Below are 101514 nucleotides of genomic sequence, written 5' to 3' on the forward strand. Positions count from 1 at the left end.
AAAATGCTGAGCATTGTTACAGAAAACCATTTGATCACTCTAACTTCTGCCATTACAAATTCAGTCTCTAATCTCAGCTAGACCCTCAACGCTACCTGTGACCCTCAGTTTGCCTGGTGAGTTCTCCATCTTATTCTAGAGTTAATACTCCAGCATTTCTCCACTTTCCTCAAACCTTCCAGTCTAATACTTCCCTCTTCAACTTCAGTAGATGATGATGCAAGAAAAAAAATAGAAGACATGAGGCAGGTACTTCATCAATTTTATCCTAACACCTTAAAACTTATGTGATAATCACCTTCCTCCTGACAAAATGTTGCAGCTGTGCTTCGAACATCTAAGACTAAAATCTTATGTGTGCTTGATCTCATCCCTCTGGGTCTTCAGATATTTTGCTCTATCATAATTTCTTTCTCTTCCTCCCTCCTTTCTGGCTCCTTCCCATATTATTTCAATATATTCAAACGTTCTCATCCTCCCTAACCCTTGGCCCCTCACCAAGACACAGGATGCTCACATGATCTCATGTCCTTTCTTATGCATCCAGCTTTAGATTCTTCTTCCCTATTCACAGCCAAATTTCTGGAAGACATGTTCCTTTGTTGTCCCTACTTTATTTCCCATTTCCTGTTGAACCCACTGTTATATGACTTCTACTCTCAACAGTATATTAATATGGTTGTTCTTCATGTTAAATGTCTTTTTGCCAAGTCCAATGGCCATTTCAGGCTCATCCAACTGGTTCCTTTGAAAGCCTCACACTTCCGGGCTTTCTCTGTGCCCTGTTCGGCTTATCCCTTCTCAACGGGATCCCCTCCCTCTGCTACTCAGTTCATATATTGGTGTGCCTCTGAATTCCCCTCTCAGTCCACTTTTCTAGCTATGTGGTACTGGACAGTCAACAGCTCTCAAGTGCCTCTGTTCTCATCACTCAAAACAGGTTAGTCTGGCTGGCGTGGCTTAGAGGTGGAGCATCGACCTGTGATGCATCGGTCACAGTTTTATTCCCAGTCAGGGCACATGCCCAGGTTGCAGGCTCTATCCCCAGTCTGAGGGTGTGCAGGAGGCAGCCAATCAATGATTCTCTCTCATCACTGATATTGAGAGAGAATCTTCCTCTATGAAATCAATAAAAAATATTTTTTTAAATGTTACCTATTAAGGGTTTAATTTCCAAAATATACAAGAAATTCATATACCTCAACACCAGGAAGATGAACAATCCAATTAAAAAATGGATTCTTTCTCTTCCTCCCTCCTTTATAGACACTAGAGACATGTCCTCCCTCCTTTATAGACATAAATAGACACTTCTCCAAAGAGGATATACAGATGGCCAAAGACATATGAAAAACGCTCAAGGTCACCCATCAGCAGAGAGATGCAAATTAAAACTACAATAAGGAATCACCTCATACCCACCAGGATGACTACCATCAATAAATCAACAACAAAAAAACAAATATTGGTGAGGATGTGGAGAAAAGGGAATCCTAATGCACTGCTGGTGGAAATGTAGACAGGTACAGCCAATGTGGAAAACAATATGAAGGTTCCTCAAAAAACTAAAAATGGAACTGCCTTTTGACTCAGTGATCCCACTTCTGGGAATATATCCTAGGAACCCCGAAACACCAATCAAAAAGATTATTTGGTACCAGTATGTTCACAGCAGCATTATTTACAATAGCCAAAATTTGGAAACTGCCCACGTGCCCATCAGATCAATGGATAAAAAAGCTCTGGGCCGAAACCAGTTTGGCTCAGTGGATAGAGCATCGGTCTGAGGACTGATCGATTCCGGTCAAGGGCATGTATCTTGGTTGTGGGCACATCCCCAATAAGGGGGTGTGCAAGAGGCAGCTAATCGATGTTTCTCTCTCATTGATGTTTCTAACTCTATCCCTCTCTCTTAAAAATCAATAAAATATATTAAAAAATATTTAAAAAATTAAAAAAACCCAAAATCTGGTCCCTGTTAAGTATTAACTCCTTCTCTCTCTTATTCCTATCTTCTGCTCATCACATACAAGCCTGAACTAACTGTAGGTCCTCAGATTTACCATGCTATTCTTAGTCTCTGTTTCTGCATGCTATTCTTCCTGCACAGCCCCTCCCTTCTAAACCCCTCTTCCCACCATACACATTACCTCGACCGATACTTTGCTTTACTTTCCCTTTTGGGCACCATTTCTTCTAAAAGCCTTCCTAATTACAAGACTGGGTAGGCACAGCCCCACCAGGTCCTTAGCCTTCATACCCTGTTTCCCCGAAAATAAGACAGTGTCTTATATTAATTTTTTCTCCCAAAGTTGCGCTAGGTCTTATTTTCAGGGGATGTCTTATCTTTCCATGTGCTAGGTCTTATTTTCGGAGGATGTCTTATTTTCGGGGAAACACGGGTACTTACCTTCATCTTAGGCCTTAGGTGCTAATCTCATTCTTTAAGTTCCTTGAGGACAGTGACCATGCCTTGTTTAATACTATACCCCTAATGATTAGTATTATGATGGGCACATGGTAGATATTCCAACCTATATATGTTGTATAAGTTATTGAATGTGTACTCTCTGTACACCCTTTTAATTAACTACACCTAATTTAAAATACAACACCTAACTTAATCATGTCACCAGTTTATACAGCCCTTTAATGTAAAAAGGATTTCTCATTTTCTACTACATGTCCTATAGAAGGAATAATCTGAATACAGATACAACACATTTTGTAAAATACAAGTTACCTTAAATAAGATTAACTTGACTGCCATGTTTTAGGAAAAAAATTAAATTCTTAACGCATAATGAAAAGAGACAATAAAAGGTTTTATTATTCAAAGGTGTAACTGGGTAAGCTGATTTGTTTACATCCATTCTTGTGAAATATTTCTTAAAAAAATACGACCAACTTCTTTGTAAATAGCAGACACATACCGCAACTATGATGACCTAATTTTTGGTGGATAATGTACATGATTAGGCAGAAATAGGTAAGCTCACACTGGTAGATTAACTATCAAATTCTCAGTCAAAACTCCGTTTGCGGCCCCCACTTCTGGATTGATTTCTATTCCCACTTCGTCTTCGACCATCTTGTCGACTTCCTGACCGACTCCCCTGTTGACTCTGTCTACCTGACCGGCCACCAGATCGACCCCCTGACCGACCTGACCGGCCTGACCGGCCTGACCAGCCACTCCTTTGTCTGGAATTAGAAGATGTGTTTCCATCATAATATTCTTCGATTTCTGGTAACTTGGCTGGCACTGAGATTATCCAGTCTGAATCATGCCACTCTGCCTGTTGGGGGAATTTACAGGATTAATATAAAGGCAAACTAGAATCCATAAGCAAGCAAATGAGTATAGAACACTCTTTTTTCATGCCTATTATCTATTAGCTAAAGTCAAAGTACATGGAACAAACTTAAAAATCAGAGGGAAAAAACCATATTAAAAGCACTTGCCAGGCTGGTGTGGCTCAGTGGTTGGGCAACAACTCAGGAACCAAGAGATCACCAGTTTGACTCCCAGTCAGAGCACATGTCTGGGTTGCAAGCTCGATCCCTGTGCAGGAGGCAGCCCATCGATGATATTTATCTCTTATTAATGTTTCTCTCTGTCCCTCTTCCTTCCTCTCAGTCTAAAAATCAATAAAAGTATTTTTTTAAAAAAATAAGTAAATAAAAGTACATTCATGCCCAGTTGGTGTGGCTCAGTGGTTGAGCATAAATTCCCAGTCAGGACACATGTTCGTGTTGTGGCTGAGTCCCCAGAAGGGGGCATGCAGGAGGCACTTGATCAATGATTCTCTCATCGTTGTTTCTATCTCTCCCTCTCCCTTCCTCTCTGAAATCTATAAATAAATAAGTCTATAAATTTCCAAGTTTTACTCTTAGGAGAAACCCTCAGGCCTATTTTGAGACTCTCAATTTATACATTCTAAAAGAACGCAGTGGCTTCTCTGCATAAAACACATAGGCCATTAATAAGTAGAGCATTGCTTTCAGCAAGTATATTGATAGAAGCAAGGAGTACGAAGCTGATGATGGAGATTAAAAACGTGTAAGCACCATCTAGGGACTAGAAAAATATGGCCAGTGGAATCAATTTGGTATTAGAATAAACAACTCAACATACACAAATCAGCAGCTCATAAGAGCATCAATGTCATATCCTGCAATAATAACTGTTCTTCATTGTGATCATAAATTGCCAAGGAAAGTTAATATTAAAATACCTGTTGGTAAGAGTGAGTAGACAAACACCCACACACACCATTGGTGGTAATATATAACCAAAGCCTTAAAAATGTGCAAACCATTTGGCCAAGCAGTCATCTTTAAAAATTCATCTTAAAGAGATAAACATAGCAATGTATAAAGAGTTAGCTACAACAACATTGTTTATAACAATATACTATGGGAAATAATCCAAATGTCAGAAAATAGGACACTGTGTATAGCTGACACAGAAATGTATTCACAGTACATTCTGAATTATTAAAAGACTTGAAATACAGAACAATCCCCTCTTGTTTCAATGTATGTATATAAATATGCTCAGGGATGCAATAGACAAATTCTACACTATAATTATTCTCTTTCTTCAACAGATAAAATATAAAGAAATTTTTTTTAAAAGACAAAAGAGGGAGAACCTATAGATTTAAAGAGACTTAAGAAACATCAAATTACAATGTATGAACCTTATGGACCTTACATTAAAAAGTATTTAGGCCGAAACCGGTTTGGCTCAGTGGATAGAGGGTTGGCCTGCGGACTGAGGAGTCCTGGGTTCGATTCCGGTCAAGGGCATGTACCTTGGTTGCGAGCACATCCCTAATAGGGGGTGTGCATGAGGCAGCTGATCGATGTTTCTCTCTCAATGATGTTTCTAACTCTCTATCCCTCTCCCTTCTTCTCTGTAAAAAATCAATAAAATATATATATTTTTTAGTATTTAGGAGATAATAGGGAAAATTTAAACACAAATTGAGCAGTGTCATGGAATTATTATTTTGGGGATTTAATTATGGCATTATGATTATGTGTTTTTTTTAAGTATCCTTAATATTTAAGTATATGGAAATATTTGCGGTTGAAATGACAGAATACATAAAACTTGTTTCAAAATTCTAGGAGAGTGGGGAAGTGGACGGAAGTAAGCATGAGACAAAATTAGCCAGAAGCTGATAATTGCTGAAGCTGAGTGATAGGTATATGAGGATTTTTATGCAATTCTATTTTTTATATGTTTGAAATTAGTTATAAAAAGTGTTTTAAATTATTATATAGAATGGATATTTTATAGAAAAGAATTGTTAATTGACTTAAGGCATGATAAATATACTGTTACTATGTTCTTAATCGCTATCTTATACAGAAATATACTCAAATATTGAACAGATAAAAAATTTTAAGTACCTGTAACCTTTCTGACTCAGATGTGGGAACATCAAAGCAAACACCCTAAAGACAAAATGAAAAAATTTTATTTAGATTCATGAGTTGATTTTTTTCTTTATATGCTAATACTTGCTAGTAATCTCTATGTTCGATAAAACAAAAAGATTAGGTGTGTCCCATGATTGCTTATAGGATTAAAACAGCTAATACATAATAATGCATGATAGAGTGCCTGCTTATTTTCTAAATCAGAAAAATAACTAAACACAATATCTAATAAGAATCTACTACCACTGAAAGTCTAGCACATTCTTTAGAAAAGCTTTCGTAGACGCCATAATGCTGTTCCATGTCCTTTATAAAATGACCTGTTTGATAGTCATTTCAAAATTTAGTACCAGTCCTGGCTAGCGTGCTAAATAGTTAAGAGTGTCGGCCCGAGCACCAAAGGGTCTTGGGTTAGACTCCTGGTCAAGGGCACCTACCTGGATTGCAAGTTCTATCCCAGGCCCTGTGAGGGCACATGTAGGAGGCAGATAATTGATGTGTCTCTCTTGCATTGATGATTGTTCTCTCTCTCCCCACTTTCCCTCCCTGCTTCTCTTCCTTGAAATCTATAAATAAATAAACTTGACCTTCTCTGAAAATCAATGGAAGAAAATGTCCCCAGGTAAGGATTAACAAAGATTAATTAATTAATTGCCAGAAAGTTTCTCTCCTAAAGAGCTGCAGTGTTTATCAGATAATGAGAATGATATATCCCAAGATGTTTCCTCCTTGATCTTGATTGCCAGTTAAGGTGAAACTTAACTTAATACTCAAGTATAACAACTAGTTTCGCCTAAGGATCTTGTTATATTTTCCCTCCTCTCCACATTTTTTTCTGAATGTGTATATTTGTCTCATAATTGCCACAAACCCTTTTTGAACGGAAGTAATATTAAATTCTGATAATTATTTCCAATAAACAATCAAGTTAATAAATTCTAGCCTAAAATGAAGCTCTGCAGTAAAATTAGATGAATAAATATAACATCTTTTCTCAAAACAATTAGAAGATATCAGTCACTAAAATTACAGATGGTTTTAACTTTGCTATTTCATAAATGTATTAAAATATTTAATGCACTTCATTATCCACATTAACAACCAATATTACTGGTCTGGCTCAGTGAATAGAGTGTAGGCCTGCGGACTGAAGGGTCCCAGGTTTGATTCCAGTCAAGAGCATGTACCTCGGTTGTGGGCACAACCCCAGTAGGGAGTGTGCAGGAGGCAGCTGAATCCATGTTTCTAATTCTCTATCCCTCTCCCTTCCTCTCTGTAAAAAATAAAAATAAATTATATATATATATATATATATATATATATATATATATATATATATATTTTTTTTTTTTTAAACAACCAATAGCAGGCCACTCAATTAATATTGCCTATTTCCTAAATAACAGTTATTTCATAAGTTACTTCATCTTAGAAAATAGACACACACCACACAATAAGTATATATGGGCAGAAACTTAAATAATTTGGATATTAGGTAGTCAAAATAAGAATAACTTACAGTTTTCTAGAGTAATAGGTTATTTAAATAATTGCCCAAAAATTTACAACAAAACAAATTCATCCCATTAGGCCCAATAAAAGAAAGAATGAACAAAACTTGCTGGTCTTTATATATATTTTTAGTTGTCTAGAAAAGCCTACCATATTTCCTTTCAGGAGGCACATTCTGGTAATTTGGGATAAAGCATTACTACTCAGTTTTCTGTTAAGTTCTTTCCAAGCACAGCTGACATCCTGTATTTCTTCTGGGCTTTCCAGAGTCATGGTCACAAACCCCTTAAGGAATAAAAGTTACATTATGTTTATGGAAAAAGCAACAGCAGCAGTAGGAACAATGACGTCCTAATTCAATGAAGTTCATGACTTAAACATGCCAACTTATGAACCGACAATATAACATGACTGCTAAAAAAATAACTTCTTTGAAGCTATATTAATAGAAGATGAGGGTTTACAGATCATTGATAGTACCATTCTCTATACATTGCTATGAAGACCAAATTTAATTCTAACCATCATGCTTTAAGATATAAATAAACTAGAGCATCAGAGAAAAGGTAGTAAAGAATTAGGGAAGTTAATTCTGAAAGAGTCCAAGTTTGCATGGAGTAGAAAAATAAGAAGCTATAAACTCCTTAAACTTTGTAGGGACTATTACATAAACAAGACTTACTTGTTCTGTAAAATGTCACTGTACAGGAAAAGGATCAACATAAAGAATATATATGGAGGCATTCATTTAACAAATATTTCCATACTCTCTGTGTGTGTTTCAAAGACTCTAAAAGGCGCTAGAAATTCAGCAATAAATAGCCCTTTCTCTCATGGAGGTTACATTTGTAGTGTGTGAGGAGGAGGAAGGGGGCTGATGGAATGCAACAGACAGTAAACAAATAAGAAAATATACAGAATGTCAGATAGTAATAAGCACCATAAAGAAAAGTAAAGCAGAGCAAGGTAATAGAGGGTAAACCAAGCTATTTTAGGGTGATCAAGAAAGTCCTCTCTACTAAGGTGATATTTGAGGAGAGACCAGAATGAAGTGAAGGAGGAAGAGGAGGTTATTGAAAGAAATGAACATTTGAAACAATGCAAGTAAGTACAATGGCCTTGGGTAGGGGTAGGTTTAAGTTTAAGTAACAGCAAGCAGTTTAGGCCCTAAACTGAAACAAGCAAGAGGAGAGTGATAAGAGGTAGCAAGGGAAAGACACCCTGTAGGACATTTGTGGTAAAGGCTTTGGATTTGATTAACCTAGAAAGAAATTTTAAATTTTAAATTTTAAATTACTAACACCCTGTTTCTAAGATATTCTAGACTTTTATCTAGACAACTGACCTACTCTTTTAAAAGATCAATAAAAATGATGGGCAAACAGTCCCAAAATTAAAAGAGAGACATGAATAACCAAATCTTATCTAATAAAAGAGTAATATGCAAATTGACCATACCCCCACTATACCACAAGTCACCCCCACCAGTCACACTCATCAGCCAATCAGAATGAATATGCAAATTAACCCCAACCAAGATGGCTGCAGCCACAGAGAGCAGGTGGGAGGCTTGGGTTTCCAGGCAATGGAAGAAGCCAAGCTTTCCACCTGCCCTGGCCAGTCTAAGCCTCTACTCAAGGCTATAAAGTTTCAATTATAGAAGGTAAACAAATCTAAACAGAAATGGCAGCAGCCACGGAGCAAGCAGAAGGCTTGGCTCCGCTCCAGACTACAAAGTTTCAATTGTAGAAGGTAAATAAATTCCAGATGCCAGGGCCTCGGCTTGGGTGGCAGAGGCAGTGGGGGAAGAAAGGGGGCGTGAGTGGCCTGCAAACCACCACAGGCCCCTCGCCAGGCACCCCATGCCCCAAAAGAACTTCCACACTGATCCAGGACACCCTTCAGGGCAAACTAGCCGGCCCTGACCCATGCACCAGGCCTCTATCCTATCTAATAAGAGTAATATGCAGATTGACCATCACTCCAACACACAAGAACAAGATAGCTGCCCCCATGTGGTCAAAGATCCTGCTCCCATGTGGTCAAAGATCCTGCCCCCATGTGGACATAAGATAGCCACCACAAGATGGCCAGCAGGGAAGGGCAGTTGGGAGGGACCAGGCCTGCAAGGGTGGGCAGTTGGGGGTGATCAACCCTGCAGGGGAGGGATGACCAGGCCGGCAGAAGAAGGAAGTTGGGGGCAAACAGGCTGGCAGGGGAGCAGTTAGACATTAATCAGACTGGCATGGAAGTGGTTAGGGGGTGATCAGGATGGCAGGCAGAAGTGATTAGGGGCAATCAGGAAGGCAGGCAGGCGAGCAGTTGGGAGGATTGTGAGGAAGATGGATCGGGCCTAAACAGGTAGTCGGACATCCCTCAGGGGTCCCAGATTGAAGAGGGTGCAGGCTGGGCTGAGGGACACACACACCCCTGTGCACAAATTTCATGCATTGGGCCTCTAGTATAACATATAAACTCTAATAGGAACCTAATTTTTATTAAAAAAAAAAAAAAAAAAAATAGCCGAAACCGGTTTGGCTCAGTGGATAGAGCGTCGGTCTGTGGACTGAAAGGTCCCAGGTTCGATTCCGGTCAAGGACATGTACCTTGGTTGCAGGCACATCTCCGGTAGGAAGTGTGCAGGAGGCAGCTGGTCGATGTTTCTCTCTTATCGACGTTTCTAGCTCTCTATCCCTCTCCCTTCCTCTCTGTTGAAAATCAATAAAATATATTTAAATATATATATACATTATAAAAATTATATATATATACTTTTTGTAAAAAGTATATATATAAAAAATTATATATATATATATATATATATATATATATATATATATATATGAGGGATAGGAAGAGAGAGGGGGAAGGGAGGTACAGAGTTGGGCAATTAGTAAGTCACTCTCGCAAAATGACATTTGGCTAAATCATTAACACCTGCCAAGTGGAAACCATCAGACGATTGAGCTGTACCCACTTAAGCTACACCAAGTAAGTCACATGCACGTTTATCCCCCCTGTGCCTTTGTTTCCCTCTTCCACCAACGCTCTCTGTCTCTCTCCACCCAGACATCAAAGAGCTCTTTTTTGATGGGTCCCCTCACCAGGGACTCCCCTCACTTACATCATAACATAAGTGAACTACTTGCAACTAATGTTTCTGGAGTGGTTTGTTTTGATATCTGATACGGACATGGCAGGGGGCCAGATCAGATGACATCTCACACACACACACACACCACCCACATGTACAAGCAATCCTTAATTTGCATGGTACTATGTTAACATCACAGACTACTTCTCGATTTGCATAGTTCCATGGCAATTTAAAAAATGAACAGGATTTAGCCGAAACCAGTTTGGCTCAGTGGATAGAGCATCAGCCTGGGGACTACTGAAAGGCCCCAGGTTCGATTCCGATCAAGGACATGTACCTTGGTTGCGGGCACATCCCCAGTAAGGGGTGTGCAAGAGGCAGCTAATCGATGTTTCTCTCTCATCGGTGTTTCTAGCTCTCTATCCCTCCCTCTTTCTCTTTGTAAAAACTCAATAAAATATATATTAAAAAAAAAAATGAACAGGATTTGGTTTGCAAATTTCAGTTAAGAAAGTGTCAGGCAAAGTGAAAATTTCCTGTATTTCTTTCCAGATAGCTAGCTAGCTATGGTTCAATTTTAACCTTTTCTCAAGCATATCCATTTTCTTATAGATTCCTACCTTATCAGAAGTAATCAAAGATCGTGGTTCAAAACTCGATGCACCGGAGATATGGGCTAATGCTGCAGCCAATGCATCCACTGCCCCTTTCTCTTCTATCAGTCTCTGAGCTGATGGTCGGAAAAAGTCAACAGCAGCATAAGAAACCGAAGCCAGGGACCTATAGTTTAAAAATAGCAAATTTTCTTGGTCAAGGCAAAGGGGAAAAATTAAAGAGAAGAGAATGAATGGGAAAAGAAAGAGCAACGTTTTTATATTTTAATATAACTAAGTATCTGCTGGTAAAACTGGTGATTAAATTTTCTGATTTTTGAACTAGGAGAGCTTAAAGATGAATAGCCTAACACAAAAGAAAAAATTATTCAGCAAGGTCAGAAAGCATACCTGATGGCATCCATGCTTTTAGATTTAACTAAATCCATTGTAGAAGGAACACCTACACGTTTAAAAGTAATTCCCTGAAAATGAAAGAATTACATTAAAGAAAAATGGAAGTCTTTACAATTAATTTCTAAATTAATATAGCTTTTTGAATTTCCATTTCCTGGATGAGATTTCCAAGCCCTAGCAGATCGAAAGATCTGCTTTTTCAAATAAATCACCAATTACAAAATCTAGAAAAAGAAAAGAGATTTTCTGAATTGGCCCTTAGTTACAAACGGAATCCCACTGCAAACTTAAGCTGATTCAAAAAAAGGAAAATGATGCTGTTTACACCTATGAATCTTTTTCTTATTACCCTATCTAATTTTACAAAGTATATTAAATAGTGTATAAAAACACATCATAAAAAATAAAAAATGTGAAATACCATAAAAAATCCATAATTACTCAATATAATCTTAACAATTACACCAAAACAATGTCATAGTCACCATTATAATGCTGGACTCAGAGATAATTAAATCATAATGTCCTTCTGATTTTAGCATCAAGGGAGAAATTCAAGGGAAAAATGAGAGTCAGATTTTCTGTCTTCACAATAAATGTGTATGAAAACAAAGACTTGCAGCTAATATATATTTAGCTCTCCACATGCTTCACATCCAAATGCAGCTTAAACTGAGAAAAGTTATAAAGATCTATTTGTGAGAACAAATGTAAAAAGAACTCTTTTCAGATAATAAGCCTGAAATAAATTAACTCTACTTACTGCTTTTTGTTCCACATATCTTAGTTGACCTCTTTCTCTCGGTTGATAAAAACATATGCAAATTCCTGTCCGGCCAGCTCTACCTGTCCGTCCAGAGCGATGAATATAGGACTCAACATCCTACAAATAAGAGGTAATACTTTTTTTAAATTTAGCAAGTTACACAGTCAACCCAATATCCAAATAATAATGCTAATAACAAAACGACTACTACCAATAATAATAACTCAATCCTGTTACTTTTTCTAACATCCCAAAAAATTTATGCAGAATTTTGGGACACGAGGGATATGATCTTATACCTATCTAAAATTTTAAAAAATAAAATAAAAAATAAATAAAACCTTATCTATCCCATTCCAGGATTCTTTATATGGCAACTTTTTAAATAATTCCCTTTATAAATCCATGCTTCACATACAAATAATAAAGTTAGCAATTTGCAAAGACATCAGATTCTAGTCAATTTAACACCACGGTGACAAAAATGGCTAAGACAAGAACAGATAACTTTTTCATATCCAAAAGCAAAATTTTCCACACACAAAAAAAGTCAGTTTATTCAACCGTTCTTTTCCTCAAATCCAATCCCATTTCCTACCTGTGGAGGAGAGCTCTGAATCACCAAGTCAACCTCAGGAATGTCCAAACCTCGGGCAGCCACATTGGTTGCTACCAAAACTTTAAAACTACCTTCTCTGAAGCCTTTCAGTGTAATTTCTCTTTGTGACTGTGCAATGTCCCCATGTAAACACTGGGCATTCTATTAGGAGAAAGGGGAAAAGTAAGTGTACAATTCCTACTCACAATTGATAGCACCCTAGCACCATACATTCTGTGTTTTGGTATTGTTTCTTTATCTTATTGCTGATCACTGTAATGCATATTTATTTTTCAAAACACTATTACTGAAAACCTTTCCTTAAAATCATCCTCCTACTAATTCACTGCTAGTAGTTAGGTGAATATTCCTCCAGAATTTTTTTTTTAATACACCCACTACCCTAGCCGGTTTGGCTCAGTGGATAGAGCATTAGACCGTGGACTGAAGGGTTCGGGGTTTGATTCCAGTCAAGGGCACGTACTTTGGTTGCAGGCTTGATCCCTGGCCCTGGTTCAGGGCAGGTGTAGGAGACAACCAATCGATATGTCTGTCTCACACTGATGTTTCTCTCTCTCTTTCTCTCCTTCTCCCTTCCACTCTCTCTAAAAATCCATAGAAAAATATCCTCGGGTGAGGATTAACAAAAAGCAAACACACACACACACACACACACACACACACACACACCCCTCACATATATTAGCATGTTCTATAATTTTATGTATTACTTAAAAGTAGGGGTCATACTATAATTATATTTATATACTGTTTTGTAACCTGCTTTATAAATTATTAGCCATTTTTCCACATCTATAACTCAATTTTTAATTTTTAGAATTTAGTGACTTTCTATTTCTTAATACCTATGTGTGTGTGTGTGTGTGTGTGTACACATTTATTGATTTCAGAGAGGGAGGGAGAGGGAAAGAGAGCTAGAAACATCGATGATGAGGATCATTCATTGGCTGCCTCCTGCACGCCCTCCTACTGGGGATCGAGCTCGCAGCCCAGGAATGTGCCCTTGACTGGAATCGAAGCCAGGACTCTTCAGTCTGCGGGCCAACGCTCTATCTAGACCAGTGGTCGCCAACCTTTTGGACCTTGTGGACCACTGGTTGGTGACTGCTGTTCTAAACCATCTAAGGCAGTGAGTTTTTAGAGAGACAGAGAAACACTGATGTGAGAGTGCAACATTGATTAGCTGCCTCTCCCATCAGGGATTGAGCCCACAACCCAGGCCTGTGCCCTGGACTGGGGGTCTCCTAGAAGATAGGACAACACCGAACCAACTGAACCACACTGGCCAGGGCCTTCCTTAATTTTTAAAAACTATATATATGATTTCTTCATATGGATGCGGTATCATTCATTTTAGCAATAATTCTATTGATGAACATTTGAGTCGTATCCAAATCTTCACCTTCAGAAACAATGCTAGTGAACAACATTGTACTTATATCTCTGAGTACCTCATTATATGTATATTTCAGAAGGATATATATCTAGAAACTGTATTTCTGGGTCAAAAATTATGAACATTTAACAAAAGAGGTTGTACCCATTTACTCTTCAACATTCTGAATACTTATTTCCTCATACCCTACCTACCCTGTTTACTATGAATCATTAAAATCCTTGTGAATGTAATAGGCAAAAATGACTTCACAATGTTATTTCAATTTACATTTAGGTAATTTTTACTGAAGTTGAACCTATTTATATATTTATCTACCACTTTGCTACAAATAATTCTCCTAGATTACTGGTATAAATTTCCTGGTATCCTTAGGCACTATTAATATTTTAAAGTTTATAACAATGCCCTGGTTGGTGTGGCTCGGTTGGTTGGAGCACTGTCCCATACACCAAAAGGTGGCAGGTTCAATTCCTAGCCAGGACAAATGCCCAGGTTGTAGGTTCAATTCCTGGTCAGGTCGATGTTTCTCTCTCACATTGACGTTATTTCTCTCTCTCCCCTCCCCCACTCTCTCGCCATATCCTTGGGTGAGGATTAAAAAAAAAGAGCCCAGTTGGCATCGACCTAAAACCAGGAGGTCCCGGTTTGATTTCCAGTCAGGGCACATCTCCAGGTTGTGGGCTCCAAGTTGAAGGCTCCAGGGGTTCAATCCCCAGTGTGGGATGTGCAGGAGGCAGCCAATCAATGACTCTCTCTCATCACTGATGTTTCTATCTTTCTCTCCCTCTCCCTTCCTCTCTGAAATCAATAAAAATATTTTATTTTTTTTTGAGAAAGACTTTTCACAAATGAAGACTACATTAGAAGAAATACAAGACTAACTAAACATAATAGATGATGCCTTAAAACTGGAAGGTTTTAAAATTGAAGATGAAAAGAATTTAAGATAACGTGACAAAGGAGAAAGAAAAGAAGACCCAATGCCAACAAGAGTCCCTAAAGAAAAACTCCAAAATAATCAAACCAAATACCAAAAAATTAGAATTCAAAAAAATTTTCACTGTAATTAAAAACATGTATATTCAGAACTACACATGTACATTGATTGTGTACCCAGAAAAAGTGACCAAATATATTTGTTTTTAATTTCAGAGCAATACCAAAATATATTCTAGTATAACTACTGACTTTTAAAGAAAAAAAGTATTTTGTGTTTAGGCAAAAGACCAAAATCACTCATAAGGGGGAAAAATTCTGACTGGCATCAGACTTTTTTAGTATGCTTTATTCAAAAAATAAAAAATATTTAAGATACCTAAGAAAATGCAAAGCAATCATTATATATTCAGCCAAACTTATTTCTTTGTATACACCCTCTCTGAAATCAATAAAAAAAACATATTTTAAAATGACTATCAAACTTGGGCCACAAATGACAATATGATTTTTTGTTGAGTGATTCACCCATGTAATCTCAATTAGAGAAACCATGAAAAAAGACTTACCTGTTTTATGTGCGGATTCATGGCCATTTCAGTTACATTCTTTTTGGTCTCACAGAAAATAATAGCCCTCCCTTCAGACCCACTGTAGACTTGAAGGACATCTCCAATAACTGCTGGCCTCTGAGACCAATGGCATTGGATGGCCAGATGCTTTGAGGAAAGAAAATGCCAGATATGTTTCATTAAAATTAGTAGAAAAGATTTCTCTTGTACATTTTTCTTTCTATCTGTTCAAGAATTGGCCTTCCTGGGAGACAATAAGACAATGATTCTCCTCAATCCCATTTAAAAACAATATACAATTGACAATCAATAGGTAAATGGATAAACAAACTGTAGTATATTTTATATTGTACAATGGAGTACTATTCAGTAATTAAAAGAAACTAACTTAGAGAGAAACCAACTACTGACACATCCAACATTATGGATGAATTTCAAAACATATGCTGGGAGAATGAAGCCTTTTAGAAAAAAAGAGTATAGATATTATGATTCCATTTATAAGATGTTCTAAAACAAATTAAAACTAATGTATAATAGAAAAAAATCACAACAGTGGTTGCCTAAGTATGGGAGACTGACTGGGTAGAAGCATGAGGAAAGTTCCTGGGATGATAATAATATTCTATATTTTGATAGGAATTTATGCATCTGAATGAACTGGGCAAAACAAACAAATATATGTTTAAATGTTTGCAATTTTTTGCATGTAAATTTTATTTTTAAAAACTGTAAAAATATTGTATGGGTGAACCTCAGAAATATGCTGTGACAAAAGCTAAACACACAAAAAGTCACATATTATATGATTACATTTTATACAAAATACTAAATGATATTGAATTGCACACTTTACAAGATTAAATTTAGTTATTACAATTTTGTCTCAATAAAAAATTTATAAATATTGAGCTCTAGCTAAAATACTTAAGAGGAAATATACTGATTTCTGCATTTTAAAATGCATCAAAAAACAAAATATAGCTTAGGATATAGTGATGGGTAGATAAGTGACAAAGCAAATATAGATGTTAATGACAGACTCCAGCAGTTGGCGAGTATATGGGCGTCCACTGTGAAATTCAACTTTTTGTTGTGTTTATAAATTTTCATGTTAAAAAACTTAAACTATTTGTACATTTTAAATCTGTGCATTTTAACATATACCTCAATAAAATTGTTTTTAAAATGTAACATATGTAAATTATAGAACACCTGGAAAATAAAAACCACACAGAAGAAAACTAAGAATCATTTGTACTACCTACAACAAAGTGTTGCTTCCCCCACTCTCAAAAACACAAAGAAAACAACCTGAATCTGATCAAATCTCACAACTTTACCATTAATTCACAGGGAAAATGAAGGCAGAAGAGCATGTTAAATAACACTACATGGTTGCAAATCAGCAAAATTGAAACTGGGAAACTTATAAGACAACTGTTCAGTTCTTTTCAAAAAAACATTGCAAGGAATAAAACAGACAGAGGAAATCTATAGATTTAAGACATACAAACCAGTGCAACGTAAGGATCTTATTTAGATCTGGACTCAAACTATTAAAAAAAAAAAAAAAAAAAAAAAAAGACAAGTAGGGTAATGTGGACACTAGATATTAAAGAAGTATTGTTTTCTTCTGAGACAAAAACTTGGTTGTTTTCTGGGTTGCTGTTTTTTAAAGAGCCCTTATCTTTTAAAAAATATATTAAATTACATGAAGATGAAATGATAACTAGATTGCTTCAAATGTAGGGATGAAGAAAGACTATCAGGCTACAGAAAAAAATCATTTCTTAAAACATGGTGATAAGTATATTAAATCCCTTATATTACCCAGTTTTCATGTATGTTTGAAAACATTCTTAGTAAATTTTCACTGATAAATTTTCCATTCTTATTGTAAAATTTCCAGCCATTACAAAATATACAAAGCTTCCTCTGACCATCCCATACTATAAAAGTCCTCCTTCCTACTAGTCATTAACTTGATGTTTAGCCTTCCAACTTATCTTTATACATTTACATAAATACCTAAAGAATATAGTTTTTGTTTTATTTTTTAATATTACAAATCTGCACATATCACTTTGTAATTTGGTTTTGTATCACTCAAATTCATTCTTTTTAACCATTACATTGTATTTACAGATTATTGTTCATTTAGCCTATTTTTATCTACTTCCACATATATGTACATCTATTAAATGAAAAAGTTATATAATATATATATATATATATATATATATATATACATATACACACACACACACACACACACACACACACACACACCTGACTATAATAAACCATGCAAATATTACCTTTAAATTCCTTTTCAAAAAAACATACTATTGGTTTAAATTTTCATTGAGTCAAAATTATTAACCTTTTTCTTTATGATATATTCTTCTGACTTTATGTTTAGAAAACCCTTCCTTTTCCTAAAATCAAGTAATTGTTCATCTACATGTGCTTTAAATAATTTTATGCCTTAATTTTTTAAAAAATCTTTTGGAAAATTTTTTGGCATATAGTATTAGATGAAGATCTAACTTTTTTTCACCTAAACTTTATTATCCCAGCACTATTCTTTTTCCCATCCAAGTACTAACCAGGCCCGACCCTGCTTAGCTTCCGAGATCAGACGAGATCAGGCGCGTTCAGGGTGGTATGGCCGTAGACTCAGCACTATTCTTTTTAAATTGGTATGAATTGCCTCCTATGTCATATTCGACACACTTATTAACTGTCTTAATGGCTGCTTGTTTAAATCTTCTGGAATTTGCCTGTTCATACTTTTCCCCCATTTATTCTATTCTGCTCCTCAGTCATAGACATAGAATTACATAAGTATCTTATTGACTAAGGGCAAAAAAGAGATTTGGCTTGAAGTGGTACCCAAAACTTAAGTTTAGCTTCAACAAATTTCAAAATACCAACTAAAATTAACATCTATCATGCTGGAAAGCTACTTACTTCCACAGTAGTTGCAGCCTTTTGAGTCATTTTTCCAACAAGGTCAACCTGTTCATATCTGGATTTCATGTATTTTTTTGCAACTTTGTATACCCACTGTGGGCAAGTTGCAGAAAAAAGTAAAGTTTGAGGATTGTCTTCAGAATCTTAAACAAAAAGAATTCAAATGCTTTCTTAATATCCCATGATGCAGTAAGCTCTTAAAAATCCCCCCAAACTTCAAAGAAATAGTGAAATATTCAAAAAGGGATGAATTTTGAATATATAAACTTCATTGCAATTATTCAAACTTTCAACTTTCAAAACTAGGGGGAACTATGAAGAAAACCAGAAGGAAGGTGAGAATTTAAGAAGGAAGAATACTCAAAGAAATCAATAAATTGATTTAGTAAATCTAACTCCTATCTATAAAAAATAATACACGGAGGAAAACACAGAAAGCTAAGAAAATAGTTAAAGTAAACTACGGTATCTTCCTGTTCAGAAAGAGAACAGATACCAAATAACTTGACTTGTGTTAGAAGAACATTGGGGACAATGTCGTAAAAATTACGAGATAAAGAATTCTTAAGTTTTTAAATAAGAGAATTGCTAATGTGCTTATTTTGAATTAAGATGTACCAGTTTTGTAGGATTCATGGATGATATCTTCAACTTGATCAGCAAAACCTAAATCTAACATTTGATCCACTTCATCAAGCACAACGTGGCGCAGTTTAGAAAGATCTAATCGGCCGCTCTGCAGATGGTCTTTGATACGACCAGGGGTCCCAACCAAGATGTCAATACCATTTCGAATATGATTAACTGTGAGAGGAAAGAAATATCAGCAATGTGTAAATTAAATATCTTTTTCCTGCTATTTCTTTAGATTTTTAAAGTAGCAAATAGATATTTGCGCTATTATCATACATATTTACTCACTTTGGCTTTGATATGATGTTCCACCATAAAAACACGCTACACTGAGTTTCCTAGTTATATCTTTGAAGTCTTTGGCTACTTGATTTGCCAGTTCCCTTGTAGGAGCCAAAACAAGTACCTGAGCAAGAGGTTTAAAAAAACAAAAACATACTTTTCTAAAGATGTCTAAATTCAAACTGAGAAGACTTTTTTAAGGTGCATTTAAAACTAGGAATATCTACATGGTAAATAAAAACAACACAAATAACAAGAACAATAGCTTATATTTATTATATCTTCCCTTACTTCCTTCAGGTCTCTTTTCAAAACTTACTTTTTCAATGAGCTTACTAACCCTTTTTTCATATACTCTCACTCGTTTCTCCTAGCATTTATACCATGTAAGATATTCATATTTTACTTATTTATTTGTTGTCTGTCCCACCCACTAAAATATAAACTCCAAGGCAAGGATTTATATGAGTTTGAATTACTGTATTCCTTCTACTTCAAACAGTACCTGGCACAGAACAGATACTCAAAAATATTTGTAGAATAAATGTTCAATAGTGGTTTTCATAAATTATCTAATTTGATCCTCACAAAAACTCTGTGAGGTGGATTATCCCAATTTTACAAATGAGGAATCTGAGTCTTAGAGAAATTAAGAATCTTGCCCAAGATCAAATAGCTAGAAGTGGCAAACCTAGAATTTCCAGTAGTGTGCTTCTAGCAAAAAAGCTTCTTAAGGCGGTGCTGGGACTGTGTCCTATTTTTATTACTTGCATTTTTTCCCAATTTCACCTAAGGAGCAAAACACTCTGAAAAAGATTTGTCCTGTTGGCCAAATTGATCCAAGACCATTATGACTTAATTATATTCATGTATGTGATACTTTCATACTACAATATCATTTAACAGTCTCAAAAAAAAAACAAATTATTTAGTCACGTATCTTTTCAAATTATGATATTGATTTTTTTCTTCTTCACTTTTAAGAAACTTAAACTAGCTTCTCTCTGTTCTTTACTACTTATAAAAACAAATCTCTAGACCTAGCAGGTTAGAGAATTGGGCTGCAGACTGAAGGGTCCCGGGTTCGATTCCGGTCAAGGGCACAGGCCCGAGTTGTGGGCTCGATCCCTAGTGGGGGCGTGCTGGAGGCACCCAAACGATGATTCTCTGTCATCATGATGTTTCTATCTTTCTCTCCCTCCCCCTTCCTCTCTGAAATCAATAAAAATACATTTAAAAAAAACAGATCTCCAGGACCCCAATAACAGAGGACAGCAATATCATTTCTATAGTCTCTTCTTAAAATTAACCAATGAAATAAAAATTGATAATTTGCTGAGTGACCAAGTAAATGAATACCTCTTCAGCAAATTCATTATTTAAAAGCAAAGGTCATAACTAAAAGAAGGGAAGTTGTTCACTAAATATACTAACTGTAAATACTTCTAACATTAGATATGCTGGCTTCAAAATAATTTTACAGTTATCAAAGATGTCTATGAATCCATACACATTACATTCATATGCAATAACTACTTCACTTAAGCCTTGAGATTTTTTTTACGCTAAAAATAAAACCAACAGCCGAAACCGGTTTGGCTCAGTGGATAGAGCGTTGGCCTGCCGACTGAAAGATCCCAGGTTCAATTCTGGTCAAGGGCATGTACCTTGGTTGCGGGCACATCCCCACTAAGGGATGTGTAGAAGGCAGCTGATCGATGATTCTCTCTCATCGATGTTTCTAACTCTCTGTCCCTCTCTTCCTCTCTGTAAAAAATCCATTAAAAAAAAAAAAAATCAACAAGTTTTGCTTTAGGACCCCAATTTTTACTTTATGCCACAGAGTTAATTTTTCTATCTTGGGGGGGTACTTGAACTTAAAACCAGTACACTCTTTTTTCCCCTTTTCATTAGACTAATGTTTAAATCTTTTACTCCTAAAATGGTTACCTTTGGTGAGCGGCTTTTTTTAATTGTCTCTTGATTTCTTTGGAGTCTTTCAATCAAGGGAATGGCAAAAGAAAATGTCTTTCCTGTTCCTGTTCGTGCTTGAGCAATTAAATCTTTTCCTTCATACACAGGATCAAAGGTCTTAACTTGAATGGGAAACAGATACGTTACCCCTCGACCTGAAAAAATGAGATTTCATTGAAATATTTATATAAAACTAGCATTAGGAAAAAATATATTTCTTTGAAAATGATAATCCCGATTCCTCAACATCAACCTACTGACACTGATAGTTATCCCTACCCCAAAGAAGAATTCTTATTTTTAATGGTCTAACTCTTGACAATTACCTATAATTCTTTAGAGTCAAAAACAGGTCGGAATACCAAAAGGATGATGTAGAAATAAATGCAATTAAAGAAGAACTATTTATGCTTTCTATATTCTCCTTGTGGACAGAAAATTTGGTTTTTAAATTTACATTTTCAATTCCATATCCATTAAATTAATAGTACCTTTGAGAAGCTTTATAGTCTCTTCAGAAATAGGGAAATTGGAGAAGGCTCCTTCTTTCTGTTCACGTGTTAGGGTCTGTCAAAATGAAATCAAAGTTCTAACTAATAGAGTTCATATTGGACTAGGTATTTAGAATCTTTTACTCATTTATTGTTTTTATTTTACTACATAAGTTAACAAAACAACTTCAGTTAATACTTGCAAAAACTGTATAGATTAACTTACAAAATAAATTAGTGGGAAATTCTTTTAATTTCAAAAGTATCCCTTTAAATAGCAAGTTTACTCAATACATCTTCCATAGTACACTTAAAAATAATTCACACATAAGACTCCCTTTAGTAATAATCTACCACATAAATAAAAATATATTTCCATTTAACTAAGATAATACAAAAAAACTAAATAATCTAAATCAGTGTTTCCCAACCTTCTCTCATGATGAGAATCACCTGGTGGAGTTGTTAAAACACAGATTCCTGAATCCCAATTAAGAAGTGCTAAACTAGAATTTTTGGGAACATATAGGTAAAATTGTATACTTAACTAGTGCTCTAAGACAGATGTTATATACAGAGCACTAAGTTAGGTATGCAATTTTACCTATATGTTCTCAAAAATTCTAGTTTAGCACTTCTTAGTTGGGATTCAGGAATCTGTGTTTTAACAACTCCACCAGGTGATTCTCATCATGAGAGAAGGTTGGGAAACACTGATCTAAATCATATTCACAGATACAAACAATATTAATTATGAAAATTAATACCAGCCAATAAAACAGCCCTAAAAGAAATTATACATGAGCAAAGTAAATTGCTTCCAAAAATAAAAGTTAAAAAGTTGTTCTATAGCTCTAAACAGCACTTTTTTTGGTCACTGATACAAATAAAGTTCCTGTAAGCTTGAAAATTTCTTTAACATATATACAGGTTAGTGTAACACTATCATTTAAGATTAGAAACTCTGTATTAGTCAGTGTATATATGGAAAACAATATATCTACAGATAAACTTTATTATTGGTGTGTTTAAAGAAAATAGTTCCAGAACCACACACAATAGCCACTTTTAAGTAGGGAATCAGATAAAAACATATCAAATTCAAATTGTAAGTCTTTAAGCAAATCTCAATGCTGTCATTTTTTTAAGATTAAAAGAAAAAATATATTACAAAAGTAATACATTTCATTGTAAAAATATTAGAAATCAGAGAAATTTTAAAATTATCTATAATCCAGTCAGATAAAGTCATATTTGAAACAATATACACATATAAATTTTTAAAGTAAAAATAAGACAACAGTATACACTTGTTATGTTATCTGGATTTTTGTGTTTTTTCATTTACTATGATACACTAAATGCCTTTTTAACATTCTTCTATGAACTTTATGATAGATGTATGCTATTGTGTGGATACAGCATATTTTATTAAGCCGATTGCCCACTATCAGACACTTAGGATGTTTAAATTTTGGCTATTATCAACAATGTCACTGTGTTAAGAGTACTTATTCATACATTTTTACACACCTCATAATTATCTCCTTTGAAAGATAAATTCCTAAAAATAGAATTACTAAACTCTAACATGATCTAAATAAAATTATAAACAGTTAAGTCTATTATAATATAGAGCATCATTGTACCAAGCAAAATCCCAAAAGATTGAGCAACTTGTACAGTCCATTGCTAGTAATACAGTGTGGGGCCTTATTTAGATCAATCTCTAATATATGTGCTTTCTGAACAATAGCAAATTTACAAATAAAAAAACCACCATATTGTAAGACAAGGATTCAATACTATTCCCAAAACTCCCCAAAGATTGCATATTAAATTAAGCTCGAATATATTTATATTCTTAGCAACTCTCAGATTAAAAAATTTTAAAGAATTATTAATTACCAAGAATTAAGAATATCAAAGTTGTTTCTAAACATCTTTCTAAGCATCACTGACAATTTGTGATACCTAGAAAAATCTATAAACTCTGGTAGAGAAAAATTACAAAAACAAATTGAACAAATTCTAAGCAAGAAAATAACTACTGAACAGGTACTGGGCAAAAGCAATGAAGATTCTATACTAAACATGTTTTCTACACTTCCCCCAAAATATTCAAGGGAACAGATTTCTTATATGTTTCCTTTTTAAAAATGCAGCTTTAAGACTGAATTTCAAAGACTTAAAGATCATTTAAAGTTGCTATTGTTATAGAAGCAGCAAAAGCAGAAGGCAAAATACCCAGTGAAGAGGGCTTATGTACCTTATTTCAGGAAGTCAGAATCAATTCCTGAGTACTAGTAGGGTCCAAAATAACCATAAGAAATGCAAGTATGTGACCATCAATAGCAATTTGGAAAAACTGTTTACAGGAACCCAAATGTACAGGAAAGGTTTAAATCTGACCACCCCCCACCTCCACCCCAAAGAGGCAACACCTTAAAAGAAACAGGGGATAAAGGAAAAAAGGCTCAGGTTTCAGCGGTAGAGATTCCCAGGTCCAACAGAGTACTGAATACTAAGCAGAAAATATTATAATATCAATTCTAATTAGTCTAATAAATCCAATTAGCCTGTATTTCAAGGATAATGTCAAATGCAAGACAAAAAGTATCCATACCAGCGGGGAGGGGAGGAAGATCTGGGGGAGATAATAGATCAACGAAGGACTTGTATACATGCATATAAGTGCAACCAATGGACACAAAACTCTGGGGAGGGAGGGGATGTGTTGGAGGGAGGGAGGGGGACAAAAAAATCAATAAAATATATTAAAAAAAAAAAAAAAAAAAGTATCCATACCTCCTCTAGTTTATTATCACTTGACTTATGAGTAGAACTATCTAAGGATGATACTCGCTTTGATTTTTTTTCACATGCATCAATATCTCCATTTGACAGTTCTTTTCTTCTTGACTTATGAGACTTAGAAAATTCATTTGAAAGTGTATTATATCCTTCTTCAGTGTCTCCATTTAACTTCTCTTTCATTTTAGCTTTTTTGGACTTGGGAGCATCCAGATCATCTGCAACACCATTTTCTCTTGTGTCTGATTTCTCATCCGAGTCATAATGGTGCCTTGACTTCCTTCTATCACTCTGTGAAAAAAAACAAAGAAGCAGTGACAAGAGAGCCAAAAGCTCTTCTCTAAGAAGTTAGAGCATGACTCCTCAACCAGCAAAGCTCAACATTCCTTTATCTTGAAAGGAACCTGGCAGACATCCAGGCGGGTTTCTAATGCCAAGCCTTAGTCTCATCTATTGCTTTTTCTCTTCTTTTACATTTTCAAGACTTGGCCTCTAACCCTTCTCTAATCTCATCATTATTTTTTTTAAAGATTAATGCTTTCTTAAAAATGTTTTTATTGATTTCAGTGAGAGAGAAGTAGAGAGAGAGAGAAGCATCAATAATGAGAGAATTATCTACCGATAGGCTACCTCCTGCATGCCCACCACTGGGGACCGAGCCCCCAACCCCAGCATGTGTCCTTGACCTGAATGGAACCCACAACCCTTCAGTCCATAGGCCGATGCTCTATCCACTGAGCCAAACCGGCCAGAACTCTAATCCCATCATCAGAAAAAAGAATGAAAACCCAAGATTTATAAACTGAAAGACACACTTTAGCCTCTAATATCTCAAAGAGAGAAAAAATATTAGTACTTATTGAGTACCTACCCAGCATTGTGTAATGTGTTTTCGGCTTGTTTAAATCTTCATAACAACCCTATAAGGGAAGTACAGGTCCATAATCCCTTATCCGAAATTCCGATATCCATAAAGCTCTGAAAACCGAAAGTTTTTTTGTAACTTATTTGGAGACAAAACCTTACCTGACCTGAACTCATTTGGTGGCAAAATTGGACTTGAACTAATGTGAGGCTATTTATAATTCTTATTTATTATATTAGAATGAATATTCATATTTAATAATAATGTGTTTGATTTTAGATTGGGGGCCCAAAAACCCTTTTGGGGTGTTGCCCTTCTAAATATCCCCAGAATTCTTCATTTCAAACACATCTAGCCCAGGGATTTTGGATAAGGGATAACGAACCTGTATTATTTTCACCATTTTACAGATTAGAAAACAGAAGTTCTTAGGTCAGTAACTTGCCAAAGACCCACATGTGGAATTTCCTACAAGTGCAAGTGCTAGAAATCAAGATCCATCTGACTTGAAACCCCATGATTTTTTTAAATATATATATATCATGCTTCCTCTCTGAACTTTGATAAATAACAGGTTGAAGAAAAAAGCAAATTAACCCTTGCCAGTTTGGTTCAGTGGCTAGAGCATGGGCCTGCAGACCAAAGGGCCCTGGGGTTCAATTCCAGTCAAGGGCATGTACCTTAGTTGCAGGCTCTCCCCTGGCCCCCGGCCCTGGTCAGGGCTCCGGCAGGAGGCAACCAATGCATGTGTTTCTCTTACATCAGTGTTTCTCTCTCTCTCCCTCTCTCTTCCACGTTCCCTAAAAATCAATGGAAAAATATCCTCGGGTGAGGATTAACAAAGATTGAAAGAAAAATAAAACTATATAATTCATGTAAAAGTTCAATTGTAATACGCCCATGGAAGATTGTTAGTATATCAGTAATCCTAGAAAGTAAAAGTTTTTAAAGTTTTAACAATTTAGTTGCTACAACAATTTATAAAGGACTATGCTACAGCTTTAGTTTGTTGTTTTTAAAAATATACTTTTATTGATTTCAGAGGGGAAGAGAGAGATAGAAACATCAATGATGAGAGCAAATCACTGACCGGCTGCCTCCTGCAAGCCCCCTAATAGGGATCAAGCCCGCCACCACGGTTATGTGCCCTTGACCAGAATCGAACCTGGAACCCTTCAGTCCACAGGCTGATGCTCTGAGCCAAACCAGCTAGGGCTGCAATTTTAGTTTTAAAACACCAGACTTGTGGTCAGTGTTTTAATATCTGCAGCCAGTAAGCAATTATTTGAAAATTTAGCACTTCAAAATTACTTGGTCAAATATTCAAAATAAATTAGATAGTAGTGATTAGTGATAGTAAAAGCTACTACCACCAAAATTTTCACCATGATTTACACAGTTTTTACAGAGTATTTTCACATACAATTTTCTCATCCATACAATAGGAACTGCAGTGAAAATTTAATAACATATGTGAAAATGCTTTGTAAACAATAGACCTTTAAATGAACGTAAACCATATACAGTTAAATGTTACATCATTTGGTCTTTAGTTAACTGAATTAGCCCACATTTCCCCAAATCAATAGGTCGGTCCTATAGAAATATGAGGTCATTTATAGAGTCAGCCTTGGAGTTTGAATTGTTCCTCAGCCCTGCACTTCAGGGAAAGGAAGCAAGGTAAAGCTAGGTCCAAGCGCAGCAATATCACAGGTGATGAATAAATTGTTCCACATCTGATCCACAGTGCCTGACGATCTCCACTTCCTTGGCTTCCATACCTGTATATCCCCCCCTCCTATTCTCTTACCTCTGCCTTCAGTGGTTCTTCCTCCTCTTCTTTCTGTGGATGCTCCTTAAGTCTGTTCTCTATGTACATTTTCATACCATTTTCATGGCTTCAACATACACTGCCAGGCTTCCTTCCCACCTGCACTACAATTCTGAGAACCTAAGGCCCAGCTCCACAGCTCAACAAACCCCAAACCAAAGTTATCTTCGACTATTCCTATTAGTTAGTACTCTAATCTGTCTCCAAGTCATATAGCCCCAGACAGCAAAACCTTATCACCTTCCGACCCTAACACCAAGGTAAACTTGCCATTCCAGCTAAGCATTTTTTAAAATTGTACTAAAATATACGTAACCTAAAATTTACCATTTCAACCTACAGTTTGGCAGCAAGTACTTCTGAAGAATCTACAATGTGAAGGCCATCAGTTTACAAGAAAGAGTGAAATGTAATGGACAAATACATAGTCTTTTCCCTCCAGGATCTTTGGGAAGTATTTGGGAAAGATATACACAGGAAAAATGAGCTAACTTTACAGGGAAGTGCAATAATAGATGGCAATCGAATGATAAAGAGAGCACTGGAACAAGACTTAAAAGGAGGATAACATTGTCTGTACACACGGGAGTGGTTGGAAGGAACATAACTAAACCTTAACAGATGGGTAGGATTTGATGGTAAAAAGAGAAACAAGTATTTCAGGAGGAGCCAAAATTAAAATCACTGCTGGGTGATTTCACTCACATGAGGTATCAGGGGCTGAAGGGAGGAGGCAAAGGGGAGTTGGGGTCTCATGGGCACAGAGTTAGGGGTAGAAGAATGAAAAAGTCCTGGAGATGAAGGGTGGTGATGGCTGCGGAACAATATGCATGTGCTTAACACTGAAAAACTGTGGCTTAAAATAGTTAAAATGGTAAGCTTTATGTGCATATTTTAGTAAATTTTAAAAAAAAGACTGCTTGGCTATCGAATGGCAAGTTTACCTTGGTGATAAGGTCTGGAGGGGATTCAGTTCTGCTCTCTGGAGCTATCCAGAACAGTCTTTCTTTGGTCAAATGTCAGCCTTTTTCTCAGCTGTGTTCTCCAACTCTCATTCTTCGGAGGAGCTGGGCAGAGGGGGTAGTCTCTACAATTCTACAGGTTCCTTGAGAGGAAGGGGCTTATTTAAACTCCCTGATGCCCGGAAGAGAGTCTGGCACAAATTAGGCTCAATAAGTATTTGTGAAATGAATGAAGATACTAACAGTAAAGGCTATTAATAATATAACCCACAGGGTCCCCATCACAGCGAAATCCTGGCAACGTTGGCGGTGGTACTTTTCCCGAAGCCTCTGGAGATGAGTTATGGAGGTTTGTACACCTAAGGCCGCTCTCCCCGAGATTCCCGCACACAGGTCAGGGTGACGGAGAAGCCACACACACTCAAGGCAATTGGTTTTGTTCATCATTTTCTAAAGACGGACAACAAGAACCAGATGACAGGCCTGGCAGCTTAAGGAAGAGGAGGGAAGGGCAGGTTCCGCGATGATGGAAGGGAGCTTACATCTCTGCCCATCTCGTAGGCGCCGACGGGAAGGACTCAAGAACCGAAGCCGAGTGCCCGGCCGAAGCCCAGGGCCGCCCCTTCTCCCGGTTTGGGGGTGTGGAGGTGGGAAAGATCCTGGAGCGACCTCAGGGGAACCAGGGCTGCGCGAGGGGAGGCCCTCGGATGCTATGACCCGGTTGTGACAGGCTCATCGGGGACCGCTCCCCTCCCCGCCCCAGCCGGCGCAGCCCAACGGGAGGCGCGGCCCGTCTTCAGCGCACCTTGTGCCTCTCCGGGCTCCCGGCGTCCTCCAAAGGTGCCTCCAGCTCCATAATGTCTCCCCAGAGAAGTTTCCCAGGCATCATTGGTCGCCGCCGCCTCCCTCTGGGCACGGTGGCCACCACCACCTACCGCTAGCGACAGAGTGAAAGGAAGCGGGGGCAGGGCGGTCGCCGGACCAAAGCCGTGCGTCACTTCCGGGACACGCACCGCACAGCGGGGATGGGGGTGGAGCGGAAGTAATCCCGGATGCTCTCGGTTTAAACTCTTCCCAGGCGTCTCAACCTGCAGCCAATGACGGTGAGAGGTATCGATTGGGCCCACCCTCGCTCTAAAGTGATTGGCTCCTAAGAGTACAACCTGGCCAATCTGCATAAAGGACGCGCGAGCTTATTAGCATAAAAGTGGTGGTGGTGGGGGTTTCCTCTCTCTATCTCTCCCCCGCCCCGAACATTCCTCCTCGGCACCCGGGAGACCCTACAGGGCTTCCCAGCATGCAGTGCGGGCACTAGGAAGCGCCTGCGCCGGGGCTGGGAGCTCCCCGCGTGCGCGCGCGGCGAGGTGGCGCGTGGACGACCCCGCGCGGGGCTGGACGGGGCGCCACGTGCCGCCCGCCATTCGCCCCGGAAGCCGCGGGCCTCGGCCCCGCCTTTTGCGGGGTGAAGCGTTCAGGTCCAAAGGCTTCGCGCGAGGCCTGCGGCCCGGCGTCAGCGGGAGGGGGGCTCCGTGGGCGCTAAGGGAAGACCTGGACAGGACAGGGGTCCCGCGAGTGCTAATTTGTCGTCAGGAAGTTGGTCCTGGCCTCGTTGTATGCCCTTCCCATATTCCGCATTGGAAACGGGGGAATCTAGGGAGGGATATGCCGTCTGGTCACACAAGCAGTCGGTGGCAGTCCCGACCAGAGAACTCATCTCCTGAAGGCGACCGAGACCGGTGCCTTCGGGCTCCATCGACCTGGAAGCTTTGAGTTTCTTCGCAAAGCGTCTTGGGGAAGGTTTGCTCTCATGAAACAGAATATGTATTAAGTAGGAAAAACCCTGGAGAAACAAGCCTAAATGTCTGGCACATGATGTATTGGCAGTGAACAAAAAGGATTTTTATAGTGCCGATGGGGATTAACTGCCCCTGAGTTATATACAACCCTATGCAAAACTGGAAGCCTTTTGATTATACAAAGGGTTAATTCCTTATACCTTTGAGCCATTTCCTTCTCTTCAGGACCTCTTCGCTCCAGCTACTCTTGAATGGAGAACAAGAACCCAAATTGAGATGTAGGTGCAGGAGCCCTTCACAAACCACTTCGCAGTGGCTAGCCCCACCAGCCTTGTAACCTGAGCATCAGACTTCTGTGTCAGCAAACTACAGATTGCTCCCTACGTCATGTTTGGGGATTGGTCCCGAGTAGCTGGAACCACAAATGTTAAATCTGAGGGAAAACGCATCTCTTCCCTAAATTGCGAGAATGGCTATGCATCTCTAAATCTGTAGGGGTTTTTTGTTTTTGTTTTTCTTTTTCTTTTCTGAATCCTTTTATCCCATTCCCTCACCCCCACCCCCCAATTCTACCATGGTAAAGTTCATAGACCTACAACAGGGTATAATGTGCATAGGAACATGGAGTGGATGTGGTTAAGAATGTCACACATATGAAATTGGGGTAAAAGGAACCAATTAACATGTATGTTCTGGTTAAAGAGCAAACAGATGAAGTAAAGTTTTTAAAACCTCCTTATGACAATTTTTGGCATTCATTTTTATGCCAACGGTTACACAGCAGACATGTAAAAAGGAAAGGACTATACTTCTCCCGATGCAGGAGATATCGGTGGGGGCAGATTTGGGATCCTACTATTATACTTATGTGTTCTCAATGAGTATCAACTAGGAAACTTGAGAATGAAGGAATGGACAACTTGTTTTCATATTTGTTCCCTCTATAAATTTCAAGAGATCTATATCTGATGAAATTTGGAGCGGGGGAGGAGTATGAAGGAATAGCGTAATTAAAATGCACAATTAAAAATATAATCTTATTAGAACATCTTTGTTTTCCAAGTATCTTACCAGTCATTGATATTTCTTTCTTAAAATTTAAGAACTGGGGAGCCTCATCTATTGCTGTGTTCCAAGGTTCTATAAAGATTTCCCTTGCCTTTGGCTTCAGCTCATTAAACTTTATGACCTTAAGATATAGACAAGATGACTATAAATTTGTCTCCCTCGGCTCATTCTAAAACAGGGCTAGATTTTTACTCTATATTTAGAAAATAAGAGGTAAAAAGAGCCATCATTTTGCATGTCAACTTTATGTAAACAAGAAAAATTGAACATCATTTTTAAATGTTATGACATTGAAAATAGTTTAAGGGGCAGTTATAAATTGATCAAGAGACATTGGAGCCAGAGTGTTGAGAGGACTGAGAAGGAAGGAGAAAATGAAAGAGGGAAGAGGAGAGATGTTCCTGCCATTGCTAGCCACATGACCTTGGCCAACTCAACCCTAAAACCTGTGCTTTGTTAGTAATGTGCAGACAAAAATGCCTTCCCTACTGATAGCACAGGGAATTTAGAAGGGTAAGATCATATAACAGTACTACATAGATGATGCTTACATTTATACCTCTAACTTGAGGTTTTGACAGGTTTTGAAAGCATTGTCAGTAACCATCTTCCAGGAATTTGCCAAAATGACTAACACAGAGAGAAAGCGGAGAGGCACCCACTATCCGTTCTCCAGGCCTTTTAGAAAACATGGAGTTGTTCCTCTGGTCACATGCATGGGAATCTACAAGGAAGGTGATGTAGTCATCACGGGATGGGCACTGTTCATACAGGAATGCCCCATAAAGGTTACCATGGCAACACTGGAGAAGTCTGCCATGTCACCCAGTGTGCAGTGGGCATTGTTGTGAATAAGGGCAAGATCCTTGCCAGGAGAATTAATGTACGTATTGAGCATATTAAGCACTCTAAGAGCCCTTCCTGAAACACGTGAAGGGAAATGATTAGAAAAAGGAAACCAAAGAGAACGGTTCCTGGGTTCAACTAAAGCGTCAGCCTGCTCCACCCAGAGAAGCACACTTTGTGAGAACCAGTGGAAAGGAGCCTGAGCTGCTGGAATCCATTCCCTATGTATTCACAGCATGATAAGTATAAAACAATCAGAAAACCTCTGTATTGAGTCAAACAAACAACACTGGAGACAGCTTTAAACATATTTAGCGCAGGTATATTTATGTATCTAACTCCTATTTCTAACTAGTTGAAAATATTTTTAAGCCAAAACCAGTTTGGCTCAGTGGATAGAGCGTCAGACTGAAGGGTCCCAGGTTCGATTCTGGTCAAGGGCATGTATCAATACCTTGGTTGCGGCACATCCCCATTGGGGGGTGTGCAGGAGGCGGCTGATCGATGTCTTTCTCATTGATGTTTCTAACTCTCTATCCCTCAACCTCCCTCTCTGTAAAAAATCAATAAAATATATTTATAAATAAATAAATAAATAAATAAAGAGTGGTTGGCTCTTTAAAAAAAAAAAAAAGGAAAGTATTTTTAAATTTCTTTAACCTTTGGGTAGAGGGCTCACTGTTTCTTTAATCACCTACTATATACACATTTTTAATCAAGTGGTGGAAGGAGAAGTCACATCATTTATCCCAGAAGAGGGCATCATTCCCAATGAATAAAGAGGGAATGCTTCTGATAAAGAGGGGCCCTTCTAAGGTTTCAAATAGGAAGATTCGTAGTCATGGGGATGTAAAACACTGCATAGAGAATATAGGCAATAATATCAAAATAACTAGGTATGGTAGCAGGTGGCTATTGGAAATATCAGGGGGAACACTTTGTACAGTATATGATTAACCACTATGCTGTAAACCTTGAATGAATACAAAATAATATTGAATGTAATTGAAAACATTAAAAAAGAAAATAGCGCCCTGCTGAGTGGCTCAGTTGGAATGTTGTCCTGTGCACTGAAAGGTCTGATTCCCAGTAAGGGCACACACCCACTCAGGGTGTGCAGAGAAGGCGACTGATCAATGTTTCACTCTCATCTCTCTCTCCCTTCCTTTCTCTTAAAATCAATAGAAACATATTAAAAACAAAAAAACAGAAACCTTCTTAGCCAAAAGCATAATACCTAGAATTTGATTGATGATACTTTCTATAATCATTACCTAAATTGAATCTCTAATTGGAGGAACTCCAGACAACCTGGCAAAAACAGAGGACCTGTATAGTAGGCCATGCATTTACCTATCAGACAAGTTTGGTGAGCATATAGAATTATACACACACAGGTTTATAACAACATTAGGTGCCTGTTGTATTGGGCACTTTCCACAGATTATCTTCAAATCTTACATCAAGCTGTAGCATCGGTATCATTACTATCTTCCTTTTACAGATAAGAAAAATAAATCAGAGAAGTTTGGTAACTTTCTCCATCACACGACTACCAAGAATTCCAACTGAGATTCAAACTTGTCTTTCTCCTAAGCTCATATCATCATGCTGCCTCAAGAGACCAGTTTTCTCATTAGAGAATAGCCTGCAATGGGCAAGACAAATCAAGAATTAAAATTTCCACATACAAGAATTAATAATGATGGCGAAACCGGTTTGGCTCAATGGATAGAGCGTCGGCTTGGGGACTGACGGGTCCCGGGTTCGATTCCGGTCAAGGGCATGTACCTTGGTTGTGGGCACATCCCCAGTAGGGGATGTACAAAAGGCAGCTGATCGATGACTCTCTCTCATCGATGTTTCTAACTATCTCTCTCCCTTCCTCTCTGTACAAAATAAAAATATATTAAAAAAAAGAATGAGGAAAATGCAAGTCACTTTAGAATAATCTCCCATTTAATAACACATACACCCATCTTTAATATCTATACTCATATGTTGTGTTTAATAGAAGGGAATTTTATTCATTTCATAATAGGCTCCATTTAATACATTTCGAATGTTATAATGTTATAACACTAGTGGCAAATTTAATGGCTTTCAGTGATTCCTAGATGTGGTTAGAGCACAAAAAGACTGGATTCCTCACTCTCAGAAATTTATCCAGGTCCAAAATCAAAGAAGAGTTGTGGGCACTCCTTTTTCCAAGGATTGGCAGGGACAGACGCAGAAATGGAGAATTGAAAGCAATACTCAGGAATCTCACATGAGCCCTAGCTGGTTTGGCTCAGGGGATAGTGTGTCAGCCTGTAGACTGAAGGGTCCCAGGTTCGGTTCCAGCCAAGAGCACATGCTGGGTTGTGGGCTCAATCCCCAGTAGGGGGTGTGCAGGAGGCAGCCAATCAATTCTCTCATCATTGATGTTTCTCTCTCTCTCCCCCGCCTCTCTCTCTCCCCTTCTCTCTGAAATCAAATAAAAATCAATAAGAATATTTTTTTAAAAAAAGGAATCTTACAATTTCAGTATTTTGCAGGATCCACACTGAATCTTTTTATTTAGTTGAGACATATTTCACAAATAACCCTCACTGAAGTGCAAAACCTTATTGTTCAAAGGAATCTTCAAAATCATCTAGTTCAGACATCCTGTTAAATTAAGTACTGGAAATATCTACGCAATGTTATCAGTCAAGGGATCACCAAGCCTCTATAAGAATGCCCTAAAAATGGGAAATTCATTCATTTACAAAGCTGCCTATTTCATCTACAGATAGTTTTGACTAATAGACGTTCTTCATATTGAGCTGAATCTTTCTCCCAATTTCCATTCACTGTTGCGAATTCCAAGCTACAAGAATCCCTAAAACAATGCCTCCTCACAAGGTTTTTCTACCCAGATTACCCTTCTTGATACTTAGTTCAGGGTTTCAAATGTCTTTGGGACCACAGCTAACCTTGGATAGGTTGGTGAGGGCCTATTGAAAACCAATAGTCAGAACTGAGTGGCCCACCCACTGCACAACCAAGGAGCATGTCTGATTCCCACTCCTCTCCACAGTGCTGAGCTTCATCTGGCCTTCACTGCGCCCAGGTCAGTGCAAGTTGGAAAGAGGCACTCTCTCATTATTTCGTTATCCTTGAGATCTAAGGCCTTGACAACCTTTAGAAACCTCCTCAAAGAAACATCCTCAAGCATAAGTCAGCATTAGCATCTTCATAAAACCTGTCTTGACTGCTCCATATTCCCCAAACTCAAGAGAACTGACCATTCCACTGCGTGGTCTGAAAAGGCCTTCCAGAAAAAATTCTGGCAAAGTTATGTAGGTCTTGTGAGTGGAAGTGGATCAAATGGTTTCTCTTCTCTAAATCTCTAATTCAGAACCTCCCTTTTACTCATAAGCCATTCGCAACCATTCTGCTTCCCTTCTATCTCCACGCCATCTGAGCACATCCTGACTTCTCACTGCCATGCCATAGAGAGAGCCTCCACTGTGGGGAGGAGACAGGTGCTTATTGCCACAGGTATTTTGGACATTGCCAATCAGTCACCATGTGAAGCTATCTGTTCATATTCAAGCTGGTCACAGTGAAGGTCCTGGGCAGTAGGAATTCCTGCTGCACAGTACCCAGCTCTTTGGGTAAATCCTTTCAGATAACAATAAGACTTTAGGTGTAAACAAGGTATTTTTGCAACCCTGAAACACTACATTCTGGATTTTTGTGATGCAATCAGGTGAGATCCACTTAACATAAGAATTCAATATTAGGTGTGGGTAGAGAAATGCAAACTGGGTAATGAGTTAGCATCCTCTGTATTTGAGAAACTAATGAAAATTCAAAGTGATTACATTTAGAAGAGGACAAAGGAGTCCATTTTTTTATTATTACAAACTATGTATGTCAAATAAATTCATAGTAAAATAAGCTTTAAAAAAGCTTTAGAATGTCAAAAAAGGAAAAAAGCCAGCAACTAGAGCAAAATGTGTAATGAGGTTAGTAACATTTACGCTCGGCTTTAGAGAATTCGTATGTACTCAGTTGATTAAAACATCCTATTATATATGATGCTATGCATTTTTACAAAAAGTGTTCAAAAGAAAAATAAGAATTAAACATTGATGACTGGAGTTAGCTGTAGCAAGGGATTGGATGTGAGTGTTTGACTGCTTTTTGTGCCTTCCAAGTTCTGCAGAAAATTCTGTCTTCTTTTCAGACCATCCAGAATGACTGAATTATTAGATGCCAGACTCTGTGTCCTAAAAATATTAAAAATAGAATTATTACCTTCAAAATGGGTTGACTTTCGAATCAAAGCATGGTAGTGTCATTTGTTTCTTTGGTGTAACATTTATCAAATAAGTTAACTACTTTAAAAATCTAAAGTGCTCTTTACATTTTAAATGCTTCACAAAAGCACCTCAATTATTTGACAGCTGCTTTCTGAGAAGTTCATATTTTCTGAATATCATCTGTTCTCAAATCCAATATCAAGTATATTCTGTTCAGAAATAAGTATCTGAAAAACTATTCTATACAACTAAAGTAGCCAATATCATCTTCTGTAATTTATTTTTTTGGAAGTCATAGGGAAGGGAAGAGCTAATTACAACAGTTTTCATATTGACAATGTTCCCTTCCTTGCAGCTGTAAGCTATGTTAGTTTCTTATCTAACACATCTGCCTTGCTTCAGCCACATTACTGTTTAGGCATTTGGCTTCCGTCAGTCCCCATTTTCCACCTCCCCTCCTCTTCATCACATGTCCATTACGTTAACATATGTCTCAAAAATTTGTCCTCCAATAAGCCTCCCATATAGCATATCAATTTTTAAATATATATTTTTATTTCTTTCAGAGAGGAAGGGAGAGAAAGAAAGAGAGAAACATCAAAAATGAGAGAGAATCATCGATCATCTGCCTCCTGCATGGCCCACACCAGGGATGGAGCCTGTAGCCTAGGCATATGCCCTGACCAGGAATCCAACTGTGATCTCCTGGTTCATAAGCCGATGCTCAACCACTCAGCTATACTTGCCAGGCCAGCGCATTAATTCCATACCCGTTGGCAGTTATGAAGAGTTTATGCTTTGTTCTTGAATTCAATCTGTTTATTGTTTGTTAGTCTCAACAAATTAAATTGTAAGCTTCCGATAGGTAGCATCAGTATCTTGTTTATCTCTGTCCCCCAATCCTTATAACAATATGGCACATAGTTGATGTCCAAATACTATCTTCCCTCCTTTTTTCTCATCATGTCTTTAAGAATTATAAGTGTGTTGTTTTTTTTTTTTAATTATAAGCAATTTTTACAAAATTAAATTTCTGCCCAGCCACTGGGATCCTCAACCCACGAACCAGGAGGTCACGGTTCAATTCCCATTCGGGGCACATGCCTGGGTTGTAGGCTTAGTCCCCTGTAAGGGGCGTGCAGGAAGCAGCCAAAAGATTCTCTCTCATTGATGTTTCTCTCTCTCTCCCTCTCCCTTCCTCTCTAAAATCAATAAAAATAAAAAATAAAAGTTCTGCTTTCACCCTTTCCAAGTAAAATGTTTTCTGTAATGTTTGAGTCTGTGTATTGTTTCTAAATCTTCCATAGAACCCATCAACACTCCAGATTTAATTATCTCCTAGACGTTATTAAACTCTTTTTAATGGCTTCAAAACATAAACGACATATTCTATTATTTTAGAGATTGCATTGCAACTTTTTATTTTTTCTCCAGTAAAATAAAGGCTGGCCGAAGAATATCATTATAAAAAGATTAGTAGAGGGTTGCCCACTAGGTAACTCAATATATCCTTAATTTTAATAAATCCTGTGAGATAGTTGCTCATCACTTTTATGTGCACTTACCGTGGAGAATCTATTCCACTATCTCCTGCCATGCTCTGATTTTCCGTTCCCTCCAAGTGTCTGTGTTCATGCTGGATATCCTGAGCCATCACTGGCATATGTGTAGTGTTGAGAAGTTCTAACTTTTGTGTGAACTGTTTTGTCATTTCCTGATTTTGAGCACTCTGAGACCAGCAAGCTGCTTTCTTTCCTGTGTCACCAACGCAGTCTTGTAGGGTTTCGGCCTCCGCGCTGGCTTTCCTTGAGCTGTAGTAATCAAATATGCTTCTCTCAGCAGATGCGGAGGCCTGCACACATTCAGCCCCGCTGGGATCCTCTTCATAGTTACTTCCGGACGGGGTCCCTGAATTGAGGCCACAGCTTTCAGCAGAGAGATTAGGTTTCCGGCTTACACCTGGGTTAGTGAGCACCGCAGGCCTGCAGCATTCGCTTCCTGTCAGCGCCGGAGGCTCAAACCTCTGCATTTTGCTGTGGTACTCAGTCAGAGATCGCTCGGTTACCTTTTGTTTTCCTAAAGGACTCCATTGGCTTCCCCCAGAAAAGGAATACTCAATGTGGCCGGGCAGCATTTGACACAAATCATCATTCTCGGAAAAGTCATCCTCATCTAAATATAATGAACTGCAGGCGCCGTCCTCATCTTCTCCTTTATTTTGATACAAGGCTTGGGCATCGTCAGAAAGCACCTCCTTTTCTAGACTCACAGTCTCTGCTTCCTGCACAAATGCCTTTCTCCTCCGTGTATCCTCAGAGTCTCTGTCTTGCCGCTCAGGTTGACTCAAATGGTCCACACCAAGCGGGTAATCCAAAAGACGAAGATTTTGGAATTGGTGTGTTGTGTTATCAACTAATCTACGAGCAGAAGATGCCTGGTCTAAAGAGGAGGGACCCGGTGACGGAAGGACATTCCGTGTGTCAGCAGTCTCCCCTAACATGTTCGAGAGAGAATATCTTTCCCTCGAGTCTTCAGGGATTACTTTGTTTTCTCTACCATACACGTCACAGGTCAACCTGCTTTCCCTAAAGGAACAGCGTCGACTATCTTTTTGCAAAACACTCCATTGGGAGTAATGTAAGAGGTGATCTCTAAAACCGTCACCGACAGGCTTGACAGTGGAGTTACTCATATGAATGGGTTCTGCCCTCAGTTTATCGTGGCCTTGTTCAGGACGTGGCTGTTTGGCCTCCCCGTCAGGGATTCGTGAGGAATCTAAAGACCTTGACCTTTGGAAAGGCTTGCCCTTTGGTCTTCTCTGGCTGGGTTTCAAGTCACTGGTCTTCTGGTGGCTGTGCCCTTTGGTGATTGGGCTCCTCCGGTGAGACAAACCCTGGAAAGGATTACTGATTCGCTTTTTGTAAATCAGATGAGACCCTCGCTCCGATGGGGTCTCACCAACTGGTTTCTGAACTACGGCTTCATGCGGGCTCTTCCTTCTGGGGGTGGGCTGTGTGGCAGGGAGCTTGGGGTGTTTCTCCGGTCCAGTGCTTCCTGGCGGAGGCTCACTTCCCTGACTCCTGGCCTTGTGTCTGTCCCTGTGAGAATGGCCCCGCCTTCGAGGCTTTGCAGACCGGCCCTGCCTTTTCTTAGCTCCCTCTCTTGAAAGATATTTATGCCCGACTGTCAGCATATCAGTGGAAGTGCCCTGGCTATTGTATTTTTTCTGTTCTTCGTATTTTTGCATCAGGATGGTATGTTTGATTAAGTTGTCCACCGTCAGGACGGGATTGATGCGTTTGATGATCTCATGTTCAACGTCTCGGGGAATATTGTCCAAGTTATCTTCATCTCGGACAGGCCATTCCTCCGGCGGGAACTGGGCAGAGAAACTGCTGTGCCCTCTTCTGGACTTCTCCTTTCTGGACATACTGCGCCAGAAGAGGCTAAAGCCAAACTTCTTGCCTTTGTCTCTGCCTCTTGTGTACGGTAAAGGCTTGGTGCTCTCAGAGACAGGATTCTCCTCAGACGCTGAAACTGCTCGGTTCTGTACCAAAGGTCTGGATTCCCCAAGACCTTTCTGGCCTTTTCTAGTCACTTCTGCAGCAGCTGGTGGTTCCTGCGGGTTCTGAGAGCACTCATCAGGGAAACACTGGCAAGACGGACAGTGGGAAGCGGGGGCAGCGTTTTCTCTGGCCAGCTCTGCCAACTCCGCACAGCTCTCCACGCTCACCAGGTACGTGAGGAAAGCAGGAATCTCTTGGCTTTCGTCTGACCGGACTCTCTTATGTTCTTGGGGGTTTGTGTTTGAGATGAAGTAAGTCTGAGGAGTAACAATGAAGTATCCTTCCCCGGTGTGATAGATCTTCCTTTCTTTAATCAGAGTGCCCAGAGCGGTATAGAGAATATCTTGAGATGGGATTGCAATGCCTAAAACAAAAGCATTTTACGCTGGTAAATTCTGAATAAGAAACATTCTAATGAGTGAAGTCAGTCGCACAGAAAAGACCATTCAGTGGCTTGATGAGCCTAGAGCTAACGATAACACAATTAATATATGTAATTAAAATGCCAAAGAAACATTAACAGTCATCATCATTTAACTGAGTAGCAGGAATATGATTTGGTCCATACAAAGACATATGGCTAGGCTAATAGTTAAGTAGAGGAAAATAATCTGAGTTCACTAAACTGCAAACACTAAGTTATACAATCCCATTACAAATTTAAATTTTGCCTAAGGAAAGTATTCTTAAGAACAAACATAGGAGTTTTTGAAAACAGTCTCATTGCTTACATCTTAAGAAGCTAAAGAGAAAATGAAATCGAGTTTGTGCTTGGGTGAGGGCAAACTACCTAAAATCTGGATTATGGTGGTTTTTCAAACTGGGAAGGTGATACTTTTAAAAGAAATTTCCCTTTCAAAATAGCAGGGTTTAAAATTATATTGTGAAAACAACGTTCAAAATGTGTGTGTAAGTGTAACACTGTAAGGCACTTCCCAAAAGCAGTCAGGGGTGATTGCCATTCACTTAAAAACCCCATAAAGCCATGCAAATCAAGAGGTTCCAACCTCCATGTTCACTTTAAGAACACTTGTGAAGCCAAAACCGGTTTGGCTCAGTGGATAGAGTCGGCCTGCAGACTGAAAGGTCCCCGGTTCGATTCCGGTCAAGGGCATGTACCTTGGTTTCGGGCACGTCCCCAGTAGGGGGTGTGCAAGAGGCAGCTGATCAAAGATTCTCTCTCATCGATGTTTCTAACTCTCTATCCCTCTCTCTTCCTCTCTGTAAAATATCAATAAAATATATATTTTTAAAAATAATAAAAAATAAAATATATATTAAAAAAAACACACACACAAAAAAAACATTCTCATCTTTATTAAAAAAAAAAAAAAAACAACACACTTGTGAAACTGCCCAGGTCATCAACGGTATGCATATCCGCATATCCAAAAAGCCAGTAAGTATCTTTAGGATGTAATTTCAAAAAATGTATGTTTTAAAAAATATGTTTCAGCCAAAGCCGGTTTGGCTCAGTGGATAGAGCATCAGCCTGCAGACTAAAAGGTCCCAGGTTTGATTAAGGTCAAGGGCATGTATCTTGATTGTGGGCACATTCCCAGTGGAGGGTGTGCAAGAGGCAGCTAATCGATGTTTCTAACTCTCTGTCCCTCTCCCTTCCTCTCTGTGAAAAATCAATAAAATATATTTTTAAAAAAATATGTTTCAGAGAGAGGAAGGGAGAGGGAGAAAGAGATAGAAATATCAAGGATGAGAATCATTGATCAGCCATCCCTGCATCCCCCACACTGGGGATCGAGCCCGCAATATGGTCATGTGCCCTGACCAGGAATCAAACCCATGACCTCTAGGTTCATAGGTTGACACTCAACCACTGAGCCACACCAGCCGGGCAGAATGTTACTTTTAATGTGTGCCATTCTACAATGGTGGAGGGACCAAGCCAAACAATGGGGCTGAACACATGGTCCATGGCCTAATTAAGTGATGCTGGACTTAAGGATGTAGATGTAGACGCTCTGGTCATTGAGCACATCCGGGTGAACAAAGCTCCCAAGATGCGGGGTAGAACTTTACAAAGCTCATGGGAGGATTCACCCACTCCTGAGCTCTCCCTGCCTCCTGGCGGTGATCCTTCTGAGAAGGAGCAGATTGTTCCTAAACCAGAAGAGGGATTTGCACAGAAGAAAAAGATACCCCGGAAGAAACCGAAGGAACAAAAACTTATGGCCCAGGAGTAAATTCAGCATAAAATAAATACTAACACATAGAAAAGTGTAACACTGGAAGAAAATACATTAATACGTTTACCTTGGTTTCTTTTGGGTGGCCACACGATAAGTGGTTACTTTTCTATATTAACCACATTTTTCTACAATATGCATGTTCATTTTAGAATGAAAAAAATAAAAAATACTCCTGTACATGTACACATTGGGATATGAAAAAAATGAGATCAATATATGTCGATACAGAAAGATCTCCAAAATATGTTTGTAAGTTTTTTAAAAAGTGCAGAAAGAATGTATAGAATGATCCAATTTATGTTATTTAAAAAAATACATATACTCAAATCTAACTTATGAAAGTATACATAAGAAACTATAGACAATAGAAATGATCACCTCTGGGAAGTGGCGATGGAAGAATAGAAGGTGTGGGGGGGAGAAGATGAACTTTTCCTTTGCAGAGTCTGACTTATTTATTGCCGCAAGTATTGTTTTTTTAAAAAGTTAATTGGAATGTAAAAGAAATACTCTTATCAAATTTGCTGATGTAGGCCTTTTCCTGGCAAGGCTCTAATGTAAGGTTCTATAATAGAAAAAAACTTGGATATCATCCAGCTCATTTGTGTTTAAGATTATTTGTAAAGAGAACCACCAAACACATGCAAAGAACTAACAGAGGAAAACTTGTTACCCTACCTGGGTAATGTTTCATCAAATGCTCCAACAGTGATTCCTGTGTTACTACAATCTCAGCAGCATTCATGTCAGATATAGCGCAGCAAAGAACTTCAGCCAGAGGTACAAACTGTGCTTGGGCTATTGGATTCATTTGCACTGGAAAGACATCACCTAAATTAGAGATTTAAAAAAAAAAAAAAAAAAAAAAAAAAAGGAAAGGTGATAAATTTGATAGACTGTAAACTATTTGAAATTAGTGAATCAAGCACATTTATGAAGATTGAATAGCAGGTGGAATTGCTATTCTTTCATCAGTCCTTACTCGGAATCTGTTAACACGACATGCACAAGAATAGAAACTGTAGAAGAAAAGGGTTTATTTACATGGTAGTCCCTACTTTTAACAAGTTTGTAGTATTTTTCAGTCCAAGAAAGAGTTAAGAGTATGAAAGTCACAAAGTACTATCTTAGTTTAGGTCAGACAATGCTTATATGACAATCGTATTTCAAAGCATTTTTCATATTTTAAAATGTGCAAAGCCAGAGAAAGCTCAAGTAATTGTCCCAAGGCCTAAAAGCAAGTACAGTAGCAGGAATAGGTCTTCTGACACCTAATTCAGTATTTCCATCATTCCACACTTTCCCGATTGGAATGACTAAGAAGATTTGAACTCTTTGCTGCATCTTCGGTGAGGATGAAGGCCATTTTCAGCAACAAGACTGGTGACATCCCAGAAGATGTTGACATCACTCTGAAGGGACACACAGTTACTGTGAAGGGCCCCAGGGGCACCCTGCAGGGGGACTTGAATCACATCAGTATAGAGCTCAGTCTCCTTAGAAAGAAAAACAAGAGGCTCCGGGTTGACAAATGGTGAACTGGCCGCCATTTGCACAGTCGGCAGTCATGATCAAGGGTATGACACTGGGTCTCCGTTATAAGGTGAGGTCTGTGTACGCTCACCTTTGCTGTCTGGGGCTCTCTTGTGCAGAGTAGGGTGTTTAGTAGTGCCCTTGGCCTCCACCCACTGCCTCTCTCACATTTGCAGCAGCCAAAAATGTCTCCCTTGCCAAATGTCTGGGGGATAAAAGGCACAGGTAGAAGAACTAGCTTAGAAATTATGAAGATTTTACTTCATCTGAGGCTTGAGGAACCAACGGAGGGTAGTAGAAACTCAGAAATATGCTGAGGCAGAGAAAGAATAATATTAGCATGGCAAGTTATCATATCTCTGTAATGTCAGAGAGAGAAAGGGTAGGAATGAAAATGACAAGATAAAAGGTAGAAAGAGGGGTCTGAGGAATATTTTTGGAGAATATTAGGAAATTAAAAAACAAATATGAAGATTTGAAGGAGCCCCGAGTCTCCAGGTGATGATAGTGTGGTTTACGGCAGATGAAGTGGCAGGAAAGGAAGAGAGACAGAGGCCAGCAGTGCTTCTAAAACCTGCATGTGCAGCTGGCAATCATCAGGGGGCTGTGCTGATGTGCAGGTTGATTCGGAAGGTCTGGAGAGGAACCTGTGGTTCTGCATTACCGACAACCTTTCAGGTGATGCCCACTCTGGAGCGGCAGGGGCTGGGGTGCTGACGGCAGCCCTGTTAAAGTTGCTAACCATTCAACAGATACACACGGCCTGTATGGGAGTCAAGTGTCGCCAGAAGAAAGCCTAAGAACTGAGGAACTGAGCCAGACATTTCCTGCAGGGAGTTTAGAAGCTGCTACACTGCAGGGGTTGTTGAGGGGAAGGTGGTGAGGACTGGCGTGGTGGGAAGGGTTGCAGCCAAAGCTGGTGAGAGACCCATCTAAAATCTATAATAATAAAAGCTTAATATGCTAATTAGACCTGACATTCTTCCAGATGACCTTCCGGACAAAGCCGGGGCCTTGAAGGAAGCCCGGGTCCCCAGTGCCTGCCAGCGGCCAGAGGGAAGCCAGGCCCCGCGCCCGGGTGCCAGGTGCCAGAGGCTGGGGAAGGCAGGCCTACTCTAGCACGAATTTCGAATTTTGTAATTTCAAACATCAGGCCTCTAATGAAAAGATAAAGGACTCCCTTAGGGAAACTGATAAGCTATGTGCAGTTATACCTCGCATTGGTCTGTTTTCTTGTTTACTTGCGCTTCTCTGGCAGACTGGGCCTCAGGTCCCAGCACAGGACAGAACTGCAGTTGGGCAGCCTAGGGAAGGCCCCTCTAATAGTGCTGGGGGCTATCCCACTGGATTCTGAGAAGCTAGAATGAATGGCTAATCAATTCATTAGCATTTCAAAGGGCAGTAATGAGAGATGGTGCTCTCTGAGCCAAGGGCAATAAACCTCTCTCCTTAACTTCACTTCCTCTGCCTTTCTTTTTTCCCTCCAGGTCAGAGATCTACTCTCTTTCACATCCCTCCTCAGCCAGACAAAACACAAAATTAAAGTATCTTTTCATTATTTGTATGCTTTCACATAACTATGTGCTATTTTAAATACATTTTATTGATTTTTTTTACAGAGAGGAATAGAGTTAGAAACATCAATCAGCTGCCTCCTGCACACCCCCTACTGGGGATGAACCCGCAACCCAGGTACACGCCTTTGACCAGAATCGAACCTGGGACCTTAGAGTCCACAGACCGAAGCTCTATCCACTGAGCCAAACCGGTTTCGGCAACTATGTGCTATTTTAAATAAGTGACTTTAAACTTTGATATATCTCTCTTCCTCATCTCCCAAAATGCTTTGACTTAAAAAAAAAAAAAATATATATATATATATATATATATATATATATATATATATGTATTATTGATTTTTTTACAGAGAGGAAAGAAGAGATAGAGTTGGAAACATAGAATCTGGAACCTTTCAGTCTGCAGGCTGACTCTCTATCCATGGAGCCAAACCAGTTTTGGCTGCTGTGACTTTTTTTTTTTTTTTTCTTGTATGTGATCTTAAATTGATTACCTGCCTCCACTCTATGTGGACCAGAAGTCCTTAATTCAAAGAGGAGGGGGCGTCAACGTAAGACCTAGCATGTTTGGCTCAGTGGATAGAGCGTCGGCCTGCGGACTGAAGGGTCCCCGGTTCTATTCCGGTCAAGGGCATGTAACTTGGTTGTGGGCACATCCCCAGTAGGAGGTGTGCAAGAGGCAGTGGTCGATGTTTCTCTCTCATCGATGTTTCTAACTCTCTATCCCTCTCCCTTCCTCTCTGTAAAAAACAAACAAACAAACCACAACAACAACAACAAAATATATTTTTTACATGAATTTTTGAGAGTTTGAGCCAAACTGTCAATAATTGTAGGGAAGCAAAATCTCAACCAATTGAGACAGTGCTCCAGATATTGGCAGTTTGTGGCTTATTTTATACATTAAAAAGAGATGATACAAGAGGGTTACATGAAATCCACTGGTGATAGATTAGGGAGGTGGGAGAAAGCAAGCATCAAGGAGGTAACCTCAAGGCTTGGGTGAAAAGTAAATTGATAGACACATATATCTTGTAAATAGTTAACAGTCAAAATTAACAGGATAAAACAATGAGAATATGTTTTGCGTTGGTTGTGCCCTGAGGGACCTGGAAAAAGGGGAGTTACCCTGACTGCTGTTATATAGTTAAAAAGCTTTCATTTCAGCCCAGCCAGTGTGACTCAGTGGCTGAGCATCAACCTCTCAACCAGAAGATCATGGTTCGATTCCCGCCTCCATTCCTAGTTAGGGCACAGGCCCCAGGTGTGGGCTGAATGTTCGATCCCCAATGAGGGGAGGTGGGGCGTGCAGGAGGCAGCCCACTGATGATTCTCATCATTGATGTTTCTTTTTGTTGCTGTTAATCCTCACATGAGATTATTTTTTCCGTTTATTTCTAGAGAGAGTAAGGGGAGGGGAAAGAGATGAAAGAAAAGGGAGGGAGGGGGAGAGAGAGACACATCGGTTGGTGGTTACCTCCCACATTTGTCCCTATCAGGGCAGGGAAATCTGCTACTGAGGCACAGTCAGTGCCCTGACCGGGAATCGAACCGTGATGTATTCATAATTCCTACTGGTTTGGGGAATGTGTGTTTTATTTTTAAAATGTTATGTATTTTTAACTTATTTTTAATTATAGTTGACATTCAGTATTAGTGTTAGGTGTACAGCATAGGAATTCAACATTTGCATACATTAGGAAGTGATCACTGCAAGAGGAAACAAGTCTCCCACCAACTAGAAAGACACATCTTTTTTTCCTTAAAATTAACACAGCCATAAATCAGCTGCGTTTTAGAGAACATGCTAAATCGCACGTAACCTCTGCTTCGGAGCTCCTTTCCAGACAAAGCTTAGCAGTTTCTCAGTACATTTCCTTCACCGTCGTTGCTAAGATACGTCTGCAGGTGCAAAAATCATCAAGAGTTTCTTATACAGGAAAGCAGAGTGACATGGGAACACCTGTGACGGACGCAGGAGTCATTTTCAAGCTACAGCCACAGTTTGCTCTGGCTACTTGGGCATTTCTTGGGTTTTTGAGATACAATAACTAAAATGCAAAAAATAACTTTCTGTGTAGAAGATCCCACTTACAGACTTCACAGGAAGAGAAGGCCAGCCCTGTGGCTTGACCCTCCGCTGCTACTGAAGAGCATCCTTACCTCAGCGGCTGCTGACCTCTGACCCTGGAGAAGGAGCGTGGATCAGAGGGCTCGGAGAGGCTGCGGGGCAGAGTAAACAGTTCACAGCAATGCTCTGTGTGTACACAGCCTGCCGGGGTGCCAGGAGAATGGGAAAGTGTTCAGGCTGAAAGACTGGTTTCACAAAAACTACCAACAAAGCAGAGCCACGCAGATTTGTGCCTGCTACAGTGAATGCCACTTTCTGTGCCAAGAACGTTTTAAACTTGCTGATGTCTTGCTGCTCTTCCCAGGGAGAATTAACCAACTTTAACCATATAGGTGGTATATAAACTTTTTTTTTTACATTTGTGATAAAGCAAGTTATGAGTTTTTTTGTTTTCTTTTTTTTATTACGGGATTATATGTGTACGTATCTTTCCATTGCCTCCCCCATGCCCATATATGCCCTTCCCCCCCCCAAGTTATGAGTTTTAAAACAATTACTTTTTATAAGTCTACTTATTTTTTGGGGGGGGAAATAGCGGAAGGCAAATTAAATGTATGCAGCACCTAGGTGCCCAGTCAGCAAATATCGAATTCAACTATCAAAAACTGATGACATCCAGTATGTGCCTGGCTTAGAATCCAACCAGCCACCTTTTAGCGTAGGGAACAGCATTCCAACCAACTGAGCCATAAATATAAGCTTATGTTACATTGTAAAGCACCTAAACAAATTCTAAAAGGGCCTCCTCGGGGAAACTAAATCCTGACATTTTTAACTCGAGGGGCCTGCGTTTGATTTTAAGGTCCGTCAGAGGCTGCGCTACCAAACATGCAGAACAAAGTGTTCTTTGGAAATTCGGAAAGCACCCCATCAGCACTTTTTTGCGTCATGCTAAAACATGAAATTTGCCATCAAACTAAACTCGAGGCAAAACTAATCCAAACATTGCTTGTTTCATATTCAAAACACAACATTTTCCTCTAAGATAAAAAACTTTTCAGTCCCATACAAACGTGTGTGTGAACGCTTTGCTAGGCAGCCGGCCAGAAATCCATGCATTATTGACCTTCAAACAGTTAAACCGAGCCGCTCAAACTCTGCTAATTACCTGGCACGTGAAATCTGAGACCATCTTTTCGGGCGCCTGTATTGAATCACACTGTGGGAAAGGTATCTTCGACAGGCATTAGAGATGACAATGGAGCAAGAATAAAACAGCGTGCCATGCACCCGTTTAATTTAAAAAAAGGATGCTTTGTTCTCAGTAATCCAAGAAGCTCCCCTGATTTTAAACTGTACTTTTATCCAGTACAGAATTTCCAAATTTCTTTACCATTAAAACCAATCCTGACCTTTTAAAAAATGAAAGCATTTTGTAACAGCGTGCATCTCATCGGAGATAAGACACTGTGCGAAAATGTCCATGGTTTGAATGGACTCAGAGAAATCAAACGAAACGGGAACACAAGAAGATGGACGGCTTCGGGTCAGCAAAAGCAAGCCCCTCTCCATAGCGCCCTGTTCTCTTTGGAACATAAAAGGAGGCAAACATTTTGCTCTAGGTTCCGAAACAAAAGCGCACCGAGACTCAGAAACTGGCTGCGGTCGAAGCGCAGTCGGTTTGTCTACGATGGCGGCGGGGACTCTGTCCAGCGCGGAGATGTTTATTTTGGACCCCCAGACAAACGGCTTCCCTTCTGGGAAATGCCCTCTCTTGAAAAGCTCAAGGCGTCCCTCGGAAGGCTGGGCTGTTCGACGGCCAGGAGTTCATAATGCTGTCTTCTTTCATAGCCACACTTCAGCCTCCGCGGATTCGGAAATCAGCATTCCTTTCGAGCGGTACAGCCACTAACACCCACCTTCAATGGAGTGGCAGCGGGCTTGGGCCACTTTTGACTGAGACCCTAAGCGTTTTGGTTGTCAGAATAGACATAGGGGCGGCCCTACTCCGGGGAGCCCCTTGAGCCTGTAGCAGCCTTTCCCCACTTCCGCTGCCCCTCACTCTGGATAGATACAGGGACTCCAGCCTGGGAGGGAGGGGTGTGAAAGACTTAACCCCCCTACCTGACCCCCGTTCTTTAAAAACAATAAAACTCATTCACATTCAGCCCCAAAGCCCTTTCAGCCCTGTGGTGCCCTGTCCTTACCTCTCTTCCTTCAAGGCTTCCGCTATTGGCTATGCTAATGACTTTACCCAAGTGTGTTAGTTTTATAAGGCTGTCAAAATAAATCATCATAAACTCAGTGGCTTAAAACAACACAGATTGCCCTAGCTGGTCTGGCTCAGTGGAAAGAGCTCAGGCCTGCAGACTGAAGGGTCCTGGGTTCAATTCAAGGGCATGTACCTGGAACCTGGTCATATACCCTAAAAGAGAATCAAACTGATGACCTCTTGGTTCCTGGGTCGATGTCAACCAGAGTCTCGGTGGCCGGGATCATTTCCCAAAATGTGTTCTGTGGAAAATTCTTTCTATGAAGTGCTCTGCAAAAAAAAAAAAAAAAAAAAAAGGACCCCTCCCTAGCTGGTTTAGCTCCGTGGATAGAGTGTCGGCCTGCAGACTAAAGGGTCCCAGGTTCCATTCCAGCACATGGCCCGGTTGCGGGCTCAATCACCCCAGTAGGGGGTGTGCAGGAGGCAGACAATCAATGATTCTGTCTCATCATTGATGTTCCTCTCTGAAATCAATAAAAATGAACTTTTAAAAAAGTGCCAAGGTTGAATGTTTGAGAAATGCTGCTTGGAGTCACAGCGGCATTGTTAAAGGTTCTAAGAACTGTTATGGACAACGTAGATTAACCCAATGTTTCCCAATCATGTTTGGCAACAATCCCTTTTCTGCAATACCTATACTACCCTTCAGCCGTGACTTCTCTCCATTCAAACTAGCCTCTCCCTAAATAGTCTGTCCTTCCTCATCTCGGCATCCTTTCCTTACTTCTTCCACCCAAAGCACTCTTCCCCACACCTCAGTGTTTAGAAGTCCTGTCATGAAGACTGGCTCGAATGCCGACCGGCTCTCCCATGAATTGCTCTCTGGCCTCATCAGATGGAGATACATTCTCCTTTATACATGGGTCAATTAAGAAAAATGTAATGAGGGGCTACCATAGTGTAGCACTGGGTACACAGAAACAGTGATAGCAGTAGCATTCATTCCTCATCCAGCAAATACTTATGGAGTACCTACTGTATGCCAGTTACTGGGGACACAACAGTGAACAGGATACAGGTCTTACCCTCAAGGGGCTCTGGGTGTACTGGAAGAGCAATGATAACCCAACATGAGGGCTATAATTGGTAAGATTAGGACTTGGTATTCCTGGGTCCCCCTCCCGAATGCCATTCTCAGAAGAGTGTGGCTGCTTGGGCATAACTATCATAAGGAAGAGAGCCAAACTTGTCCCTGTGGGGCCTTACGATACCTAAGGCAGCATCTATCTAATAATAGAGGAATATACAAATTGTCCAGGATGCCAACCCAGTAACAATAATGACCAGCAGGCTGCATGGGGTGACCAGGCCAGCTGGGAGGTTAGTGAGGGATAACCAAATGACTCACCAGCAGGCTGCATGGGGCAACCAGGCTGGCAGTGGGGGGCAGTTGGGGATGGCCAGGCCTAGCTGGTATTGCTCATTTTTAACTGCTTGGAGACATCTGTCCTAAAAAAGGTTATAGGAGGCACTCTTCTCTCGATGAGGGTTTCCTGCCCGCACGGAGAAAATCACAGAGGGGAAGATAACACCGGTCAAGGCTGTACAGCCCGCTCTCAGATGGGAGTCTACGGTTACAGCCCTGAGACCGGGACGCCTTTCCACCTCTCCCGAAAGAAAGGCCTGTGAAATGGAGCCAAAAGTCAGTATCGTCATCAGCATCAGTGTAAGGTTAACTCTGGGTTTAAAGAGACAGATAATGAATAACCCGCTCACACTGCAAGGGCAGGGACTCCCCGCCATGTGTGGAAGGAAGGGGCATCTGGTCCTGAGAGAGCCTGGGTCCTCCAGGGCCCAGGCCTCCGTGGCGGGTGCGTGTGACGGTGGGCTGAGCCCCGCACAGGCCTCCCGTGCCGACGACGGGAGGGCTCCGGGCGACGGGAGCTGGGAAAGCGCTGCTTCATTACATCACGAGAACGACGTGCTGAATGCCGCCTTTTACCCAGGACCCGTGGTGGGCAAACTGCGGCTCTTGAGCCACAATGCGGCTCTTTGGCCCCTTGAGTGTGGCTCTTCCACAAAATACCACGGCCTGGGCGAGTCTATGTTGAAGAAGTGGCTTTAGAAGAAGTTTTTTAAAAATGTGGCTCTCCAAAGAAATTTCAATCGTCGTCCTGCTGACATTTGGCTCTGTTGGCTAATGAGTTTGCCGACCACTGGCCTAGACTGTACACACACATACCTAGAACGTACTTTACCACGAGCATCATAAAAACTGCCGCCCTGCCTCTTCCTCTCCTACCGATGAAGGTGGGGGGTGGTGACCCAGGATGATGATGAGCGGCTTCCCCAGAATCCATGCCCAGAGGCTCCGCCCCCCCCCCCCCCCCCGGGCAAGGCTGCTCAGCCCCGTGGGCCATCCTCTCTCCCACCCTGGGCCGCTCCAGCCCCAGCCCGGAAAGCATCCCTGAGTCTCTGCATCAATGGCCCCTTTCACTCCTCCCAGACTGTCTGCTACGCTCCAGCTGCTTTCAAGTTGATTACAGACTCTTTTGGGGCCTCCTGATATATTAACTTTTAAAAGATAAAAGCCGCGGTGGGGATACAATCCACAAAAATGTAGTTTCACTGAGGAGTACTACTAGGCTGTTAGAAACTTTAAAAACATACACTTTTCCGTTTTAAGATTGTGAACTCCCTTTCCTCCAACCCAGAAGGCGTCCTGTTAAATCTGGGCAGATGTGCCTGAGCCTGAGCAGGATGCTGGCATCTGTTCACAAGGCCATGGCCTTAGAAACGAAGTGGAAAGTTCATCACCCTGAAAAGTCCTAGGAGAGGCTGTAGGGTCCTCGCTGGCTTGGCTCAGTGAATCTCCAGAGTAGGGGTGTCGAACTCAATCAGAGAAGGGGCCAGAATCTAAAATCCAGCCTAAATCGCGGGCCGAATGGTTTACTGAACAGTCATAAACTGACAATGTCATAAACTGACAGCGGAGTGCAGTGATGACAGCGCGGTGCGGGCCACATGGCAAGGCCTGGCGGGCTGGATTTGGCCCGCGGGCCTTGTGTTTGACACGTGTGCTCCAGAGTATCGGCCCTTGGACTGAAGAGTCTCTGGCTCGATTCCGATCAGGGGCAGGTACATAGGTAGGTTGCAGGCTCGACCCCAGGCCCGCATCAGTCACATCCTGGAGGCAACCAATCAGTGCATCTCTCTTAGCTGTCTTCCTCTCCCTTCCACTCTCTCTAAAAACCGATGGAAAAATGGCCTTTGGGTGAGGATTCACATCAAGAAGAGGCTGTGGCTCTTGCTGAGTATCAGGGGCTCTCATCTCTGCCTGTGAGGGGTCACGGCTTCCAGGAGCTGACCACCTCCTCACTTCACCCTCAGCCAGACGTGCCCCGGGTTACGCTCTGGGAGAGGCAGCGGGTCTGCGCACAGCGTGTTGTGTCCAGACAGAGATCACCAGGGCCCGTCTTAGAGGTCTTCTGACCCCCCCCCCCCTTTGCCTTCCACACAGACATGATCCCCAGCCCCACTCTAGACAAACATGGTGCCACCCCACAGAAGAGGCTCCAGCATATCTTTTAAATATGCATGCGTCCTGGCTTACTGCCTCTCTAACACCCTCTTTTTTTGTCCACCTAAGACGGACATTCTCCGTTTCCTCATGAAAGACCCCCTTCCCCAAAGGCTGCACAGCCAGTGCTCCCATTACCAACCTGCTGAAGATTTTCTCAACTCCTGCTCCCTTCACCAACCCTCTTGCCCAAGTGACCCCCTCCCGTTCCCCCTGCCACCTCAGGCTTTCCCCCTGGCAGCCCCAGCATGGTGCGGAACTCAGGTGGAGGAGAGCAAAGCCGATTCTTGTGGGATTGCCTGGAGCAACGCAGACTGCTGGGAAGTCATGCATCCATTCTGCTTCCAACGTAGCCCAACGGAGCAAACTGTTAGCAAGAGAAGCGGAATGTTTGACTAAGAGTTGGGGCTTTCTGACAAATGCTGCTGAAATCTGGGGATCCTGAGCTAAGTCAACTTACAACTATACCAGATAAAATAGGTGATAGATAGATAGATAGATAGATAGATAGATAGATAGAGCTGAGCTGCTATCCCAGGTGAACTGCCTTACCTCCAACCTTGGAATGTTAAAACAAGACAAAATAACATTTGGACTAGTCTTAAAGCAACACCGTGTTCCTGAGGCACAGTATCCTCCATCTTGTATAAAAACTGCTGTTTGAAATTCTCTGCTATTGTTAGTTAGTCCCTTGTCTTGTAAACTCTGTCATTGTAAACTCTGTCACTTTAGGACAGTCTCTTATTCTATAAAATGATTTTGTTTTTAGTTTGAATAATGGAAAAAAGATAACTGTCTGACCTTGCAAGCTAGCCATTCAATGGAACAGACTGATACTGATAATAATTCCCATATTCTTATGCCAAGAACTCATTATGTATTCAAGTTTACAACTGTCTGTAACAACAACTCACACAGAGCCCTTCGAAATATCTGCAGACAAAGAAGCTCAAAAGGTATAAATATGAAAACCTCCCTGTGTGACTTTGCTCAGAGATTTGGGAGAAACGCCTCCCTCTGGGCCGAGAGCAATCAATGACTCCTAATTAATTGGCTTACTGAGGCATCATGTATCTTACTCGCTGATTTATGATACAACATTCCAAAGAACTGTATGCAAAAACAACAGGAAAGCAAATACTATTTGACTATTATGACTATTGAATTGATGACTACAAACTAAAAACTATAAACAAGCGTTATATATTCACTTTCTTCACCTTCTAATTAGAATGCTAGTTGGGCTTCTGCCTTAATCAGTGCTTCTTGGATTACTCTTCTCCTTTTTATCCCACACAAATGCTGCTGCTTCTCACACTGATCTTTTACTTTTAGGTGAACAACAGTGAGAAGACTCTAGAATCTCCTAATTGGAGAGTTTCTATTTCCAGGTGATGTTGGAGGCTCATAGGCTCATGGGGAGGCCAAGGGAGACCTCAATCCTGTGTCCTTGGGGTGGAGCTCCTACGTCCTCTACCCAGACCCCGCACCGGGCCTGGCTCTTCTCAGGAGCAGCAGGCCACGAACACTGGGTCTCAACCACCTTCACCCCCGCTCACTCACCAGGCACAGACAGCCTGGTGGAGCACGCTGGAAAGGCCACCATTGTGCCCAGCACGGGATGTGGCTCAGTGTGCCCAGGGACAGAGGCAGGCCCTAAGAGTTCCAAAACACTCCCCAAAGGAACGGACTTTACTTAAAAAAGTGTCCCGGAGACTTCAAGCCTAAGAGCACTACTGAAAAAATAACTCTTCTTAGGAACAATGCACTAAACCAATGGTCGGCAAACTCTTTAGTCAACAGAGCCAAATACCAACAGTACAACGATTGAAATTTCGTTGGAGAGCCACAGTTTTTTACACGTAAACTTCTTCTAACACCACTTCTCCAACATAGACTCGCCCAGGCCGTGGTATTTTGTGGAAGAGCCACACGCAAGGGGCCAAAGAGCTGCATGTGGCTCGCGAGCCGCAGTTTGCCGACCACGGAGCTAAACTATAGGCCAGTTCCTGCGCCAGACAGAACCAGAAAAAGAGAGGGCCAAGAGCACTCCTGGAGTCAGAGTAACTTCAAAGACTGACCTCAGAAGGGACCCCTGACAGAATTTCACTGAATCAGACTGCTGAGCAAGTTTGCCCGAGAGCACTAACTGAAAACAACAGAGCAATCACCAGCAACGATTAGTCCCTCTTAGCTGTGGTGTAATAAATGCCAAATGAAGCAGACCTTCCAACAGAGTCCAAGAGAGAGCCCTGCCGAGACCCACTGTCCTCCCGGAGGGATTGTGTGCGGAACCACGGCTGCCTTCTTTGAGGAAAAACACCCACGGCTTCTTGCTGCAGGGGAAGTAGACTTCACTGAAGTAGCCCAGTCAAGTTTCAAAAGCAAACAACTACACGTCCCAGAGAGGGGAAGGGAAATCTGGACCCAGAGGGGCTATCATACATATTACCTAAAAGGTCTAGCTTTCAACATCACAAGACATGCAAAGAACCAGGAACAAGTGACACATATGCTGGGAGGAATGTAGGCAACAGAAAATGCCTGTGAGAGGGGCCAGATATCATGTTTAAAGACCTCGAGGTAGCTATTATGTGTTCTAAGAACTAGAGAAAACCGTACTTTAAAAGTTACAGGAGCCCTAGCCTCTGTGGCTTAGTTGGTTGGGCATCTGGTCACCAGTTTGATTCCCAGCCAGGGCACAGGCCCAGGTTGAGGGCTCAATCACAAGTAAGGTCCTTGTAGGAGGAGAGGCAGCTGATCAATCAATCAATCTCTCTCTCTCTCTTTAAAAAAATCAATAAAAACTTATGTTTTAAAAGTACAGGAAAGTATGAAGACAGATGATATCAATAAAAAGGAACTGAAAATTAGAGAGTTGAAAAGTACAATGACCGAATTTAAAAATTCATTAGAGGGGTTCAACAGTAGATTTGAACTGTCAGAAGAATCGGTGAACCTGAAGATGGAGCAATAGAGATTACATAAACAATCCGAAGAACAAAGAAAACAGAATGAAGAAACTAAACAGAACCTCAGAGCATGCAAGGCTCCTTTCAGCGCACCAATCTGTGTGTAAGGAGGAATACCAGAAGTACAGGAGAGAGAGAGAGGAGCAGGAAAAAGTATTTCAATAAACTATAGTAAAATATTCCCAAAGTTCTGAAAAACTATACATCTGAAAAGCTCAAAGAACTTCCAACTATGAGCATGCTATAGACCGACCCACCAGCAAATGAAAAGACTAAAAGCCAAAGACACACACAATCTTAAAAATAGCAAGGGAATACAACTCAACACATACAAAGAGATCCAAATAGATCAACAGCTAACTTCTCGCCAGAAACAAATAGAGGCCAGAAAGCAGGGTGGTAACGTTTAAAGTGATGAAAGAAAAATCTGTCTCTATCAAAAACACCTCCTGTGTGCATTCCAGATAAAATTAATAAAGATGAATATTAAAAGCCAACAATGCTCTCATTAAAAGGTTTTTAACTTAATGACTTCTCACTGGACAATTGGAGGAAATAATACTAAAAACTGTGTTAAGACTCACATGATTGTTTAACCATGAAGATTTCAAACTGCCCACAACATTGAGGCTCCCTCTTCCATTCTTCTTGCAAGATGGAGTTGTATTTGACTTCAAGTAGAGACCTGCTTTCCCTCATCTATAATAATAATAAAAGCCTAATATGCTATGTAGACCCGACAGCCAAACGGCCTTCTGGACGAAGCCAAGGCTGCGAGGGACGAGCCCCTGGCACAAATTTCGTGCTTCGGGCCGCTAGTGAAATCATAGAAAGGTATTTGGACTTTGTCCCTAGTTCCTGGCACAGAGCTCCTAAAACCCTTGGAATTTCCTGAGTGATAAGTGTGATTGGTGGGCCCCTAGACAGTCTCAGGATGGAAGCTGGCTGCCAGAAGGACCAAGCCTTGATTAGAAACTTGGAACTTTCAGCCCCACTGTCTTTCTAATTTCGGGGGGTGGGTGAGGGGCTGGAGATTGCCTTGGTCACCAATAATTTTAAAAATACTTTTTATTTCAGAGAGGAAGAGAGAGGGAGAGACAGAAACATCAATGAGAAAGAACCTTTTGGCTATCTCCTGCACAGGGGACTGAGCCTACAACCCAGACATGTGCCCTGACCAGGAATTGAACCATGACCTCCTGAACCACTGAGCCACAATGGCTGGGCCCCAATTTTAGTAAATCATGTGCCATGGCATTTGTAATGAAACATCCGTAAGGAAGGTGGGAGAGCTTCCGGATTGGTGAGTACATCGTCTGTTCCCGAGGTGTAGCCTTTATAATAACCCGGTAACATAAGCAAAGCACTTTCCTGAGTTCTGTGAGTCATTCTAGCAAATTACTGAACCTGAGGAGGGCAGCTGTGGGAACTCCTGACTTTGCAGCCAAGCTGCACAGGAGTGTCAGTAACCTGAGGGCCCGGTACTTCAAACGGGCATCGGAAGAGACAGTCTCGTGGGACTGAACCTTAAACCTGTGAGTTTGGTGCTAACTCCGGGGAGTTCGTGTTAGAATTGGAGGACACAAAGTTGGCATCTGCAGAGAACTAGAGAATTAGGAGGCAAATTAGAGAATGTGCCCTTCTTGTTTTCCCCTCATTCTCTGTGCCTCCACCCTGTGTTCTTAAAGCTGGGGGTTCAGGTCAACAGTGTCCCTGTAGCCACAGCCCCCATACTCCAAGAGGCCCCCATACACACGAACGTCTAAGTATAAATAAACTAGATATCATGGATCTCAGCTACCGATAAAATGTCAACTTCAAAATGAGTGTGCATTGCCTTATTCAACTGGAAACGTTTGCAACACAATGCGCCCCTCCTCTGCCTGCCCCATGGGTTTCCTTGTAGCTGAGAGGAGTTGAAAAGTTAGTGCCCTAGTCCGTTGTTTTCTAAGCATCAATCATTTGGGTCACCTTTGGGATTTAGGAACTATCCACATATACCTTTATTTTTTAATCAACTCTATTAAAATCATTACTGAGGAAACTTTATGTCCCTATTTTAAATGGGAAATCAGTACCATTTGCTATAAGAAAAGGTATGCTGTAGTTCATTTTTTTTAAAAAAAATAATGTTTCACCCTAACCGGTTTGGCTCAGTGGATAGAGCATTGGCCTGTGGACTGAAAGGTCCCAGATTCAATTCTCGTCAAGGGCATGTACCTTGGTTGTGGGCATATCCCCAATGAGGGGTGTGCAGGAGGCAGCTGATCAATGTTTTTCTCTCATCGATGTTTCTAGCTCTCTATCCCTCTCCCTTCCTCTCTGTACAAAATCAATAAAATATTTTTTTAAATTAATGTTTAAACAGCCAGCATGGCTCAGTGATTGAACATCAACCTATGAACCAAGGGGTCATGGGTTCAATTCCTGGCCAGGGCACATGCCCAGCTGAGGACTCTATCCCCTGTTGGGAGAATGCAGGAGGCAACTAATCAATGATTCTCATCATTGATGTTTCTCTCTTTCCCTCTCTTTCTTTCTTTCTTTCTTTCTTTCTTTCTTTCTTTCCCTTCCTCTCTGAAATCAATAAAAATTAATATATTTTTTAAAAATTAATGTTTCCATGTACACCTAAGTCAACTTGTGTGCCACCCCCACTGTTATACATAGAACACTTTGGGCAACGATGGCCCACTTCGTTGTGGGATGAGAGGCCACGGACAGAGATAGAAGGCCCTGGCCCTGTGGCGTGCCCTGGGTTTCAGATCCAGGCTTCCTTCTGAGCAGACTGCCTTCAGCTTCCTTCCCAAAGGCACAGCAAGGAGCCACTAACATCTGCAGTGCCTTGGCTCCGTGAGGACACTACAAAGAAGAGTTATATTTATCACTAGGGCTTCCAACCAGCAAATCTCACTGAGGGCAATTGCAGGGCCAGACAGGCCAGCTCAGTGTAAAAATACACAGAGCCCGGGCTTTGTGAGAAATGCCACCAGTGAAGGCTCTTGCTGCCCAGAGGGGGCCCATGTGATGTGACCCACAGTGACCATGTAAAGGGCACGCCATTCCTTACTCCCTTTCTTAGGGTGGCGAAGAATCGGATGATGGAAAGCTTAAGAAAAACAGATTCTGGCAAAGGCTGGGATTTAAAAAGAAAAAAAGTAAACATCAAAACTGCTTCTTGAAGGTGACTGTTTTACCTGTACTCCAATAAGAATCTGCCAAAACCAGTTTGGCTCAATGGATAGAGCGTCGGCTTGGGGACTGAAAGGTCCCAGGTTCGATTCCGGTCAAGGGCATGTACCTTGGTTGCAGGCATATCCCTTGTAGGGGGTGTGCAAGAGGCAGCTGATCGATGACTCTCTCTCATCGATGTTTCTAACTATCTCTCTCCCTTCCTCTCTGTACAAAATCAATAAAATATATTTTTTTTTAAAAATTAAAGAATCAAAATTTGGGACAGGGATGAAAGAACAATCACAAAAGGAATTCGAGGGGGCAGACACACACCCTGTCCTGCTAAGGTCCCTCACTTACTAGCTCTCTGTTTCTGTGCACGGGGCTCTCGGCCAATCAGAGGGCAGAGGCCTCACAGAAGACACGGCCTTGCACACCCTGGTTCTCCTCGGGAGATGAGCTGCCTCTGGCTGAAGACTCCTTCCACAGCTCCAGAGGCTGGAAGTGCCTCTGGTTGGGTGGGGAATGGAGTGAAATCACACAATTTTCAATTTTTCAAAATGTAATTTTTAGCCCTACCTGGTTTGGCTCAGTGGATAGAGCGTCAGCCTGCAAACTCAAGGGTCCCAGGTTCAATTCCGGTGAAGGGCATGTACCTTGGTTGCGGGCACATACCAGTAGGGAGTGTGCAGGAGGCAGCTGATCTATGTTTCTCTCTCATCAATGTTTCTAACTCTCTATCCTTCTCCCTTTCTCTCTGTAAAAAAAAAAAAGTAATAAAATATATTTAAATATATATATATAATTTTTACTCACTCTGAATTACAAATAAGATGGACCATTCCATAGTTTTAGAAAACAGTGATTTATAAATTAAACACTAGCAAGGGGCAGGAATTACTGGCCTATGAGAATCATCCAGTGACTCAAGGGAGTGAGAATAACACAGGACTGAATGGATGACACAAACAGACTAAAGGTGAAGTTCAGAGACGGTCAAGGAGCTGGCTCTGCAGGGGAGGAGTTAAGGCTGGAATCCGGGTCTCACAGACTCATGGGCCAATCATGGTCGAACAGGAAAAAGCAAAGCCACGTGTATCTTTTAAGTGCTTTATCGGTAGCTGTCACGTTATCTTACAACAGCCCACTGCAGTTTTATTACCTAAGTTTTGCCAAGGGGGCGCAGTCACATACAGAGGTAAATCAATTGTCCTCCGTCTCCTTTAGGTGCCTGAACGGGAGTGGGAGCCAGGCAGGCTAGCCCCAGAGCTGGTGCTCTTAACCACTGATATTCACTGAGCATCCTGCTCTGAAGTCCCTCCTCCCCCTTCTTAACTATCAGCCCTAAACGGTGGCACCGCCGTCCCTGAGCAGCCCAGACAGAGCTGGGCGAAGGCCCTTGAGGACCACTTGGGCTTAGATGGAAGGGAGCCCAGACAGAGCTGGGCGAAGGCCCTTGAGGACCACTTGGGCTTAGATGGAAGGGAGCCAATGAAGCTGCTAAGCTTCAATGTTGAGCCTGACCTGGCTGAGGTCGGGCCAAAATGCAAAGTGATCACTTTTCAGTTACAGTCATTTAACAGAGATTAGAGCAGTGGTTCCCCGCATTTTTTTTTTTTTGGGGGGGGGGGCATGCCCCACATAAGCATCTCTAAAATCTTGATGCCCCCCCGCAAGACATATAATTCTTATTATTCAAAAAGTGAACTCCTGCCGAAACCGGTTTGGCTCAGTGGATAGAGCGTCCGTCAGTGGACTGGAAGGTCCCAGGTTCGATTCCAGTGAGGGGCATGTGCCTTGGTTGTGGGGGGCATCCCCGGTGGGGGGCTTACAGGAGGCAGCTGGTGGATGTTTCTCTCTCATCGATGTTTCTAGCTCTCTCTCTCCCTTCCTCTCTGTAAAAAATCAATTAAAAAAATTAAAATAAATAAAATAAATAAAAAAGTGAACTCCTATTCACTTGGAGGAAGCCTAAAAGGCCATTAACTTGGTCTAAACAAGCTTCCAAAGAAGATGGCATCCATGAAAGAGATAAGTAAAGGAACAAAGGACAGTTGAAGTACAGTTGAAATCACTAAGAAATTGTTTAAAATAATAATAATAATAATAATATGAAGTGATATAAAAAATAGCAAATAAAGTTTCAAAACATATCATAGAGAACTGAAATGCAGAAGTTTGTCACAATATATATTTATATACTGTATATGAGGCCCCTAGAACCATAAGAAATGCAAAGAATTCACTGTGAATAACTCATTCTCGAATTGCCCCCCTTAAAAATCAAAGTGCCCCACATTGGGAGCCACTGGATGAGAGGCAGGCTCCTCGCCTCTGCTGACAGACATGTTTTGAGTGTGGGAGACATGCCCCGTGGCCTCTGCCCACGGCAGGAGACCCAGCATCGCCCGCTGTGCCCTGCCTGGCACCCAGGTCAGAGCTGGCCTAGCATGATTCTTGGTCAACAACTAAATAAATAAATAAATAAATAAAAATAAAAATTTAAAGGCAAGGTACAAGCAGGAGAAGATAAGCCTTGAAAATACTTCCACTTCCAATATCCAAGCCCACGCACAACCTGACAAAACAAACTCCCAACCACCCAAGCAAGCCACCACCACAAACTGTCTCTGGTGATGCTCTTAAGACTTAAACACGGGGTCATCTTTGGTTGGCTTTCAAAACACGTTCCCCTCAGTTGATATGGATTTCCTAATCCGACCCAGAGATGTGTCCCTTTTTGATCTTCTATGTCCCTGCGCCCCTGGAGGATGTAAATGAACCTTCCGAGGGCTCCCTTCTCTCTGCTTCCTCCCCACCTGCACTGCTCACTGACTCCCCGGTGTCTGGAAGGCATCTGGCTTCACAGGAGGCTTTCAAAGGCTGCAGAAGTCAAAGGTCAACATTTGCATTTGTAGCACATGGGCAGAATCAAAGGAGATTTAATAGAGCTATTGTGTTCCTACATCAGAAGACTCAATATCGTTAAGATGTGAAGTCTCCTGAAATTGATCTATTGATTTAACACAATCCTAATAAAAATCCCAGCAGGGTTATTTTCCCCGTGGAAATCAATAAACCGATTCTAAAGTTTACAAGGAAAAGCAAAGGACCTATAGTTGCCAAAACAAAAAGAAGCAAAACTAGAGGTCTTACCACACCTGGTTTCAAGATTTACTATGTAGTTACAGTAATCAAAACAGTATAGTACCACCCAGCATGGCTCAGTGGTTGTGTCGACCTATGAACCAGGAGGTCACAGTCGGATTCCTGGTGAGGGCACAGGCCTGGATTGTGGGCTTGGTTCCTTGTGTGGGGCATGCAGGAGGCAGTCTATCGGTAATTATCATCACTGATGTTTCTATCTCTCTCTCTTCCTCTGAAATCAATAAAAAATATACATCTATATATTTTAAAAATTGGACATATATCTGCAAAAAAAAAAAAAAGAACATCAACCCATAACACACCATATACAAAAATTTTCATGAAATGCATCATAAATCTAAAGATAAACCTAAAAGTATAAAAGTTTTTCAATATATTTTTATTATAGGCACTTACGTTAAGACTAGTTAGCCATGGGAAAATCTGTGTTGCAAGACCCTCACATCAAATGAATACAGTTATAGCTGATGGAGAGAACAAAAGCTGTTTGGATTTTAAAAGAACTTTACAAGAGACGTCCTAGTCCTTAGTTAGCAGCTTAAGAAACGGTGCAGAGCTTTGCATCAACAAGAGGGAGATCTTTTGCACACATTTCTCCCCAACAGATAAAATTTTAAGTCAATTTCCATATAACGAGCTTAATATCATAAACTAGAGGCCCTGTGCATGGAATTCATGCATGGGAATGGGGGGACACACACTCACACACACACACACTTCACTGGCTCCTAACCACAATCCGGGACCACTGACTCCTAACCACTCACCTACCTGCCTGATCATGCCTAACCACTCGCCTGCCTGCCTGATGGCCCCTAACCGCCTCTGCCTCTGCCCCCACTGCCACAGCTTTGTCCAGAAGGATGGCCAGAAGGTTGTTCGGCCATCCGGTCTAATCAACATATTACACTTTTATTTTTATAGACGATCCTGGGTAAGCAGTCTCTGTTTCCTCATCTGTAATTAAGTTACTAGCTGACCTAAAGAGTTCTCCGCATTATAAAACCTTAAAGCCTCATTTCCCTACCAGCACACGTTAGCTGCATCTCCAGGGGGCCTTCGAAAGCCCTCTGATCTATGAAACCTGTGAGCTCAAAGGAAGGCAAACTCTACCCCTTCCCCAGGCCCCCACTGGGCATGTGCAGGGCAAGCCTGGCCGCTGTCCTGTCAGAAGGGGAGGACTACGGGGTCAGTGCTGGGTCACATGATGAATACTTCACAGCAGCCCAGACTCCGTCCACTGCTCCCCACGACCCAGCCCCACCCTCTGTCCTCCAACACACTGACCTCCCTGCGGGGAGGGTAACCTTGGCGGTTTGTACTTGGCCTCGACATCCCACCATCACAGCTGCTCTGAGACTGCGGCCTTCTATCGGGGGGGCTCTGGGTCAGCTCTGTGAGCTGGTCAACTCCTTCCACAGGAAGATGCTCCAGACGCAGGGGTCTTCAAACTACGGCCCGTGGGCCACATGCGGCCCGCAGAGGAGTCTGATCCGGCCCGCCAGGTTTTTTGGGCAGTGAGCGCAGCCGAGGTGTTACAGTAGGAATTAGTAGTTCATATAGTCCGGCCCTCCAGCTCTCTGAGGGACCGTGATCTGGCCCCCACTTTAAAAAGTTTGAGGACCCCTGCTCCAGAGGAACCCAGTTTCCCAAGAATGCCTCAGACATCTGCCCCAGCAGGAGTTAGGAAACAGGGGTTTCCATGGTAGAATACGCCTGAGGCACTAAATTTCTCTCCCGCCTCCTGGATGTAGGCAATCAGCTCACCAAGGTCTCCCAGGAGTCTTTGCAGTCATGAAGCCTGTTTAAAAGTGGTTTCCCAGCTCACTTGACTTGGAAACTCGCTCATGTAATACCTATTTACGTGCCATGGGCCTAGGGTGTCTGTACACACTTAGATCAGTGCTATGGACTTCTTTGCCTTTATCTTGTTGCTTTTTTTATGACCTTTTTAGAAATCCTGTTTCCAAGGAAAAAAGGCTCATGTGATATGCTAGCATTTATGTAAAAACGGGGGAGGATATTCCCATACATATGGCGTGTAGATGTCTAAACTGTCTCTGGAAGGATTTAGGGAACTAACTGTCACGGCAGCTGTTTCTAGAGAAGGGAAATGAGTGGCTGGGGGTAGGGGGAAGAGAGACTTTTTACTGTGTACCCTTTGGTACCGTGTGAACATGTTACCTAGCGATCCATTACGTTAAAACAAAATTAAAAAACAGGTACTAAAAGAAAGTGATACCTTAAAAATACAAAAACATTCACAAGTGCATGTACACGCACCCACATATACACACATGCAGGCGCTCCAGCCCTAATCAACACCACAAAGAATATAACCAGTGTTAATATTTGGTGTTCATATTTTAGTCTCAGTTGTCTATTTTTGCTTTAGTTGCCTGTGCCTTTTTTTTTTTTTTTTTTTTAACTGACTTCAGATATGAAGGGAGAGAGCAATGATGAGAGAGAATCATAAATCGGCTGCCTCCTACACACCCCTTACTGGGGATGGAGCCTGAAACCTGGGCATGTGCCCTGACCAGGAATCGAACCATGACCTCCTTGTTCATAGGTCGACGCTCAACCACTGAGCCACACCTGCAGGGCTAGCTGCCTGTGCTTTTGATGTCATATTCAAGAAACCATTGCCAAGACCTACGCCATTATGTTTTTCTTCTCTTTTTCTAGAAGTTTTACAGTTTCAGGTCTTACATTAAGCCTTTAATCCCTTTTGAATTGATTTCTATGCATGGTGTAAGGCAAGGGTCCAATTTCATTCTTTTCCATGGGGATATCATTTTCCCAGCATCTTTTGTTGACATTATCTTTTCCCCATGAGTATTCTTTTTCCTTTTAAATATATTTTTATTGATTTCAGAGAGGGAGGGAGAGGGAGATTGAAACATCAATGATGAGAGAGAATCATTGGCTATCCCCTGCACACCCCCTAGGGGAATTGAGTCCACAACCCTGATCTTTCCCCTTGACTGGAATTGAACCTGGGACCCTTTAGTCCACAGGCTGATGCTCTATCCACTGAGCCAAACCAGCTAGGGCTCCCATGGTGTATTCTTTACATCCTTATAAAAAAAAATCAGTTGATTTTATATGTGTGGGTTTATTTTGGGGCTTTATATTCTGCATTGGTGTATATGTCTGTCTCTAAGCCAGTACCATATTGTTTTAATTACTATAGAATTGTAACATATTAAAATCAGAAAGTGTAATGCCTCCAGCTTTGCTTTTCTTGCTCAAAATTGTTTTGGCTATTCAGGTTTTGTTGTGACCACACATGAATTTTGTTATCTTTTTTTCCCCTGTTTCTGTAAAAAAAAAAAAAAAATTCCGTTGAGATTTTTTTTTTTTTAATTATTTTTGTTAATCCTCACCTGAGGATATTTTTTCCCATGCTTCTTAGAGAGAGTGAAAGGAAAAGAGAGAGAGAAACATTGATGTATAGAGGGAAACATCTATTGGTTGCCCCCCCGCACACGCCAACAGGGGCCGGGGGTGTATCCTGCCAGAAAGCGAATCCTTGACCCTGCAGTGCGAGGGCCAACATTCTAACCACCGAGCAACACCAGCCAGGGCGCCATGGAGCTTTTGCTAGGAACTGCATTGAGTCTGTAGATCGCTTTTGGTAGCATAGACAGTGAAAAAATATCCAGACCTTGGACACAGACAATAGTGTGGTGAAGGTCTGGGGGGGCAGAGGGAGGGGGAAGGAGGTCAACGGGGAATAAAACGGGGACATCTGTAACACTTTCAACAACAAAAAAAAATGAATATTACGGTAAGTCTTTTAATCCACAAACATAGGATAATGTTGAGGAGCACACGAGACCTGGTTGGAAAGTTTGGAAGGAGGATATTCTGATAAAAGGGAAGTGTGTGGAAGGCCTGTCTTGTCCTGTTTATCTGAATTCCAACTTAGGGGAGACTTAGGGGAGTGCCAAAGACCGCACCCCTAATTATTCCTTGACCTTTCTTTTTTTTAATATATTTTATTGATTTTTTTACAGAGAGGAAGAGAGGGGGATAGAGTTAGAAACATCGTTGAGAGTCATCGATCAGCTGCCTCTTGCACACCCCCTACTGGGGATGTGCCCGCAACCAAGGTACATGCCCTTGACCGGAATCGAATCTGGGACCTTTCAGTCCGCAGACCGAGGCTCTACCACTGAGCCAAACTGGTTTCAGCTCCTGGACCTTTCTAAACAAGTCTGTGCATATGCAGACCCTCGGGGGTGTTTACTGGAATCCTTATCTTAATCCCTGGATGCCCTTGCCTAGAGGACAATGTAAATACATGTGTCCTTCAAAGATTACTTACTTTGCTGATTGTATCTAAAGGTAAACATTCCAATAAAGCCTAACGAGGCAGGCAATCGAGGCTGCCTGGCTCCTTCGGCAGGGCTGTCCCTTAGCCCTCTCTTTTACAGCAAACATGTCAGAGTAATCCATTCCTCCCTCACTCAAGGTCTGCTGGTCAGCCCTGGCAGGATAAAACTACCTTAACTTAACCTTAATCAAAATAACATAATTAAACCAACAGCTAACATAATAATCAATGGGGGGAAAACTTTTCCTTTATAATCAGGATAAGACAAGGTTGCACATTCTCACCACTTCTATTCAACATAGTTCCTGAAGTCCTAGCCCAGTGGTCGGCAAACTCATTAGGCAACAGAGCCAAATATCAACCGCACGACAATTGAAATTTCTTTTGAGAGCCAAATTTTTTTAACTTAAACTTCTTCTGACGCCACTTCTTCAAAACAGACTCGCCCACGTCATGTCATGGTATTTTGTGGAAGAGCCACCCTTAAGGGGCCAAAGAGCTACATGTGGCTCGCGAGCCGCAGTTTGCCGGCCACGGTCCTAGCCAGAGCAACGAGGGAAGAAAAAGAAATAAAAGACACTGAAATTGGAAAAGAAGATGTAAGATGATCTATTTGCAGATGACATGATCATGTATGTAAAAAACCTTGAAGACTCCCACAAAAAAAATACTATTACAACTAATCAACAAACTTAATAAAGTTTCAGGATACAAAATCAACATGGAAAAATCAGTTACATTTCTATATATTAACAAGGAACTATCTGAAAAGGAAATTAAGAAGAAAAAAAAATCCCACCCTAACTGGCTTTGCTCAGTGGATAGAGTGTCTGTGGACTGAAGTGTCCCAGGGTCAAGGGCACATGCCCAGGTTGCAAGCTCGATCCCCAGCTGGGGGCGTGCAGGAGGCAGCTGATCAATGATTCTCTCTCATCACTGATATTTCTATCTCTCCCTCTCCCTTCCTCCCTGAAATCAACAAAAATAGGTTTTAAAAAGCCACAGCAACAAAGTTCTAATATACTTTGAATATTTTGTTTAAAAAAGGAAGAAAAGAAACAAGTCTCATTTGCAATACCATAAAAAATCCTTAGGAATAAATTTAACTAAGAAAAAAAGAGACTTGTACACTGAAAGCTATAAAACACTGATGAGAGATAAAGAAGACATAATAGCCCTGGCTCAGTAGATAGAGCATTGGCCTGCAGGCTGAAGGGTCCCAGGTTCAATTCCCGTCAAGGGCAAGTGCCTGGGTTGTGGGCTCAATCCCCAGTGGAGGGCGTGCAGGAGGCAGCCGATCAATGATTCTCTCATCCATCATTGATTTTATATATCTCTCCCTCTCCTTTCCTCTCTGAAATCAATAAAAATGTATCTTTTTTAAAAAGAAGATGGACAGCAGAAAACCGGTTTGGCTCAGTGGTAGAGCATCCGTCTGCGGACTGAAAGGTCCCGGGTTCGATTCCGGTCAAGGGCATGTACCTTGGTTGCGGGCACATCCCCAGCAGGGGGTGTGCAAGAGGCAGCTGGTCGATGTTTCTCTCTCATCGACGTTTCTAGCTCTCTATCTCTCTCCCTTCCTCTCTCTAAAAAATCAATAAAATATATTTTTAAAAAAAGAAAGAAAGAAAGAAAGAAGATGGACAGACAGACATCTTGGTGCTTGTACTTTGTACTTTTCAGGGTTTTCACAGACAGTATCTCACCTGAACCTGATGCCAACTCTGTGAAGTAGGAAGGGCAGATAGAATGATTGCCAAAAGACAAGGAAGCCAAGGCCCCAAGCGGTCTGGATGAGAAACTGGGCACTCGGCTGATCAGCGAGAGGACTGGATCCACTCAGCCCTGGCTCTTACTCAGGTGACAGACCACCCCTTGGCGAGCCTCAGTGGGTCCACAGGGACTACAAAACCCCTCAAAGGCACCGCCACTGCCGACAACAATCTCCACGGAAGATAATGCTCACCCACAGGCTGGGAAATGCAAGGTGGGGCAAAAGTAGGTTTACAGTTGTGAGTAGGGGAAACACAGAGATTATTCTTGCATTATTATTTATTAACCAGAGGCCCAGTGCACGAAATTCATGCATAGAGGGGTGGAGGGTTTATCCCTCAGCCCTGCCTGCACCCTCTCCAATCTGGGACCCCTTGAGGGAGGGATGTCCGACTGACCGTTTAGGATTGGGCCTAAACGGTCAGTTGGACATCCCTCTCACAGTCTAGGACAGCTGGCTCTCAACTGCTTGCCTGCCTGCCTTCCTGATTGCCCCTAACTGCTTCTGCTTGCCAGCCTGATCACCCGCTAACCACTCCCCTGCCAACCTGATTGATGCCTAACTGCTCCCCTGCCAGCCTATTTGCCCCTAACTGCCCTCCCCTGCAGGCCTAGGTCCCCCCCAACTGCCCTTCCCTGCAGGCCCGGTTGGTTGCCCCCAACTTCCTTCCTCTGCCAGCCTGGTCACCACTAACTGCCCTCCCCTGCTGGCCATCTTGTGATGGCCATCTTGTGTCCACAAGGGGGCAGGATCTTTGAACACATGGGGATAGCCATCTTGTGTGTTGGAGTAATGATCAATTTGCATATTACTCTTTTATTAGATAGGATTACTGTATTATTTTTCATACTCACAACTGTAAACCTACTTTTGCCCCACCCAGTATTTATCCTGTATCGTGTTAGACAGGATTATAAATGTAATCACAAACACATATGTGCACTCTACTACTTACTACTCTTCCGAGGCCTCGGGCTCCAGTCCACACCCCTCAATACAGCAGTCAAAGCCTGTCACAGTCTAGTCCACATGTGTCAAACACAAGGCCCGCGGGCCAAATCCAGCCCGCCAGGCCTTGCAATGTGGCCCGCACCGCGCTGTCATCACTGCACTCTGCTGTCAGTTTATGACATTGTCAGTTTATGACTGTTCAGTAAACCATTCGGCCCGCGATTTAGGCTGGATTTTAGATTTTGGCCCCTTCTCTGATTGAGTTCGACACCCCTAGTCTAGTCCCTCTCCCGGCCCTTCACGCCACTGCCCACAGCACACGCACTGGCTGTGCTCAGCTGCTTATGGTTCCCCATATGGGCCAGGCCCTGGGACACACTTCCTCCCCGCTCTGTTTAAAATGTATTTCTCACCAGAACCGGTTTGGCTCAGTGGATAGAGCGTCGGCCTGCAAACTGAAAGGTCCTGGGTATGATTCCGGTCAAGGGCATGTACCTTGGTTGTGGGCACATCACCGGGGTGTGTGTGGGGGTCGGGGGGGAGACAGCTAATCGATGTTTCTCTCTCCTCGATGTTTCTAACTCTCTATCCCTCTCTCTCTCTTCCTCTTTGTGAAAAATCAATAAAATATATTTTAAAAATAAAAAATAAAATGTACTTCTCATCAAGCCGACATCTACTCATTCTGAGTTTAGACATCACTCCTTCCAGGAAGTCTTTCCTAAAGAACAGCTGTGTGTACATACGCATGCACGCAGCTCTTGGTCAGCTGTGCTTCTGTTGCTCCCTATGACTCTATCGCCTCATCCATCTGACCCCTGGACGGTGAACCCCTTAAGGTCAGGACACGAGCCCTTTGCCCCTCCGTACAGACCAGCGCAGGACCCGGCACACAGCGAACGCTCAGTGACACCCTCACAGGTGGGAGAGCGAGGGAGGCCCGGGAAGGTGTGGGTGCTCCAACCGCTGCCCTACTTCAGATGCTTCAGAAGGGGGAACAGTATTAGAGAATCAGGTGGGAGAAGGACAAAATGGCAGCCGAACAGACGGACCTGTTCTGAGCCTAGTCCCAGAGCAGATAGGAGGAGCGTCTGAGAGTCGCTCGGGAAGGGTTAGTTGGCAAGCTAAGGGGTAGCAGAACTCTACGAGAAGGTAAGGGTCCACTGGGCAGGATTTCCTGACCAAGCAGCCAGTACTGCGGCAGCAGCGGAAACCTCTCCCAGAGCTACGGGCTCAGAGGGAAAACTATGCCATCTTACAAAGAAAGGGATCTTATCTGAGGCCTGAAAAACCCACAACAGAGGAGAGCATCGAACAGCTGTGACGCCCCAATCGGCTCAAACACGTGGATTCAAGGGAGTTCTTCAATCACCCACGGAAAGGAGAAAGAAAACCACATAACCAGACATCCTGAAGAGAGAGACCATGGGGAGACAGAGGGAATCCAGGTGTCTGGGCAGGACGGAGGGAAGGCACAGCTTCCCTGCTTGTGGGAACATCTTAAGCAGCTTTCGTCTCCTCTTCCCTGGGCCTCCTGACACAGGAGACGCGGAGGCTGATCCAGCCACAGGCCACTGCCAAGCCGGGAGGAGGGAGGCCTCAGCCAGTGGCCTCACCAGAGCCACAGTGAGCGGTGCTATTCGCAGCTGAAGACCCAGAGGTCCAGAAGAACGAGCCGATGGACCCAAAGGCTCAGCTTGTCAAGAGGACGGCGCCCACGCATGGCTGAAGGGAAGTGTGATGGTCAGTCCTACATGTCAGCCTGGATAAGTTTCAGCCTCATTTTTCAAACACAAACCCAGGCATTGCCGGGAAGCTATTTTTTTAGATGTGATTAATAAGGGAGATTATCCTACATAATCTGGGTTTCAATCCATTGAAAGGCCTTAAGAACAGAACTAAAGAAATTCCACCTAGCCCTAACCAGTTTGGCTCAGTGGATAGAGGGTCGGCCTGTGGACTCAAGGGTCCCAGGTTCGATTCTGGTCAAGGGCATGTACTTTGGTTGAGGGCACATCCCCAGTATGGGGTGTGCAGGAGGCAGCTGATCTATGTTTCTCTTTCATAGATGTTTCTAACTCTCTATCCCTCTCCCTTCCTCTCTGTAAAAAATCAATACAATATATTTTAAAAAATAAAAATAAATTCCACCTACCCACAGCAGCTTTGGTATGCGCCTAAGATGTCCAGCCTGTCCTTCATGAGGGCCAGACCTAGAGATTTCTGACTTGCCTTGGGGCCCCCACAATCCCACAGAGTCAATTCCTTGCAATCTATTTGCTACTGGTTCTGTTTCTCTGATTGAACCCTGGCTGGTACAGGAAGGCAGGCATCTCTCAGAAGGTGGGGAGAAAGAGGATGATTACGGTGGGATTGGATTAGAGAGCCTTGCAGTGCATGTTAAAGGCTCGGGCTTTTCCTGAAAAGCTAAGGGATCTGAGGAAATAAAGAGCAGAATTAGATCTCCTTTTTGGATCGTCATAAGCCTGCCTACCTGTTGGATGGAGAATGAACTGGACTGGACAGAACCACACAGGGGATGGCGCCACAAAACGGGAGGAAGCTGGGGCCCTAATTCACGGGGGAAATGGTGAGATCCTGGATGGACGAAAGCCCCCTCCCCCCACCCCCATGGAAACAGAGAAAGGGGTGGATTTGAGAAAAACCTGAGGTGTTGAGCCTCAAGGAACTTGGTGGCCTACTGGCCTGGGGCAGGATAAAGAGGGTTGAGAAATCCAAGCTAATTTTCAGGTTAATGGCTCTTTTATCTAATTGTATCTCAATACTACAAGGCAGCAACTAGAGGTGTCTTCGCCTACCCACCAGCTGCTTAGCCAAAGCATGGAGCCAGAGATACTTGTTACCTACCCAGATGCCACCCACAGGCCATCCAGCTTGATGGCAGCAATGTGCCTACAAGCAGTGTGCCTGCTGTGAGCCCTGTGGCTCTTTCAAACTGAACCCTTCCACTGACCTGCACAGACTAAGGTGAAAGACAACATCTGGCAGAACAAAGCCAGAGAGATCGTGGGTGGGAAGGAGGGAGGTGAGAGCGGGGGCGTGGGCAGAGCAGCTGTTTCTGCCATTTTCTGGGCCTTGGAAGGGACCAAAGGCCTTGTGGGAGGGACTCTGATAGCCCCTCAGGCAGTGCGAGGCCCTTTCTTTACAGGAGCCCCAGTGAACTGGGGGTGAACAGAGAAGAAGGCAAGAAACCCAACCACCACCCGTCAAATCACAACCCTCATTCTGCTTCCTGTCTGCAAAATGGGCAGAATGACTCCGGCTTCCCCCCTCACTGAAGAAAAGGGATGATCAAGCTAGAAGGGACAGGGGAGAAACCGAGATCTGTCCGGGGGAAGGAGGAGGTGGAACAGAGGCAGGTGTTTTTGGTGACTGTCTAAATGATCTTGAGTTTCTCTGTGGCCTAGACATTGTCCATCAACAGAATAACATCTTAGAAGAGGAGAAAAGCCAGGAACTAAGAACAGTTATTACTGGGGTTTTGCTTCCAATAATGGTGAACGAGATCCTAGCAGACTAACCCTCTTGCCAATAACAACTGTAACTTTGGACAAAACATAAAAACCGCTACCTGAAGGTACTGAAAAGCAACCAAAACCAGGTAGAAACTGGAAGGAAGGTTCTGGTGGAAGGAAACGGCACAGGATAAGTTTCCCATTTTTTACAGCTTTTCACCTAAAGGCAGGCCCCATTAGGAGCCAGGCCAGAGAGAAATCGATGTTTCTCTCTCCTACTTCCTTCCCTTCATCACTCCTTCCCTTCCTCCCTCCTCTCCTGAAAAGCAATGGAAAAAATATCCTCGATGTGGGGGAGAGGGGAGGAGAGCAACACTGTGCAGAGGAACATAACAATCCAGAGTTTCTACAACACATCACTCATAATGTCAGAGGTACAACCTGAAACACTAGGCCATACAGAAATAGAAAAATAAGTGACTTATTCAAAGACAAGGCAACCAATGCAACTGACTTGCTAAACCTGAGATGACCGAGATGTTAGAATTGTAAGTATTTTAAAGAAGCTGAAAGATAACATTTTAAATATCCTGATGATGAACAAGCAAATTGGAAATCTCATTAGGGAAACAAATTACTTTATGACAGCCAAATGGAATGGACCCCAAAATTAAATGTATGTGCATACACAGACTTGCAGAGATGTTCACCGCAGCGTAATTCATCACGGTCAAAAAGTAGAAACAACCCCAAAAGCCATCCATTGATAAAATTGGTAAGCAAAATGTGGTATATCCACACAACAGGCTATTATTCAACCACAAAAATGAAGTTCTAATACATGATTCAACATGGATAAACCTTGAAAACATTACATTAAGTGAAAGATTCCAGGACAAAAGACCACATATTGTGATTCCATCTACATGAAATATCTTGCCCTAACTGGTTTGGCTCAGTGGATAGAGCATCAGCCTGCAAATTGAAGGGTCCCAGGTTCGATTCCGTTCAAGGGCATGTACCTTAGTTGTGGACACATCCCAATAAGAGGTGTGCAGGAGGCATCCAATCAATGATTCTCACTCATTGATGTTTCTAACTCTCTATCCTTCTCTCTACCTCTCTGTAAAAATCAATAAAATACATTTTAACCAAAAAAATTTTTTAAATAAAATATCTAGAACAGGCAAATTCATAGAGAGAGATGAATTAGTGGCTGACAGGAGTTGTGGAGGGAAATAGAAAGAATTTGCTAGTGGGTAGTGGTACAGGATTTTCTTCTTTGGGTGATGAAAATCTTCTAAAATTAAATAACGGTAATGATTGCACAACATTGTGAAAATCCTAAAAACCTAATGAATTATACCCTTTAAAATGGCAAATGTTATGCTATGTGAATTATATCTTGATTTTTTTTTAAAATATGCTTCTATTGACTTTTTTTAATTTTTTTTTTTTTAAAGATAGAGAGGAAAGGAGAGGGAGAGATAGAAGATAGAAACATCAATGAGAGAGAAACATCATCGATCAGCTGCCTCCTGCATGCCCTCTACTGGGAATCGAGCCTGCAATGAGAGCATGTCCCCTGACCATGAATCAAATCCATGACCTCTTGGTTCCTGAGTTGACACTCAACTGCTGAGCCACACTGGCTTTTTTTTTTTTAAAGGTAAGGTTAAAAAAACAAAAAATTAAGGGAAACTGGGTGATGAATACAGAGCTCTGGAATATATTGGCAATTTTTTTATAAATCTAAAAATTATTCCAAAATACAAAGTTTATTTTAAAATAATACCACTTGTAATAGCATCCAAAACATAAAGTTCTTAGGAACACAAATTTAACAAAAGATATCCAATGCAATAAAAAGTATATTAAGGACTTATATTCCATGTTCATGAAATGTTAAGATGTCAATTCTCCCCAAATTAGAGTGACCAATACTCCCAGTTTGCCTGGGACTAAAGAGCTCCCAAGATGACAAGACTATCATTTTTTTCAATCCTTGTCTGAGGATATGCTTATTTTTAGAGAAAGAGAGAGAAACATCGATGTGAGAGAGACATCAATCAGTAGCTTCCCTTACCCGCCCCCACTAGGAATCAAACCCCCAACCTAGGCATGTCCCCTGACTAGGAATCAAACCTGCAAACTTTGGTATACAGGACAACGCTCCAACCAACAGATCCATCCGGCTAGCGCAAGACTGTAATTTCTTTTTCTTTTTAATCATCTCTCAAGGATAGTTTTCCATTGATTTTTTTAGAGAGAGTAGGAAAGAGGGAGAGCGAGAGGGAGAAAGAAAGAGAAACAGCACTGTGAGAGAGACATCAATTGATTGCCTCCCGCACATGCCTCAACCAGGGCTGGGGACTGAGCCTGCAACCCAAGTACGTGCCTTGACCAGGAATGGAACCCGAGACCCTTCGGTGCACAGGCCGGTGCTCTGACCACTGTGGAATACCGGCCAGGGCAAGATTATCATTTCTAAAAACTGGGTAGTTCAGGAAAACCAGGATGAGTTTTTCATTTAACTTCATTTTGATCTCCTGTTTCAACATAATCCCAATCAAAATCCCAGCTGAGTTATTTTTTAAGTAATGGATAAGCTGATTCTACAATGTATATGGAAAAACAAAGAACCTAACGTAACCAAAACAATTTTTAGGAAGAACAAAGTTGGAAGACTCACAGTCTATCGGCTTTCAAGCCTCCCTATAAAGTAAACCAGATAGTGCAGTATTGGTGAAAGGATAGGCTCAAGATCCATGGAAACAGATCCTGACACAGTCAACTGATTTTCAACCAAGCTGCAAAGGCACTTCAGTGGGAAAGGCTAGTCTTTTCAACAAACTGTCCTCGGACAATTAGACACTCATATGAAAAAAATATAAAAAACAAAAACGAGCTTTAGCCCTAGCCTGTTTGGCTCAGTGGGTAGAGCACTGACCGTAAGGGACCCAGGTTTGATTACGGTTGTGGGCTCCATCCCAGTGCGGGGTGTGCAGGAGGCTGCCAATCAATTCTCTCTCTCATCACTGATGTCTGTCTCTCTCTCTCCCTTTCTCCCTCCCTCCCTCTCTGAAATCAATAAAAAATATATTTTCAAAAAACACACAAAACTGCTGAAACCGGTATGGCTCAGTGGATAAGAGCCTCAGTCTGAGGACTGAAGGGTCCCGGGTTCGATTCCGGCCAAGGGCATGTACCTTGGTTGCAGGCACATCCCCAGTAGGAGGTGTGCAGGAGGCAGCTGATCGATGATTCTCCCTCATCGATGTTTCTAGCGCTCTATCCCTCTCCCTTCCTCTCTGTAAAGAAATCAATAAAATATATTAACACACACACACACACACACACACACACACACACACACACACACACACAGAGAGAGAGAGAAAACTGACCCGAGCCCCATCTCGTTCAAAGAGAGCGCCTCCCTTCGCTCCTTATCCGTTAGGCGAGGCCATGGCTTCTGAGCAGCGCAGCGGGCACTGGGCGCGAGCCTCTCCCCGCAGGAGCCTGGCGCGGGGCACGGCCCGCGAAGCCGTCCTCCCTCCCTCCCTCCTCCCTCCGGGCCCAGTGGCCGCGGAGCCCCCTCCCCGCCCGGGGCGCTGACACGGGGCCGCGGAGAAGCGCGGGCCGCACATGGAGATGATGCGCGGCCTCCCTTCCAGCCAGGCTGCAGGAGCACCGCCGGCCCAGGCCGCTCTGCGGGGAAAGGCGTGCGGGGGCCTCGCCCGCCGCCCCACTCCTCCCGGAAAAGGCCAGTGACGGTTAACAAGGGCGATGCCGCTCTTAGTCAGGGTCCAGGTGACGACCAGGTGTCCCTCAGCTCCGACAGGGCTGTCCTCTTTGGAGCACTGTTCCATCCCGAGAGGGCTTGCTGAGAGGGCTCGGAGGATGCAGGCTGCTCTTGTCTGGGGGAACCATCTTTCCCTATTGATGTCTCGCACTGTTAGTGACAGTGTCCTGGTCCCTGCTGGAGCCATTGAAGGAACCATTTGTATACTCAAAGCAAATTTTGGTCTTGAATCCAAAAAAGAAAACACACACACACACACAACTGCCTGGCTGGTGTGGTTCAGTGGTTGAGCGTTGACCCATGAACCAAGAGGTTACCAGTTTGCTTCCCAGTCAGGGCACATGCCCAGGTTGTGGGCTCAATCTCCAGTAGGGAGCGTGAGAAGGCAACCGGTCAATGTCTCTCTCTCTCAGCAATGTTTCTCTCTCTCTCCCTCTCCTTTCGTCTCTCTCTAAAAATCAATTAAAAAATAAAAAATAAAAAAACAGCCGAAACAGGTTTGGCTCAGTGGTAGAGCGTCGGTCTGTGGACTGAAAGGTCCCGGGTTCGATTCCGGTCAAGGGCATGTACCTTGGTTGCGGGCACATCCCCCATAGGGGGTGTGCAGGAGGCAGCTGGTCGATGTTTCTCTCTCATCAACATTTCTGGCTCTCTATCTCTCTCCCTTCCTCTCTGTAAAAAATCAATAAAATATATTTTTAAAAAAACATTTAAAATAAACAAATAAATAATAAATAAATAAAATACAAGATACTACCAAATAGCTAAAATTATAAAGACTGAAAACGTCAAATTTTGGCAAATATGTGCAGCAACCAGAACCCTCTCACTTGTTGGTAGGAATGCAAAATGGTACAACCAACTCTGGGAGAAGTTTTCATAAAACTAAACACACTCAGTGAGTTAGCAATTCCTCTCCTAGATAATGAAGTATGCTAGCAATCATCTCAGGTGGAAACTGCTGTCTGAGTTCTGTACTTATTTGTTTGCTAAAAACAATAGAAAGTTATTTTGATTTTCTGAACGTATGTATGCTATCCCAATACTCCCTTGATGATGGTTTGAATGTACCATTGACTGTGATCTCACTGGTCATCAAAGCACATTCCTGGGAACTGGGACAGATCAGTTATCCTAAATTGCCTCAGTAGCTACAGATAGTGCGTTCCTGTTGACTCAGTGGTCCCGGAATCTGGACAGAACAATTACTCTAAATTGCCCCAGTGGTCCCAGATAATGTGTTCCTGTTGCTTCAGTGATTCGTAGATACTTTGGATAACTAACTTGCTCAGTTTTTGTAAAATCGAGAAACAGGTTCATCATTCCAGACCCAAAGATGTGATTGATACCTCTGTGATACTCTGCCAATATAAGGCAGAGCGCCACGCTGTCCGGGGCTGTGAGGTCTGGAGCGCTTTTGCTCCCTTGTATGCCACTGGCCATTAATGACGCCATAATTCGACTTTTTTTGAGGCGTCCTTTGTAAGATGGGGGTTATACCACAACAATAAGAACACAAAAAAATAGAAGCATAAAAAATTAAAAAAAAACACCTTATACATAAATATTCACAGGAGCTTTATAATAGCCATAAACTGGAAATATTCCAGGTGTTCACCTAAGGTACAATGGAAAAACTGTGGTATATTCATAAAACCCTACTCAGCAATAAAAAGTAACCAGTAACACAGAGAGATGAATCTCAGGAGAGTGAAGATGAGTGAAAGAATCCTCACACAAAAGAGAACATACTAATGATTCCACTTACATGAAATCTTGAACAGGCAGAATTTATAGTTAAAAATAATCATAAGAGCCGAAACCGGTTTGGCTCAATGGATAGAGCGTCGGCTTGGGGACTGAAGGGACCTGGGTTCGATTCCGGTCAAGGGCATGTATCTTGGTTGCGGGCATATCCCCAGTAGGGGGTATGCAAGAGGCAACTGATCGATGACTCTCTCTCATTTGATGTTTCTAACTCTCTATCTCTCTCCCTTCCTCTCTGTACAAAATCAATAAAATATATTAAAAAATAATAATAATAATAATCATAAGATGCCAAGAGGGAACTTTCTGGGACAATGATAATGTTGTAAATCTTGTTAGGAGTTTGGGTGACACTCATTTATTTATGTATTTAAAGAAGGCATCAAATGCTACACTAGTGATTTTGTGCATTTCACTAAATGTAAATTTCAACTAAAAATTCCATTGGCTAGCCCCAGCCAGTTTGGCTCAGTGGATAGAGCGTCAGCCTACAGACTGAAAGGCCCCAGGTTCAATTCCGGTCAAGGGCACGTACCTCGGTTGCAGGCTCGATCCCTAGCCCTGGTTGGTGCCCATGCCCGAGGCAACCAATTGATGTGTCTCTGTCACATCAATGTTTCTCTCTCTGTCTCTCCCCTCTCTTCCACGCTCTCTGAAAATCAATGGAAAGATATCCTCCGGTGAAGATTAACAAAACAAATAAACAAACAAAAAATTCCATTGGCTACTAAAACCTACAAGATGCCCTACTATCATTCAAGGCAGGACCTCAGGGGCAAGGCAGAATAGGAGCTGGACCCCTCTCTCTGCTCACCATCTCTACACACTCCCCTACGCCATTCCCTCGATCACAGAGTAAGTCAGACTGCATTCCAGATGTTTGCCCAACTCCTGTACCATCAGGCGCCCATACCCTTGAGCTGTTCCTCTCCCACACCAGATCCCAGACTAGATTCTGAAGTCAGTCATTTAGACCTTGGCATAAATTAGTGACTGGGCCTCTGGTCTTCAAAGGCACTTGCAATTTTACCTTAATATCTGTGTGTGCTCAGAGATATTTCGGGAAGCAGGGAGAAGGGTGGTGATGAGAAGGCGGTGCGGGGCCAGCTCCCGACTCCATTTTGTTCTGTGAGGCAACTCCCGACTCCATTTTGTGTAACTGGACCCTAGCCCTAACCCAACCAGTCAGGTCAGCCAAAGTAGTGGCATCACCACCCCTATAAAACCCATTGATATATTAAATTCTTTCTCTCTCCCCCCCACGCCCTTGCTGGTGTACGTGGAACTGAGCTCGGACTAGTCCGAAATCAATACAGGCTTTCTGCAATTGCATGGGATTCTGGGTAGTCTCTGGGGAACATGACACTTGGGCACAACAATGAGGGGAGGTGGGAAGATTCTCACATGAGCCCCCCTTCCACAGCCTGACCTGCCAGATCTGAGTTTACCCACTCCCCCCCAACACACACACACACACCAGGGAACTCTGGCCCAACTCCATCCGAGGCAGGACCTGCCCCCACAGGTCCCTGTGGGATGGAGAAGACTGGGCACCTCCCCTCCCACTCAGCTGTCCCTCTTGAACTGAATATGGAGGAAACAAACAGCCCACGGAAGAAAAACTCACGGGAACACCTAGAGCAGTGTCTGGCACGTTAGTGAACTCGTGAGGCACATACTGTAACGGAGCCGCAGGCATTCTCATCCAATGAGAAAAGACAGAAGGCCCTGGTGGGGTTCCAATGAGGACACCTCAGCTCTCAGCTTCAGGAGAAGGGAGCAAACTTGTTTGACCAACTGGCCTTCCCTCTCCTTACCCCAGGACACCACCGTTAATCTTTCATCTACCCGGAAGGTGCGGACCCAGAGCGACAGCTGGTTCACCCAAACAGACCCCGTGTCCTCCACCCCTGCCACCTGCCGCTCAGCCAGGACCTCGCTGCGAGGTAAACAGATGTCCTCCTCCAGCTTCCGGCTGCCCCTCTCCTCTGCTCATGCCATCCGCTAACGTAAAAGAAAGGAATGAAAGAAGAAAGAGCACAAAGAGAGAGTTCGTTTGTTAAAGATCCTATGCTGCACACTGAAACTGACATAAAATAATACTGAATGTCAACTGTCATTGAAAACTAAAATTTTAAAAATATGCTGATAGATTAAATAGAGAAGGCAGACCGGAGACCGGGATGGCAGGACACGGAGGATCTATCATGTACATCCTATGTCCCTCTATTTAGGGAAATGCTCTCAGCCTGGGAAATACCTTCTCGTCAGAGGGAAGCCGAGGTAGAGAAAGTGAAGAGGGAAAGAAAGGGCGCCAAACATGGATAAAACAAACCCCTTCATGCCTTCACTTCAGGTCTTCACCTGGGGCTCAGGTCACTTCTGCCTGCTTGGCCCCCTAAGTCCCAGGCCCAGGAGCCCGGGAGAAGGACCCAGGGAAGCACAGTGAGTTTATAAAACTCAGGGCCACACCTCTGGCTGGCAATATTCCCAATGCCCAAATACTTTTATGCAGAAGTGAGCCTTTTAAGAAACACATACACACACACACACACACACACACAGAAACACTACAGCCCTAGCTGGTTTGCTGAGTAGGCAGAGTGTCAGCCTGGGGACTGAGGGTCCCAGATTTAATTCCCGTCAAGGGCACATGCCCGGGTTGCAACTTGATCCCTGGTGGTGGGCACGCAGGAGGCAGGTGACCAATGATTCTCTTTCATCACTGATGTTTCTTTTCTTTTTTAAAAAAATATATTTCATTGATATTTTTTACAGAGTGAAGGAAGGGAGAGAGATAGAGAGCTAGAAACGTCGATGAGAGAGAAACATCAACCAGCTGCCTCTTGCACACCCCCTACTGGGGATGTGCCCGCAACCAAGGTACATGCCCTTGACCGGAATTGAACCTGGGACCTTTCACCACTGAGCCAAACCGGTTTTGGCTCATCACTGATGTTTCTATCTCTCTCTCCCTCTCCCTTCCTCTCTGAAATCAATAAAAATATTTTTATTTATTTTTATTTATTTTTTATTAATTTTTTTACAATAAAAATATTTTTTTTTAAACTAAAGCCAAGAGACCAGACGGATCTAACCAAATTGACCCTTTGTATCTTTGTATCTTTTTCTAGTTCTGCTGGTTCCCACAAGTAACAAATAAGGTGTGAAGCCCGCAGCAGCGTGCAGCTGCTCTCCCTTGCCTCCGCGGGAGCCCACTGTAGCCTCTGGAAGCCAACGCGCTGCTGGATGGGAAAGCAAGCCGACTGGAACTCCCAGCTCCTGCGGGCACGGCAGCTCCCGGCCCCACCACCTCTGTGGCTCAGCTGGCCCACGGCCCGCCTTGCTGCCTCCTCTCCTCTGACCTGAGCAAGGACCCCAACCGAGACCCATAATTAGCCATTCCACTCAAAACAGCCTCCTCCAGGGGAATCCACAGGCCTGCATGAAATAAGATCTTTCCCCAGTTTCCTCCTCAAAACGCCCCAAGAGGTGGCTTTGTACAGATCCCAGCTAACTGTCTTCATTCTTATCAGGATGCTGCTAAACACACCTCAATATCATTTCTGCCGGCAGACCCAGGTCAGAGATGATGGCCGCGGGTAGACCACTGCCCTGCACTCTCCATAGAGCCCCGTGAGGAGCACTGCCTGGGGGTGGGGAACCGGAGCATCTGGGGATGGTCCCCTCTGCCCGCTGCAGCTCTGAGGGCGGCTGGCCCCGGCCAGCCCAGCCCCCAGCCTCCGCCCCGCTCGCTGGGCCCTGGCTGCCTCCGGCTCAGCACAAGCCCTCTCTCTTTCCCCCTCCGGTCCGGACCCCAACTCCACCCACCCCCTCTCTATGCTCACCCTTCAACAGGGGGAGGGGGAACCGGAGAATGCAACCGCTAATTCAAACCAGAAAACCCCAGGACACAGAACTGAAAGGAGTTTTTCATCTACCCTTTCCCCCTGTGAGAATTTCGGCTTTCGGAGCCAAAAACCTATTTTCTTCACTCACTCCTGCAAGTAAAAGGAGATGAAATGCGTTTATGTGGCTTTGCAAATGAGCTCTTTTTTTTGCTCTGAGGGGGAGAGAAAGGGTGTGTGTGTGTGTGTGTGTGTGCTGTACCAGACAGAAGGGTAATGCGCGGAGGTGACAAGCCAAGGTTTAACCACCCTGACCCGGGATGCAGAGACCTCACCTCTGACAGGTGATGCACAGCATAGCCTCTGGCTATCCCGGTCCTTCACCCCTGGGGACTGAAACACGTGTTTTTTATTCGCTGCTCCTCCTCTGAGGAGGATTTATGGACTGAGATGGAGCGGGGCTCCTTGGTGTGAGTCAAAAATCCAGGGCTGGAACAAGTGGTGACTTGTCAACAGCACACCGTCCCATCGCCGTCCCGGCCCCACATGCACGCAGACAGACAGACAGACAGACAGACAGAACCAGGCTGTTCCCGGGAGCCCACAGCCCCCTGAGAGCGGGGCTCGAGCCAGAGAACTCACTCCGGGCAGTAGGGGTTCGTCTCTCAAACGTTTGAGGAGCTGTGTCAGGTCACAGGGGCCAAAGCCGCTGTCTGTCACCCAACAAATGGGCTCCTGGAGCGGCGGGGGAGGAGGGATCCTACTGATATGTAGCCGAGGGGATGTGTCCACAGCGTCGTGTCTTTTACTCGAGCAGTTACCGACCCCAAACCCTCCGCTAGGCCCTGATCCAAAACCACCACACCGCCCCGCACAGCAGAATACGAAAACCGCACACGGCTCCTCCACGTCTGCAATTCAAAAAAATAAAATAAGCCGAAACCGGTTTGGCTCAGTGGATAGAGCGTTGGCCTGCGGACTGAAGGGTCCCAGGTTCGATTCCGGTCAAGGGCATGTACCTTGGTTGCGGGCACATCCCCAGTGGGAGGTGTGCAGGAGGCAGCTGATGGATGTTTCTCTCTCATCGATGTTTCTAACTCTCTATCCCTCTCTGTTAAAAATAAATAAAATATATTTAAAACACACACACACAAAATAAAATAAAAGCAGCCAGTTCAGAACCAAGCCCTAAAGTTCCCCTTCTAAGCGCCCCCGTGGAACAGAGACAGGGGCCCCCACCTCCGGACCAACCCTCTGGCTCCCGGGCACAAAGCCTTCCTCCCCCAAAGCATCACTTTTCTAGGCAGAAACTTCCTTGGGCGGCCGGGGACCTGCGCGCTCCTCCGGCTGGAAGGTTTGAGCCCTGGGGGCCTCCCGGAGCGGGCCGGTGTGTCCTGGGGGCTGGGACCGGAGCATCCGTGCCCCGGGGGGAGGAGATGCTCGGGAGAGAGCCCCCTTCCAGCCGCCGGCCTGTCTCCTCCTCCCTGGTCCGCCCGCGCCCGCGCCCGCCCCTCGAAGCTGAGCCGTGTGCACGCGCCCGGGTGGGCCCGGGGCCCCGCACTCACCCAGGGCGCGGATGCGGAAGCCGCGCGGCGGGCGCAGCGCGCGGCGGGCCCAGGCGGCGCGCAGCACCTGCAGGCAGGCGGCGGGCGCGCGCACCAGCAGCACGGCGCGGCGCAGCCAGCCCTGGAAGGCCAGCCGCGAGGCGGCGCGCGCCAGCCGCGCGTCCCAGAAGCAGCGCGCGTTGGCGCGGCGGAAGGCGCGGAACACGGCGTGCCCGCCGGGCTCCTCCGCGCCCCCCGCCGCCGCCGCCGGCGCCTCCAGCCGACTCAGCACCAGCGCCAGCGACTCCGGCGCCAGCTGCACGGGCCGCGCCATGCCGCGCGCAGGGACGGCGGCGGCCCCCAGCCGAGCGCACCGGCGGGCGCAGGGCGCAGGGCGCAGGGCACGGGCGGCCCGGGCTCCGCACGGCCGGCGGGAGCGATCGGCTTACTGCGCGCGGCGCCCGCCGTCCGGGGAACCGGCCTCCGGGAGGCGGGGTCAGCGCTCCGAGGGGCCGGGGGCGGGGCTGGCCGCCGCCGCTCTGTCTCCCGGGAGGCGCTCCGCCAGGGTTTCCAAGTGCCCGGTGACCAGGTCCCTCTCCGCACCCGGTCCCGGGCTCTGCGCTCCGCACCCCGGCGGCTCCCCCGGCTCCCGTGGCCCGCCCGGGGCTTCCCCCAGTCCTCGGGGCGCCCCGCAGCCCCTGGAGAGCCCGCCGCCTCCGCCCGCGGCGCCGGCTGCGCGGCCCGGGACCCCCGAAGCCGCCTGGCTGCGGAGTGGCTCCCAGTGAGGCCACAGGGTCACACAGCCTGGAGGTGTCAGGAACCTGGCTCACGGCCGGAAACCCAGGTTGGAATCTGTGGGCGCCTAACCTGTTGAGACGTTTTGCTTGCCCTCGCTCTGAGCCTCAGCTCGCTGTCCCGTAAATAAAGCGCTGGCCCGCTGACGGCTCGGCGGTGGAGCGCAGACGTAGGAACCAGAAGGTCACCGTTCCGTGGGCTGGGTTGCGGGCTCCATCCTCAATGTGGGCAGATCCAGAATTCTTTCTCATTGTTGATGTTTCTCTCTCCCTTCCTCTCTGAAATCAATAAAAAAATAAAAAATAAAAAATAAAAAAATAAAAAAAAAGACTTGGGTCTCTAAGGACTTTTTCATCCGTGACTTTCTGGGGTTCTAGGACCTGGCCCCGCCCCTGGGACATGGAAGTGATAAGAGAAGTACAGTGTTCCAGAGGTGCCGCCCCGGTTGGAGTGATGAAATCCCTGGGATTCAGCCCTGGGTTGGGTCTGGGGAGAGGACAAGACTGAGACACCGACTTGCCCCGCTAGGAGAAGGAACTTGTGGTCTGTCATAGACCTGGAGCTGGTGCCTCCCAGGAACAGGGACACTGCAGATGCTGCGGACAGAGGGCTCCTCCACGAAGGAATGGAAAGGAGAGGAAGGGCCTTACTACCCCTAGACACGGCAGAGTGAGAGGGAACAGAGGTCATTCCAGACCACCACCCCCTCACTCCACCCATCACCAAAAACAACTATTGGGGTCACAATAAATGATTGACGATGTCATTACATAGCAATCCCTAGCATTTAATGAACACTCTGTACTGCAGCATTAAGGTCATAACCCTGCATTAATTGCCGTTCGCATGTAAGTGTTACAGATAAGGAAACTACGGCTCGCTCATATTGAGGTGTGTGTCTCAGTCACAGGTAAAGTAAGGAATGGAGTCAGACAGCTGCCAAGGCAGGGGTCCCTAAGACAAAATCTCAGTTCGAATTATTAGCCCGAGACAACACTCTCTCTCCCCTCTGAATTCTAGCTCTAAGATGCATGGATGGATGGATGGATGGATGGATGGATGGATGGGTGGATGAATGGATGGATGGATGGATACAGCTGATAGCCCAATTGAGGTAAACGCCTTTGTGCCAGCACAAAGTTCTTCCCTGAGTTCCGTATCATCATGGGGAACTATGACCGAACGCTGTAGATCTAGCATCCGGGACAGCGCCTTTTCCATCATAATCATGACGATGCTGATTCCCATTTGCTCACAGCTTCCTCTGTGCCTGGAACTGCACAGAGGGTTTTGGTGTTTGTTTGTTTTTTTAATCTAATTTTATCCTCAAAATTAACTCTTTGAAAGGAGTAATAGTATTATGCGCCACCTTCCACAAGAACAACCAAAGTTTAGAAAGCTTCGGCAGCTTGTCCCGAGGACAAAGCTCGCAGCTGGTGCAGTGGAGATCCAGTGTCTCCTTGCCCACGCTCCTGGCTGGAGAGGGAAGCCAGACACCCATCACTCGGGCTCACTGGACCTGTATCTGATGTGAGTGGCTGTCCTGAGCTAGAGTCTCTCTCCCAGGAACTTGAACTGGAAATGCACAGACAGGCCCTTATGAGCAGTGCCTGTGGCTACAAGGCTGCCCCAAGGCAGACCCAGGTGTGAAGTTTCATGGCCTGATATTATGAGAGAGGTTTCGGAGGTGGGACACCTCCCTTATGTTATCTACGCTAGTCTGATTATCAAAGAAGGGAGAAAGGATGTACAGAGAAAATTTTTAAACTGTACAGCCCAAAGGATCAGCTACCCAATTCCCAGAATTCTCAAACTCCTGCAAAATGGAATGTACCTTAAATGTTAAAACTACAGGCCCTGGCCGGGTAGCTCAGTTGGTTACAGCATTATCCTGACACATCAAGGTTGTGGGTTTGATCGCTAATCAGGGCACATATACTAGTAAAGAAGCAACCAATGAGCCAATGAATGCATAATAGGTGAAAGGACGACAAATCGCTGTCTCTCTCTCTCTCTCTCTCTCTCTCTCTCTCTCTCTCTCTCTCTCTCTCGTCCCTCTACCTCTCTCTCTCTCTGGTGTGGCAGTGTATCAGTCCCGTGTGGCAGTGTACCAGTCCCGTGTGGCAGTGTACCAGTCCCGTGTGGCAGTGTACCAGTCCTGTGTGGCAGTGTACCAGTCCCGTGTGGCAGTGTACCAGTCCTGTGTGGCAGTGTATGCCAGGGTAACTATAACGAGCTCCCAGGAACAGGCCAGGCACCTTCTGCAGACCATGTAAATCCTCAGACTTGTTGTTGCTGGTGTTGACAACTCCAAGGGGTAGACTCCCCAAAACATGGTCAAGATTCAATCTTCAGTCAACTCTGGCAAATGGAACCTGGAGTTTGATTTTTTTAAAAAAATATATTTTTTATTGATTTCACAAAGGAAGGGAGAGGGAGAGAGAAATAGAAACATCAATGATGAGAGTGATTGATCTGCTGCCTCTTGCACGCCCTCTCCTGGGGATCAAACCCCCAACAAGGGCATGTGCCCTGACTGGGAATGGAACCTGAAACCTCCTGGTTGGCCGGTTGGAGCTCAACCACTCAGCCACACCGGCTGGATTGAGTTTGATTTTATTTTGTTTAGAAAACTGGATCTGACAGAGAACAAATTCATACTCGCTACAGTGTAATTGCGATAGAAGGTGGACCAGAGCTTTTGATGCCCACACCTGCCTGATGTCTGTCCCAAGCAGAGCATGCGATGCTCTTCGCACCCTGACTCCGGCCTGTCTTTCTAGCTTCATCTCCATTTCCATCCCTGCCCTCCTTTCGTCCTTCCAAGAGTCCATGCTGCAGCAACGCAGAATTCACACCTTCCCAAGATGCCTCTGTTCCCGCTATTCCCTCTGCTCGAAGGCCTTCCCTCCTCCTCCCAGGTGCTGTCCTGCAAAGCCCAGCTCATCAAACCTGTGACACATCCAGCAAGATTTCATCTGTTCTTGGAGCACGTTCTTAACCCCTGTGGTAAGGGCTACCCTGTTTCCCCGAAAATAAGACAGTGTCTTATATTAATTTTTGCTCCCAAAGATGCACTAGGTCTTATTTTCAGGGGATGTCTTATTTTTCCATGAAGAAGAATACGGTACACATTTATTGTTAAATGAAAATGAAGGAAATTTATTACCTGTATATGGTACGGTAGTACAGTAGTTGTCAACACAAACCAGACAAACTGTGAATCCTACAGTATCAAGAATTTACTCATTTATTCAATGACAATCATGTCATCATCTTCTGGAACATCATCATAACAATCCAATTCCTGAATTTCCTGGTGAATTTCTTGTGACTCCATTTCTTCTTTTTTTTTAAAATATATTTTATTGATTTTTCACAGAGAGGAAGAGAGAGGGATAGAGAGTTAGAAACATCGATGAGAGAGAATCATCAATCAGCTGCTGCTTGCACACCTCCCACTGGGGATGTGCCCACAACCAAGGTGCATGCCCTTGACCGGAATCGAACCTGGGACCCTTCAGTCCGCAGACCGACGCTCTATCCATTGAGCCAAACCGGTTTCAGCTGTGACTCCATTTCTTTCAGACTCAGTGGACCAAATCTCTCATGTTTAGCTTAGGGAGAGGCCTTATTTTCGGGGGGGGATGACTTATATTTCACTCAGAAGGAAACCTGTGAGTAGGTCTTATTTTCGGAGGATGTCTTATTTTCGGGAAAACACGGTTTAATATTTAGTTACTGGTCTCCTCAGGCAACCTGAGCTTTCTTGAGGGCCAAGCTCTTGCCTGACTCATCTCTGTGACCCCGCACGAAGCCCAGTGTCTTGGCCATACATTCATTCCACCCAAATCAAAACTAATCTAGCTAGTGTTTGATCGAGGATAAAACCGTGCTCTTGCTGCTTTCTCGCCAGCCTGGTCTCACTCCTGCAGAAGACCGGAAAGAAAACGAAGCAACGCCTAGAGAGTTTGGAGTCACCACATGAATATACACCGGTGGGCTTAGAGAAAAATGAATTCAAATTCTAAGCAGAGCCACAAGCAGAATTTTTCTTTTTATGAAAGAGCCAGCCCTGTGTGTGCTTATTGGTTAAATAATGGGAAAACACCCTCGGGTGAGAATTAAGAAATACGTATGTGTTCAAATATATAAACAAAATTTTAGGCAAATGTGAAAAGGCACATTGACAAAAAAAATCATGACATCATGAATAAATGTACTTGAACACCATTGAATTGTTTACTTTGGAATGAATAATTTGGGTTTATTTAGAACATTCAATTTATATTATGTGAATGGAACTTCAATTAAAAAAATTAGATTCTTTTAAATAACACCTGAGCACTCTCAATAAGAGTTTTATTTGTTGTGAAATGATCCCCCAAAGGGTTTGAGTACTAAGCTCTGCTCATCCTAAATAGTCCAATATACACTAAAATTTTTTATTTACAGTAAATGATTAGGCACTCTGGTATAAAATAAAGGCAACCTATAAATGTACCTTTCCCTCATGGGGAAAAAAAAAATTTTTTTTTCACTTTTTAAGAAATGTGATTTGAGAACTCCCTGGCCCTAGGAGGGGTCTCTGGTTTCCTAAGAAATTCAGCATTCTGAAGTGGAGGGCCTGCTATCTGGTTCTCTTCCATTGAACCCCAAGGACCGGGTTACTACACATGGCTCTGATCGCGTTTTGCCATGAACATCTGTGGGAAACCTGAGGGCAGTCTTGTGGAGGGATGTTTAATTTGCAGGGCCTGTTGGCCCTTTCCCCCCAAAGTGTTAGGTCCCCTTCAGGTAAATGCAGTGAGTTCTTTGACACTGTTTTCCTAAGGAGCCTGGAGAGCTCCAGGGATTGGTTAGAAGGGGGCCTCCCATTTTTTCAGCGCTGGTTTGAATCTAACCCGGGTTAACCTTATGACCCTGAATTGTTTGTGTGAAATGAGGTGGTGATCTCAGTCTTGCCTGAAGGAAGCGCTTTTCACATGGAAATCGGCACTAATCGGTCTCCCTGTTGACAGGCTGAGCAGAGAGGAGGCTCTGTGATGAATGGCCGAGGAGAACAGAGACTTAGATTACCCCACTCAGCTCAGCATGCTAGCTGGAGGGCTCAGAAGGCAGTCCTCTCTGCAGCAGTATCCAACATGCAGTAGAAAGCAACGGGGCTGGGCCAGGAGGCCCAGAAGGCCCACCATCTGTGCACTGAGAATACTTTCATACGTCCGGCCCTTCTCTGTAATGCAGTCTGGACATGGATAGGAAACTCCGAAAAGGATCAGAGAGGAAATACTCGGTTCTGTGGACGAAAGCAGCCATAGAGAATACAAACACAAATGTGTGAGCCAGGGTTCCGATAAAACTTTACACTGCATTTCATGTAATTTTCACGTCAAGAAATATTCTTTTTATTTTATTTTTTAAAAGTATATTTTAGCCGAAACCTGTTTGGCTCAATGGATAGAGCTTCGGCCTTTGGACTCAAGGGTTCGATTCTGGTCAGGGGCATGTACCTCAATTGAGGGCACGTCCCCGGGGGGGGGTGCAAGAGGCAGCTGATCGATGTTTCTCATCAATGTTTCTAACTCTCTATCTCTCTCTTCCTCTCTGTAAAAAATCAATAATATATATATATATATATATATATATATATATATATATATATTTTTTTTTTTTTTTTTAAGTATATTTTATTGATTTTAGAGAGGAAGGGATGGATTGGTGAAAAGGCACCAAGGAGCCTCAGATAAAATGATTGGATGGTAGAGCCAAAAAAAATGATGAAAGTAAATACCACCACCACCTTCACAAGAACAATATAATAATGAGAATGGAAGCTACATAATCCAGGCCATATCAGGTCCTTTGGATCATTTGTTTCTCAGAAAGGGCTAACCCTCTAGCTTAAAAATGTTTGATATCGTACGAGAGGCCTGATGCACGAAATTCATGCAAGAGTTCGCCTTCCTTCCCCCGGATGCTGGCACCAGCTTCCCTCTCCTACCGGGGGCCTGAGCTTCCTTCTGGTCACGAGCACGCACCCGGGCCCCGGGCTTCCCCGAAGCCCCAGCTTTGTCCAACAGGTCATCCGGAAGGACGTCTGGTCTAGTTAGCACATTCCCCTTTAATCATTATATTTTATATAGTGTTACTGTATTACCCTATTAATTCTATGTCCTCCTCAAGGAAACCTAATAATGGGTGTTTTAATGAGGGTGTCCACCTTAGCCATATCGTTAGTAGTAAAAGATGATCCAATAGTATATCTTAGATTACATACAGGGATGACTACAGCAATTAACTTCTTATAGAAAACTCAGGTATCATGAGGAAAGACAAAATATGGTCACCCTACACCAGATGACCAGGGTTTACACTCGTTGACCCTACTCACCTCTTCTTTATTTATTAAGTACATCACTAAATTCTCTAGTGTTATAAACTCTACATGTATCGAACAGGTCAAGAAACTTTGAATAAAAAGACAAATGGGAACCAAAGAGCACAAAATAAACATAATAATTCAGGTGACAGAGAGCTATTCAAACATGCAGGTAAAAACGCCTTCTCAAAGAAACCTAGTGCCAAGACAACACTGAAGAGACACCTGCAGAGTCCAGTGCTAAGTTATAAATGAATAACACTGAGAAAAGTAGAAGAGCCTGAAGTAACCAAATACTTTGAAAATGTAATTTTTAATGATATCTATTGTTTTATAGTTTATTTGTATTGAGATTACTGGAGTCATATTGGTTACAAAATACAAATTTTAAGGGTACAATTCCATAATACATCATCTCTACTGTGTTCACCACCCAAGTGCAGTCTCTTTCCACCACTATTTACACTAGTGTGCTGGCGATAGCATTGGAAAATACTGCCCATCGTTGCTGGAAACCAATCATTGTCTCACTAATAGAAAGATGTAAAAGGCTGGTCAACCTTGAAGCTCTGAAAGGTCAGAGCCAACCACTCCCTATCTAACTGAGACAATGGTAACTGAGGCAACTTCCCCATCTTGTAATCATGTAAATCCTTACTGATATGATAATCCACTTATTACCTACCTAAGGGCTATGGGTGTCTCCCAAATCTGCTTAAGGGTATGGGTATATCCCATAACCTCAATAAAAGGGATAGCAAGGCAGGAGCCTAGTGGTAGTCTTCCAACTGGTGGACTATTGCCTGGTCCCCCATTTTCCCAAATTAACTCTTTTCCAGTCTCTCTCTTCATTTTAGTGTGCGGCCTTCTCCAGAAACCGGACCCTGAACCACGCATGTCACTTTAAGGGATCCCACACATTGTTACCTGAGGAAAGACCCAGCGGCAGGGCCTACTGGGCATAAGGAAGACTGAGAAGGCTAAGTCATGGCCAGACTCTAATGTAACTGCTAAGGTTTGGAAGTAAATACATATTGCTCTTAAGGGAGGAGGCATAGTCTGTGGTGGGTGGGATGTAGAATAGAAAAAGCCTATAGAGTTCACACCCTGTTGAGAGCCCAGCTGTTTCCAGAAGATATAGCTGGGGGCCTACAACAAGCCTAGAAATGAGGCCTCTGGCTTGACGGGAACAGGATTCATGACAAGGGCCAGAGGCTCCCTCTTTTCCCAAGCCTCTGGGGCCATCAGAAGGAAAAGTGTAGCCAAAGAGAAAATGGCTTGTTGTAAAAATGCAGGAGACTATTCCCCATAATGGAGGGTACTCGATAAATTATATAGAGTTGTGTACAATTTTCAAATCCACATATATACACCAATATACACCTCACATATAACTCAGGTTTATACACCAGTTAAATAGGACTGCCAATAACATATACATATGACATTCTTGCAGATATATGTAAGATGTAAATGTGAGCCTCTTATGTGAAATGTAAGCATGATTCTAAGCCTAATTTTCAAAGGTATTGCTTAGCCTCACCACGTGTTTCTCCTAAACATAAAATCATTGCCTTTTTTTCATTCAAGTCACCTAACCTCTAGTGTTGATATGAAGTAAACAACTTAAAAAAATTCAAGTTAATGTAGTGTTTCCATTGGATAAAGGGATCACTCTGGCCAGTGTGTATGGTGGCCCTGCAGTCCTGTGAACACTAGCTGGGTGCATGGGGTGTGCTGATGTCACGCACTGGTCATAGAACACCGCTGACACCATGGCGACAACTCGCATCATAACTCCCCTGGTCAGAACAGTGAGTTGGTTAGAGTAGAGGTCTCCCGAGTGTCTTGTTATTGATAGTGATTTGTTCATATTGATTGTATTTGTTAATTTGATTCTTTGTCATCACCATCTGACACACTGAAAGCAGAGTTTGGGGGGAAAAGGTATCTGATTTCAGTGACTCTTTAAAGAGTTGAACCATGAAGCATAAAAATAAGCAGAAACATCTGGAAGACAAAACTGCAAGAATGTCAAGAGATATGTGTTACACACATTCAGGTACTGTTTTCTAAAGAAAGAAAGAGAGAGAATTCCTAGTTTTAATGATGGAGGGGGAGAGTGAGCGAGTGAGCGAGTGAGGAAGGAAGAGGGAGGATGGAAAGAAAGAGGAAGGGGAGTGAGGGATGGGTGGGAGAGAGAAGAAGAGAGAGAATGAAGAGAAGGGGAGAAAGAAGAGAGAGAAGGGGAAGAGAGAGTGAGTGGTGGAAAGGAGGAAGGGAATAAGGGAGGGAAGGAAGAAGGAAAAGAGGAAGGGAGGGAGACAATGAAAGACGGAGATGGATGTTCACATGTTGAGGGCCCAGGGAGTCTGAGAGTAAACTCATATGCCCGAGTCCTTGTCACTGTGGTTTAGGACATGTGCTACCTAAACCTTCTCCCTCTGGGTTACTCTGTTAGAGACATAGTGGTTGATTAGTATAATATTTCTTAGAAAATGTATTTCCCTGTATTTGATTTCTGCCTAAAGGCATTGGTAAAGTAAATGTTGTTACTAGTTTTCTAATAGTATATTCTCCTGTTAATAAAGAAGAAAGTATGGCTCTTAGAGGTGAGGAATAAATTGGCGGGCGGGGAGGAGGGGGTGGACTTCGAACTCATTGTGTAGGAATGAGAGCTTAATGTCAGATAGAAATTATTTACACAGAAGTAAAAAAAAAACTTTGTTTTAGATTATGAAGATGTAAATGTGGGCCTCTTATGTGAAATGTAAAAACAAATGGGACACACACACACAAATAAAACAACCATTAGCAATGATGCTTAAATTAAGGAGAAAGTTTGGCTCTTTCTGAAAAATGGAAAACTGGAATATTTTGGTTACTATGGAGATACAAGTAAACAAGTAACCAGTATACGGAAGAACCGTTGGGCAGGGGTGGGAGGGGGACGGATGGGAGCCAGCCCCAAAGTTCCAATGGTAGCTCACATTACTCAAGAGGACTGATATTTCCAACTTTGGGATTTCTGCATTCTCTAAGGGACTTTGAAAAAGGCTAACTTCATTTCACTTTCAAAAAATAATTGAACATACTTAGAGACGTTATTGAGCATAAACTATGAGACAAGCAAATGTACATTCACACCTTTTCACACACACACACACACACACACACACACACATATAATATAAATAAGCCAGGGAAAATATAAATAAGCACGGGGGTGAGACGGGAGATGTCCCTCATCCCAGCCTTCACCCTCTCCAGTCTGGGACCCCTCGAGGGATGTTAAACTGCCTGTTTAGACCCTATCCCACCGGAATAGGGTCTAAACGGGCAGTCGGACATCCCTCTCACAATCCAGGACTACTTGCTCCCAACTACTTGCCTGCCTGCCTTCCTAATTGCCCCTAACTGCTTTTGCCTGCCAGCCTGATCACCCCCTAACCATTCCCTTGCCAGCCTGATTGATGTCTAATTGCTCCCCTGCCAGCCTGTTTGCCCCAACTTCCCTCCTCTGCCGGCCTGGCTACCCCTACAGGATTGATCGCCTTCAACTGCCCTTCCCTGCTGGCCATTTTGTGGTGGCCTCTTTTGTCCACATAGGGGCAGGATCTTTGACCACATGGGGGCAGCCATGTAGTGTGTTGGAGTGATGGTAAATCTGCATATTACTCTTTTATTAAATAGGATACAGGCCTGGTGCATGGGTGGGGGCCAGCTGGTTTTCCCTGAAGGGTGTCCCAGTTCAGGGTGGGGGTTCCCTTGGGGTGTTGGGTGGCCTGGGCGAGGGGCCTGTGGTGGTTTGCAAGCTGGCCATGCTCCCCTGGCGACCCAAGTGAAGGCCCTGGTATCTGGAATTTATTTACTTTCTACAACTGAAACTTTGTAGCTTGGAGCAGAGCCAAGCCTCCTGCTTGCTCCATGGCTGCAGCCATTTTTGTTTGGATTTCATAATTGAAACTTTGTATCCTTGAGTGGAGGCCTAGGCAAGCCAGGGCAGGTGGAAAGCTTGGGTTCCGTTGCCAGGGAAACTCAAGTCTCTCAACTGCTCTCTGTGGCTGCAGCCATCTTGGGGGGGGGGGGGTTAATTTGCATACTCGCTCTAATTGGCTGGTCGGCATGGCTGGTGGGTGTTGCTTTGAGCAGAGTGATGGGTAATTTACATATTACTCTTTCAGTAGGCAGGATTGTGTAAATGTACCACATAGTTTTTTAATTCATCTGTTGATGTGAACTTGGGATGTTTCCAGATCTCAGCTATTGTAAATAATGCTGCAGTGAACAACAGTGCATCAGGGTGCCCTTTTCACCAGCACTGGTTGCTTGTTGATTTATTAATGGTTATCATTATGGCAGGTATGAGGTGATACCTCATTGTGGTTTTTTTTAAATTGATTTTTAGACGAAGGAAAAGAGGAAGAGAGAGAGAGAGAGAGAGAGAGAGAGAGAGAGAGAAGAAAGAAACATCGATAAACTGCCTGCTGCTTGAGCTCAAACCAGCATGAAACCCACAACAAGGATATGTGTACTAACCAGGAATCAAATCCAACCAACTGAGCCACACCAGCCAGGGCTCATTGTGGTGACTCTGCATTTCTCTGATGATTAGTGATGTTGAGCATTTTTTTATATGTTCCCGGTAACATGACATGCCCTTGTCTGGCTCATGGGGACATACTCTTCTATGTTTGTTTATTGTTTGTTTCCTTTTTTAAAATTGGGTGGTTCTTCTTGTGCTGAGTTTTATAACTTCTTTATATATCTTGGAAACTAAACCTTTTATGATGTATCATTGGCAGATAAATTCTCCTATAGAGTGAATATATCTCTTCATTTTGCTGATGGTTTCCTTTGCTATGCAGAACCTTTGTGTTTGGTTAATGGGCAGATAAATAAACAAATAAGAAACGTGGACCACATCTCTATTATGTTTAATTTTTTAGCAAAGCTGAATTTACTAGAAGATGCTTTGCAGCATAGAAATAAGGCAGTGGCTCTAACTGAGGGCCAGAAAGCATGGGCGCCTTCTTCTTCCTCTGACGATTTATCCTGCATCCCACCTAAGGACAATCTAAATGGTGCTGTAGGTGGAGCGGGGGATACTGAATAGGATACAAAGGGAGGGTAGAATATAGACAAAACTCTGAGTTGAGCTAAGTGGCTCTACCCCTTAGTGGACATAGGGCTGCACAGTACAAACCTCAAATGCTTCTGCATCTTCTTTAATGTAATCATGAGGGGGAGGAATATATTCCAAGGGAAAAACACAGAACAGGAATGGAACAAGTCCAAGGAGATCACTGGAGAACAGTGTTCTGTTTGAGGGTATAATGGGAGAGGGGCTAAGTGAAGAGAGTTTTAATCAGAGAAACATAGAAGAATATGCCCCTATGAGCCAGACAAGGGCATGTGATGTTACCAGGAACATGTGAAAGCACCAACAACTTAAAACACACCAAAAATGGTAGGATCCCCCAAAACTGAACTTTGGATGGAGTAGAGATATCCAGTTGAAGACCCCATCACAACCATATATTTTCATAGCCCATGCTTTCACATTCAGACCTCTTTGCACTCACTGTCCCATCATTCATTTTATTGAAATCATCCACATGTATCTGAGTTCTCCACTCTCTCTACCAGACAAAGAGTTATAATTTACCTGACTGTTAACCCACTAAATTGGTATCCCTGTTTTTAAATTTTAGGTAAACGGAAGTGCACAATATATACTTTGTGTCTGATTCCTTTCCCTCTTCGTTATATTTGTGATATTCACCATACACTTCCAAATTGTACACTTTTTCATGAGGAAATTGGGTTGATACCCATTGTTTAGTTCCTGCACACTGTCTTTCAGACATGATATTAAGTTGTTGATAATCCATATAGATCTCCAGAAATAGCACATGGAAAATGCCCAATCCCACTGACATCCACCAAACATACCATATAATAACTATTTACTAATAGTTTGGAGTAAATGGAATTTTAAGTGTCATAGTCACTTTAATTTCTGTGACAGCAAGTGTCATTTGAATTGACCGTGTCTGACAATTGACCATATCCACTCAACATGTAGTTGTTGAATTGACACAGACCCCAGAAAATGCCTCATGTCAATGTTCTCCTTTATTCCATTGCCCAGGACCATGCAACACCCAAGAGGACACGCCTCAGCGTCAGTCACCTCCGGAGGCCACAGCCTACAGTCCGGACTTCTCTAAACGTTTCGCCTGTGTCTTCGCCCCACTGAAGCGTCGTCTTCGTGATAAGGATGGTGCGAAATACTCAAAGATGGAATCTGGGCTTAATCGAGAGATGTAGCTCAATTCTTCAGGCTACTCTCTACTTAGTTCGCTTTCCTCTCAAAAACAGGAAAGGGCTTCAGGGCAGAAGGATTTACTAATTCTTCTGCAGAGGGATAAATAGGTAGTGTGTAATCAAGGACAAGGCCAGGTCGGTCGCTCAGCACAAATTTCCAAATTAGCAGGCCAGGGACAACAGAAACTGAGGCGATAGATAGTGCTGACCACTGTGCATGATATTTTATTCAGACCTTACACCCAGAGAAGCACAAACTGAGATCCAATTCCAAAAATACTTGCATACAAAACTACATCTGCATTCATATATTGTTATACCATGTAAACACCTCAAAGTATCGCACACACTGAATTCTGAAATATAATATGTACATGAACTTTCACTCTAAATTCTCAAGTGAGTCATGGACATCTTAACACCTACAGCCTTCACATATTTCATCTACCTTTCTTATGTTAGAAATTTTATTTCCCAGTATCCCAACAATCAGATGGAAAAGATTCCAGAACAGCAGCCTTTGAGAAACCTGCAAGCCAGTCAGATAGGAAACAGGAGAGCACCAACGGACACTTACGAGGTTTGTATGGCGAAGCCTGAAATGGCACATGTCATTTCCATTCATTTTCCTTGTAGAAATGTAATCTCATGGTCAGAAATACCTGCAAGGGAAGCTCACAAAGATAAGAGAGTTGTATGTCCACGTTGAATGAAGACAGCAATCTCTGTCCCATTTTCAAAGAAGCCACTTTGTACAAACCCAGTTACCCAGGACATATACTGGCACAGTAACTACTTCAGTGCACTAAATAGTTGCATAGGAACCACATTACACTATCCATCCAGGCCGCGTGTGCCCAATGAATGTGATACATAGTAGACTCTTTGATTAAAGGATAGATGAATATGCAAATTATAGTCATGGACTGCATATCTGTGATTTTAATTTCTCAGCAAAGCTGGATTCACGAGAAGAGTTTTTGCAGCGCAGACACAAGGCAGTGGCTATAACTCAATCCGAGAATGAATCGACGGCGCCTTCTTCAGACAGTGGAATCTTCATCTCTTCTAAAGACAAGGGGATTGGTGCTGGTAAGGAGGGACTAGTGAGTAGGATGCAAAGGGAGGTGGCATATAGACAAAAACACTGAAAACAGCAGGAGTGAGACCAAGGTGATCAGTGGAGAACAGCGTTCTATTTGACGAAATAAGGGAAAAGTGTCTAAGGGGATGAGAGTTTTATCAAAGAAACATGGAAGAATATGTTCCTGTGAGCCGGCCAAGGGCATGTCATATTACCAGGAACCTGTGAAGCAGCAACTTATCAAAGGCCCAATGTGGTAGGATCCTCAAGAACTGAACTTGAGGGAGAGTGCAGAGATACCCAGGCAAAGACACCATCACATCCATGTTTTCATAGCCAGTGTTTCCCATTCACACTCATCCCATATAAGACCCCTCTGCTGTCACTGTCCCATCATTCATTTCCCTATAATCTTCTACATGCAAATACACTGACTGCTCTTAGTCTCAAAGAGTACATTCTCAGCAATAACATTCCTTATCTAAGCAACGTAACATATGAAGCACATAAATGTATCATTATTGATAATACAATCTACATACATAAATGTGTGCTGAACTAACGGAAAGCACACACAACCTTAAACTTTTCAATCACACAAAGTTCATCCCATATTCACATTAGCAAATACCAAATCAACCTTACATCAAACCTTAACCCAGTTTTAACCAACACATTAAGCACTTAACCAGCATGCACATCACATTCAGATAACACTTTGATACCCGATCCCACTGATATTCACAAAACACACCATTTAGCAAGTTTACTTATAGTTTGGAGTTCATGGAATTTGAAATGGAAAACTCGTATTAATTTCTTTTTTTTTATTTTTTTAAAAAATATATTTTATTGATTTTTTACAGAGAGGAAGGGAGAGAGATAGAGAGCTAGAAACGTCGATGAGAGAGAAACATCGACCAGCTGCCTCCTGCACACCCCCTACCGGGGATGTGCCTGCAACCAATGAACATGCCCTTGACCGGAATCGAACCCAGGACCTTTCAGTCCGCAGACCGACGCTCTACCGCTGAGCCAAACCGGTTTCGGCTCGTATTAATTTCTATGACAAGAGGTGTCACGTGTAGCAATGATGCCTCACATGTCATGTGCACTCAACAAGTAATTTTTGAATTGACACAGACCTAGACAAAGGCCTCATCTCAATGTTCTATTTTATTCCATTGCCCAGAACACCGCATCAGCCAAGACAACGTGGCTCGGTCGGAGTCGTCCGTGGAGGCCTCAGCCTGTAGTTTCCCACCAGGAGAAGAGTCTAGCTTCTCAGAACATCTTATCGGTGTCTCCACCACATCCAAGCGTCCCCGTCTGGATGAGGATGGTAAGGAATACACAGGTGGGATCTGAACTTAATCAAGAGATGTAGCTCATGCCGAAACCGGTTTGGCTTAATGGATAGAGCGTCGGCGTGGGGACTGGAAGGTCCCGGGTTCAATTCCGGTCAAGGACACGTACCTTGGTTGCGGGTATATCCCCAGTAGGGGGTGTGCAAGAGGCAGCTGATCAATGACTCTCTCTCATCGATGTTTCTAACTCTCTACCTCTCTCCCTTCCTCTCTGTACAAAATCAATAAAATATATTAAAAAAAAAAAAAAAAAGAGAGATGTAGCTCATGCCGAAACCGGTTTGGCTTAATGGATAGAGCTTCGGCTTGGGGACTGGAAGGTCCCGGGTTCAATTCCGGTCAAGGGCATGTACCTTGGTTGTGGACATATCCCCAGTGGGCGATGTGCAAGAGGCAGCTGATCTATGACTCTCTCTCATCGATGATTCTAACTCTCTATCTCTCTCCCTTCCTTTCTGTACAAAATCAATAAAATATATTTAAAAAAAAAAAAAAAAGAGAGATGTAGCTCAAAGGCTCAGCCTACTGTCTACTTACGTAGTTTAATTTCCCACTCAAAAACAGAAACATGGCTTCAGGAAAGAAGGACTAGAACTAAGGCTCCTGCAGAGGGACAAGGAGGCAGGGTGTCTGCAAGGGCAGGGCCAGGTCGCTCAGAACAAATTTCCAAAATATAGCAGGCCAGGGACAGCTGGAACTGAGGCAATAGACAGTGCTGACAAGTGTGTGGATGTTACTTTACTCAGACCTTACCCTCAGAGAAGCACAAACTGAGATCCTCACACACTCACTCACACATCAGTCCTCCTTCATACCAGCTGGGGCTCTGTATGTCCTGCATTTCATGTCCACAGCTTTCAGCCTTCATCTGTCTTTTCCATTCTCTAGCGGCATTACGGAGTATACGCTTACTTTCATTTCATCACATAATCATTATCAGATTCACCCATGCAGATGCATTAATTCCATGAATAATCCACATCCCCTCACACAGATAACCGTTTTAGGTTGAACTCTAAGAAAGTTATATGCCCTGAAGAAAATTTGCTTTCATGTTGCCTTTCTAATCTATATGGCACTTCACATATCAGACATCAGATCTTCACTGAACTGAACATTCTGAGTCTCATAAATACCTCCGCTAATACTCTCAGTCTCAAGGTCCTACAGTAAGATCAAGGACCAGGCCTGCACCATTTACATGTGCTGTCATACAACATGGCAAACATGCACATACTAATTCCCCTTATCAACATGAAAAACACTCACCAGGAATATTCTAATATTCAAACAATTCCAAAAATACTTGCATACAAAACTACATCTGAATTCATATATTATTATACCATGTAAACCCTTCAAAGTATCCCACACACTGAATTCTGAAATATAATATGTACATGAACTTTCATTCCAAATTCTCATGTGGGTCATGGAAATCTTAACCCCTATAGACTTCACATACCTCATCTACCTTTCTTATGTTAGAAATTTCATTTCCCAGTATCCCCACCATCAGATGGAAAAGTTTCCAATACTGGAGCCTTTGAGAAACCTGTAAGCCAGTCAGATAGGAAACAGGGAAGCACCAATGGACACTTACGAGGTTTGTATGGCGAAGCCTGAAATGGCACTTGTCATTTCCATTCATTTTCCATTGTAGAAGTGTAATCTCATGGTCAGAACTACCTGCAAGGGAAGCTCACAAAGATAAGAGAGTGGTATGTCCACGTTGAATGAAGACAGCAATCTCTGTCCCATTTTCAAAGAAGCCACTTTGTACAAACCCAGTTA

At 42.9% G+C, this 101514-nt stretch overlaps 2 protein-coding genes and 1 pseudogene across 5 annotated transcripts; 1 reads left to right on the plus strand and 2 right to left on the minus strand.

The window, feature by feature from the left end:
• Window positions 1-2804: 2804 nt before the first annotated feature.
• On the minus strand, window positions 2805-29188 carry DDX50 (DExD-box helicase 50). 3 transcript variants are annotated; one of them, XR_014796806.1, is made up of 16 exons: window positions 29002-29188; window positions 24533-24829; window positions 21725-21800; window positions 21210-21388; window positions 19266-19383; window positions 18963-19148; window positions 18342-18487; window positions 15363-15512; window positions 12438-12599; window positions 11837-11956; window positions 11068-11141; window positions 10684-10843; window positions 7117-7251; window positions 5425-5469; window positions 4239-4352; window positions 2805-3299 (listed from the first exon to the last, which is right to left on the minus strand). XR_014796806.1 is itself a non-coding variant. In XM_084904261.1 (15 exons), exons 1-15 carry the CDS (start codon window positions 29083-29085, stop codon window positions 3024-3026), a joined length of 2208 nt encoding a protein of 735 aa, XP_084760387.1. In that variant the 5' UTR covers window positions 29086-29188; the 3' UTR covers window positions 2805-3023. The 3 variants fall into 3 exon arrangements, 2 of the variants coding, with proteins under 2 accessions (XP_084760387.1, XP_084760388.1); XM_084904261.1 differs by lacking the exon at window positions 4239-4352; XM_084904262.1 differs by lacking the exons at window positions 4239-4352; window positions 29002-29188 and adding an exon at window positions 28739-28995.
• Window positions 29189-29312: 124 nt separating this feature from the next.
• Window positions 29313-32307, plus strand: LOC311632593 (large ribosomal subunit protein eL21-like; annotated as a pseudogene). The gene has a single exon. The product of its transcript is annotated as a large ribosomal subunit protein eL21-like (transcript).
• Window positions 32308-33941: 1634 nt separating this feature from the next.
• On the minus strand, window positions 33942-84157 carry STOX1 (storkhead box 1). Its single transcript, XM_084904251.1, has 4 exons — window positions 83787-84157; window positions 42650-42802; window positions 37764-40128; window positions 33942-36165 (listed from the first exon to the last, which is right to left on the minus strand). The coding sequence occupies exons 1-4, from the start codon at window positions 84097-84099 to the stop codon at window positions 36018-36020; spliced, it is 2979 nt and encodes a 992-aa protein (XP_084760377.1). The 5' UTR covers window positions 84100-84157; the 3' UTR covers window positions 33942-36017.
• Between the last annotated feature and the right edge of the window lie 17357 nt (window positions 84158-101514).

This window comes from Pipistrellus hanaki (genome assembly GCF_964339955.1).
Source record: "Pipistrellus hanaki genome assembly, chromosome: 14".
Taxonomy (NCBI): Eukaryota; Metazoa; Chordata; class Mammalia; order Chiroptera; family Vespertilionidae; genus Pipistrellus; species Pipistrellus hanaki.

Excerpts from the sequence above, each read along its gene's own strand:
- STOX1 (XM_084904251.1), bottom strand. The coding sequence starts at position 84,099 with ATGGCGCGGCCCGTGCAGCTGGCGCCGGAGTCGCTGGCGCTGGTGCTG. Across the intron at positions 40,129-42,649 it reads TTTGATGAAACATTACCCAG|GCATTGCAATCCCATCTCAA; the intron begins GTAGGGTAACAA and ends CTTTTGTTTTAG. Across the intron at positions 36,166-37,763 it reads AGTGGAATAGATTCTCCACG|GACACAGAGTCTGGCATCTA; the intron begins GTAAGTGCACAT and ends TAATATTTTTAG.
- DDX50 (XM_084904261.1), bottom strand. The coding sequence starts at position 29,085 with ATGATGCCTGGGAAACTTCTCTGGGGAGACATTATGGAGCTGGAGGCA. Across the intron at positions 19,149-19,265 it reads AACATCATATCAAAGCCAAA|TTAATCATATTCGAAATGGT; the intron begins GTGAGTAAATAT and ends TTCCTCTCACAG. Across the intron at positions 11,142-11,836 it reads GATATGTGGAACAAAAAGCA|GGAATTACTTTTAAACGTGT; the intron begins GTAAGTAGAGTT and ends TTTCATTTTCAG.